This window comes from Perna viridis, chromosome 1 (genome assembly GCF_037379345.1).
Source record: "Perna viridis isolate PV_CMFRI_1.1 ecotype Kerala chromosome 1, ASM3737934v1, whole genome shotgun sequence".
Taxonomy (NCBI): Eukaryota; Metazoa; Mollusca; class Bivalvia; order Mytilida; family Mytilidae; genus Perna; species Perna viridis.
In genome coordinates, this window is record NC_142445.1 from 23,115,211 (window position 1) to 23,259,389 (window position 144,179).

Genomic DNA, 144,179 nt, shown 5'->3' on the forward strand with positions numbered 1-144,179 from the left:
CTATCTGCAAGTCCTTGAGAAAACAAATATTCCAAATACATTTCATCGTCCATACTGTCCGTGCTCCAGTTGCTTGACGGACTGCTGCTCCGTTGCCCGTCGGAGCCAGTGTCTATTTCATCGGAGGAAGAATTGAGCCTTTGTAGAGTATATTTCTCTCGCTCTAAACTTGACAATAACGGCATGAAGTCTTCCATTTTAAACACATCCAGCATTAAGAGATGAAGGTTATGTTGCAAATTTTCACAAATATTTTATTATTGTTTATACGATGTCTACTTGACACAACTTCCTCCAGGCTAAATTGTAGTAAATTACATATTAAAGTGTATTCTGTAGATGAATGAACTCCGTCACAGGAAAATAACTCTTTCGTATTGGACAGAAAGTCACGAGAACATAGTCAGTTTATATATCTACCCAATAAGTGGATTTATTTTGCTCATTAGCATAAATCCTGTCGGCCAGAGATGTGAAGAGACTTGAATGGCGAAAACGGGTCAAAAGTCACCTAACGATGTCGTACCTTCACCGCTATCAGCATCATCCATGTATAAACTGATTACAACTTATATCCGAGATATCACCATTATTTAATTTGAAATAACAAGACCAGATAACTATATTATCCACGTGAAAGTGCACATTTTCTCAGCATACTCTCACAGGCTATCCTTTGCTCTTGGCGAACCCGAATAAGTAATAGCAACACTGTAACCGCTATCGAACACTGGTATTAAATATATACGTGGTTGTGGACTTTAAATCTATCAATGTAGATATCATTTAAACCGGATGTAGTTGTCTATAACTATTCATTCAAAAATATTACTATAAATATCCATTACAAATGATCACCACGCGTTTATGCATACACGTATCCCAAAACATTGTATCACGCGGTACCCCTAAACACAAATATTGCATTTTGTTGTCACCCTATACAAATCAAAGAAGTAAGTAGACAAAATAAGTGCAAAGAAAATAGGAAATCGATCATAAATCGATGAATCTTACAGAGATTGAAGCTTGGATTCATTTATCAAATTACACCACTATATACTTAGTGACAGCTTTAGCCTTTTCCAAGGTCTGTAACAGAAAAAAAAGCTTCCATAATTAAAAACAAAGCCAGACAACTATTTATAATGGAACTATACCTGAATCAAATCACACGCAAACTTGAATGCCGAACGATTTTCACAGAAAGATAGCATTTTTTAAGAACACCTCTAGCTTTATTTAAGCTAGAACCCGACATAGCTGCAACCGGAGAACCAGATATGTCTTTGCACATATGATTTGTTATATCATATAACAATTGAAGATGATAATTGCACTAATTCGCAAAGGAAGACAGACAACCCCATATAAAGCCAGTATCAAAATAGTTGAAACTTTCAGCTTCTAGTAAGTTAAAAAGTAAAGGTTCTATACACTAAAACGAAAGCAAAGGCTTTTGTTAACACTTTTCTCGGCAAAACAGTTTATGATTTTTGTTAGGTAGATTGCAGATGTTCCATTTCAAATTATTTTGTTTTTTTCTGATGGAAAATGCGTGTGACCGGTTGGTGATAAAATAACTGCGAGAGATTTCCCGCCATTTTACATTATCAAGTTTTCTACAGTTTTAATTGGATAAACCAATTCTCCTTCAGGCGCTTGTTTCGTATAAAATAGCCCCCCTCGTCTTAGTAGGGGGGGGGGCTATTTTTATATGAAACGCAGTGCCTGTTATTGAAAAGATTTACAGTCAAACTGTATTAATTTTCACGGTGCCCTCCTATACCAATTATCTCCCTTGATTAAAAAAATATGACAAAGGCACAAATACAATACTAAATAACGCACTTGGCTTCTTCCTTATAGTTTTCTTGTTTGAACATAAAAATATAAACACTTTTAATTGTTAGCATGTACATAAGGGGTGGCCGGGACAAACCTGTGAAATATAAGACTACGTTATAGCGAGACAACGTTTTAAGCGAACTATTCGGGGCTTATGATCTAGTTTGTTTAGAACAACTAGCGAGATCTATGGTTTTTTTTATTAGACTTGTTTTTATACATTTTAAGAGAAATATAAATTTGAATTGACATTAATTAAAATTAATGTCCACCCTTTTAACAAGATATTAGTGAATATCCTCCCTAAAATATGGCCCAAATAACGAAATGTTACAATATTCTGATACAAATGTATAGATCTCATGCATTCTTGTAAACTTGAAAATGGACCCAAATCAATTATAATAGAAAATTGGTAAAGTGATACCATATATATAGAACGAAAACTTTTAACATTCAGTATTTATGTGGACGAAACGATAATTTTATCAAGTGAACAATGAATGACATAAAACTGATGGCGTTTACTATTTGTCGCATTTATTAGTTGAAAAATCAAATTGATACATTATTGTTTTGAACGGGTACGACGAAATACAACAAAGGAACCAGCGTATAACCAAATCCAAAATAGTAAATACATTCAGAGATCACAAAAAGGTCTTCAACAAGTGTAAACACACCTCAGAGCAAGCCGAAATGCCGGACATAAAAATAATAAAATGGTATATTTAAGCAAAATAAATTATATTCAGTTTCTATATTTCTGTTTTGTCAAGGGATTTTTTGATGTGTTTAATTGTGTGATACTTTTCCACAGTGGCCAGGTTTTAAAGAGGGTGGGTTGTAATAACGCCAAAGTACTTCAACCCCGCCACATATTTTTTTTGCGCCTATCCCAAGTCAGGAATTTCCGGCCTCTGTATGTATTGTTTCGTTTTCACCTTTAGTTTATTTTTATGTTACTTGAATATGTAGGGGCAACTCTTTCGCTGTACCTGTGTATAATGATGTTTAGGGCCAGCTGCAGCCTACCCTGTGGTATGAGGGTTTCCTTGTCGTTTATTGAGGAAGAATGGGTGGCCTTGGGCTGACATTTTCATCCAGGTGGGGTTGTCTCTTTGACATATTCACCATACCTATTCTCGTTATACATCATGCCATTAAAAAAACAATTAATTAATTAAATTCATTTAATAATTAACTTCACAATTTTGTCATTTGACCAATACAGTTAGTCTCATTAAAAATGAAAAGCCTAACGCTGTCCTCTTGTTGAAATTGTTGTGTCGGCTTTTCCAATCGTATGCATAATATCGGTCTTGGCCTCGGAACAGGTTCCGTCAAGTAGCTTTCTCTTCTCTCGTTTAAGCGTGTATATGATGCTTCAACTTTGTCGAGATAAAGCATAAATCCCCACTAGACTAATGTCCAAAGTCGAATGAAACCGTAACTGTTATACTCCGTCAACTATTTTTTGTGGTTGTCTTATTATATCATCGGTTACTACCTGACAGGGTGCTCATACAAGACAGGTAAATCTAACGGTGGCTGTCCAATAAAAGTACTCAAAAGTATGATTCAGTGTCGTATGCCGAATGCAAGAAAACAAATAATGCACCCACATTACATGTATTACATCATTAATACTTCCATGTTTATTGGTTTGATTTTGACAAGTGTTTCTGGCACGAGGTTTTTGGCTTCCGTCAATTTATCCTTATTAGTACAAAAACTTTAGAGTGCCTTCTAAATGAAAATGTAAGAAACCAGCAGGTACATTTCGACTATAGACGCCACGAGTGCTTATTTAGCAAAAAAACAATGAGCATTGTATATGTAGACTGAAGTGGTTCAACGACCATCAATAAGTCTAATTTCACTTAATTCCTATCTTAAGAACTAAGATGTAAGGTAATATTTTAAGTGGTCTAGAGAGAGTAAACAACTGTAATTGGTACAGAGTAGAACGCAGATCTTTTATCATCGGAATTATATCAGTCTGTATCATTTTAATGCAAAGTATATCTACATATTTAAAGTTAATGTGAATTTTTCTTTGGTTGCGCAATGACCGAACTGTATTTCTAATTCGACACATCTTTACTGTCTGTATAAATTAACATAGAAGACACAGTTAGTGGAAAAGCACTGTGATATGGGTTTGGAGGTGGAAAGGGGTGAGGACAAGGCTGACCGAAAAAAAAAGACGTTTTTCGGCTTAATGTTCCGAAGAACTATCACAACGACGAAAACTGAACTTTTAAACAATTAATACAAAATATAATGAATCAAACTGTCATGAAAACATAATCACACTTACAGTAGAAAAAAAAAACAAACTATAATTGTTCTAAAACAAACATAATGTATCATACGCACTAGGTGGGATATTTTTTTTTTAATTATTTCTAGGTCGTGTGACTGAATGGTAGAATGATATTACCCATTTATACAAATTGATGATGGCTTACACGTTTAACAGTATGAAAAAAATGATTATTTCGATCTTGTACATTGTTTTAGAAACTCATTCAAATAGGGAATCGAAGAAGAAAAATGGCATGAAAAATACATTGCATTGATTATTTTATTCTTTAACCAAATATTCTATTGAGTCTGAAGTTGCAATAAGAAATAAATAAAACGTAAGGAAACCACCAAATGACGATATAATGAACTGTAAAAAAATAAACAAAAAAAAAACAGGGAGTAATTACTAATTGTATTGGCAGTACAATCTAGGAACACCCGCCAAGTTATTTCCACATACAGATACATCAAGGCATCCCATCCCTATAATGATCCAACTGAAAACTATGGCTGACATACATGTACCAAGCATACATTCATGTGTTCTGGGAAAATGCTGACAAAGAGTGACCTGCAACTAAACCTAAAACTTGGTAGCCTTCTTTATCTCTCAAATAAACAGATAAACTAAATTTCACTGTAAAAATTGGTTTTATTACAAATTGATGATAACTTACACGTTTAACAGTATCTATAATAACTAACTCAGATGGATAAAACAGTCCTCTCAGCATTTCACAATGGGATATCCTAGAATCCATAACAATGTTGGATAAACCAGGAAGCAGATAAAGATTTAGTTATAAAAAATTCTATTTCCACAAATTGAAAAATGGGAAATTTCAAATTTCTTAATTTCATGATTTTCAAACATTTAGCCACAAGTACTGTAAAGGTAAAATATAATAAAATAAAACATAACATGAGTTACATATATTTAATTACATATTTTGAGTTTTTATCAATGTTATTTGCATGATTTAATTTTAGAAGTTATTGAATTTTTATTCAGTCATTAAATGACAACAAACACATTTGCATTATATGCTTTATTCTGCTTTACCTGCTTTAGCTGCATTGCTCCAATTCACATACAACTGCTCTAAAGAATATTTTCATCCAAAAAAGCTTAATGAACATTTACAGTCAAAAGTAATCACTTCACCTGTTAATTTATGAATATTTAATGAATTTCATACTGTGCATCTTAAACTGTAGCTAATTCAAAATTTACAAGCCTAAAATACAAACATTTTACAAAGCATTTTGAAAGATTCAATCAACAAATCTGCTGAGATTGTTATATAAAATGAATTTTGAATAATCAAACCATTAGCTTACCATTTAGTAAAGAGACTTTGAGATCAAAGAAACTATTTCATAATTAAATATAGTTTAAATTTCCTTTCTATGAGATCAAATGCATAGGAACAACTCTTAACATGCAAATTTGTAAAATGTTAGCTATTTAAGCTATAAATGAAAATCATTAAATACTCAATATTTCAAAAAAAGAACTACTTTCAACCACTATATATTCTATGTAATATATACAGAACAAGTAAAAGGGTAAAAATGGCTAACGTAAACACACGTAAAATGTTAATAACCAGGGAATGGATTTCTCAGCCTTTCTCGGCTCAGATGTATAATAATATTTAACACCTATAAGCTCATACAAACTTTGCTTTGTATTGTGCATAAACAATGTAATTTACTATTGATACAGATTTGAAACACACCAACCATATATTAAGTAAATAATTTCAAGGTATTTCCTGCAAATTAATCCAATAATGACACAACTGGGTTGCATTGATATTGAAACTAGAAATATTGTGTAGAATTACCTCCCATTTCATTCAAAAATTATTAATGAAATGGAGAAAAGATGGAGAAATGATGACAATATGCAGAAATATCGTCAAAATTGGTAAGTAATGTAAAAAATGCCCCATAATTAGATGTTCAAGATTGGGAAACATTAATAAAATACAGTCTGTGATTTTGGTAGGCAAGTTCTTAAGAAAGAGGAAAGGATAGATAATACCAGTAAAAAGGCCACCAATACTTTAAAATGATTGAATCTTGATTATTTTATATTTTAATTGGGAAGAAGCAGTATTCGGGTCCATTTTGATTATCAGGTACGGTAATCAAACTCTGAGAGTGGTTTATAAGTGAAGCTTCCCTGAGCTTGGTTTGGGTTATGAGGATAACCAGAACTAATACAGCATGCAGAGATGATGAATTTGATAAAAGGAGAGAAGCCCTATTTCTTATCAGAAGACCACTGTACATCTAAGTACTTCTGATCTCAAAGACTAAATTTTGACACTTTATTGTGTATTTACATACATTTTTGTTTCATAGAAAAGTTAATTGTGTGCATTTTTATCTTTAGCACTTCTTGTGTCATTGGATAATGAGTGGTAGATGTTCAATGTTGTAATACTTTGATTTTATTTTTGGAAACAATGAAATTTGGGATGGATAAATTAAAAAGTGGGATATATACAACGTGCTATTTGTTTATACATGCAATGAAACACAAATCTGTTTGTACATTTAATATTCTTTTTCCCTTCATTCATTGTGTTTATTGTAGCAATTAGTGTCCATGCACACAGTTCCATTCATATGATAAATATTAACCAATCAAAAACAAGTGTTATGTCACATGATGGGGTTACAAACCAATCAAAAATGATGTAGTATATTTAAATCAAAATTAAAAAGCATTTGTAGGTATATAATACACAACATTATTTGCCAAACACTCTACAATAAATCTACAAGCTAAAAGTCACAATACATAAAAATTCTTGCAAGTCTTGATTTTTCGTAAATTATTGGTCATTTTCTCTTGATACTTGAAAATCTGAAAATAGAAAGCTAATATAAGTGGCCTGAAAAGCTATAAAAAATAGGGAAAAAAGCTGTTGAAAAAATATGAAAAACTTCTCGTTTATTCTTTAATGTTGATTAGTCTTGCATGCTAAACAGTGCTTACAAAATATCAATGCACTGTTATCAGAGTGCTTGATTGTCACTAGAACAGATAGATGGGACCTTGACATAATTTGAAACTCTTGTAATTAAGGAATTTTTTCTATTAGTAACTAAACTCTACTTGTATCTCATATTAATTGTCCTTGTGGGATTAGTATTACTTTGTTTTTGAAGTGCAAAGTACAGAACTAATTAAAATATTTCAAGAGATTTGAAAGTAGGTCATACTTAGAGTACTGACACATCATATTTGATGGTAAGAAATTTATAAATCAGAGTTATAGCACTGTTTTTAAATGATTTGGTCTTATTTTGTGGAAACTTCTAATTTTGAAGAAAGTTATCTGTCTAATTTAGACCTGACAAAAAAGTTCTTGCAAGCAGACTGTGGCAAAATGGACTTACATGTAGAATGGCAGATACATGAAATATCAATCAATAAATCAAAATAAATAAAAAATTAGGTTATGTCCCTTACCAAGTATTAAAATACCTAAAAAATCTTGATACGTTTATAAATATATAGAAAAAGTAGAAGAAAAATTCTAGAAAATGAAACATAACAACACTACTATACTATTTAACATTCCAAAATCTTCTAAAGCTATCATTAAAGTAAGCATACATTTATAATATGAAAGTAAAAGCATACAGAGATGTTATTTACATGAATAGAACTATAACAAGTTGCATTGAATACTAACATTCTAGCATACTACATGAATACTAGGCAACACACATGCATTTCAAATATTTCAAGTGAAAATTCAATAGTTTCGACCTTTGACATATCTGAATATCAAATCTCTGGGCAAAGCCATATATAAATTATTACTTATTCAAAATTAAAAATGTAACATGTTTGTTAAAAATCATCATCTTTTATTTTTTTTTTTAATTTTCACCAAAGAATTTATAGGGCATGTATCATAGGAAACAATGCCCTTGGAATCTATTGAAATGACATTGACTTAAGAATTTGTTAAAATTGTTGAAACTACTTTTCTTAATAATAAGGTCTCTTCATACAATTTTAGTGCCCCAACTTTAAAAGACATGATGACATTTAAAAAAATTATGGGAATGAGTATGGGATCATTTAATCTTTAACCTATTTTTCATCATCATCATACATTTACACCATGAACCATTCATTCAAAATAAAACGATCATCCTGTAGAACTGACACCAAATATATCTACTAATTACCTTACATCACACATCATCACATGTCATAGGTTTTCCATGACCAATGTTGCATCCTGTAGTTGTAACACAACCAATGTCCAAGGTCTTCTATTGAGAATTTAAGAAAAAAAAAATGGCATGGGAGTGTGCACTCAGTGATATCCTTAATAAAATGTTAATTAGTTAATTAATTCATGTAGTTAAAGCATGGAGTCCCCAGCAACTAAGCCCCCCCTTAAATAAAGTACTGATTCTGAGGAAGCAAGACTGGAACTTTTGCCTTAAGATTTTCATGAAATCTTGATTTTTGAATTAAATCACACCCAACAAATGTTGCCTAACCCTGCTTGGCAATTTACTTAATTAACAGTCACTCTATCCTAAAATCCTTAATAAGTCTATGTACATGCAATTGCATTAATCAAAACATTTATTTACATTCCTATCTAACTGCAAAAAAGAGAGGGTAAAACTCATCCTTACAATAAACTAAGGCAGACTTTTTAAGATCCTTTACTTCAAGACTGATAGAGTTATTATATTCATTTGTACTTATTTTACCCCCTCCTCACACATTCCAATTTCCTTGATACCTATCTCTTCATACATCATGCTTAAATAATTGAAAAATTATACAGACTAACATTTCTAAACCATGATTTAAGGAGGAAGACCTAGGGTAAGGGAGACAACTCTTAAATATCATCGGAACGTTTGTATTCAGCATTTTACATCAATCTTATGTAAGCATCTGATTAACTTTGATTCATTTTATTCTGCTTCAAATGAAAGCTTGAGAGGCTTTGGGGAAATTTAATATGATACAAACATCACTGATTTCAAGTTATGTCCCTTACCCTGGGTCTACCTCCTTACAACATTCCAATCATGCTGCATTCTAACTTACGACATATCATTATCTTAAATTTATGTGTGCACATGTGCAACTCATGTGCTTAGATTAGTACCCCATCCCACTATCATGGACTTTTAACTAGATAATATAGGTCAACAAATTTAAACTTAACCGAATATGCTATCATTCTTTAAACAAACATATCTATAAAAATATCTACATCTATGTATAAGATAATCACTTATTCTGCATACAAATTTATACACAAGATTCTGTTATGAATAAGTTCAACCATAAATGCCAGACATATGCTTTTATGAAAGACAAAGCTTTAAAAAAATCATTCATCATTTGAGTCTCTGAAATGTAGCAATAGATTTGTTAGACACTAGATGTAAAATTATGCAGAAATAATTTGCTTTCAAAATTTTTGTGCTTTTTTGCTTTTGAAACTTGATTTTTTTTTAATGAAAACATCAATTGGCATCCAAAAATCCTCCATGGTTAATCAAAACAAAATCTTTAGATTTCTGAATTTTAAAAATATCTTAAAGAGTTATCTATCTTGGCATTGAAGGTGAACAAAAAGCAGTTTACTATAAGCTCAAGACTTGCAAGATTAACTAAATACAATCAAAGTACTACTGAGTATCAAGAGAGTAAAGACTTATACAATTATCAAGCCAGAAACCTGAAAAAAAAATTATATCACATAAATACTCGAGACAACATTATTGGAGTGGTTCTATATTACAGCGGCTAAGTTGCATGCATCTGTTGAGAGAGCAAATTTCATGCATTGAAATTAATGATACAATATGAAATTTTCTTTAATTTTTAGTACTGGGAATTTTTTACAACAAATATTAATTCTGGTGCCTCCCTCAAAACAATTAGACTATTGACCATTCTACGTTATAATTTCATTAGTATACCAGGCTTGGGGGACAGGACTTATTAGTTAGCTGAAAAAAATAGAGCCACTCCACAATAAAAAATATAAAAGCAATGCAACTAAATACATAAAACCCTAAAAGCTCTAGTCAGACATTTCACTTGAGTATTTCTACACACATGTACGACAAGAAATTACTTTTCACTAAAACAGGAAAAGACATCATTTCGAAGTACATATGTATCTATTTACAGCCTTTTAGCACATATGTACCTTGATACTATTAGTATGCTTTTAAAATGTAGTTTGCATTTTGTACATCTGTGATATAACCTTTATCCACAAAACTACAAATATTTGAGAAAAAAAAGTAATGAAATGTCCCACTTTTATTTTAAGGTTATAAAAAGTCTGTACATAAATTATTCATCAGCATAAGGAATACTATCTTGATGTCCTAACCATGGGGAAGATCGACTCTCCTCGACTTCAGGAGAGCTGGCTAGCATCGGCTTCTTAGCCACCCCTGATTTCTGTTGGAGTGACTGGAGACTAATCAGTGATGGTCTACTACGTTTGTCATAGCTGTCTAAATGAGAGGTATCAAGGTCCATTTGAAATGCATTAACTACTCGGATCTGAAATAGAGAGGGGGAAAGCAATTAATAGGTAATAAAAAAGAAAGTTACGACTAGAGCAATAACATACAAAAATAAATTTGAAGCCCTTTCAAAAGCCAATTTAACTAAAGAAATGAATTCAAGTGTCCATAACTTTAAAATACAGAACCTACACACGTATACTTGAATAAGACTTGGTTTGATTTATTTTTCCATGTACTTTAATTGTTAAAACAATTAATAAATTCCCATGTTAACACCTTGGGGGAGTATTAAATACTAATGCCACTTCATTAGTTTTAAAATGATAAGACAAACTAAGCATTAAAAAAAATTCAGAGAGCAGTGGCTAAATGCTTTACAAATGATGATGAAAACAGTTTTTCTTGGTATATTTTTTTTTCCAAAGCAGCAGCTTAATTTTTAAGGAAGAAAATTGAAAGTTTGATGAAATGTAATTCAATAGACATTGTACAAATGTATTTAACATCATAATTGTGTAGAACTGGGTTTAAATTTATCATGAATGAAAAAAATCTAAATTACATCATGTTTATATCAAGCTTGTGTCAGACCTACGTTTAGCATCAATACACACATATTAATGCATTAATTACTTTCAAATGTACGCAATGCATCAAAATGCTTGAATATAGTTAATAAGTGTTGTTATATATAGACCAAATCCAAGGTGCAAGAAAGAACTATTTAGTGACAAAAGTAAGTTTGCAAAATTATATGGTATATTGGTAGTTGTGCTTCAATATTTCCACAGAAGTGCAAATATGTTTTGTTGAGCAGGTGTATCAAAATCCTTAACTTATTCATATATATTCTGTACATACATGTAGTGGGTTGAAGTTATGATATTTCTGATTTTCTTAATGCTGCAAAACTGTTTGTTAATTAAAGATAAAATGCTTGATGTACGTATCATATTAGAATTAAGTTTTTAAAATGGGTGTTTCACAACTCAAGTTATTCATTAAAGTTCTGCTTCCATACTTTTTATTTAAATTCAGAACTCTGTAGTTTGGAATGCTGAATAATAATCTGTAAATTCTCTTTAAAACAAGGTATTATTTGAATATGGAGTTATTTTGAATTTAAGAAAGTAAGTGAAAAAAAAAACATTTGTATAACTTACTCCTACTAAGTGGGTTAGTCATGACTAATGGGGGTTAGTAAGTTTCCTTGACGTTTGATATCTTACTAACCCTACCCCTTAGCCATACCGGCATGACTAACCCCATTTGTAAAGGTTCAAATTTACTTTTGGTTATTTTCTTAGTTCCAACATAATTCCAAATTCAAACAATTAATTCCCCCCCCCCCAAGTACTTTTACGGTAATACAAATCATTTACCAGTATAAATAAAATGATGAAAGATCCTATCTCAGAAGCAATTCCATTACTGTGAAAGGATCATTGCCTGTTGGGTACCAAGTATTAGTATTTGTAATTGTCATTGATTTGCCATACAAAATTTGGTTCCAAACAAAAAAGAAAATTTTCATTCATTTGTATTATGGAATTGTGGAAATCAACTAACTCAAGAATCTATGAACTGTTCTTTCTTACCTTAACCATGAAAATTGGTACCAACGAATAAAAGTACTTATACAGTATTTCAATATGTGAGTTTATACTCAACCCAAAATAATAAAATGATGTTTTCTATTTATAAGTAGTACCATCCCAAAATTCTAAGTGTTTACCAATAAAAAATTGAATTTTAAGAAAAAAATTACAAAAATGAACATGTGTTAACAAGAAAATGATGCCCCACTTAACACTTTAATCACCGTGAATGACCTATTACATTCCAATTTTGATAATGATGTAACCCAAATTTCAAAGAACAAAAAAAAAAAAAAACCCTGTAAAACCAAAACTTTTTGCACAGATTTACAGACTGAAAATCTATCTTGCCAATCTTTAATGGCAGGAAAACAACAGGTGACTTTAAATAAAACTTCTAAACCATACATGTTGGTTAATAAAGATATATTAACATTTTAAACATAAAAAGTACATGCATAATTCAACAATTAAGTTGTTAAAGCAAAAACAAAAAAACAAAAAAAATAATAACATGCATAAAAAGAAAAAATAAACATGCAAGTTCGGAAATACTGTGCTGCGGTAGTAACGTGTTTATCAATAAACGAATACACAGAAAGGATCGGACTTGGTTTTGTCAAAATTCAAGTGTAGTTTCTCATGCGAATGTGCTGACATACAAATGGTACTTTTGAAGAACGGCTGTCCTGTGACTATGGTGTAAAGCTCATTTTCCAGTTGAAATATCATTCCACTTTCTTCTCATCTGACTCAACACATGGCTGGTATACCACAAACTCAAAAATGACTGTGCAATTTTACGGATTGGAAAATATGCTTTAAACTGAACAGTGAATAGTGAATCTTTTAGTAAATACATAAGCTATTTTTTTAATATTAAAAAAGCAAATGCCAACATAGCTTAAAGATTCTTTACTTCAAAAATCCACCCCTGATAATTTTTGAATCAACACTCAAGTGCATAATCCCAAGCCTCAGTGAGGCCTACATAAGCAAACAATTTTGTTAAATAATCTTTTGTCAATGTCCCTTTGATTACAAATGCAACCTGTTTTGAATGAAAGGAAAACAAAGTTAATATGCTGAATTCTTTATTTTTCTATTAAAAACCCAATAACAAAGGGATCAGATCTCCCACACTACTCAAACGTTTGAAGGATACATGAAGAATCGGTGTATTGCTAACAAAGCCGCTAAAACATCATGGGACGATGCCCATCATGTCTCAGCAGAGTTTCACCTAAATACACATAGGAAACTATACAGCATTAGTTACACTTATGGTACATAATTTACACTAAAAATATCATACACCATTACTTTAAATAAAAAGGCTAACAATAACATGTCACAATACACATTTAAAAAATATTCAAAGAAAATGTATATCTGATGCACATGTTCATGTTATGATGATTTCTGCCAAAAGATTTGTTTATTTGAATGTCATTTGTTAATCATATTCCTGAGAGGTGATATATTTATTACATTATGGCCAATAAAATACACAAACACTAGCTTACGGTTAAACATTAAGTACTTTAACTGTACATACTTGAATGAATGATGCAATATCTGTTTTCAAGCAGCAACATGTACATGTACTTAGAATTTGTAAAATTCTGTATGATCAAAGGTAATTGGTAAAGATTACACAAATTTTAATTTTCTGTACACCACAAAGACTTAGCTGCAAACACAACTAAAATAATCTAAATCACATCATGATTGTGGATCTGGTCCTTCATATACTATCATTTAGTATAGCTTATATATTCATTTCATAATTTACTTCCCCATTGGAAGGGTATAAAAAGTTTGAGACATCATCATCCAATGGTTCTGGAAGGAGCTTTTATAAAAAAGCAGAAAGCTTAGAAATAGCACTAAGATTTGTGTGCACTGAATTCTATAATTGAAAATGATGTATGGTACTGAAACTTAACAAAATTTTCTGATGAAAGTATGAAAGCAGTATATACATGGCATAACTACCAACAATAAGTTAGTATTACACAGTATTTACCCATATATTTGGAATGTTTTGATTCATTATACAAGAGAATATTCCCTATAGTGAAATCTAGTAATGATTATTCCATTATATTTAAATTGTTCCTTGCATTTAATGTGTTTGTTCCTGGCACTCACACGTTCAAAAATTATTTAACGAAAAAGCACAAAAATGATATAATAATCTTAAGCGTATTTATAAGTCACAAATGCCGCAATAATGTTGCACAGGTTCACTTAAATTTTTGTTGCCGACACTTAAACCTGCCGAAACCTAAAAACAATTCCATGTTGGTTTTAACAGCAATACAAATTTCCCTAATCAGGTAATCAAGTAATTCTGTACACATAGCTTATAAATAAATAAATAAAATATATTTGTACATGATACAATCTATTGTTTGTTAATGAAAAAAAAACTTAGCCTTCCTCACTTGATTCTGGTAATGTCAAAATCAATTACTCCAAGCCCCATTAATAAAATTTTCGAATATGATTATCATTATCATTATGTAAAAATTCATCTTAATTACTACAACAATTTAATTTAATCAACTAAATTTGTGTCATAATCTGAATAAATCCCTTACACTGACAAAAAATATCATTAAACCTGTCCTAACATTCACCAAAATATATGACCCACAATACTTAAAAAAGGACAAAGTGGATAGAAACTCTAAAATATTTCACAACACCTTGCTGTCAATTTTACTGACATCTTTTATCTTCTACATTTGGAAAAATTAGACCCTGTCACTGTGACAGGAAAAAATAAAATCCTTAAGGGGGGTAGACCTAGGGTAAAGGACATAACTATTGAAATCAGTGATACGTCTGTATCATATTCAATTTCACGGATGCCTATCAAGATTTCATCTGACACAGAATGAAATCAATCCAAGTTACTTTGATGCTTACATGACATTGATGTAAAATGCTGCATACAAATATTCCAATGATATAAAAGAGTTGTGTCCCTTACCTTAGGTCTACCTCTTTAGTCATCAATGAACACTAAAATACTGAGGATATTACTTAAAAGAAAAAATGCTAAGGAAAAGAGTGTTCTGTCATAGTTTTTTTTTACCTTTTTAATTACTAGTATTCAAAAAGGAATAATACTAATGATTCAATATAAAAATAGAGCCGAAATTGCAAGGACGAAAAAAAACAAAAAAAAACAACAACAAAAAAATAAAAAAATCTCAAAACCTTTTGTTAAATTTACTGTCATGACAACTAGTGTTGAAACTTATCATGTATTATAGTAACCCCCCATTATAATCACTAAGAAAAAAAACTTATTACCATAATAGAGCTAAAGTTTACTAAAAATCATTTGGACATGCAAGAATAATTCCTTAAAAAAGTAAACAGTTTAAAAATATGTGTGTAGTATAAATTATATCATGTGATACATACATGTAACTTAAATGAAATGATAAATATACATCTGCCAACATCACTATAAATCCCATTCATTAAAACCTTTCAAACTGAAAATGTAATGTTTCAGTGACAAGCATAGGGTTTGACAATTGAGAAATGGTGTTAAAAAATATGAAATAAATGTACACACATCACACACACATAAACATGTAAAAGGTATGAGTTGGCAGGTATGCACACATTACTGCAACAGTGAGACACACCAGGAAATCTTGCAACCAAGTCCTAAAAAGTTTTATTCATCAATATAGTGTTCATGCTCCTGTAAACATTATGCTTTGAACAGTTTCCTGGGAATTTGCAAATTTCTGAAGTGTCTGAAAATCAAACAACCCCCAACTATGTTTTATCTGTAAAATTAATATTTTGTTTTGTTTCCTTAGGACTTGAATGCAATTAACATTAAAATGGCACTAGAGTCAAACTTCACTTTGTACCAATTATTGTTTCAAGAAAGTAGGATTCTTTCCATATTAATTCCAGAAATTTTCGTAGGGAAAATAGATTAAAAAAGAAGAACTAAAAGTTATCACAATAAACAATAGTTTTGACACAAGACATGTTAAGTATAAAATCTAAAACTAGATTAATAAGTCTATAAGATCTCTCTATCACGCCCAACTTGTTAGTTACTATCTTGTAGGTTGAACAACTGGGACAAAAATCTAGAATAGACTATTAAAATGTTCCAGTGCCAAATTATTGCTAAAGTGTCACAGCAAATGTGACGGAATATTATGACAATAAGTTGCAAATATCAGTCAATTAAAGAAACATCCTCTTCAATTATGTATTAAACTGGGTTTCGGCAGTGGAGCCATCTTCTACAGAGGGAGAGGAAATAGGTTTGGATTTACGAATCTTTGGTAGAGAATGGTAACTGTGTATTGAAGACATACTAGTACTGTCATATCGTGCATCTAAGCCCATGCGGAAAGCATTAACAACACGTATCTGTAAATAAACAAACAAAAAGACTAGAGATATATGGTGACAACATTAAATACAGCAGATATGGTCAAAACTAAAATGGTGAGTTGCAAAAAAAAAAAAAAAAATCTGTGGCACAAAGGTTGACAAAACACATGTTTCAACTGCTATAAAAATGTACCAAATAATATAATTCAGAACATGGTTTGTCAACCAAAAAATCCAAAGACCAAAGTCCTAACACCAGAGAAAGAAGTGTCTATTGGACAAATACACTACCAGATATAGAAAAATAAGAGCTTTCGAGTAATGAAAGCTTTTCAAAACTATTTTTTTGAAAAAAAGTATTTTCCTGGTAGTTAAAACATAGTCATAGTTAAAAACTTCAAGATAAGTCTTTCTCCTCAAATGATGGCATTACACCAGAGAACAAAGCCAGACTTGACAATCATCTCAAAATATAGAGAGAAGTTAAAAAAACAAAATCCTAGTTGAAGCTAGGTTCACATTATAAAAGGATAAAGAAAGAAAGTAAGTTGGCAGGAAAATGGCCAAGATGAATACAATAGAATGAATTAAAATACAGAACCACAACACAATCTTTTATATCACATAAATATGAATTACAAGAGAAAGTTCTATAAAAACCTCTGATAAAAGATGAACAATTAGATTAATCATTGTATAATTCAGGGTATATATAAGACACGACACCACAAGACAGGCAAAAGAAGAAATACAATATCAACACATAGAAAACCATGGTTTGGGAATAGACAACATTATCACAAATCTGGAATCACAGCTGAAAGAATTCGCATGCAGCTATTGTTGCTCTTGTTCCCTTTTTAACTGGTCCCAGAAAAATATTGAGAGATGACACAATCAGAAAACTTATGAAAAGTTTTTTTTCCTTCATAGTTGTATATTTAAAGCATGTGAGGAACAGATTTTCATAGATGAAATCACATTGTTAAGTGACAAGTTTTGAAAAAAAATATAAATAAAATAATGAATAAAATTTAAAATGATGTAAAAATAAAGAAATTTTATCAAGTAATTTTTTTTTGTTAAAGACTTTTTTATGATTAGAAAATTTCATTATGGAATGACAAAAAATCATTGGAATGTCAAAACAGTAGCATTTTATACATGCAATGAAAATAACAAAACAATAAGACAATGGTTTATACACTGAAAAATGGTAGGCAGTTTGGAAACTCTAAACATTCTTGGCACAGTAATAACACCTAAAGCTTCAGTGAAAATAATAGGACACTGTGCACCACGACGATATTGCACACTTTACTTAGATAGATGTCTCAGTCACTCCTATTTGAGTCTGTTGAGGAACCTTAGGGGGTGATTCCTTATGGGCTGGGTTGGTAGGAGCTAAAACTGGAGAGGGTTGTTTACTAACTAGAGGTACATTTTCAAAAGACTGACTTTTAGCTTTAAATGTCCGCTCTGAAAAAGTATGAGGAGAACGATAATGAGTAGCGTCTGTCATTGTTACACGAAGTCTTTGATGATTATTAGACAGATCTTCACTAATGGGACGCGGCCCAGGGTGACTGCGCGAACTACGTAAACTGTGCAAACTGTGAAAACTGTGTATACTACGTTTTTCTTCAAGGTCTTCCAGAGTACTCTTAAACGCCCGCACAACTCGCAGCTGTCAATAAAAAAAGTTGTCATATTGATTTCATGATGTTAAAAAAAAAAAAAAAAAACACCAAACCAAAAACTGGGTTTCAACAATCTTTTCAACCGCAGCTACAGTAACTGAATATAGGAAGAAAGAGATTAAAACACAACTAAAAACTAGGATGCACAAAAAATATCTGGGAAAAACCAAAATCTAACTAAATAGATAGAAATGCAAAGAAATCAAAACTGACCAAGAAACACACATAAAATGTACCAGTAGGACTAAAAATAAATCAATACATTGTAATTCTCACTCTAAACTATAACACCAAGATTGAGATTTTAATCAACATAAAAAGCTCTAAAACATGACAATAAATTACATATGATATTTATCCGTAAATTTATGATTGTCAATCATATTTAGAAAAATAGATTTGTTTGTTGGTAAATAAAATTCCAATCTTGGCAATATTCATTATCAATTTTTCATTCGTTCCATCAATAATGCATACAAATATTATTGTTGACTAATTTAAAAAAAAATGTCAGTGTCATTCTGTCATTCAATCTCCACTAACACTAATGCAGGCAAAAAATATAACAGCACATTCAATATAAACACAAGACAATCAACGTATGTACACATACTGTATACATGCCACATTTCATAATGGCAATAATCTAAAAATCAAACCCACACCCAAAACTCAAATATTTCTTACAGAAATCCCAGATGCCAAAAGCTAAGGGAAATTTTGGTATTGGTCATGGAAGTATTAAGTGACAGCATCTTCCAAGTGAAATGGACAATGTGGCATATATAGGAAAAACTAAAAAAGACAAAACTGCATCCTACCTGTTGCTGGAGACGGGTAAGGCCTCTGACCCATAATATTTGGCCACGCCTTCCTCCCACATCAACGTCTTGTTCAATAAGGTCATGATCAACTTCTTCCTCTTTATCATGTTTGCCACGGAAGCGGCGGCAAATATTTTTAGGTATTTTACTAGTTGGAACAGTAGTAACAAGCTGTAAAAAATTACAATATTACAAGTTCAATACACAATAAGTTCACTTACAAACATGAGGTAATAACAAGATAACCATATATAGCTGTACTTGATATACTTAACTTGTTTCCTAAAATGAAAAACTACTGCTTATAAAATTAACTCATTTAGGCTTTGTTTATTTAATTGTAACTGTAAATTATATAACTTGAGTAATGTATGTTTTTGTGAAGGGCAATAACAAAATTACCAAACTGGTATGTTATTAGTACTATGCAACAAATTATAGCTACATAATTGACTTATTTTCACAGAAGAAATCTAATACTTCACAATTTAATTGGAATTTAAATAAAGTCTAACAACAGTGTAAAACTGTTTATCATATACCACAGACACATTTATTTCATATTTAAAGCACAAGGCTTAAAGGGGGTTTTAAAAATTGGAAAAATTTATTATTGAGAAAGCAGAAATGTAGTCTGACACCTTTTGAAGTAAATATTTAGTTTCCCTATTCTCTATTATGGGAAATTTTTACTATATTTGTGAGAATCGAGAATCAAGGAAATAAAAGCTCAACATATTCAAAATTCAGATATCTCACAGTCATCTCTCAAAGACCTTATCTATGAGCAATAAAAATAATGACCAAAAATTAAATACCCTTGTTCATAGAGCAAATCCTGAAATTTTGCACTCAGGAAAATGGCATGCTATACAGTAGCTTTTTATCTCAGTATGTATCTTGGAAAACTATTTTGGAAACCAAGATTTGTTCATTTGAATCAGATGTTTGGAAAATAAAATTTAAAGAAAGACACTAATGTAAGAGGACTTTCAGACAGGAGGTGTTTGATTCAACCCTTTAAATAACTACATACCTGTCCCCAAATAAGGGATCCTATTCCTAAAAATAGACACCAAAACCACTGCTCTAGCGTTAATGCTTTGGTGCTAAATACAGAACCTCCAACTTGTACTATAACTATCTGTAAATAATCAATCACTTTATTTTTTTTAGAAAGAAAAATGATCAAAGTCATTGTCCTTCATATTTTTTTGTTAACTGTGCACTACATACTGTGGATTTCTAACAACAAGTGGGACGATATACTAATTATTACTATCTATAACAATAACATTTAATTTCAACATTAATATACCGCACAGTAGAAAAGGCCTGAAAAGTATACGATGTTTCAATTAAATATCTATTAAAATGATATTATTCGTAATTGATCTTTTTTCTGAAGATAGTTTCTTTCATTGCAATTCTTTTTTTTTTTTTTTTTAAATTACCCATATCAATTATTTCAGGTAGATTTCAAAGCAATGTAACATTATGAGCACATACAAGGTCTCAAGTTTTGAAGCAGTCACTGAAATAAATTGATTTTCAAATATACAGAATAACAGCAGTTTTGAAGTATTACAGCAGCCAAATATGGTAAGATGTGATGTTCTGTTGAGTTGTCCAAAACTGATGATATTCTGTTTATCAGAGAACATCAAGGTTGATTTGACATAACATTGTCATTAGAAACTGCTTATATTTTTTAGTATCATGGCAGTAGTCTTTCCGAGGAAGAAAATATCAGGCCGTATGAACAAATGAAAAAAAAATGAAAACGTTACAGAGAATAAGCTTCATCAATTCAACTTGTTTTACCTGAGCTACGAAGGTTCCTATCCAAATAACAATAAACACTGGATTCCTCCTTAATCCTTCTAAAATATTACGCTGCCCGTGGATTTTTCTAGCGTTTACTTCATTACATAGAGTCATCATAACAAATGTATTAAATATAATAGTAAAGTGCTGAGTGGGTGGAGAGTGAATATCTCCTCCTATTCCTGTATCTATGTCGAAGAAAGTAGGACCTACAAACATTCAAAAATACAGCATAAGTGGAACATTTAATGATACCCCACCACATAATGGTGAAAAGGGGGATGGAAAAATGTTTAAAATGGCCTTACTCAAAAACTTCAATTTCGATTTTTCCACTGTGCAAAGTATCAAAAGAATTCATTGACTTGTGCTCAAATCATCATTTCATTACAGTCAGGATGGACGGACACACAACTTTCGAGAGGGTATCATATGATACCTTATCTCTTTGTGTATGTGGCATCTGTATTATCTACAGAAATATACACTGATATCATAAGCTGTCAAATGTTTGAATTAAGTTTCCTTTGTCTCTTTGGAACTGAGATTGGTTGAATGTTGTCATACACATGTGCAGATAGATATGGAACATTAAACTGAGGTTGAGCATCTTCACCTTCAAATCAATCACAATGGTAACTCAAGTTTAAAATTTTTGTCCTTGTATATGCCAATGTGATTTTCTACATACTTACCACAGAATTGAGTCAAAATGCTTTTATTAATTGAAAACCTCTTTAAAATGAATCTTGAATTGAAAGTTGATTATTTTCACAAAGTTTTTATTTATACACTTCAAAATGCATAAGTATCAATGCAAGGGAACTAAATTAGTAGATAGATGTTTGGGGTATTCAGTTTGAACAGTTTTACAGATACAAAAACTTATTTACTGGTACTATATTAAATTCTTACCCAAGAATAGTAAACAAAATATAACAATAAGCTGATATATGGAATGACCAAGAATATTTTTCATCATGGTTCGAGAGATAAGAGCCTTCGTTCTGCCGTAAGGTTTACGTTCCAATAATTCTTCACTGGGAAGTTCAGTAGCCAAAGCCAAAGATGCCAATGTGTCCATAATCAAGTTGACCCACAACATCTGAATGGCCCTAAGTGGACTGTCCTGTAATAATTAGAAACAGACGTCAATAGAATGAAAAACATAATGCACACATTGCAAGTTCTGTTTGATCAAAGATGTAATAAGTATTTCATGGTAAAGGAATATAAAATAACTTTATATATTCAGATTATTTTCATGACTTTAAATCTTGAGACAAACTGAATTTTAAAACTTTCAATTGTTTCATTAAAAGAATGTAATTCTCTACAAACTCTGTACACTATCTTTGCATATGTATTATAGAAGTTGTTGATGTGCTTCACTTCTTGAGGTTTTAAATGTTTTGCCTTGCCCTTCACTACTGATATTCCATTACTTAGCTAAGCTGCTTTCAGTTTAAACATATTTTATTTCAAATTAATACATCAATTATAATAATACATCATAAGGATTCGGAAACAAGTCTAGGTTTATGTTAATCTGTCTCCTATCATATGACAAATATTAGCACATGGATACGTTCGTTTAACATATATTTATGTAATAATGAAATAAAAAGATAATACTGTGAAAAAACTATTCTTTGTGGGGTACCAATTTTCACGATTTTCGTGGGTTGGCTAAACCATGAAATTTGGTTCCCAACGAAAAGGAGGTTTCCATTGATGTGTATACTGAAATCCTAAAAAACCATGAATTGAAGAATCCATGAAATTGTGTTTCTTTCCTAATCCAAAAAAACTGGTATCCACGAATTAAAGTACTTTCACAGTAAGCTGCTTTTATAAGCACTAAGAATACATACATCAATTGCACATGCTCCAATGAATGCTACAAGTACAGCAACACAATTGACAGTCAACTGGAACTGTAAGAACTTGGCGATACTGTCGTAAACGTTTCTACCCCACATAACTGCCTTGACGATACTTGTAAAGTTATCATCAGTCAAAATAATATCTGAGGCTTCTTTGGCTACGTCAGTTCCTGATATCCCCTACAACAAAAACAGATTATTGAATCTACCAAAATGGATTTAAATAGTTCTCAAAGGGTAGATTTTAATTTTCATAATACATATTATTTTTGGGGTACTATATTTTAAGCTGACTTTCCTTTCTCAAAAATAGCATTATGAGTGCAACCCCAAATTATTTACAATGAGTAGTATTCATAATGATATTCTAATTTCATTTAATATCATAGAGGCAAAAAAAGCTAGCCCATTAGATTTAACTATGAAAAATTAAAATCTTAGAGGTTTAAATAGCTAGCCAATTAGATTCGGCATAGTGAATCCGACATCTTAGAAGTCAAAATAGCTAGCCAATTAAGGTTACCATAGCGAATCCAACATCAGCCTTTTTGAGAGCAGGTCCATCATTGGTACCATCACCAGTGACAGCTACGACTTCTCTGGCGGGGTTCATCTTACTGTCAATAATACCTTTTACCAGTACATATTTATCTTGTGGTGAAGATCTAGCCAGGACACGGAGTTTGGGCCATACCTTATCAAATAGTTCTTGAGATACCTGAAAGAGTAAAAATGTGTTGTAGTACTGTACAAGATCATGTACTTTGTGATGCTAAATTTGTCCTTTTTTATATAGGCAGAACAATTGTCAAAATTCTAAATTTTAAGTTCCTAAAGCTTGTGAATGGAAAGACTTTATTGGTTTTCATATTCAATTATGATTGGACTTAAAATAGTTCCTCTTCTGATGTTTCCAGTTTTTTTTTTATACAGAATTTTCAACAGCCTTACCTTTCTGAATGTAAAATAAATGAACACTAAATAATTCATATGAAGTGGCCTAAAACAAACCAGCACTGATTAATATTACAACACATAAAATGACCTTTTTCAGGGGATAGATTGGTCTTCACATCATTAAATGACTGTCATCTGATTAACATCCTTTGGGTAGTGAGCTGGACAAAGGACAAGGAAATTTAAATTTTGTATTGCAGATAAAGACTTAAATACCTATAAAATGATATAAAGTTTAAATCTACTCCTTATTTGTTCATTAAAGTATCTAATGATTGTCTTATGGGAGGACCAATTCTACCCCATAAACCATCATCATTGTACATGTTGTTATCTGTACCTCTCCATCTTCATCTCTGATACGTCTATTGAATTCTTTTCCATCAATGACCAGGAAATCCTCAATAGGATCCAGAATACCACACTTTGTCGCAATAGACCTAGCAGTGTTGACATTGTCACCTGTAACCATTCTAACACAGATACCAGCTCGCTGACATTTCTTGATAGCATTAGGTACCTATAATTTTCAAAATGGTCATACTTTAACAATGCATTTGTTTATGCGTATCTATGTACAAGATTGATAACAGGCATGCCAAAACTACACAAATCTGACAATAAATTGTCTGTGATTTTTTTTTTCTATACCTCAAATAACCAACAACTGATCCCTATAATATTACAGGAAATGGCATACCTGTTAACTTGGGGGAGACTCCCACAAAATTAATGATAAACTTAGTATCTTCTACACAAAATGTAAGGCATATGAAAGGTTTTTGGTTAAAATTACTGTATTTTATGTGAATATACTAAATAATTGAATTTTTATATAAAAAATTGTTTTAACGTAATTATCCCATGTGAGACTGTGTCAATTAGGGGAGTACACACATGAAATGTTCCTAAGGCTAACAGCTATGGAAATGGAGACCAGGCATGTCAAAATATCCAGGCATCTCATTCTCAATAAATACTAAACAGTTCTTGCTTGTTCTCATACATCCTATGAGCTTTGCAATAAAACAGTAAATAGATTTACGTCTATATCATAAGAATTTTGGATGTGACTAAACTTTAGACTAATCATCATGTTCTACGCACAGTAAACTTAGAAAATTACCATAATAGTGGAGATCCTAATTTTGACCAATTTTAGTGGTCTGTTTAAAAATGACAATAATAAATTCCACAAAATATTTACTTTGGCTTAAATATTTAGTGAACTGCTTAGCATCCGCCAAAATTAGAGGTACCCAAATTTTTAGTTTTTTCCTTTTTGACTCAAAATAGTCAAATTTTATACCTGCCAAAATTACCCACCATGTAGTATGACTAGTTCGTACTATACCATTGTTGTTTATAATGAATTAAGAGAAACATGTGTACTGATAATAACTTGTAGCAGTGACACTTTTTTTACGACTACAGCTGTCACTCATCGATAACTCACAATAAATAATTCCCATAAAACACAGGCAGACAAAGCTCAGATGTTAGTTATGAGATATATCGTAATTTCAAAGACCATTGGCATAGTTTTACACCTACTTCAGGTAATTATCTGAGTCTTCTTTTCATTAAAGTAAATATGGAATTTAATCAGTATCAAAATTTGAATACATTGCAACAACCAATACGATATCTGCTTTGTCATGTATGTTAAAAGTATGGAATGATGATGTAATAATGTTCTATTTCTTGATGAAAAGAATCAATGCAATGGGATTATTTTATCAGCTTGAGCACATGGTAAAGTAGCCTTTCCTTACTGGATCATGAATAATATTGATCTTAGAATGAAACTTCTTTTTGAAAAGTGTAATTTTGATATTAGTCATATTTCTAGCAAACAAATACTGTTAAAAAATACATCAACAAAAATTTTGTTAGCAATGCCTCACTAGTGATTCTCCCACTTTCAATTACGATATAAGGAAAATAAACAAAGTCCTAGGTGAACAGAAAGTTATTATTGAATTATTCTGAAAATTAAAACCATTATATGGCGACCCTACAGGAAGAATGTGTTGTAAGTTTCATGACGCATGATGAATACTATAGTTGTCGAGTAAAGTGCAAGGGGAAAAAATGGTTTTGGATGAAAAAATGGACAAGAGTAAAACAGTATACTCCTCTCTTCTTTGGAGCAAGGGTATAATAAACCATCTCATGAAAAAAAAGTCTAAACACTTCTTTAAAATTCTGAAAGGAAACACATATCTGTTGCCTATTCATTGACAGGCAAGATATAAGTGGCAACTAGTCATATAATTCACTACTCCTACAATAGACTTCATTCTGAAAGGGCTATCATTTACATGAACATAGGTCTGCCATTAACAATATAAATTAAAGAATGCACACATAGAAAATATCAAATTGATGGTTACCTCTGGTCTGACGGGATCCTCGATACCAACAACCAATATGCAGGTCAGTTCCTTGATAATATCACCTTCATCTTCCCAGTCTGGTTCATCAGTAAATGTCTCATCATTAGCACCATCACTCCCTCCTTGTAATAAAAAAAAATATGTACGATTACTTTATTCTTGTTGCTAAATATCTGTCATAAAAATACTGTCGTTAATGGGATAATGGGGCATCATTTATGCAAATAACAAAAGGGATATTTCTAAAATTCTAACTTGACCTTCATTTTAATCACATGAAACAACACATCATTATTTGAAAAGAATCTGCCAAACACTTTTGTGCAGGTAAAACCCACTGACTGTACATCCCCAAACTTTTCCTGTTTAAAATTAAATACAGAATTAACCTTTTTGGTTCAAAACTTTGATGATTTACGTGAAATCCAAAACATCAACTCTCCATAAAACATACACAATTTGCTTTATCCAAAAGTTTTGTCTAAAGATATAAGTTGCATACCATAAATTTGGCTAACAATAAAAATTGCCTTAACAGATTGTAAAACCACATAAACTGAAACATGTAAATAAAAGTACTTTCATTGTATTTTACAGTTTTACAAGAGCAGGATTGAAAACTAACTTCCTGTAATGGATCAACTTGATTCACTATCATCACAGGAACACTAATTAAATCAGAAATTAACATATTGATTCAGATTGAAAATTACATAACATCTTATTAAAACTAATTACTAATTACAAGTAATTAGGATTGATGCAACCAGAACGATTAGGCTCAATAATGTGATTAAAGTAAAACTTTGGGAAAGAATGACTTTCAAATCTAATTTTGTTTAATTATTCATTTCCTCTTTTATTATCATAAATTTCAATGGCTTCCTTAATTTTTTTTTCAAACAACACTGTTTTCAGCTTATTTGTAATACTACTATCAGGAAGCAAACTTTTCTGCAGGTGCAAAATCAAAGAACCTTTTTAATCCTGAATAATCAGGCAACTTCTCTGAAGTGTCTGAACAGAACATTACATATATTTTAAGTAGCGGTCTTTTTAAAAGTCAGACAGAAGGTGATTCATGCATGTCAAAAACCCATCAAATTCAGTTTTATTTCTTTTTCAGAAACAGCAATAGACCACATAACCAGTCTTAGTTTTTCTTTTGGTTGTTGCGCTTTTGAGATAAAATTCATATAGATTGTACATGAAATTAGCACTTTGCAAGAGTTATCATTCTTGATTCTGTTCAACTTGTTTGCTCTTAGTGGGAGATAAATTATTATTTTATCAAAAGTACAGACCTGAATATGAAAAGGACAACTGTTACGTAAACATATATAGATTGAAAAAGCATTGTTTTTTAGTGGTTTTTTCTTCACAATGAATCACTTTGACATGGGCTGTGTCTGAATTTTATATGGACTGGTATTTAAACACTTGTAATCAATTACCTTCAGTCCAAAGGGGTTCAGTTTAAACAGCTATCACTGTATTATTATTAAGTTAGATTTATTTTTCTTGGTGATGATATCTGTAAGAAATGACATTCTATCTTCTCCGAAATTTACAAGTCAAGTAAATTTTTGGCAGTTATGCTTAAATTAAGAAAAAAAGTCAAATTGAATCCTGCCTTTAACACTTTTCATTTTTTTATATAACAATCCCAGATGCAAGTCAAACTGTCTCTAAACCCTTAGTGGAAGAATCCCTACCTTTGACAAAATCTTTATAAGCAATACAGATAGTTCTGAGCCCATCACTAGCCATGGGTTCTATCACGGTTTTAACCACTTTATCCTGATCTTCTGTGGTAAAGGGTATTACTTCTCCTTTACAGTCCAAAATATGGGTACACCTAAAAAAAAAAAAAGGAACATTACTTTATATTGTTATATTGTGGGTATCTTTTTTCCAGATGATCAAGCCTGAAATAAAATCCCAGGATACAACACACCTATGTAAACCAATATTGTGGGTATCTTTTTTCCCAAATGATCAAACCTGAAATAAAATTCCAGGATATCACACACATATATAAACCACAAGTCCATTCTACAACTGACTATGATAAATGGTGTCTCAGAAAACTATTACAAAAATTGTGGCAGACAGACAGACAGATAGGTAGCCTAACATGGGTAAAACAGTATATATATCCTCTCTTTTAAGCTGGGGAAAAATTAATATTAGAAAATCATGTTTGAACATCAAACATAGGTAGATGTAAAAAGAGGTTTTTAAAGCAAGCAACTTACTTTTTGAGAACAATCTCAGAAGCTCCCTTAGTAAACAGTCTGTATCCTTTGTCAGTTGGAATAACTGTACTCATGGACTTCCTCACTGAGTTAAAGGTGTAAACTTTAGTTAACATTTCCTCAGGAATCTGGGTTCTCATCGCCTCATAGTTCTGTTTCATATCCAGAACAAACCCTAGTAGGGCACATTCTGTCTTGTTACCAAGCTGTGCGGGAAGACCACCTTTCTCCTCTGATGGCTGAAAAAAAAAATCGATAAAAGGAATTGTAATAGCATTACAGTGATTCACAAACTTTCATTTATAACTGATTTTTTTTTTCTATAGCCTAAGTGTAGAAAGAAAATTCTTAAATGGTTTCTGATAAAAATTGTGGCAAATTTAAAAGAAGGTAGAATGAAACAAAACTCAATACCTTTGGATAACATGTAAAACAATTATTATATATCTATCTATTAAATCAATGCTGTTGTTCTTGAGAATCCTTTAATTACTGGCATTATTAATTTTCATGATCTCTATCAAATGAATTTGCTTTCAATGATTATTGGCTCTATTTTTTTTTTTTTAAATACTTGTTTAAATACTTGTATAATGATTACAATATTTGCATACAAAATACATTTCTTGCATACCAATACATCTTGAAATAAGTGTTTTTAAGGCACCAACCATTTTATCCTGAGGAGGGGTGGTTGACTTGGATTTGATGTCAGATAAGAATTTTTTTGCCAGCAAGCACAAAACTTTTATTTATATTTTAGCAACACTCAAAATCAATATTTGTATAAAATATAAAAACATAATTACTTGTTCCAGTGGATGATTAAATTGAAGTTTGTCTCCAAAATTTGGAACATCATTTTTTTTCCAAAAAGATCTCAGGCCCCACCTCATTGATAAAATGAAAGGTACCTTACATATTTGTAAGTATAAAGTATAGCAGTTTATGGAATGATTACATGCAATCATGTGACTTTTACCTGTATTCTAGATGTATATCCACTATTGATGGCAATACTTGGCACTATAATTTCCTTAAACTTGCCAGATAGTGCATCAAAGTTGGGAGTCTGCTTATAATGTACAGCTGAAAACAAAAATATTGTGATTTGATCATTACAGCATATAAAAAATATTGTGATTTGATCATTACAGCACATATAACGATAATGTTCAGGAGAAAGACTTCCTTTGATTACATGATAATCACTTGAATTTTCTTTTCTAAGGTAGTTATCTGGTCAAGTGAGGATATTTAAACTTTCTGTATTTCCATAGATAACAGAATCTAAGTCTGATGGAAATGTTCAAAATATTCAGCAGTTCATCAGGCAATGGTAATTCTAACTATGGGAAGACTAACTCTATTTTTTAAGTAAACTATTTCACTCATAATTACAACTGAAAGATAAGAGCATTTGGTTTTGCAAAACAGAGATTTAAGAGAAATTAAAGATGATTTAAGTGAAATTTAAGAAAAACAATTCTTAATCAATACAAGTAACAGTACTAGTGCAACAAAGATTAACAAATACCATTTATCTGAATAACCAGGAATAAATAGAGGAAGAAAAAATATACTGAAAATATTGACTGGCAGAACTGACTATTCTTCACTGCATTTTCACTTTCTTTTGGGATTAGCATTATAAAAAATCTTGGCATTGTAAAAAGCAGAAAAAAATCTGTAATTAAATACATACATGTAGATCAATACTGCTCTAGGTAATCAGTATTTTATACCTGCACCAAATGGCTACAAATGCATTTTTTTATTTACTAAATTGGGTTGATATAAGTTTAGATATGCCCGATGGCTGTGTTGATTATTTAACAACATACTAGTACATAAATAATGTCAGCTTCATTCCCCTGTCTTACATTTCCCCAGACTCCAATGTAATGTGTCAGTTCCATTCTCCTGCCTTAAATTTCCCCAGACTCCTATGTAATGTGTCAGTTCCATTTCCCTGCCTTACATTTCCCCAGACTCCTATTTAATATGTCAGTTCCATTCAATTGCTTTACATTTCCTAGACTATGATACTTACTACCTATGTAACTCTGGACCACTGTCATTCTATTGGTAGTTAAGGTACCAGTCTTGTCAGAACAGATAGCTGTAGCATTACCCATGGTTTCACAAGCATCTAAATGCCTCACCAAGTTATTGTCATCCATCATTTTCTGTGAGATTTAAAGCATGAAGTTAGATAACTCGTTTTTTTTTTTCAATGAATGGCTTGACATTTTGTGAAATGAATTAAAACACAATGAGAGGGATCAAAAACCTTTCACACAAATATTTTTTGACATTATCTATGTTTGTTTTCCATGTTTTGGCATGCCTAGTGCATTAGAAGTCTAGACGGCATCTCATAATGTAGCATTACTTTATTTGATGATTAGAAAGGAGACCCATTCTAATTGATGTTCTCAGGAAGATTAAACAATGCAGGCACACAGATTTTGATGTACAATGATAGAATTGGTGAGTTATTGGATTTTATCATTCACATGGAGAGGAAGACTTTTAACTAAACTATATAAAGGTCCTGGGCTTAGAAAGGCATATTCAAACAATGACATAAGTTTATGTTCAAAAGCAACTGTAATATAAGAACACAAGTACATGAAAATACCAACAGAAGTACCCCTCCTTTTATCACTTATTTGCCTAAAACAGATACACTTACTCGAACAGAATACGCTAAAGACAGAGTTACAGCTAATGGAAGACCTTCTGGCACAGCCACTACAAGCACAGTAACACCAATGATGAAATGTTTGACAAAATGTTCAATGTAAGTTGCAGTCTTGTCACTTGTCCATTCCTCTCCTTTGATGGCAAATTCTTTCACACAAAACTTTACAATAAGAATGATCACAGTCAAAACAGCAATAGCAGTTCCTGAAAAAAAATATGAAGCAATGCAACTACTTTCATTTTTAAGAACTGGTTCATCTAAGAATCATGCAAGGAGTGACCAGTTCCATTTTTTTGGGATTACTTTCTAGTGTAAATGCATCTAGTATGTCAAAATTATGATTTAAAGAACCACTTAAAGTAATAAAAGTTGTGTAGAGTCAAAACATAAACTGGTCATATAGTGATCTGTTGTGAAAAGTTTAGTGAAAATATTTTTCAATAGATTTTGACAAAAATGGTTTGACTAATTTCATCACTTTCAAAACTTAATGCTACTCCTACTAGATTGTAAATTTATAAAAGACTACAAGCGTCAATTTCACAAATAGTTGTAAGTGTAAAATTGATCGTAAGTTATGACGTAACAATGCTATTTTCTGTTATGACATCTTAACTTGTGATCAACTTTACACTCACGACTTTTTGTGAAATTGACGCCAGGTATTTAAGAAAGTGGTCAATAAAGTTTCACTTATCACAATTTTCTTCATTTGCATAACTCTTATATTCAATGAACCTGGAATCTGAGGTTAAACTAGGCCTGCTTTCACCATTGTAATGCAGGTAAAAATACAGTAAATGATTGTGTCAGACCCTGAGATATTGAAAAAAAACCTACTAAATTAAAGAAAACAATGACAACAGTACTGCAATATACATAAGCTGACTGAGAGGCTATTTAATTAATATTATGTCACAATGCATCCAGAAAAAAATTCTGTACTTTGATGATAGCTCTCTAGTTAGCTGTTGACATTTCAAAGAGTTGTAAACTCATTTATATTTTGCCTCAGACCATCACATTATTTTTATCAAAAGGCTGAAACCAATCAATTAAAAGTTTTTAATTTATTTCTCCTAGGAAAATTTGCATTTCATTTCAGCAAACCTTTTTTTTTTTTTTTAACTTTTTTTGCTCTTCAACATTTGCATGTTTTTTTTTTGTTTTTTATCCTACACCATTCTTTCAATTCAAGTTGATTTGAAAGCTAAGAAAGACGATATTCTACATCGATCTTTTATTTTAGACTTAAAATTTGAGTTTCTTTCTATATCTTTTGAATTCACAGAAAACAAATGTCGTATCTTAGCCCCTTAAACTGAAACATGGGGACCAATAAGTGTACAAAGCTGGAAAAGGCAGAGACTAAACTAACTTTACCTCCATAACCAATCTGGATAGCTAGCCTAGTGAGCTTGGCCTGTAATACTGACTTCTCTTTTCGTGGTGCAGCCTGAGGGGCAATCTTCTTGGCTTCCCCTTCGGAGTTGCCAATTTTGTTGTTGACAGAGTTAGCACTGTTAGAGTTGTTTGTGTGTGAGTTCCCAGTTGGCACTTCAGGATTAATTGATCCTAAATCTGATGATGAAAAAGTGGGGGGAAAAAAAACCATTTATTTTCTGATCAACCATCGTTAACAACTATAGGATACATTCAATTATTATACTAAGCATCCAAAGCTCTTGATAATGTATGACTTACAAAAGTTGATCAATTCCAAGTCATAATGAAGAATCTTTGATTGAACCAATGAAAATGGCAGGTGTATATAAATGAAGATAAATTACACCATATAAACGAATAGTTCATGCAAGTTTCTAATGCATACTATATGGCCATGCACAGCCAGACCATTTTTCATATAACTCATTCAATGCTAACAGCTGACAGGAATTTTCATGCTTTACACATTTAAATGGTTTTGTAACTTTTTTCTTCTTCATGTTTTTGGTAAACAGACAAAAATCTCATGCATATTATATAAAATATGTAAAAAATTCAAAGAACACAACTTATCCTTATGCTGGGTGTCGCTTATACAGATAATTTTGAATTAATGTGGGTTTTCATACATATGGAATAATGAAAATTTCGAAAGTGTTAACTGACTTAAAGGCAAAGACTAATAGACCAGTTAGTACAATCTTGGCATTCAACTATGTTTGACTCTCCAAAAACATTAAATTATAGAATCTTTAAGACAAGGTTTGAATTTGAAGAATATTTAATATTTTACAGAAAACTGATGCAATAAATTTTGTAGGTTCAGAACTACAAACCATTAATTACCAATACAAAAAGGCAGACGGCAAAATATAGATAGAGAAAACCGACATTGTCATCTCTGTTCATGTCAAAAATTGGGAGATGAATACCACTATACATTTGAATGTATAAATTTAATCGAAAAATGCAAAAGACTTTTACCTAGGTATTATCTGAAAGCTACTACTTTTTAGATAGATTGATTGATTGATTATGGTGTAACATCCTTTGGCACAGATATTTCATGCATTTCAGGATGAGAATGATTAACCATACAAACTGACCCTGCTCTGAACTAGAGCCGGATCTTTTTTGTCTACTTTTCAGAGATAAAGCATAGCTTATTTTAACTCAAGTTGGGATAGCAGTATGCATTTGATTGCTTATGACATTAAGAATAAAAAAAATAATAATAATAATAAGAAATAAAATAAGAAATAAGAAATTTTTGAATGAAAAAGTTATTTTATAATATTCACAGAATTGTCACAACTTATGAATTTCATAAATGAAATCAGTTTTGAAATTCTCCCCTTAAATATCAAAATATCTCATATTAAATAAGAAATCTAACAACGTCCCCCTGCCACAATACTCATCCCAAAATCATGCATTAATTTGAACCAGAAATAAAGAGCATATTAAGTGCTGGAATCTGTAATAATCTGGCATAACTGAAATGTAATGAATCGTGCTCAGAAAAATACAAATTTGACAATGTGGGCACATAGTTTACAGTCTATTGAAGACAAGTTGACAGTTCTTTCATCCTGGAAATTTTAGAAGATGTAAAATAGTGAGTGCAAATTTACAACAGAATGATTGGGGAAAAGTGATTTATATCTCTTTGATGCACTGCATTTCATATAATTTATACCTTGAATAACTGACAATAAAATAAAGAAATGAATGCCATTTCTGTATTTCAGATCACATTATGAACAGAGCTTGTTTGTTTTTTCCCCCACCATGATTCATCTACTGCCTGATTCTTACAAAGAATAGCACTTAAAAAATCATGCATCTTACATTAGTTCTTCAATGAAATTAAATAAAAGTAAGCTATGACAAAATGCTTGGAACTGTCAGACTGAAAAAATCTGCTACTAACCAGACTGATATAAATGTTTGTGCTTCTAAAAAATTTAGTTTCACACCAAATCCTCAGTCTGGCTAAACTCAAATTTTTTCCGCTGACAAAAGATAAATCTCTGATACCATAACCTTAAAAAAACATTAACAAGGTGCTGTTATGTCTGTTTAAAGGTGATGGGCATTCAAAGGACATGCCAATAATATATAAATATAGACACATACCCACTTTTACGTCAGCGTCACTATTAAGCACTAATAAAAATAAAAAAGTCAAAATTAATAAATAAATCTGGTAAAAATTGTATACAAAATGAATATAGTACACATCTATATAACTCTATAAGAAATCAAATAAAGATACATTTCAAAAACAACGCTAATATTTTCAGCTAAGCAATATGGTTTGTCTATCCAGTTTTCATCATCAGCAAAAATGATTTCAAATATATGTTCCATTTCAATAAAGTTTGTATTCAATTAATGTTTAGGCATCAAAGGAAATTCAAATTTATACTATTGTAAGGCATAAACTTCTATTTATTTCAATATATCCTTTACCTACATATACGATTTTTTTCTTAAACAAATTTCTAAACAAAATGGTTTATCTCCCCTTCAATAATTCTCTTTAATGTGCTGTGGGAATATCAATATACTTAAATATTTGATATTAAATGTACTGGATAATTGTTTAGCTATCAAATAATTCAAAAATACAATATACAATTACGAATGCCAATGCTTATATCTAATTTTACTTATCTCGACATAATATTTTAAGTATTTTTTTTTCTTTGCTGATAAACACTTAAGTGTCCTTTATAAAAATGTTGTAATATTTATCCAAAAGTAGATAAAAAGTAAAAAATTAACAAGAAATGTCTGAAAGAAATACTCTTTTTATACAGGGCAAATGCCTAATAACAGTAGCATGCTGATAGACTATTGCTATCAGCAGAATTTGCTTCAAAAATCATGCACAAGCACAAACCATCACCGCATGCAACAAATTGAAAGAATTATTCACGCATATAAGTAATACATACGATTAGCATCCAGATGTAAAAATAAAAACATTCATAACTACAAGCATGCCAGGCAGAGAAAGACGTCTCATTCAGAAGTTGCTGTTTGGGATAAAATGACAGTTACTCTGGAGGAAGTTGGAAATGAAACTACATGCAAATGTTATGAAAGGTTACATGTCTCTGTTAAATGGTAGTTCTAAAGAAAGTTAATTGATGAGCATCATTACTATCTTAATATCGTTTTCTTCAAATAGAAATGTGATACTGTGGACCATGTCTAATCCAACAACTGAGTATTCCAGAATCCTACACAATCTGACACTCTAAGTTTATGTATTGATGCATCCATTGATGTATTCCAAAAATCTATCTTGTCCAATATTCTTTTCAGGTTTCAAGATGTGTTGGAGAAGGTATAGTTCCACTGTATCAACACAGGGACATCAGAATGATCAAGACTTTCTGTAGTGAATTTTCCAAACCAAAGTTTCCAGCACATTTTGTATACCCTTCAAGTTATAAAGATAACAAAAAATGACCCCCATCCCAAGCAGGTCTAAGCAGTACAAAATGTATACAGAGAAGAATAAAAGCAAGTTCCCATCACCATAGGATAAAATTAATATACATATGAACAAGTACAGAGTGTTCATACAAAAATGAATATATGATAGAAGTTGAATATGCTTGAAGAAAATATTATATAGTTGTAAGCAAGAATAAGAAAAATACAACATAAACATTGTGAAAGTTTGTGGTTATAAATAAAGCTTCTCCAATGTAAAGTCAAGGTGAACCATGTGACCAGACAACATATAATGATATCAGCCAATATATATTTACTCATATCAGTCATTTGGTAGATGATACTTAGACAACAGACACGTACAAGTAACCATAACTCCTTTATCAAATGGCACTTCAGAGTGACACATTCTTAACATGGAGGAAAATTTGCCAAAAACGCTAAAATTGTAGAATGAAAAATCTTACTTAAGCCGTAGACAGAAAACACTTAGCTGCCATTTCATTCAAGACTATTAAACACCTATCTCTTACAAGCACCGGAATGACTGAGGAACTACTTTATAAGCCATCTGACAACAAATTAGTTTACTGGAAGTCTTAATTTTGCATCAGGGTTTTTAAAATTCGATAGCAACTCCAGATTTAACATATACTGATGTCTAACAATAGAATCAAATTTAATCAATTTTATATGTTAGTATAGTAGCAAACATTATTCCTCTAGAATAAGACGGGTTAAGACACCAGAATCAAACTCAATAACTAGGGCTCCTGCTAGAAAACAAAGGAGTATGGGATACTGTTAGCATTGTGCAAGAAGATCCGTGTGTAGTTGTAGATGAAACTGTAGGCATGCATTGTCAGTGATGAATATTTGTAAACATAAAAATGTTTCTAGATATAAGTTATCAAGAATATCATATTGTAAAGAATTTCCATAATATATCTGGAATGTGAAAAATTGAAGTTGACAAAATACTGTAAGTTAGCTATGAAAGTGTATTTATAACTTATAACATTACAAACATTTAAAATTCACTCATAATTTTACTCATTTGTTTCCCTAACAAATAAGCTTTTGATACACTTGTATGGTCTATTTGGTTCATCATATACTCATAAGCAAACAACAAGCTCACTTGCTGCTTACCCCTCATACAGTTATACATCAATTACAATTTGATGGGTTTCTTCCAAAATTTCACTAAATACCCCACACAAAATCTGCCCTAAACATTTCACTGATGAATTATCTAAATAAGGCCATACATGTGTATTTTGTTCCAAGCTGTGGACAATACAGGGGAAAATGGTGTCACCTTCACTTTACCTGGAAAAACAAAATCACACAAGATCAACGATGTCTTTCTGATTTCATAAACCTACCAAATATGAAAGCAGAAAGACAGAAAACAAAACAAAGTATTGTAAGTCAGAATTATGACTTGACATTAGCTGCTGATTATGGAATTTTGAAAAATAAAACAAAGAATTTTTCTCTGATTTTCACGTGTTTATCAAATATTAAAAGTTACAAAAACTGTGAGAGGACATTTCTGATTGATTCTGTATGTTGATCTTCTACAGTGAAACTATCTATGAAACTAGAAAGGGAGGTAACCGACTTACATGGAACTGTCTGTCCGGCAGTATTAGTCTGTGAACCTGTAAGCCAGAGTCGGGAAGGAAGCCAGTTATACAAGTCAACAAAAATTTCCCAATATACGTATCACTCAAATTCTACTTCATGTATTCTCTTGGGAAGTCCAAGACAAGCATAACACATAGCTCAGAACAGTAAAGATGATATGTTTTTTAAAGAATAATTTGTATAGCACATGCAACAAAATAGGGTTTGCCATGAAAATACCTACCTTTCTGCAGAGCAAATACCGCCTAGCTCCAGCAGAGTGGTTTTGTCAAGATTTCAACACAATTTTGAATGTTACTGTCTTGAACTTCCAAAAAAATATTTAAGTGTTCTTGTCACCTGAAGTGTGAGACTGCAGATAACAAAACTGTACAGATGTATTATAATCAATCTACAGGTTAAAAAATTAAGTGTGCAAGGTGCATATTAAAGACACAACATAAAAATCAACACTACTACACAGATCAATAGCAAGCAATTTTCTACAATCTGGATGATTTCCGAATGATTTCACAGATCAATGTACAATGACACAGTAGGCACAGCAAAACAACATGCTTTATTGCATTTTATATCATATTTCCTAATTCATTTATAGTATCCAAGATGATACCCCCCTTTTATTTTAATATTCAAAAATGTAGTTTAAATTTTCAATCTTTTTCTTCTGTTCATTAAGAAAATTGTTTGCCATTTCCAAAAAAATTAATGACAACATAAGATAGATGATAGGTCTGTGTACTTTACCTCGATATGCTGTTATTGTCACATCTCAAAGAAAAACAAAAAGCAAGTCAATTGTGCTCATTTTACATGACTTTGAAACAATGATAAAAAATAGCATAATGTGATGGAGGACTTTTTTTATAGAATGTGAAAAAGCCAAATTAAAACTTATAAATAAATTGTCTATAATTTTGATAAAAATTTTTTGCGTCATTTAGCAACCAGTGGCGTATAAAAGTCTTATGTGAAAAATCAGTGCAAATAATAGTAATGAAAAAAGCAATTGTGAAAATTGTAAATACCATACAAAGGAGTGCCTACTCTTTGAAGTCACTTTGAATTTTCAACAGCTTTATATGGGACGTCATTTTTGGTCTTATTGTGTAGTATTTCAGAGATTTTTTTGTTTCACCTTTATAAATAAGACAAATATAAAAAATAAACTAAGAAATTAAAAATATCACAGGAATAGTTTTAAAATAGTTCAAAACCAGTAAAACTTCAACTTACTTCAATGTATTTCTTTGTAAGATTGAATGTTTTAATACTAATATCAGATAATAAAAATTGAACTGGGCTTTTCACCACACTTTCTAAAGCTGTTCATCGATAACGACTTTAAGAGTATTCAGTCAAATGAGCACAATGACTAAGACAACATTTAAACATGTACTAAGACAATAAACACTAAACATATAAAAATTAATACAATTAAAAAGGAAATGACGCATATCTTCAGCATCATTTCACAAAAAAATGTTCTTTTTAAAAGCAAAGAATAGTAGAAAGTGAGTTTAGTTACAACTACTGCTTTATGAAATGAGTCATTTTCATTGCTTATAAATTTTTTTTCATTTATTTTTCTTTTTATGACGAGGACAAGGAGTGCAGTATAATAACCATCATCTATTTGTTTACTGATTGTTGATTAGAGCTATTTCAAAGAATCAATTGTGAGGGGGTTGGGGGGGGGGGGCACTTTTATTAAAATTTGATGGGTGGTTGTTATCAAAGACAGACTTGACAGCAAAAATTAATTGTATACTTGGTGGGGTCAAATAAAAAGTGTCTTCCAACCCCAACCCTAATACATTAATTTCTGGAACAGCCCTTATCATATCATTAAGAATATTTTCATTGCTAAAAATGTCACAGATTTATATCTTACATTAAATTTTTATTAAACAAGGTATTATTGGAATGAGGAGTTATTTTGGAATTCAGAAAATTAGTAAAAATAATAAATTTGTAAAATTAGCCCCTACTAAGGGAGTAAGGCATGCCAGCAAGACTAAGTGGTTAGGTAAGATATTTAACTGAAGGCAATGAAAAGTTATCAACTCCTTAAGTAGGGGTTAGTCTCATAAATTATCATTTAATTACTTTTCTTAATTCCAAAATAACTCCAATATCAAACCATATCTTTTTTTTTTTTTTTTATAAATGTTGGGTAGTTTAATAATAATAAAAAAAACCCCCAAAAACCCTAAAATACTAGGTTAAATAAACACCTTTAATCATATTTCTGTTTTATTGCCTTCCTATATTTGATGATAACTTTTAAGCCTTTGAACATTTATATCTTTTTTAATGTTTTAATGAAATCCAACAAACATGATTTTATGAATATGAAGATAAAAGCAAACAAATGAAATGAGATTAATAAAAACAGTGATCATGTTCAAATTTATTAATTGTGCAAGTGTTCAACATAAAAAATTGACGAGTTGAAACATGCTTTCAAATAAAATATTCATCATTCACTTGTTAATTAAGAAAAATTAGAGGTTGTTTGATGTATCTATGCCTTAGTTATCTTCAGATTTCTTTCTTTTAAAGATTACATCATCAAAAAAAAAGTTTGTTGAAAACAATGTAGAGAAATTAACTTGCAGGGATAATGATATACTTGAAAACAACCCAAATAGAACCATTGATTTGTGTGAAAGTAAAAACAATTCATCTGAAAAACCTTACACTTTCTGCTTAACAGAGCCATGGTGAATATATTGCAGGACCTACATCAAATGATCTGTCTATTTTAAAGAATTTTTTGTTTTGTTTTTGAGAATATCTTATATTTTTAAACAATAACAAGAAGTCTATTTTTTTAAATCTCAATTGCAGTTGAAGACAAGTTAAAATTTGTCCATATTATCCTGGAGTAAAAGCCCAGATAGACATACATGGTTCATCAATGGAAAATCAGCATTTCTGGTTTAATAACCTAAAGCAGATATATCTGAGACTTAACCTAAGCAATTTGATTAATGATAGGGAGGGCAACTATCCCATGGAATTATCGATTCCATCTTGTTCTATGATTGCATTTTATTATATTAACTGGATAAATGTCATTTTTATTTATGTTCAAATAAGCTTCATTCTTGTGAATAAAATGGTATTAGATTAACCTGAAAGATTTAGTATTCAATTCGAAAATCCATGAACCTGAGTTCATTGTTAAAAGGTCAAATCAATTCCTATAAATAGATATATATTTTTTTTTTAAATAAACAGCATTGATACTTCTACCATTAACTCCCCACAATGTATTTATTGAAGATCTTTAATTAGATAACATTGAATGTTGAAACATTCAAGGACATTTATAATTCATAAACTATTTTTAACTTCCTTTCAAAATAATAGGTTGAAAAATCATTGCAAATGTGTTTATGTCTTTTTTAAATTGTTTATTTTGTCCTATGAAATATTAATTCAGGACTGTTCCAGAACAAACATATGGAAGGCACATCTAAAATTCTCATCCATTATATATTTTTCTCAGATTCTTTCATTTTTTAATTTCCCTTCAAAGGCAATGTAGACCCTTCCCAATAAAAATATCTTTATATTCGAGCCCATCCAATCCAATTATTTCTGGAATAGCCCTTGTTTTTGCATAAGCAAATAATCATGTAAGTTGCAGGTGTTTATAAGGCCTGACAGACTTAATTATCTGGTTCTCAGGCCCTCCCCCTCCTCTTTTGTGGACGTCTTGTTACCCATTTTAGTGTCATATCAATAAATCATCTCCCTCCTTCATTGGTATTGGATGAAAAATGGACTGAGAACCAAGTAATCATCTCTGAAAGACCTAAGCTGATAGTCCATATAACACCATTTTTTGGGCAGATTGTTCATCTTAGCTTGCTTCAAAATATCATTCAAATTAATAGAGAAAAATACTGTTTGAATAACCCCTTGTAAAGTCTATACTTGCAGTCCTTAATACAAATCAAAGACTATTTATATTTATAACATGAAAATGAACAATCTTCCAAATATCATACCTAACCTTGTGATATACAAAATGTGATATATATATATATATAAAAAAACAGAATAAGACGGTAATAGACAAAACACCAACGAGACAATAATGCTAAGTACAGGGCCATCTAACATCAAACTAAATAGTGCTAAGTACAGGGCCACCTAACATCAAACTAGATGTGAACCTTTCCCTCAACCAAGACATGACACAATGTGCAAATCGTATGAGAAAAATGAAAAAAAAAATGGAAAATCTGATGAAGATAAAGAATATTCTAAGTATAAACTGATGCATTACAAATGAACATGCACGATAACTTTTCCATACATATAAATCAGCCGTCAACCATTTTCCATTCGAGGCAAGATGCACTATTTGTATTAAATGCCATCCAGAATATGTCATTCATAAATGATTCAATCTCATGCTTTACAGCCCTATAACCATCTGTTACTTTTTTATTCATTGTATTTTGTTCTCTGTGTATGATTCCCTTCAATACTATGTAAATACCTTCATTGGGGCCATCTTTTTTCTTCCCTCCTTTCTTGTCCTTTTCTTTTGGTTTTTCATCACCTTGAGAGGCCCCCAGGAGGGCAAATATAATACCAGTTTGTGAGTTGATACCAACCGCTGTAACCAACATCTTCCCACTGCCTTCCATGACATGGGTACCTGGATGAAACAGCACATGGTTTATAAGTTTTTAAACTAATGTCTGATAGACAAAACACTAAGAAATTAAAACTTTCTTATTTTCATTTTTTCGCAGTTTGTTTTGATGAAGTCTTTGAAATGAACTATTGGCATTGATTTTTTTTTCATTTATAGACAATTTAATTTTTCATAGAGCTGTTCCATGGTATGGGTAGACATTCCTAAAATTCATAAATGGTGGTAGTCAATACCCTTGACAAATTGAATGGAATATATACCAAGCTAAATATTGCATCTATTCATCACTTCCCTGGCAAAAATTTCTCATTGTTTAAACAGGCTATACAAAATAAAATTGTAAACTGGCCCAAACCATGTTTTTTTTTCATATAATTTGTTAAAGGGATTCAAATTCAAATAGCAAGAATGTTTTGTATCGAAATATTATATGTGTGTGTGTGTGTGTGTGTGTGTGTGTGCTGTGTATACATATATTTTTGATTATTAGAATTGCAGGGTGCACTCAGGTTGACATTAATTATGTCAAAGTACCAAACCAGGTTATACACAAATAACTTCATTTGCTCAAAAAGAACCAACCAATCAGAAAGCTTGTAACTAAATTAAGTTATTACATTTTAATGAATATAAAAACAAATCTGGAAGCATTTAATTTTTTTTCCTCTTTAAATAAACAATGAAAATCAGCATGAATTAGAATTTTTAGAGTAAATATCTCATATTTCAAAGCTAAATTAAAGTCAACTACTTAATATAACTTCATCCTTTTTGCAATCAAGTTGAAAGATAAATTTAGAAATGTTTTATCTATTTGAAAACAAATAACAGCAAGATTAAATTTTACATATTGCAGCCTAAGCTATATTGCTTCCTGTAAGATTTAAATATGGTCTGTCTCAAGCGGAAGAATCTACCCACTTGTCTAGGCTTTGATAAACCTTAGCTTGATTTGAGTTTACCAGACCTATTTTAAAGTCTTTTAGCTAAAAACACATTGTCTGAACTCCCTGTTTAGGAAAGTTTAAGAGTCATTACAGCCCATAACATTTACAATAACAAACTCAATTCAAAATAAGCTGTCTTCACTTAGAATACAAAAAGTGTCAATATTGTCAAACGGAATTACTTTCCATATACACCAGCAGTTTTTTACCACTAAATATAAATTGGCTGTTTATTCTGTTGACAGAATAAGGATTTTGACATTTTGGGATGTTTGCAAGGAAAGCCACTATTGATTTTGTAGGAATGGTCAGTTAGACACAGTAATATTGTCAACAGTATTGATCATCATGTCTCCTCCCGGTAAACATTATTAAATATCAGCCTTGAAACAAACCACTAAATTAATTCTAAGTTCGGACTATTTTAATTTCCGCCTTAAAAGCCTTTCTGTAGTTCTTTATAATATCAGAATTTCTCTATTGTTCATGATGATCATTTGCAATGTAATTTTTTATTATCTGTAGGGTAAGCAAGTGCTTTTTTTCATAACTTCAGAAGTTATACTGCCACGTCTGGTATTCTGGGTGTTGAAGGCTACATACTTTGTTTAACTGTATGAATATTCTTTATGCTATCCTCACCTATGCTATGTTAATTTGGATGACATTAAGTAGTAGTAGAAGTAACAAAACATGAAACTTATGCCTACCATTCTGCTCATGTAAGTTACTGCCCTTTGATAACCTTTGACCTCAAGCAATACTTCTATCTACCCTGATGATTGAGATATTACCTGATAATAAGACAGGATTGGTGGATTCTCCTTTCTTGACATGGTCAGATTCACCTGTTAACGAACTTTCATCCACCTTTAAATCATTACTTTGAATAATTACACCATCAGCTGGTAAAAGATCACCTGCAATAGAAAATCATGAAAGTATTTTGAATCTACATTGTTTTGCTAACTGACTATTAAGTGTAAGTTTTTGTAAGAATCAGGCAAAATGGGAAAAATCAGAAACATACATGTCAAAAACCCACCGATCTGACAATGTAATTTCACTCAAGGATGCTTTTTCTATATGAAAAGACCATTATTAGATCTCTGCATAATGGATTTGATCAGAGATTTTTCAATAGAATGTTAGAAAAAATAGGTTTTTGACAGAGTTATCTGCCCTAGAAATATTAATTTTCAAATCATTTCAATGAAGTTATAACTCAGTCTACAAAAATTATATGGAATATCTCGGTCTTTTTCCATTGATTCTGATGGTGCATATAGTCAAAATAAACCTTTAAAATTGTACTTTTTTTTCAAACCAGGTATCTACTCACTGCCAGATTCTTACAGAGACTGACACTTAAGTAAAAGGTTTATTACAAGTACTTACATATTAGTGCATTACAATCAAATAAATTATACATACGAACAGTTTTAGTACTTAAACTACTACCTGTAAAATGTACGCATGTGATTCAGAGTTTTTAAATTACTACTTTGGTGTGTTTTTACAAAACCACTTTGGTGTACCTTTTTATCAGTCTTTATTTAGCCATTTTGGTGTTTCTTTTTAAACAGTGTTTTTACATTTCCATTATGGTGTATTTTTTTAGACAGTTATTACTCTACTATTTTGGTGTATACTTTCTTATGAGAGTTTATTATCATTTTGGTGTTTCTATTCTTAAATTTACTTGAATTGCAAGTTTTGGTGTTGCATATAACAATATATAACATGTCAATGGAACAGTATCTTAACCAAAGCTTCTACACAATATGGTATGTGATCAAAATATTTGCTGTCTTCAACCATGTGAAGTAGAAATTACCAAATCGACTCAAGCTGTGTTGTATATTGGGCTAGGATGGGTTACTGTCCATTCTTCCATTACAATGGTGTCAGTCACCGAGCCCATTATAGAAAAACATTAAGTAGTTACGAGGTTAATCAGGCAATTTACACTCTTCATATAACTAAGTTACGGTCTTAAAACCAAGACACACAAAAACCAGAGAATCATTGTTTGAGAGTGCCATGTTCCATCTGTAATCCATTTCATGTGACTGTTATGGTCTGTCTAAAAGCCAACACTGCATATAAATGACCCCAATGGACCACAAAATCAACAAATACACTCAACTATCTCATCCAGAAAATTAATTACTCAGGCCTATAACTCATCTACAATCCAATGATTATGGATTACTACTATAAATAAAATAGATCAAGTAGAAAATGTTGAGTGCTACAAATCCTGGGTGATGATAATACAGACAGAAGAATTCCCATAATGTGCAAGTCAACAGTTTTTATGACCTAGTTTTCCAGGACAATAGTTTTGGATAGAGATTTTCTATCCACTGTACATGATGGTAGAGTTGCATTGTTTATGGTCTCATTTCATGTCAAACTGAGTTCAAACACTTGTCATGCTAATTCTTCATTTAAACAGTAAATGAGCCTTAAACTTAAGACGCAAGAGTATTTCCTACAAAAAATAGAAATTGATATTAAATCTCAGATACCCCAATTTCCAAGTTATCTGAGTGAAAAGAGGCCATAACTCAAGTAATGCAAATATAGTATATATCATAATGTAGCTTGCCTTCAATCTTATGTTCCAAAGCATTGTGTTCAAAATTGAAAAGAATAAGTTGAACCATACCTTAAATATCACCAAAAATCAAGAAAATGGACTAACAGACAGACAGACAGACATGATCACTATATACTTTTGCTTACTGAATTTAACAAACCAGTGGTGAAAGTTCAACTACAGCCTACTAAGACTGACCTTTGACCCACAATAACGATTAATCTTTCACCTTCAACCTACTTAGCTTGATCTTTGACCTGCAACCTACCAAGACTAATCTAATCAACAGCTTCATTAAGTTCTGGAATCATTATGAAGATGTACCAATCTGTTTTAACAATCAAAGGTTTCTACACAACATAACCTATACAAATAGCCCGAAATCTTGGCAAGAAATCAGCAATCAGCCAACAATTTCTTTCAACTGCTCTCTGACATCAATCTAAATTAACAACAAAATAAAGATTTTTGCTGAAAAACAAAAGAAACCAGTCACAAACATAATTCCCAAAATCTGAATCTTTGAAAGTCTATCATATATGTCACTTTCCAAGATGAAACTATGCAGTCTGTGATTGGCTGTATTGTATTGCAAACCTTGAAACAATAGTAGTAATAATTTATGCATGTAACAGAGGACTAGGGCCAAGGCCAAGAATTGCAGATTTGTGAGGAAATAGGGTTGCAGCTAGCCATAGGACAGGTAGGTGAAAATATAATCTATAAATAATTAAGGATGCAACAATTATTATAATCGTAAATTAGTTATTCACTTTTCCAAATAATGACCATACATTTAACCAACAGATGTTTGCACCAATGCAGTATTAAAATAACTAATACAAGTACTCTTTATAATGTTACAAAATGATGCTTTAAAGAAAGTCTTGGTCATGAAACCAATGCATGGTACTTGACAGCTAAGGTTACGCAACTAATGCAAGGTATACACAACCAAAACCTTGAAGTTTATTGGGAAGTCTATGTAACAGACACCACATGCATATAAAAGTATGGAGAACCTTTACTTTAGACATTTAGTACTAAGTGAATTTTGCACTTGGAATATTAATGGCTGAACTTGTTTACCTGAGTTCAGAAGAATATTAGACAGATTTAATGGTAAAAGAATACATACATGTGTTTCATTAATTCATCATTTATATTACAAGCTTACCAGATGAAATATCGCATAAAGATATGAGAAGAAATACCCATTTCAAAGCCATTACAGAGTGATAGATAAAGTCTAGCATAGGTCATGGAAAAAGGAGAAAGATATTCATTTCATTCATGTTTAGAATTCATTACTGTTGCTTTTGAGAAGATAAAAGAGGAAAGGGTAGAATCTTTGGTTCTGCAGAAGTAAAGAAACTTCACTTGAGGCACCCAATTTCCACAATGGAAAACATTTATCCAAAAGATATGCAATAGGTTATCTGAGCAACTTGGCGGGTGTTTCTAGAAAAGCAGTGGACGCTTACCCTACTGGTTCACCTGGTCCATGCCCCCAGTTTTTAGTGGAGTCCGAGTTCCTCATTTGCTTTTGTTGCTTTGCATGTATGATTTTAGTTACTTTATGTTCTTTGTTGTGTATGTCTGTTTTCCATGTCTGGTATTTGTCCTCGGATTACATTCTTTGGATTACTGCTATAACCTTGGTTCCCTTGACTACTCTTTAACATAACTTATTCAATTTATTTAAGGAGGTAGACCTAGTGTAAGGGACACAACTCTTCAAAATCATTGCAACGTTTGTATTCAGCATTTTACATCGAAATTGAATATGATACAAACTTATCACTGACTTCATAAGTTATGTCCCTTACCCTTGGTCTACCTCATTAAATTTCAGTTCACGAAAACAGAAAAAATGGCAGGAACTTTATGATGGTATTATAAATGTATGAGATGTGTAGGTTTACTAATAAAAAAAAAAAGCACATATTGTATCGGGAAGTAATTCAAGTAAGGGTCATGAAAGTGGAATTTTCTCACTTGATTTTCACTGATTTCAGTTATCCAAGTAAGTTGTCTATTAAACTGAAAAAAAGGCAACAACCTACTAAGCACATGATGAACGCCATATAGTTTGAATTTCAAATTGTAGAAATTGTATTGATGATATACAGAAATGAATTCAGTAAGTGCTAGAATTCAACTTTTTCATGCAATAGATATACTGCATGCATTAAATAATCTTGCAGCAATTAAAACAGTTTGTTTTGAAGGACAGATTGGATTGATCATTACCTAATGAAATGTCTGGACAATTACAAGATTTTAATTTTCTATCATTCCATAGGTATTTAAATCTGTTTGTAGCTCATCAACTTATGGTCATTTAGTCAAGGGAGTACTAACTCTACTCCTGAAGTTAACTGTTTTACTAGCAATAAAAGCCCCAAAACACTTGAATTTACAAAGACGGCCTAAAGAATTCCTGAAATAATGACTGTGGTGCCTAGATTCCGTTCACAACAATCCACTTAAACGGAGAAATCCTCATGGACATTCATTGTATAAAAAACAATCGATATTCCTAAGATACTAATACATTCCAGAACTCAATACAGCTTACGAGTTCGTATCTAAAAACAATATGTTTCAATTGACTTGGGAAGGTTCTCCACATGAATTCAAGATTGGTAAGAATATTTATGCATATTATACGTCAGAACTTTCTCAAGGGAGATAACTCCATTTTCCATGGTTTTGAGTAAATTACTGGTGATGAGGACAAACAAACTTATCTATAATTCTGACCTACATTCTGACTGGAAACACTTCAATTTATGTTGGAATAATACTCTCATTGAAGGCCTTTAAATCTTTTAAGATTTAAAAAAAAGTAAATAAGAAAAAAGAAAAAAAAAAAACAGAATGAAGTAATCAATATAAATGTGAGAGAAATGATGCTGTCATGAGTAAAAAAATCAAGACAGTAAGGTAACACATTTAATTCTGATATATATATATACACACACCAATATGATAGTATTAAGATGTGAAAACACCCTTATATCTGAATCAATACAAAACAAACATCAGAACTAATCTGTTACAATGAAGAATGATACAATTTTTTTCTATCATTGATCAAGAAAAGATTGAATGGTTTCACAGTATCCAACTTGAGTATGAGATTTTCGAAACTTGATACAAATTCCTTTCAGGACAAACACAGATGAAGTGCCTCATTATCGATTTGTCTTCATTATGAGGGTAATTTGTTCGGAAGGAATCCTAACAGATCTGCTTTGCATTCTTTCTTTTATGATAATCATTGTCTTCAGATATTTATATCAAAGAGGAATCTAAATCAAATACAAGCTCTGGCTTTGCAGCAGTGTTATAGCAAATGTAAGGAACAATTACCATCAATTAATTGCCAACAATCTGCTATCTCCTAGTTTCTGGTTAGACTATTAGCAAATAGTGCACAGTAAGAATTTCCTTCATGAAGAATACATGTACATGTGCAATAAAGACAATGGTTTAATGTTTTAGAGCTTACTGATATTAGGGATGTTTTGTAAGTCCAAACAATGAAATATGTTTTATTTTTTGGTCAGTAAGAACAAATTTGTATTGGTCAATAGGTACATATAAGTAACTTACAAAACTATATCTCTCATTTTTTTCTTCATAGTCAAGTATACTAAAAACTATTTTGAGAGGGGATAGCAAATAGTGGTTTCTCAAAGGAAAAAAAAAATTTAATCTCTATTCAACTCAAGTCTCCTCTGTTTTTTATTTTTTTCCTGTTTGAAATATCTGATGGATATTTATTGGATACAATGATATTTATAGATTAATACTGTCGTAATTTGTCAAAACAAAATATTTTCTTCATTAAATTGATTGTTGTTGTTCACTTAATGTAACTTAGATCTAAAGTTCTCAGAATTCTCAATTAACTTGATACATAATTCAATCATTCTAGCATCTCTAACAAGATATTGTAGCCAGTCGATAAACAAATCCAATTGATTTTTTATCAACTGTTTTTCTTCATTTTGCTTTATAGTTACCTAAGCGGATCAATGCTAAGAAATAAAAAAAAAGATCTTAGGTTTATTGGGAAAAAACGTTAAGATGTTCAAAACACAGTTCTGAAGGAGTCATCGAAACATTCAATGTCAATTTCCTTTAAAACATTCTATATTTTGATATGATTGGTTGATGAGAGTACTGACCTCGGACATAACAGCTTTAAAAGCAAAAAGATCAAAGTTATTACTAAACAATGTGACACATGAAAGAGAAGCCACTTTCTTTAATTTGATGAAAGTTAGACTTGATGGTATCAACTTGCTGGAGGCATTATTTAAGTTCTCATTATCTATAATGAAATCTAATTGTACACTGAAGTTATAAGTTATCCTATAGAACTTCATGCAAAGACATTATGGAAGGATTGTCTGTAAGACTTTGCCAGTTATTGCAATACTGATAGAGTTCAATAGATACTGCATTGGCATATTTAAGTTAGAACTTAACTTGCAGAAAAAAAAAAAACCTTAATCAGCATTTCATTATACATAGAGCATTTAATAGAATACAGGGAATGAGTTGACAAGATCTGCCAACTTCAACAGAACACATGACCATGACATTTACCCCACCACCACAGAATTAACCCCTCGTATTTAATACAAAGTACAATTTATCAGGATGTATGATAGTATGCCAGTTCCATAAACAAAAATATATACTCCAATAAGAAGCCTTTGTAGATGACGTGACCATTCTACGAGAAAGGTGGCATACATTTTTCGCAGACTTTTTGTATCACGCTAGAACTCAACAAATAGGCTTCTAGAACAGGGTTATGTTACTACAAGATTGAAGTCATCACTACAGAAGTTTCATGGTCATCATTGTGAACTTGTGGATCGTTATGGTGTATCCATCTGCACCATGAAAACTGATTTATTCAACAGGTCATAGTTTTCCTTTCCTCATTTGTCTACCCCAGACTTGACTTTTTATGAGCAAGTCGGCAGGTGTTTCTAGAAAAGCAGAAAACGCTTACCCTACTGGTGCACCTGGTCCATGCTCCCAGTTGCTCATTTGCTTTTGTTACTTCGTATGTTTGATTTTAGTTACTTTATGTTCTTTGTTGTGTATGTCTGTTTTCCATGTCTGGTCTTTGTCCCTAGATTGCATTCTTTTGATTACCGCTATAACCTTGGTTTCCTTGATTACTCTTCCATGATGAAAATGAAATTTTTTTTTGGAGAAAACCCAAATTTCATTTACTATAGGAAAAAGATGTTTTAGCAGGAGAAACAATGAAAATATCATGTATTAACAACATCAAATGGTCATTTAATAAATTGAATATGGCTTTATAACACAAATCACTTTGTTTTAACTCCTGATTTATGACACCACTTACGGTTCAACCCATTAATGTCCAGGAATTTGGAAAACTATCATAGCATGGGAGTTTAGTGGAACTGTGAGCTTTCCTTTCACAAGCTGTGACAATCATTAAAGGTGTAAATTAGGAAATTAGTCGCAAAATAATCCAATGTTGTTTGTATTATCACTTCCAAAAGGGCAATCTGGGTTCAACTAAGTTCGAGATATTCATTAGATAGCAATACACTTTAGGAGAATCTGGATTCAACTAGATTTGATATATTCATTAGATTGATTGATTGTTGGGGTTTAAAGCCCGAGCAGCAATATTTCAGCTATATTCAGGCGATAGATATTCATTATACAGCAGTACACTTTAGGAAAATCTGGGTTCAACAAGGCTTGAGATATTCATTAGATAGCAATACACTTTAGGAGAATCTGGGTTCAACTAAATTTGAGAAATTCATTAGATGGAAACACACATTTACACAGATGTCCAACTTGAACCCAATCAGCTAAAAACATTTGCATAAGAGAATACTATAGCAAAATACGCATACACTTGATTCTTATTAGTATTACGAACTAGGTCACTAATAAAATTATCAGTCATAAATTGAATATGACATTTCTATAATCAGTGAGTATGACTTATCAGTTACTAGCTTACTCACCCATGAAATTTTCGGTAGTTAATCAGTTGTTTGATCAAATAACTAAATCTAAATTTTTGTTTTAGAATACAATCAGGAATGAATTAAGCATTTATAACTCTTCACCAAAAAAGAAAAAAAGTACAATTTGTTGAGAATTCTTTTCATGACTTCAATTTTTGTTATATAAGTGGCCAATATTTACAGTGAAATATATGCTATATAAAGATTTCTATCTAAATGCATTTTGGCAAGAAATGACACCAAAACAACCAACACAGCAAACATTAAATTGGCCGAAACATTGAGCAAAACCTGATTCATACAATAAATACAACAGTCATAATGGCAATCAACAAAGTCTTGACCCAACCAGTTCAAAAAAAAAGACAGAAAGAAAACCAACTTTTGACTCATTCTAAAGCCTGCAGTGTGAAATTACATCAGACAAAATAACATTTTCACATCAATTGCGATAGATATTAGCCTTTATAAATGTACTGATCAGGTCCAAGACAAATAGGGCGCTGTCTAACATATCACAATAAAACCAATGAGAAAATGATAGAATCTGACTTTTAATGATTCCAGTCAACGATGCAAAGCCTAATAAATTCCTTTAATATCAAAGATTTATTATTTTAGCTGTTTTGCCATGACATAATTTTTTCCCATTACACAGGAATGGGTTATCTGATAATTTGGCAGCACTGACTTGACATAATGTCACCATCAATTTGTCCCTTGACAGTTCAGAGAAAAAAAGTACTAGATTCATTCTAGGATTTACAGCCAGTATTATAGTGAAATTTGGGGAATAGAGTTAGTTTACACCTAACGAAATCTCTAAAGACAATTAATAACGAGATTTAAATTATTATTTCATAAGTGTTTTAATCTAAATCTGATAGAAAGATTAAATCTTTTTGTCGCTTGTCCAACTAACTACCTAAGGAAAGTCATTCAATCATGGGAAGACCTGTTCTATTCCCTGGGGTTAACTACATTACTCTATGTAACATCAACCAATGCTTTGAACTGAAACTTATACTTATTGGCAAAGAGTGCAGACAGTAATAGCACATACCATAAATAATTTTGAAGAGAAAACTATAAATTATTGACCTTTCAAAACTTGTAACATTCAGTACAACCATCTAACTCTTGTTAATAAAAGGCCTGTAAAAAGATGCATTGAAATAACAGAAAGATGATACAAATGGCAAAGTCATATCTTCAAAATGGACCAGCAGTGACTACCAGAAGTAACTTCAAGATGTACCATAATGGCAGAAGACAAACCCTGGCATGCAACATAAATCATAGAGAATGACCATAATGGCAGAACTGAAAGACAGTGGGCTATAATGGGGAAAGCAAAGATATTGCCAAAAGACAGACAAGGGAGAAGAGAAAAAGATTAAAGCCTTATATCATACTAAGGGTGAAGAGAACTAAGTAAATGAGTTCAATCATGCAGCTTATTGCTACCTCTACAAGAAGACCAGATTATGTCCTCTTCTTGATAATATTACTCATGAGGTAGATATCATCCGATACTGTATGACCATTGCTTATTTCTTAGTACCATGCATAAATGTTGGAAATATTCTATTAATGGTGAGTAAGAAATAAAGCAGAAGCAATCAATAAAAAGAAAATTCAATAATCTTACAAAATTGCTCCCTTCCAACAACAAATAACATTCTCCCTCGTTGCTGATGGGTCTTCAAATTCAATAAAAACATTTCTAAAGGTCAAATCATCACATTTGTTTGAACAATATGCTAACTGCATGAAAGCTTCAGAACTTCTAAGAAACTTGGCATTTTCATTAATGCTTTTTTCAATGGACAATCATACTTGACATCCTACTGCAGGAAATTGGAATATTAGCCTGTTCTAAATTGTCAAGATTTCTTACTGAGCTGTGAATATCAGTAGTAACTTCAAAGTGTTGGCCAAGATGCTAGTGAACTACTTTGACTGTTATGACATTTCAAAAAGAAGACATAACTTCATTTCTTTTCCTCACTGTAAATGACTTGTCAACAATGCATCTTGATGACTCATTCATATTGCCTGAATAAAGTCAACACAGTAATATTGAATAAAAGCACTAAGCATAACTGCATATTCATGTAGTGATAAACAAAAAATATGACTATTACAAAAGTTTCTCTAATTCACTTAACCAAACAGTGCCCCACCAAGTGCATAATAAACAGAGAGAAAGACAAAAACAAACCATATAATGTTCATTGCAATATCAGAATTTAACAAGTACATCTATGTGTGCAAGCAAATGTAAGTCGCCAAAACCATTTTTCCTACTGTAACCTCATATCTGTCATATAAGTGTTGTTAAGTGCAGTAAAAACATTTGATCCAACAAATAAAAACTGTTTTTAAGAGGGAGGGTTACAACTTTGAATGGCGGCTATTTTGATTTGGCAGCCATCTTGAATGACTTCGTTTGGGCTACTTCAACCACACAAGGGAAGCTATGACCAATATTTTGCAAACTAGGCTGTATGGAATTATTTCATGTTGAGGGACATTTCTGTTAGAAACCTAGCTGATATAAAAGTAAATTGACAGATGATGACATTTTGATCATGGGAAGTATACGTCAAACTTGATTATATTGCCAACTCTACTCATTTATTTAATTTTCCATCCTATGAATCCCATGATTCCCGTACAATTCTCCAATGTACATTAATCTTGTGATCTAATTTTATTAAAAATTATTGCGTTCCTGCATTTCTGTCTGAGCTAGAACATGTCTTAATCCAGTGGATTTAGACAGCGTCAATATTACTATTAATAACAGTTTGATTGATGAAAGTGACTGCCTATTTCAATGATTACTGCTATAATTATCGCTCCAGTCTTTCGCTACTTACTTGAAATGCAAAAGTTTTGTAGTTAGGGACTATAAAAAACTTTTATTCATTTTGTCAAGTTCTAGAAGCAATCAATTAAAATCATCAAGCCATATTGAAAGGTTATTTGATTGCAGAGTCCTAGATTTCATTGATTAAGGTTGATCGAGCTCAGAGACCTGAAACTCATTGATTCATTTGATCAGGCAAACATGCAGCTTCAACAAATCAACATCAGAAACTTCTGATGTTTTGAAGACTTGACACTCTATTACATTCATTCAACATCATCTGGAAGTACCTCATTGAATTCTAGCTGTTTTGTTGAGATTATTTAACAATGAATGTACACATACAATGATCAAAGAATTAAGTCATATTTCAAATTGATGGAAACTCACTGTATGGAATTAATTCATTTAACACTGTTATGACGGAAACTGCTTTCTTCATCCACAATCTTTCAGAATTCAAAAGTACATTTCTCTCATTGTAAAGTGGTATTCCTTAGAACAGTTAACACCACATGCATACAACGGTACTTAGATTCATATATCTATCTTTAAATTTTAGGGTTTTTTTTCCCCTTTTTTGGTAGTTTCCCGAAGTATGACTCAAGCCGAATATGAGTTATCTATCTACTAGGCCATGTACAGTAAAATTGCCATGGAATAGAGAAATGTCGCAGAAAAAATTTTTTGGTCCATACATCCTTCTTTGCAGCTTAACATTTTAGACTTTGATATCTTAAGTGTGGTTATCCCTATTTCATTTTCAGGTTTGTATCATGTAGCAGGCTGAATGCCTCTTACTAATGACCACAATAACTTACCATATTTAACTTGGCATATATCTCCCACAACTAAATCTCCAACAGGAATATGAATATCCTTTCCTCCTCGAATCACAGAAAACTGATGTTCATGTTCAATCTTACTTTGAAGTCCACGGAATTGCTGTTCCTTTCTATAGTCATTGAATGCTGTTACTAATACTACAACTATAACGGCTCCTAAAATAGCTACGCCCTCTATCCACCCGGCTTCTTGTTCTGAATCATCCCCTGAAATAACAAGCAACAGTTTTGAGAATCCTCGACATTGTTATGACAGCCATATGTTACTTCATGGAGGTCATGTTTAATGGAATTCACAAAGCTGAAGCTACAGCTGTATACAGAAAGAATGAATTAACACCATAAATATTTTGCATTTTTTTCTTAGCAGTTAGTATTTTTTTTCACTACTTGACAAGTCAAGGGTACATAGTCATCCTCTTTGTTGTCTGTCTGTCTGTATGTATGTATGTGCATTGGTCTGTCTTAATAAAAAGACTAACTGTCTTTAGTTTATTTTGGAGACAACAATTGTACAGAAACAATCATGCAACCCTATAAAACCAATAAAGAGATTTTCAGCCGTGAGTATCTTTCTCTAATTGCTTTCTCCTCCACAAGGTTGAGTACTTGTGAATTGAACTCAAACCATATTGAAATTCTGATCAACAAGCTTTATCGTATAACAAAGTCAAAATCCTGTGACATAATTTTTTTGCAGTACCAATCCATAAACTCTGCTTAGCATTTGAATAGAAGAATTATAGATTCATTATTTCTTTTCCTCCACTACATGCTATAATCGGATTACTGACAAAATAAGGAGAAAGCAATAAAAACTTAATATTATGTAATGAAGTAAATCAAAAACATTCCAACATCATTAAAAGACTTCATTAAACTTCATTACTATGCATATAATATACTGCTGAATAAACTGTCAACCAAATGATGTAATAAATTGCTAAAAATTTCAGGTTCTACATGATCTAATTATGATGCTCTTTTTGATACATTTTCTTTTACTGATTTATGACCGTAAAATTGTTTAAGTTCAAAAAGTGGAAAAAAAACATGGCTCTTTCTGTTTAACTTGGAGAGAAAAATCACATGAAATCAATGACAAAGCTTTAACTAATAGTGTGACATGAAATTATTTGGCAAACAAGTTGAAAAATCAATTTTCTTAGAAAAGTAAATCTAACAGTCTATAGTAAGAAAGCAGTTTATCCGTTAGACTACCAAATACAATCATTTCTCTTTTTCCCTGGTTTTTCTGATGAAGACTGAACAAATTTCCCAATGATACCTCAGTTTAGTAAAGATATTTTTCATTCAAATACAACCTTCACTAGAAACTAGCATCAAGGAGAATTTATGTCAGCTTCGGAATATGGAAGCAAATTAGATCCTTATTGTACCACAAACCATCATTTCACCACTAATGAAAATGAACGGAACTTTGCCTTCGACAAGATAATGGAATAAAGGAAAGAATAGAAAGGGCTGTTATTAGAACTTGTCTGGTCACATGACTAACTGTAAACCTCTATTTAAGATAGAAATGGCTAAATCAAGTGCCGATTCTACAGAAAAGCAGACAATTCAGCACAGACAGGAAATCAATGACTTTAACTGCTGTGACGTCATACACAAGTCGATGGTTGTGATGCTATTTGCCAGAAAGGTACATTATTCATCATTAAGTAGACTGCACAACATTGTCAATTATTTACCGGTTCTAACAAAAGTTCTGATAAGAAAGCCAATAAATGGATTCCACAGCAGGGAATAAAGAGAAGGGAGTGTAAGTCAAGACATTAGGTCAGACTACAAATACCAAGTGGTCAAAGTCAATGTTTACTTTGCTTGATTGCTTCCTTCATTTCATTAGTAATAAAGCTTCTCAGACACGAATAGTAACAAAAGAACAGTAAATAACTTTAAGATTTGAAGAAGATCAAGATTTTTATCCCTTTTTACAGCTGCAAATGCACATGTTCACACAAAAAAAAAAAAAAAAAAAAAAATCTTCATTTTTTTTTGCCTAATTTTTCTTCTAAATGTATTGAATACTGAAAGTTTAAATGCATACACTTTAGAGGAAAATATCTTGTCAATCACAAAATTCAAAATTAATGCTGATGGGTATTTTCCCATAAAGGGAAGTTCAGATGAACCCTTTCTGTTACTAACAAGGATTCATTGATTAAGTTCATTGAGATGTCTTACAGAGGGTCAGAAGATAAAGGTCATCACACCATCAAAGTAATGGAGAATGAAAGGCTGAACAATCCACGGGAAGCACAGTAATAGGGAGGGCACTGAACCACCATCACTGAACAACCAGTCATACGATACCAGTATTTCAGACCAGAAGAAAAATGGAAATTCTGAGTAACAAAGAGAATCTTCTTCAGTAATGAGTGGTCTAAATTATTACTCCACTCAAAACAGTAAAATTTTGATTTCCAACATGTAAGCTTTAGCAACCATGCTTAAATCTAAATTTAACCAGAGAGTGCAGAAATACAGAATAGAAATTATTATAAACAAGTGAGAATCAGTTTCTCCCATGGAACCTGAAGAAAACTTGGTAAAATGGTGGAGAAATTTCTCATGGAAATTAAATCACTGCCTGGTGGTTAAAAAGTTAAGACATATTCCTACTCACTGGCTAAAAAGATATTGATTAACCTAACAAGCATGAAAGACATCAAAGAAATCTTGTAGGTGCCATTTGGACATTGAACTCACACAAAGTTTAACTCTCATAGATTGGTACCTACACAATAAAAAATGTCATAATATAAAAAGAATGAGCTGCTAATTAAATCTTCTTCCATTGCTGCTTGATTCGCTTAGGAAGCCATATAGTTTCTTATTAGCAATTTAAATTTCAATTGAGGCTTGTCCTATTCATTAGCTCCAGAGAAATTCCTTCGAGACCCAACTGTTCTTTCCTAAAACTGTCTGAATCTATTACCAAACCTGTCAAACACCACCACCTAAATCTGATTGCATCAAGGTGAAAAAAAAAAAAAAATTGCTAATTCAATTTGCCTTAAAAGCCTTCTTGAATAATTACAAAACTTGGTAATATCTGTGATGGGGTAGTTACAATGTATTGATCTAATACCAGCTTACACCACAGCATATTGCTCTACAATGCCATTATTTACAGCACTATCCCTCCTTATCGAGCCGGTTTTAATTGATATCAAGTCTAGTTAATGCAACTTATGCCATGGACCATGCTGTTATTTTAGAAGCTGATTCCAGAACTATTCATTTGTAATATTTGTCCATTGACATTTTCCCTATACAATGCTTTGTATTGATCAACAGTCAGAGATGTGTGAGAACCTTGCTGCTTTCCCAGTATCAAGTAGTATGTCAAGTGGAATAAATTCTATAAACATTGCCCTGATGTACAAGCAATGTGGAAAATTCAATGAGAAGGTTTAGCAAGCAAATTTTCATTAATAGAATGAAGTTCCTTAATTTGCAGAAAATAGGAAAAGAAAGAGGCCATCAAATCAAAGAGACATTCTAGGGCATCATTAAGCATGTTAGCACACTTACATTATAGAGTTCATGTTATACAAGAAAATGGAACACTTTGTATGGAGTTTTAAGGAATGTTAGATATATAGTTATCATAAGAACAAAAAGTAAAAACACAGATGGTTCCAAGATTGGGAAATATGTGGAAAAAATAACTGGAAACCAAAAGAAGACAAAAACCTAGATAAAGCTTTATAACAATAATGAGCAGAAAATCTCCCCATAAAATGAGTACTAACTCCAGAAGGTTGAGCATATCCTACCTATTCCCAGTTACATAGCTGATATATATTTGCACACCATACTGAGTAACAAACATAAAGATGTAGCCTATTTTGAAAACTAATTTCTTTCAGTCCAGATAATGAAATATGCTACAAAGCTTTATTTTTTGACAACCCAAACAATTCCTTATCAAGTCAATTTCATCAGATTGACAACTTTAAGTAGCTAACAACAGCTTAAAAAGAAAGGGTGATTATTTCTTAATACTGTTCACTGTAGGTAGGTAGACATGACAAAACCCATTTAAATCACTGCCTATACTGATGACTTCTAATAAATGGTTGCTTAAAATAAAAGAATAATGTCAATAATTCTTCCAAGTAGATTTTGGTTGAGTGATACATGTATATGTTGAGTCTATGGAGAGTTGTTCCAGAAGTCATAAGCATAACTAGATTGCGTAATAAATTATATGCAATTGTCTGGGCTTCAGATTCAATTCTTCCCCTAAGTGTTAGAATTAATTTGATAAATGTCATAATATTTGTTTGTTTGTGGACCATTGGTGTGATTCATTATTACCAAGCCTTGCCTGTCAAAGCAATTTTCAAGCATCTTCCAAACACAATTTGAAAAAATTTCCCTGAAGTAAAAAGAATTCATTTTTTTTCTCAAGTTATTCCTGTGCAATGAAGGGTGTCAGCTTGTCACAAGTCTCAGAACATATATTTACTGGTAAATGTTTAAGATGTTCGGAGGAAATATTTACATAAATGACATCCCTCTCACTAAATGGATAAAAAGACAGACTGTAGTCAAGCTAGTCTTAAAAAAGAATTTGAACAGTTATAGACTAAAATATAAAAAAATGAATTGATTTTTTTCAATCAAACAAAAAATCAGGTCATGATTTTCCTAGTTAACAACATCAGTGTTTTAAAGGTGTAATATAATTAACATCTAGCCACAAAGCCAATGAAGAACTTTAAATGTCAGAATTACGTCTTACAAGACTTATACTAACCTGAACTACTATCTATAGGATAAAAAGATATGTCTTACAAGACTTACACTAACCTGAACTACTATCTGTAGGATAAAAAGATACGTCTTACAAGACTTACACTAACCTGAACTACTATCTGTAGGATAAAAAGATACGTCTTACAAGACTTACACTTACCTGAACTACTATCTGTAGGATAAAAAGATACGTCTTACAAGACTTACACTTACACTAACCTGAACTACTATCTGTAGGATAAAAAGATACGTCTTACAAGACTTCTACTAAAGTGAACTACTATCTGTAGGATAAAAAGATACGTCTTACAAGACTTCTACTAACCTGAACTACTATCTGTAGGATAAAAAGATACGTCTTACAAGACTTACACTTACACTAACCTGAACTACTATCTGTAGGATAAAAAGATACGTCTTACAAGACTTACACTTACACTAACCTGAACTACTATCTGTAGGATAAAAAGATACGTCTTACAAGACTTACACTTACACTAACCTGAACTACTATCTGTAGGATAAAAAGATACGTCTTACAAGACTTACACTAACCTGAACTACTATCTGTAGGATAAAAAGATAAACCTATTGTAACTATTGCAGCAATTAATAAAATAATTAATGTCACATCTTGAAGTGCCTCCCACACTAATTGTAAAAATGATTTTGGAGGTTTAGGCGGTATAACATTTGAACCAAAACACTTTCTTCTATCTTCTAAGTCGGCTGGTGCTCCTGATAATCCTATAAAAAGAAAAAAATGGAAAATTTTTAGTATAATAACATTGAAATGTGAAGGAACACAAAAATGTTTATAATAGTTAGGTTTAATGTTAAACATCCACAGAAAATCCAATTTAAATGCTTGTAACAAAGTGCCAGTTTTGTGTTGCATTCAGAACATTTTCTGTAGTTTTGATCATTCTACTAAGTATGAGATGCTAGATTATTTTACGTGAGCTGACTTGAGACTCAAAATGAAATTTGTTTACCCATTAAAGAAAAACACAACTTTTTAGACTTCAAGTGATAAAAAAGACATTCAAGGCCATTTTTCAGTCAAGCAGAATTTACCAAGTAGTTATGAACTAAATACAACTTAATAATGTTACATTAACTCTGAATGTAATCCATTGCAATTAGTGATTTCTAAATGAAGTCTCTTCTTCTTACTGACTATGGCTGTAATATTCATTTATTTAAGGTTTTTTATTTACAAGTTTCTCTGTTTGTCATGGTTTTTCATCTACATTACCCTTACAAAAACAATGCAGGAAATGAATGAAAGATGAGAGTAGAAAAGTGAAAACGAAATTTTGCAAAAACTTTTAAACTTTAACATCAGTAAAACAATGTTCTATTTCAATGTTCAGTCTGTTATTCAACTAGCTTCTTGTTTGTATTCTTTGAATCATTTAACTGAATTTAACCACAATCACATTATTTTAAGTAGTACTCCAGCTAAGAATCATGCAAATGTGAAGGCTACATATTTTCATTTTTGATATTTTGTATAAAATGGTATAGTAAGCAGAAATTAACAAGTAACTTTTCATATAATCTCTGTTCATAAAAGATATAAATTACAAAGAATGCAATATAATATTCAAAATCAAGGGAGACAACTCAGTAAATGACACTGGAATACAATAGAAACTACTGAGTTCTCAATGTGAATTATCTCCCAAGAAAAGACTGATTGGAATGAATAATTATAAATTTCATCACAGAGACCCACAAAACAACTTGTAATAACAAAAATGTCTAATCTTTTTAGCCAGTGTATCACTTATTACAGAATTATAGAATTTGCATGATTCTTACAAAGACTTATTTAAGTCTTGTTAGAAATTCAATCAAAGTCCAGAAAAATTATTGTGCTGATGCTAGACAAGCCAATTCTGGAATGGTGGAGGTATAATTTCACCACAAAAGGATGGTTAATAAGGAAATATTTCAAAACCACTTTGAGAACAATTCCGTTGGGAATGCTTACTTTTTTAAGTAACGACATGAAAATCGATTGCAAGGATTACCCTGACGTTAATTGTCTGTGGAAAACAGTATTAATAACTCGTAGAAACTAAACAAAGATGGAGTATCTGCATCAAGAATCTGGTAACTGACATAGAAGCCATAGGAAATGACCTTAAAACAGCTAGTGATGACCAACTCCATAAGGAAAGACAGAGTACAACTGTTATTTGCAGATTTAGTCACATTACATAATAGTAGAAAAGACAATACATCATTCTTACTGTCAAGACAGGAGAGCAGTATAATGAAGCATGGTCAATAAACAAGACAAAACCTAAGAATTCAATAAGCAATAAACATGTTGTACTGGGTCAGAAACAAAGATACCAACAACTCATTTCCTGTTGTAATGGTTTTCAGCACTGTAATAGGATGATCAAAGTGGAGTTTGCATGGTCTTCATGGCTGATCTTTAGCCTTCACTTCATTACAAAGAACTTCCTTTTACGTAATAAAGTGCCTGTATGTGTATTTTTCTAATTCTAAAATTTGGGAAAAGCAATAAGACAAACTAACGAATATATGCCACTACAAATACGCAATAAAGAATATTGAAATTGTAGTTGTCTATTAGATTGCCTTAAGTTTCTTGAAATTTTGTTGTATTAAATCCAATGAGAATATTATCTCAAATGATAATGAAGTCATTTAATGAGTCACATCAGACCATGTAACCATGGAGAACATAACTTCCGCTATATTGCATGTGAAAATAAAGCAATTGTATTCCTTTTTGCAGCTGTACTTTAAATCAACCTCATACAATTTAAAACAAAGGTTTACTGCTCCTTTAAAAATCCATTATAGGTAACAGATCCAGAGTAAGACTTTCACTACAGCAAACCCCGGCACTGATTGTTTTCCAAACCTCGAGAGATCTGGAATCTTTTCTACATTATCCTATCAATTTCAGATTGATATTTCACAAAATTGAATTCTGTCATTACATTCTGCATTAACTGTCAATAGGATTACAATCTAATGCTAAAATTGTCCCATACAACAGGATAACAAATTTCTTTCAAGATGAAATGGTGTCATGAGTACCAGAATTGGAGGGCAACTTAACTGCATGTCCTTCTTGATCTTTTGCCAGCAATGAAATTCATGACTAATTCTATAAGCCAAATCTTCAGGTTTAGAAAACTGAAACCTGAAGTTATTTTGATTCACCGACATGATTCCATATCACATAAACCTTATATTAAAGATGTGAGTATGAAATTGATGTTTTGAAGACAAAAAAGGATATAGTGAAAGAAATTTTAAAAAAAATTATTATCCTTGCTATCTTTTTGTTTAGTTTGAAGCTTTCTCAAGGTTTTGGAAACCAGTTTACTACAGAGGAAATATATATAAGTAAAGTTTCCATGCTTGGTATAAAAATGCTTTCTAATGATCTTACCCTCATTGGGAGAAGTGAATAATAATTTGCAGACTTCTACAACACCACCATATTTATTTTGTATGAGGTCTACAGCTTCTGGCCCTTTTTGTTCGTTTATATTTCGGAGATCTGCTATTGACAGGCCGTAATTGCCATCCCTACAACGGGAGGGACCTAGGCCATCCATGTCGTCCCCCGCCATACTTTTGATTAGCTCTTCAACTTAGTTGTCTGAAAACAGAAAAAATAAAATACATAAATACCAACAGAAACAAAAAATCAAGTTCGGATTATACATATGTATATATATGGCAACTTTCCCTTTGAGTTGTCAAAATACACAGACTTAACAAAAACTTCAATACTGCAAACAAATCAATTTTCGTGGTGTATTAATTTTTGTTATTTTTGTGGTGTACAGAAAAGTGCAAAAAATAGTACCTGCAAAATGGACTTTACAATAGAGAGCATTATTCTGGACATAATAAAATGACTGCCCAAGGGAGAGGGGTGTTGCCTACAATATCACTTCCCAAAGGCAGTTAATTCAGATAATGCCCTCTACATAAGCAACTATTGTGTTCATTACATTGACGAAACTGAAGCAGGCATTACTATTACATTTTGATACACATTAATGAATACCACATGACCATATTTTAGCCAATAAAGATAGCTTATTCTTCTGTGATATGGAATTTTCCTGAGACTGAATGGTCTACCATTATTGCAGACACTGAAGCATAATAAGTAGGTAAAACATTTAACAAGGTGTTACAAATCTTTCTTATACTCCTGACCACTAAGATCACTGCCCTTCTTGTATTAAAAATCCTCCCAAGACCTTGTAAAAGCTGAATACAAAGAAAACATATTGATAATTCCCATTTCTAAACATTCCTACACAAGTCACTAAGATAGCTTACTGCACAATTAAGCATTTGTATGCATTTTCGACAATTAAGTACAAATAAAGGCTAAATATTATGATGATAATGTAATTTAATTGCTGCCAAATCCCCTGTCAAGTGTATCTAATAGCCTATATTGACGTAATAACTGATATAAATCCCGACTAATAAGCTTGGTTTTACAGCTTTGGTCCTGAAGCATTATGACAAGATAGTCTATTAGCCCATCTAACGACCAGGAAACTCCATCAAATATTTCAGCACTCCACCACTTCAAATCACTCCAAATTTTACACCTTTATAGATTGTTTGATGTACTATTTAACATATTAACTGCATTTTTATGCAACATGCCTGTGTGTATGTAATGAAGCCTTTAGTTCCTCAGAACTTACATTTTTGCATAACTGGTTCTTATTACCTGGTATTTGTAAATCTGTATGTCGAATAATTATCTGTTTTAGTAGAATAATGACATTTTGCTAGTAAGGGTTTTCCTAATCTAGAAAAATTTCTGAATTTCAGAGTTCTTTTTTCAAAACGAAAAATATTTTCTTCTTGACAATCACAAATGAGAGGTTTCTAAAATCAACCAATTTGCATGGCCTGCTCATTCACAAACTCACACAAATTTTCATTACTTCAGTCTAATCAAAAGTCCTTTAAAATGAAATATTCTAAATTCAGAAATTACTTCACCATGTATAATATTGCAATATGACCTTCATATTAATCAATTCACCACTTCAAACCATTCCATTTGATGGGATTTATAAGAATCTATCATGGCAAAATGTAAGTTTTGAAAATTGAAAGGTTAAGTTACATAAAAATATACTGACAGGTTGCACAAAATGCAATAAATATGTTCAACAGTACATTTTACATTCTAAAAGGTGTAAAATAATAAAATAATACATTTAAAGTATATCATAATTAATACATATGTGCACTTTCTTGATGTATTTTGAGCAACTATGATGTATTTGCTAAACTAAATTGGTTCTCAGGACTCAAGTATAGAACAAGGATGATTCCAAAAGATTTCCCATAGTTAACTTTTTTAATTCCATCAGAATAGTACAGACTTGGGTCATTACTCCTCGTCCTTTCCATACCATTAGATAGGCCATTACACAGTTCTCCATTCCATCAGATCATATTTACACTCATCAATGCTCATTAACTGACCGTTCATTCAACCAAATTTCCATGTTCACTGAGCACAAAAATTGGATTCTGATCAGAAGCTCTAGACAAAGAGATTTAAGACCTAAACCCTTTGAGTTTGATAATATGTAAAACAGACTTCCAAAGATTCCAGACATTTATTGCACCTTTATAATGTACATTACTATGGCAGTTGCACTTAAGAGAATAACTATCTTTGGGAATGTTTAAAAAAACATATCACTGACGATGAATAAGGCTGGAAGTTTTACAGCCATTACAATAATCAGCTTCAAAAACACACATCATTTTTCATAAATTCAGCACAATAAAAGTATTCTATAGGTCCATTAATAAAATTTAAAACATAAACTTGGATCATTAGGTAATCAGGGAGAAAAGTTGCATTGCAAAGGTCAGCATAGCCTCTGATAAAGTTCACATTGTGGAAAATTCTAAATCGTATAAGACATGAAGAAGATTACAAAAACTAGAGCAGTATGAGTTTATAATGATCAATGATTATTGACAGAGGTTGTAAAAACAATATTCTGATATATGTGCTGGGTGCCTACTGTGTTTATTTATATAAAATTATACATCATAGTATTGTGTTCAGATACAATGGGTTTAATCTAGCAAAATCGATTGCTCCCAGGCCATTTCTGTTTCATCCAATAATAGTATTACTATACAAAGTATATAACTAGATTTACCATCAGTCTAGCAGAGAGGAAATAAGGCAGTAAGGCTTCAATCATTTCAGATCAGTTTTTGGCAAACTAGCTGTTGATTATTTCTATATGAAAGGCCTTTTATGCATGGACCGACTAGGTCTTCATACTTTCAACTTTATACTGTTGTAATTATCAGTCTAAGCTTTCATCAGGTCAATAATTAGTATTCCTAATTACCTCATTTTTGCAACTAACACAACTATAAAGCTCATACACAAAGACAAATGTATGACTAGTAATCAAGTTCCCATATTACATGCCTCAAATATTTCGATCTGTAATATCAATAATATGTCAAGGGCAATAACTCTTCACATGCAAAATATGCAACAGCACTTTATACTCAGCTTAAAATTTTAATACTCAAAAACATAGTTTACTGTAGGCAAGTAGACCAGACAAAGTCATTTTATGATATCCCAACAATGGAGTAGCATTGTATGTTTATAATGTTACTTCCACCAAAAATTGACTTCTGGTACTCTTTTCCAACGAGAAACAGAATACAAAAAGAAAGAAAGATTATTATGAGGAACCACTTAATAAAAATAGAAAACAAACAACATTACCTGTATTTACATTTAAACATAACTTAACAAAATAATACTCCTTTAAGTTTCTCTTTATATACCTTGATAGGAAATTCCTTTTTGACTTTCTATATCCCTCATGCTAAAAATAACACAAAAGCAACAACAAGAATCTACGTGAATGACCGAACACTAATATGAACTAGTTTTTAAACTACTCCATTGACTAACCCTTTAAAAGTGTGCTAATGTGTATATTTGTAAAATTGAAGGCAATTGGTCAATAATTATGCTAGATTGTCTAGGTCAGTCCATCAACTTACCTGAATGACCAACTGATACACACCTGGAGAATCTGTGTATCTATAATTTACTATGGAAATACCTTCTCTACTATAAAATAATTAAAAAATCACTTCAAAAGGATATAGGACCTAAACTATTCAATGGTTTTGATAACACATAGCTCAATATCCTGCTAAAATGTCTCAGTTGTTATTTTCTGCATACAGTCAAATACTTTTAAAAGGGTTGAAAACAGTAGACAATGGCATTTTTCAGTGTAAAGTCAATCATTTCAACTCTTCTCAAATTTCTTATACATAGTGTAAGACATTTTAATCATATATATATTGTGACTACAGGTATTGACTGTTATTGACAGGTAAACAACCATGGTAGCAGAGAAATCCAATGCAATATATATATACTTGACATCAACTAAATTTTTCTTGTTATTTTTTTTTGGGGGGGGTTTAGCTATGAAACTTTTACAGAAGCACATTTTTTTTTCAAATCTGAAAAAAACCATAGAACTGAAAGTAGACTAACGAAGAAGCTCCCCACTACCACTTGAGAGCCTTTAGTAGGATTATTTACCATAACAAACAATCAACAATACATTTCTTTCTTAACTGATATACATGAGAGTTTCATCACATCTATTTAAAGATTCTGGAAGAGATGTAATCACTAGACACTTGGAAGGACAGACAGATAGACAGATCATAACTGTAATTCTTCTATACTTACCATCCAATACTTTGTGAGGTACACAAGAATGGGACAATATTTTGTCAAAACATACTATCAAAAATACTGAAAATTCTGACATTGATTTTGATATTGTGAAAATGCAACTAGCTTGTAATCAAAATACCAAGACCCTCGATGTAAGGTTCTTACCAATTAAAAAAAGGCCAAGAATAATATTTTCACAAACAATGTGTAATATTAGCATGACTTTGCAGTAGTCAAGTAGAAAGGCTGATACAGCTTTCAACAGAATTAGCAAGGTATGCTGCAAACAGGTATGTGATGTAATAGACTGAAAATGTAGGTTGCAGTAAAAACACAAATGATGACAAATGAATATGTAGGAGGTGGTAAAAACTCACGAATGATGAGCATACAATGAGTTTACCAGCAAAACAATACAGATATTACTGATTTTGTATGTAGATATAGGATATTTCATACAATGTTCATTGTTTATGGTATTGCAGAAATATCAGCGGAATGATGGTATAAAATACATGCTCTACACAAAAATGTTTTCTTTAGCATGTAATTGACTACTGTGAAAGTAATATTGTTTGTGGGGTATCAATTTTCGTGGTTTTCGTGGGAAGGCCAATCCACGAAATTTGGTTCCTATTGAAAAGGAGATTTCCATTGATGTGTATACTGAAAACCTCAAAACAACAAATTCAAGAATCCATGAACTTGTGTTTCTTCCCTAATTCACGAAAATTAGATTCCACAAATTAAAGTACTTTCACAGTAATTGTGGTATAATATCTGTTGACAATATCTTTGTCTAGGCATTCACACTAAAATTAGGATGTCAATATTTTAGCTTGTTCACTTTTCATCAAGTTTTTTCAAAGCCTTATCTCTGAAACTTGATAGAACTCAATGTCTTCAAGGAGGTTTATATAAGTACAGCTAGCATTGATGAACAGAAACTAGCAAAGTCCTAGGAATTATATCAAATGCTTAAACTTAGCAAAGAAAAAAATAATGAAATAGATTCCAATCTCCTAAAATTCAAATGTGACAGACATTAAACAACTTCCTACCAAGATGAAATAGCATTGTATAACTTCTATTAATGAAAGGAAAAATGTAACATAATAAAAAAGGTACTAATACTGTAACACATTACATGACTTCCTACATATAAGAAGTACTGCTGTATGACATAACCTTCAATGACTATTTCTCTAAGTTAACTTTAATCTATGATATTTGTCTATAGTAGGGATTAATTCATATAAGTCTGACCTAGGTCACATAACATATAATTTCACACACTCTGTTATTAGATAAATTAAAAGGACTAGGAAGTTTGATAAAACTTTATCCAAAATTTGATATTTTTTTCTTCCTTCAATATACAGGGCCATTTAAAATCATTATTATCATTAAACATTATGAAGGTGTCAAACAAAGTAGTACCCTTGCATGGAGTCAGAGGATATTCAGTCTCACTAGTTCTGACATATGAAAAAAAAAAAACCAAAAATCAATATTATTATCACATGTACCACATCCTTTCATTAGTCAAGTCATTTTGACAAGGGCGGTAGTATGGAGTTGCCAAGCCAGAAATAAGACCAAATTGTATGTTGCTTAAAAAGTGACATGTAGCAAGTTAAGAAGAGATAAAGTTTTCTCTGAAGTGTAATCTGAGTCAAGCAATGTAAATCAAAAACAAATTATTAAGTAGCACTCGAGCTAAGAATCATGCAAAATGTGATTTATGGTTGGAAAGCCTACATATTTTTTTTTTGGATATTTTAAAAAGTTATAGTAAACAGAAATTGACATGTGGCTTTTCATATAAACCTTATTCTTGGGAGATAAAAATTACATAGAATGTACTGTAGAATTCAAAATTAAGGAAGGTAACTCTGTAAATGACACTATAATTCAATAGAAACTATTGGGTTTTCCATGTGGATTATCTCCTATCAGCAAAAAGATTGGAATGATTGATTATACATTTCATCATATAGACCTTTAAAGCAACATAATAACAAAATTTTTTTAAAAAAATGTAGCCTTTTTGGAGTGTATCACATATTATAGAATTTGCATAATTCTTACAAAGACTGATACTCAAATCATTTCCCTACAAGCTTTTTTTTGCATTTTAATAACTCAAAGGAATGACTATTTTGATTATAAAAACAATTAAACTATTAAGAGAAGTATCAATTACAAAATCCCCATTCACTAAGATAAAGCATAAACATATTTATAGAACAAACATAAGAATGAATAAAGTTATTTACCTGAAGGGGAAGGTCAAATTTCACCATGAAAACAAAAAAGCACCTGCTACATAAAACATTTAATATGCTTATGGCTTCTGAAAACATGTAAATTAATATGTCTATAAATTAATTACTTTTCTTACTTAGTAATCTATCAACCTGTCAATTTATTTTAAAAAAAACAAGGAGATCTGCAGGCATTTTGTTCTTGTTTGAATTTTCTAATAACTCATGAATTGTGACAAAACAGACATCTAATCACACTATGGTTTATTTCTCCTACACTAATCAACATGCATTTCATTAGCATGCAGTAAATTACATGAACAAAACTTCCTTAGAATGTAAAATGAATGAATTTAATGGGGGGGATGCCAAAAACAAATCTGATTTTGTCAACATAGTAGAAAATAACTTAGTGTTTAAAGTCATGAAGTCAGAAGACTACTTCTACTCAAGTCCAAAAAAAAAAGAGCAATCAATAAAAAGCAACACAAAACAAAAACCACGAACAAAAAACAAATAAACATAAAAGACACATTTTAATGTACAGACACAAATTAAGTGTAATAACAGAAATGTTCTTTAAGAAAAAAAATCATTTATTATCAATTAAACAATTAGTTCAGAATGGTGGGTCAAACAGAAAGTTTCAAGAGGCATGAGTGGTGAAATAGGAACAACTCCACAACAGTACCGTATAAATCTTATTAACAGCATTTGGAGACTTGATAAATGCTGTAGCTAAGCATTAAACTTCATATGAATCTGGATAAACAACTTCAGGCAATATAACCTTCTTATGGGTGGAGGTAGAAAAATTCAGTAATAAGGTAGATATCATCATGGCCTTCAGCTGATTATTTACATGTTCACTACATATGTATATATAATAGTATTAGCTAGAAAAAAATCATATTTTAATCTTACTACAAGAAAACAATGTCCTCTGCTGAACTTTAGTCAGTGCTTATAAAACAAATAGACTCCATGTAGATAAAAGATCAATGATGAATATAGAAAGGCTTTCCAAATGGCTGAATTATTATTTCAGAGAGGTCATGAACTTTGTTGCTCAAAATATGAAAATTACTTAAATAAATGCATGCATTGAAGTCTAGAATCTCTGGCAAAATGTACCAAAACTCAACATATTTGACACAAAGCATGAATAGAACAGTTGTCGTTCTATTTCAACTAAGATTAAAATACTTTGGGATTGTACAGACTGAAAAATCTTCAACAATTGTAGCATGAACTACCAAAAAGACAAGGTCAAAATCTGTAAATCTCCCACACCTCACTAAAAAGATTATAATGACATGCAAAAAAATGAGTGACAAATCTGTTCAGTCTTACAACACCAATGGTATCCAGTAAATATATGTCACATTTGGACACTTCAGACAACAAAAAACAATACAACAGACAATTAAAATGTCTGGCCAGGTATCTTTAGAAGCTCTTTGGTGATAAAACATGTCAGAAATGACCCCTAAGCCTGAGGACAAACTTTTAACATACAACCAATTCATGAATGAAACTGCAACATAGGCAAAAGTTTGAAACAAGTTGTCACTGATAAAATTGATCAGTTAACCAATCAGGTTGATAGTTTCTTTTTTAAAATAGCCAAGTGAATGCTATTTATCCCTCACTGTTCCATAGAACTCAAAGCATGGAAATCAAATAACATAAACTTCTATGAAATTTGCCAGTTTAAGAAAAAAATATCTATAAAATTAAATATGTATCTTACAAACTGACCAAAAACCAACCAGGTAATTGACAGATGGACAGACATTTACCATACTGTCAGAGACAATACCAATTTCCTCCATACTCAAAATTAATATCCAACAGTATTCTGGGATTTTTAAGAAATTTCAGGTTTCCAGGAAGAGACTTCAAATGAAGATTGAAAGTCTCTCAATTAAAGTCTGCTTTCTGAATTTAACAAATCCTTTCAGAATTTCAATTTTTCTACTTTAGAAATTTTTTAAATATAATCAACAAGTTTCCCACACCAAAATACACTTGCCCCAAGAGAACGGAAAAAGAAACTCTAGAACACTGTCTAGCATCTCCATATCATAAAAGATAGCTCATTTATTATCAATGACACATTCTATGAGTTGACACAACAAATACATGTACTACTGTTCTGCATGTTGTACAGGAACAATATTTCAAATTAACATTTCCATACTAATATAATCTTTTGTTTGAATCGTAAAGAAGTGGGTCCTTCCTTGATTCTCTCCAGTACAAAATCAGGCTATCTCGAAGTTCCTCGGACTTTTCATCATGAAAGCTCTCTGTGGATAATTTCATTCTAAGCTACTTTACATTCAAAAACTAAGCTTCCTCATGAAAATTATTAATATACATCTGAGTGATCCAAAACAATCTCTCTTCCTTTCCAAAAGCCATTGATGTTCCTTTGCACGGAAAGATCATGAAACAAGTTTATTGATGTAGAATGGAAGATTTAGAAACGACTTTATGAAAATCAATCAAGTTCCGTCACTGATGAGTAAGACATCTTTGTATTCTGATGCCTCCAGTCTAACCATTCTATTGAAACATAACAATGTTATTTACATTTGCATTTAACCACCCACTCTGATGAGCAATGTATTGCTTGATATTGCAAGTAAACAATTTATCAAGTTTCTTCTTGTTTGTATTCATTAGGCAACCGACACAGATCAGAGAAAGAAAGATTCTGTACTCAAAAACTGTACACGTTTCCACATATTTACATGTAGTCAAAAGTCCTAATTTTCCACACTCGTGTATTTCAAAATTGTCAGAAACTGAATATGTTGTCAACATAGACTCATCTTAATTTTACATAGACAACACTGTACATTTTAAAGCAACTTGAGCCAATTTCCTCATAGACCTGCTTGATTTCACAAAGACTCTGTCCATAGGTCTACTGCTAATTTCTTCCAATGTTTCAAGCGATCTTAAGAATTGGACACTACTGGTAATAATCACTTTAAAGGATTTACATATTCATGCATTTTAAGGTAATATGGTATGCAATATTGACAATATGTAACTGGTTATACTAATCATAAGAGTTCACAACATATAAAAAGCACAAATTTAGAAAGTTATTGACCTCTGTTTATCATACAGAACATTGTCTTATATAGGGATAGCTCCTTCCATTATTGCCATTAACAATACCATATTAAGTATCTGACATTGTAGGTATCATCTAAAACATAGCTGTCCAACATAGATCAAAATACATGTTTTATCAATATAAAATATATAAATGAGTCAATCCTACAAGTTGATGAACTTGATGCCTCTACCATCATCAAACTACATATATATCATGTAATATCACATTAACATCATAAACTTGTAGATGAACAGAAACTAAATAAACATTTACATCCTCATAGGAAGGAATGTTTTGAGAATTAGCTACAAATGCACCAACATTACGCTTCTAACACCTACTAACAATGACTAATGACAGCTAATGAAAAAAATCTTAAGATTGAAATATGAAGTACATCCACACTCACACACACCAAATTCTGCAAAAAAAAAAAACAGAAAAAAAAACAAAAAAAACCCATAATTTTGATCAGATCACAAGTTCTAAACTTTTTTTTAAACTCATCCTCCCTTTCACTTTTCAAAGATAACCATCCTGCATTTATTTTAACAAGTTTTATAATTTATTAGAGTAATGCAACACAGACATTATAACAAATGACTGACTTACATTTAGTGACAATAAAGGCTGAAAAGGCTACATTTGACTTGTATGATCTCAAACTAATGGTATCCATTCTGACTTGTCTATAACAATGATTTTTCTCGCAATGGGAATAATGACCTATTCACATAAAAGATAAGTAAACATTACCAATCCTGCCCCCACCACCAAGAAACTAATGGAGTTTTTATGCAGCTCCCTATATATTTACTTTCCACTTTATTTCCCTGATGCTGTTCTAGAATGTTTGTCTTGTGTGATTCAGGATACAAATGAGTTATGCAATGTTGTATAGGCTAATATCTAGCTGTGTAATCTATAAATATTATCAAGGAATTGTATCTATTCAGTGCCCTGATAACAAAGAAATTATATGCATATTTTGTATTAGGATGGTACTAGAAACTCTAGAACAAGTAGAGTTCAAGCATACTTCTCCATTTTCTACTTTTATAAATTTTGAATATTAAAAAAAGATTCTTTTTTTTTTTCAAACTAAGGCCAAAATACAAATGGATTTTTTGCAGCTTCAATTATAGCATCTTATTTGTATACTGTAACTGATGCTTGGAAGTTATTTCAAATACAAATATATATTGCATATGTTTCTATTTCATTTTTTTTTTCAAATATATATATCTTTGTTTAGAGCTAAATGTACAATGAAACATGTTGCAAAATTTTACATGCATTTTACCAATAAACAAACTGAATAAAATAAAGTAAAAGAGTTATTAAACTCACCAACAAAAAGATGTTAAGTTATCCCAAAGTACAGCTCTATTACATTAGTCAATGTTATTGATGTATGTGTAATGTTTTACACATAAAACTCCCACTGTAAATTTCTGACACAAATCACACCATTAGATACAAGTTGACCACTTCATAAATCATCGGCCCTGTTCAGTTAAGTGTCCCCCGGGGCAACTAAAAAACTAAAATTGTCCTGACAAAAATGCTTCTTCAATCGTTAGACCATAGTCAATCCGTCATAAATTTTTGTAAGTCAGCTAGTAGAAAAATGTAGGTGTTGAAGAAGTTCAAGGCCTCTTGTAACTTTAAACAATTTAATATTTACAGAGTAGATATTGATTAAAGTTCCTAAGGTAGTACAACCAAGGTTTACTAATGCTAAAATGTCAAAATATAGTTCAATCTCTGGCTCAGGCTTACCAGTACAAGTACTAGATTTAAAGATTGGTTCACAAATCATCAATCCTGTTGAATTTTGTGAGAATGATTACATTGATCCCAATGACAAGTGTTTGTAGAGGCACACACTTTCTTACTTTTTTTTTTCCAAGTAATATTAAAAGATACCAAAAAGATGTCTTTAAGAAATTTTTTTCACTTGCAGTACTCTAAGAAAAGTCTGCAGTGTGAGTCTAACCCAGAGTTATTCAAATTCTGCACATGAAAACACTTTTCATAGCTTCTGAAATTGACTGTTTTCAAAATCATATATCAATCATAATTTTCTAGACTGCAAGTGTTTTATGCCAGTTTCACTGCATATAAATAAATGACACAATTCTATTCAGTTTTTATTTTTCCTTTTCAATTCCAGTTAGGTTTGCAAAAGAAAACAAATATAGAATGCTCTGAATTCAATAATGGTGGGACAGCAACAAATCACAAATTACTGTGAATGTCAACATGAAGCAATTTACACAACATTTAAACATGAAAACAGAAAGTTCAAAAGCCAAATATATCTAGGACTGTCTAAGTCTTCAACACACAATCTTATAAAGAAATCAAAGAAAAACCTTAAAACGAACAATATACAATGTCCAAGGCTAAAGAACAGAGTCAAATTAAAGAAAAAACAACGATAAAAGCATGCTGAACACAAATGTAATTGTATTTGTTCATGTAGCCTGAACATAGGCCAGATGTACAGATAGCCCAGCCAATTAATATGATCAGAGGGCACAATACCTATAGACCAAATGAATACTCTATCTTGTTATCAACCAATATATCACATCTCCTTAACCTATTGAACTGCGAACAAGTATTCATGTGAATTCATACCCAAGTTATTAACATGATAAATAGGATTTTAAGCAATAAATATAGGATTATTTTTGTTTGGTTTTGCACCAAAGGTATAAAATGTATCTTATCTTGTTATTTACATTTCAAACCATTCTAAAATCATTCAAATATCTCCCTGAGATGTTCAAAAACATGCAAGGCCCCAGGCTTATAATTTCACAGATCTTTTCTGAAAAGGTACTTTTAATTTTGGTTTGATTGATTGCAGTAAAGTATGTCAAAATTTTATACCCCACAACACTGAAATAGAATACAGCAAGAAAAAATACAAAAAAAAAGAAACCCTAAATGTAGACAGAAAATTACTGAAGTATTCATACATTTGTATCAAAATGCCACATCCAAGGTTCATAAAAATGTAAAACGATGATAATTAAATCTATTTCACAAGCATCAAATAAAGTCAAACACAATTAAATTTTTGACCTTCAGAACAGTACAACTCTCACCTCAATACAAAGATAAATGAATGCTAAATCGAAATTATTCTACTATAAATAGGCCTAATTAATTATCAAACCTTGAACAGTCAATAATTCCCAAGTCACAAATCAATTTCTCCCAACATTTATATGATACAGCTTCCAATATCCATCCAATAATATTCCCAAATTAATGTTAATATCCGTAATTAAAAAGAAATCACATGATTAGGAGGAATTGCTGTCATCCATGATGCAACCGTGATAATACGACACACACTCACACATACGCAACGTTCAAGCTGCCGTGATTGAACTATATCATTGATTGCTTTACCTTCCTATTTCAATCAATTAACACTAAAGCTTTGCCGATGTCGCTATGGAAACCAACTACTTCCACCCCGAAAAAATAAGAAAAGAGGAATATTCACACATCTTTGATTGTATGAGGTAGATTCACCTGTATTTCTATGAGTCTGTGGGGGGTACATTGATTGCCATGATCAGGGCTACTACAATCAGGTGATTGCTATTGATTGACAATAAAACTTTCTATGTGCATGTAGTCTGTGCTATCTTTGAACTTTTCTTATCATTAAATGCAGTTTAAATGTTGCTGTGGGGTAGACTATAGACGCAAGAAGTGGTCTATTTTCTCCATTCCAGAGCAACATGACCAATTAGGCTGAAAATAGAAGTTTCTGTCAATATCTGCTGCTGGTTCATAATACTCTGGCACAATAGCCCACTTAGTATGCAGTCAAATTATTCTACATAAGTATTCATTAAGCTAGCATCTATAAGTTTCTACCTCACTACCTCGTATCATTGATTTTTTAAGAACATGTTGGGGAAATAACAACCACAAATTATGTCATTGTCAAATTCTCCTTAAAAATACTGTGAAGTGTAAAACAATCTCCCCAAATACAATATATTACTGTTTTTCATACAGTGGTTAAATTGTTCCACAGTTGACAATAAGTGCAAATTTAAGATCCATGTTTTACAAAATGGTATTTTAAGGAAGTTGTGTCAAGATGCTGAGTATCAGGACTCTCTGTCAATCAGATCTCAACTATCAAAGTAAAGTTATTTCTTCATCTCAGCAAGGTTTAAATTCCACTTGTGTAATTTTCTAAACTTCTTCTATTAGATAACTGACAATATCATGTCCAACAGGGGATTTTTATTTTTCAACTTTACGTTATGAACAAAATTTGAAATCTGGTCTCAGCTAAACAGGAATATGATAAGTGTCTGAAAAGTTATATCCATGGCTTCTGACAAATGTCAATTTCCAAATTCTTGGAATCTGATCTCAACTTGGTACATGTAAGTATCAAAAACATGAAAACAAAAGCTGAGGATAAATTTCAATTTCCAAACACTGACAAAACAGGTAAATTTAGGTTGGTTGGTTGGTTGTTGGGGTTTAACGTCCGAGCAGCAATATTTCAGCTATATTCAGACAATGAACATGAAATGGATGATAAAATGAACATGAAATGAAAAAAAAGAAAGGATGGGTCACAAGGATAATAGGGTCGACAAATTTTGATTGCCACTGGAAAAAGGGGGGATGGGTAAGGTCGGGCAATTTAGCCTCCTGTGGCGGAGCGCAAAGGTTCTTACTCCTATCGAATACCACAGCAGGGTTCTTTAACGTGCGAGGAACGTGGCATCTTTCCCAACACGGTGCACCACTATGGTTTGCGGTCAGGTTTTCCGTCTTATAGCCTGACAACCCCAGCATGTAACACACCAGGGGTACCCCATTCCACCACCTGGGGCACACATCCCAGTTCCCAGTAAATTTAGGAGAAAATTTTCAATCAAAAAGTTAACCCCAGTTGATAATCCCAATATGTCAATATATCAACAACAATGAATGGTTGAACAAAAACCAAATAAAAATGAAAGAAGAATATAGCTCATTAAATGAGAGTCAGTCAAAACTTTTCCAAAATAATTTATGATACATATATTTTTTGAGGATTGACACAAGACATTAGGACTAATTCAAGTAAAAAATATGTTTAATGTAAAACACTTCCTGCAGTTAGGACGTATAATATAATTTTTGGATAAATGTTCATGGCCGTAGCAAGAGGGGGGTGCCATGGGTGCAAGTGCAACCTCTTTTTGCTTAAAATATTTAAAATTTCTAAAGAAAATAAGTTAGAATTGGATTTGCACCCCCCTCTGAAAGATGAAACTCTGTAACCCTTTAAAAATTTCTGGCTTCATCGATGATGAAAATAAAACCAAACACTTCCTTCAATTCAAACCACTAAAGGGGTGTATATTGCTGAATCATAGTCAAGTCATTTTTCATTGTAGTAATATTTTTCATCAAAATCTTTTCTACTGACTTCTTTTTATACAAACATCTTGTAATTGAGACATATGTTGTGCAATCATTGGTTTTCATTCATGTGCAAATTTTGCAAGAATGATATATCTGCCAAAACTGACAGATCAAATCTTTATTTAGGTTCTCTCATAAAAGAAGTAAAATATACTGCTAAGTCTGAAATAGCTTCACACACTTTATTTGCTTTATTTGGATAATGTTACACCTGCAAATGCAATATTAATTTTTGCAATATACAACATTTTCTGACTTCAAATTTGGTGATATTCTATTGTTGTTAAATATTTTTGCCCTGATATGGCCTTGGTTGCTGAAATAGCATTTAAAACCAACAATCAATCAATCAATTTATTTGGTAAATACTTCAAATTGCAAGCTTAAATTTACAGGTTTACACCCGGGGCATTACTTAATAGTTATTAAATAGAAGTCTTAATTTAAAAACCTTAGTGAGCACGCTCACATACCCCATGGGTCCCAATGTTGGATACTCAAAGTAACTTTGTTCGTAAGAGAAATACATGTAGAAGGACCCCGATAAAAAAAGGAAAAAGAGTGTTTTTTAGGCTTTAGACCTTTATCTTCTAACTAATTTCTGTTACTCAGAATGGTAGTTTCGAACTCCAGATTGTGTTTTTTTTTAGTTTTAGTTAATCCAAAGTAAATATCATCATAGCGGAACAAAAAATACACTTGACCTGTAACTTATCATGGTGAACTTATATACCAAAAATCATGTCATAATCTGCAATCGTTCAGAAAAAAGTGTAAAAAAAAAAGGTTATTTCTGTGAATTTAGCTAAGTTCAAGGCCTGTAATTTCTGTAAAAATCATCGAAGCAGTTCTTGTAACTTATCATGGTAAATTTAAATAGCAACAATCATGTCAATAACTGCAAGCCTTTAAAAAAAGTCTGAAAAACTGAAGATGAACTGACGGACGGGTCAAAAACATTATACCTTTCGCAACTTCGTTGCATGGGGTATAATAAAAATCAGACAGGTGATTCATGCATATCAAAAACCAACAAAATTCCGAATCAGTTACAGACCACAGAACCAGTCTTAGTTTTGAATTCAGCTGTTGCTCTTGTGAGACAGATAGCACAGGAAATTAGCACGTTGCAAGATTTATCATTCTTAAAATGGTTGATTTGTACAAGAGATTAGTGTACCGTTTTCTAAAAAATGCAAATCTGAATACATAAAGAATATTGTTACATAAAAATATAGCATATGTAGACCAAAACAGCATCATTGGTTTGGTTGTTTTCTACACCATAAATCACATCTGACTACAAAAAGCAATGTCTGAATTTTATATGCATTGGTGTATACTAAAAACACTGCAATAATTTCCAAATCTTCCAAAATTTTTAAAACATTTTCAGGACTTAAACAGTTCATTTTATGTCAGTATAAATAAATAACAAAAGACTCCAAGGAGCTTGAATTGCTCAATTGATAAAATGTTTGCCTTCAAGGGCAATAAACCTAACAGAGAGTTGTCCGACAATTTTGACTCAAAACAGACTTTGGTAAGACTTATCACAAGGATCATTTCATCAATTGAAAGTTTTTTTCTTATTATAGTTTTCAAGATATTGACTGAAAACTGCTAAAAACATCATTTTTCGCATTTCAAGGGCAATACCTCTAACCAGGAGTTGTCCAATAACTTTGATCTCTACACACTTTTGTAGGCCTTATCGTAAAGATTATTTCAGCAACTGATAAGTTCTTTCGATCTATCATAGTTTTCAAGATAATTTGGCTGACAACTATAAAAAAAACAAATACCATTTTTCACCTTTCGAAGGCAAGAACTCTAACAAGGAGGTGTCCATCAACTTTGATCCAATGCAGACTTTTGTAGGCCTTATAATGAGAATCATTTTGGCAATTGATGAAATTCAGATAAAAGTAATGGTTTTGAAAAATATTCGTCTGACCCCTATATTCTATTTTTAGTATTGGCTGCCACGTTTTTTGATGGTTCAAAAATCCCTTCATCAGTTCTATGAAAATACCCTTGGGACCTTTCATACCAAAGAAGTTGGTTGGGTAAGTGAAAAAATTAGCCCCAAAACAGTCTATGTGAAGAAAATTTAATGTTGTTTCTCCAGCTCTTAAATGTATTTTATAGCTGATCTGATTGGTTTGTGGTAATAATTTGAACATATACTGTTAAATATGCCCTTCAAACTTGGCTGAGATTGGGAAAATCTGTTAAAAAGGCTGGAAAACACAAAATTTTGTGCAGTTTTTCTTTCTCTTTACAGTGGTTAGAACCCCTATGTTCTATTTTTAGTAATGGTGGCCATGTTTTTAGACGGATCAAAAATCTTAACATAATTTTTGTGCAAGATACCCCAAGGACATTCATACAAAGTTTGGTTCCAGTTGGTCAAATAGTGTCAGACAAGATTTTTGAAAGAAATAATACTAAAAATAGCAAAATAACATCGAAAAAGGGCAATAACTCCTAAATAGCTAAACAGATTAAAATGAAAATTTGACCACAGATCTGATCATGCTGAACACTTTTACCTGAATTTGGCTAAATCTAATGGTTTTGGAGATAAATGCGAAAAACTACAGTTTGACCCATATGTTCTAATTTTAGTAACGGCAGCCATGTTTTTTGACGGACAGTAACACAAACACCAACTGATGGCAATTGCTCAACTGGCCTATTGCCAGGGGTGGTTTCACTAATAAAACAGATCATGCAAAAGGAAGAACTCTTATGTCAACTACAGCACATGAAGAATGTCTAAATCCATTTACAAATATCAAACTTAGAATCTAATGGATCCTGAAAAACAGATCTATATTTTACTGGAAAAACTTAACTGATTTTATTGCTGGATTTATTTTACTACTTGTAAATCAATTTGAAGAATTAATTCAACTTTTTGCACTAGACAAAAAGAAGTGCCTCAAGATGTAAATTACCCGGAATTTATATGATAAACTGGTGATAAAATTTTTATTAACCCATAGGCAGAAACTTTTGTGGTGGTTTATTATAACAAATTTGTTTCACTTTTGAGGTGCATAACCAGTTTTAAGCTCGTTTTCAACAAACCTTCCAAGGCTAAGGCCAGTATTAATACATGTACTTGTCATCTCAACAATTTTTAAATTCTACTACATTAAACTTGGTGGAAAGCAACCTTAAGTATTCTGCTATTCAAATTTAAGACTGTACCAAGATTGTTCAAAATCTGTCTCTGCTTTACATTCCTTTGTTCCTATATTACATATATTCTATATTACAAGTTCTGACTCATAAAAGAAACCAAATATATACTTAAGGTGTACATTTTAGCCTACAGCTTTTATATGGAAATAGATTTTATTAACTAAATTATCAATTGAAAATAAAATGTCCACAAATAGACTTCAATATACTGAAAACCAGACAATCCCACTGATAATTCAATTAAGCAAAAGATTCTCAGATGAGGAAATTGGGACACATTTTAATGAAAATTTGCTCCTGTGTACTTCATTTTAAAAGGTATAATTACTCAGCTTTTCAATTTTTAGTCCCCTGTGAAACTGATCATGCCACCGTGTTACTAACGCCTGAACATATCAGGATGCAGCGACTGAATATAATCTGTCATCAACTTCCCTCACCCTAAGTGATATCAGGTCCATGAAATTTTGCAAATCTAAGCAAATAGAACCTTGCCATTAATCTAACCACAAACAACCTTGAATGTTTATGGTATTTGCATCATTTTAAGAAAATCTCACCTTAAAGTCCTTGTTACTCATACATACCTGTTTTTCACCCATTAATTATCTGAAAAAATAAAAAATAAAATCTTTTAATCTTCACAGGCAAAACCAGTTTGTGGAGAAAAACCTGAACGTTAAGTACAAGTTTATGCAATAGTCTTCATCTGTTTTTTTACAGTAAATTAAGCATTGCCAAGTAATATACTCTGCGTTAAGTATCAAAAGACAGAAGTCTTAATTAAAGATTTTCATCAAACAGCAGAGACCAATATGCTCCAAGTTAAACACATCTGTTGACGATATTTTATATATTAGAAGTTAAATGTCACAAAAATCATGTTAAACATCATTTTAATAACAACATTCTTGTAAATGAGGAAAAAATCAATGTTAAAGTTGAGCTTGAGGAAGAGTCATCAACACAACAAATGAAGTATATATAATATCTTAAAGAAGGTGAGTCTGGCAAGGAAAATGAAAGTGGGTGAAAATTTTAAACTTTTTCAAAAATCTAAAAGGCCATTTTTCTTTTTACATTTAATGTACCTAAATTCATTTTGGGGTAAATCGAAAGATTTTAAGAGGTGGTTCCAGTTCATTATTTTATTATTTGCTCATTTTTGCCTTCATTCCTTAATTTTGCACAAATGAACGAAATTTTTCAACAAAAAAAAAGGGAGAGGGGTTCCAACCTCCAGATCCTCTAGTCTGTCAACGTATTAGTGTCAGGCTTAAAGCCCAAAAGGCAGACAATATTGCTCAAATATTTTAAAATCCTGTTAAAATCTGTTAAAACTGTGATTAGGCTGTAACTAAAATCTTAGAATCTAATGCAGAAATGAAGCATAACTTTTGTAAAACTGTAAAATTGAAAATATCTGCAACTGTATTATGCTTTATTGATTTGACCTCTTTACTTGCTGTGTGATGTTGATCACAGAAACACTTTCCATAAAAACTGCCTTTTTTAAACTTTTATAACATTAAATAATGCAAAACTGTAAAACTATAAATAAATTGTAACAATTTCTACCACTGTGTCATGCCATATTGATTTGACCATTTTATTTGTAGTATGATGTTTATTACACAACCATAAGGTCAATTAAACCAATGTTTGCCAGGAATGACTCCAGCTAGGCCCATGACATTTTGCTGAACAGGAATTTCAATCATAAGAAGCAATCCACAGATAGTCTCCAGTAAGATTACGTGTCAACATACTGCCAATGTTTAACAAAGAAAATGAAGTGACAGAACACCATGCACTATCACAGCTAAAACACTCAGCACCAATAACTATTATCCTCTCAAATGAACTCCTGATGGACAAACTTATTTCCAAATACGGTCGTTTAAGTATTCCCTTGAGATATCAGCTCATTTTTATTATCCCATTTTAATGGAGATGAAGCAGCATTATTTCCATTAATCTATCTGCTAACATGTTACTATCATCCGCCCACATATAGAGCCACCACTTTGTTTATTCATTTGTAAATCATATGGAATTAAAAATTTAAATTTCTGTTAATTTGAAGAGTAGAATTACCATAAATGATACCCCCTTACGGTTTCAACGGATCTGTAACTCTCAACATAGAACGCCGTCAATAGCTCAGAGATGCATGATAGGAAGTTATTGTCACAGAAAATCCTGCTACCTCCCATGACTAGATATGCAAATCACATGAATCTGGATTACAAATCTCAATGCAACTAAAATATTTATCTTGTAGCTGTTTTGTCATCAATATTATGCAAAAGATAGAAGTATTTGATAATTTTGTGAGCATTAGAATTATTTTATCACAAATGAATAATTAAACCATCTGGACTGTGTTGCTGCATGTAGATAACTAACAATGGTATGGTAACTGTATGAAGTCTACAAGCTAAGTAACCTAACCCATTATATTTTCTAAAACAAGATTTAATTTGATGGATCACTTGTCTTGTCATTACCTCACAGGCCCAAGAAGATACAAAGAAGAATGTGTCAGGCCTTTTTCTATCAATTTTTTAAGGGAAAAAAATTTCTTCCAAAAGCTTTTTTTTTTTTTTTTTTTTATTTTCAAAAGGAAGCTTAAAACCAAAATAGATACCCATTAGCACCAGAAGGAGTGGATTAGCTACTAGACCTGCTTTCACCATTGGTGACAAAGGTAAAAACGATGAGTATGGGCCTTCCTGGATAGAATCATTAAAATCATAGAACATGACCCATCCTTAAGAAGGTTCGTGCCCAACTTAAAATGCTGGTTCAGTGTCTTTAGTCTGAAGAAGACCAGACAATGTTGATAATCCAAATGACAACACAGACACCTTAATCATTGATACTAAGTTAATGAACCTACAAGACTATCACAAAACATTGGTATTTATTAGCTTAACTAGAACAAGCCTGACAATCAAATACCAACCACCAGACATTATATCGCTTCAATAGCACCTTACACAGGCAAAGTCCTATGAGTACTAATTACAAAGGAATATAAAATATTATTTCACCACAGAATGTATCCTGTTATTGTACATAGCAGGCAAGTATTCCATTAAATATCTAACACTTCCCTTACTCCAGGATCAAACACATGATCTAAGAAGACAATTGTTCCCACGCAAAAGCTGAAGATTTATGAAAACCCCTCTTAAAGTTACACAGCACTGATAGACAACTGAAGCTTTCTTAGAACTTCAGTACTGTAAAGTCAATCATGTTCATTAATAGCCAAATGACACTCAGTCTGTGCCCATAACTTTTTTGAAGTACTACTTTTTGTCTACTTCTCTTGAGAAACAAAATTCTAAGAAATCAGGCTTCAGCTTGGGTCCTTAAATTATGGCATGCTATGACACAAGAACAGAAGCTAGAACTGTGTTTCATTACAAAAACTGCTGGCATTGTTCTTTTACCAATAACTGATCGAATATACATATACCTGTACATACATTGCATCTGTAATAATGTATACATTTCAGGCTGGTAGCATGGGAGTTCAGGGCTTGTTTGAAAAATATCCCCCCATCCCCTCCTCCCCCACAATACAAAAAGAGTGGAAGAACATGAGCTCAAAAAAAAGAACTCGTGCAGTGATAAACAATTTATACATATTTCCCCCACACACTACATCCTGCTTGTAAGAGTTAATCAAGGGAACCAAGATCAGAGCAGATATCAAAAGAATATAAGGTATACCAAGAAGACAAGACAGGGAAAACATACACACACAACAAAGAACATAAAATAACCAAGATAACACTTGCAAAGAGACAAAAATAAATGAGCAACTTGGGTTAGGAGCATGGACAAAGTGCACTGGTAGGATTGGAGATCTCTGCTTTTCTAGAAGCTCATAATATGTCACAACTCAGGTAGATGAAAGAGGACAGGAAAACTATGACATGGTGAACAAATTTGTTCTCATGGTGTAGATGGATACATAATTCGAGATTTCATGATGATGACCATTAAACTTCTGTATTGATGACTTCAATCTTGTAACACCATTAGCCTAATTGTAAGAGGTCTAGCATGGTACAAAAAGTTTGTGTAAGCATGAACATTTTTGTCTAAACAAGTTATTCTGAACAACTTTATAAATAAATCAAATCCAAGTCTATAGTACAGATAACATAAGAAGCACTATGGCTTCCCCTATTCCCGTACTAAATGTATCATACCGCTCTTGTCTGCAGTTAATTGGCTTTTGGTATCATCAGTACTTACTACAACTAATGGTTATATGTGAAGTGCACACAAATAAAATAGGACATGAAAACAGTTCAAAAAATCATCAAGACTTGCAGGGAGATGTGAAATGGAAGAAAATTGTACAAATGTGATAAGTGATAGTTCCTTTTTCAGTCACTTGTATGGTAAAACATGGCATTAATAGAACATTAAGAGATACCCCACCACATGGTGAAAAAAGTGGGATGGCAAAATGTTCAAACTCAAAAACTACATTTTGGATTTGGCGTTCTGAACTTAACTTATATTTTATGGTACTAAACAACTGTACATAGTTTAAAAAAAAAACTTCAATGAACCATTCTCAAGTTATCAATTGGACACCATCGGGATGGACACACAACTTTTGGGAGGGTATCACAGAATACCTCACTTCTTCATGTGGCATACAGGATAGCAAAGAATAATTTTTTACAATAAAGACTTTTGAAAACAGAAATCTGTAACACCCTAGAAAACTAACAAACCCGACCAACCTAGACTAGTACTATCAAAAAGATGAATCATTTTGAATTATCATACCATGCTAAACATTTTTTAGTCATAACTACAATAAAAAGTTATATTTTAAAACTCTTGTATCATGAACATCAAGCACAGAATAAAAACTTTTTCTTTCATCACTCAGAACACAAAAATTGTAATTTTAATCATTCATCCATGAAACTTTGACAAATGTTACATACAGATGTAAAGAAAACATCAATAGCCAATGATATAATCCTCACACCCAAATACAGCAACAAGTAGTAATCTAAACCTATCAAACTATTGTACAATTCCTGCAAGATAATTCAGAAACGCAATGCACGTAAAAACCATCTGTTCTTGGTTAATGCACCGCATATTTTCTTCTTCAGCAGCAGAGCAAGCACATTACAAAAATATACATAACCTTTCTCTTCAATAGTAATTAGTAAGAACTAATAGTCTTGGTTGTCTAAACATTGAGAGGATGTCAAGGACATTCATGTCAAATTCGTTCATTTCACCAAATGTATAATTTGAGGTATAAATTTAATCAAATTTGTAATAAAAATGCTGCAATTCTTCAAAGACTTTTTCCTTCAAGGGGCATTCAACTTATTTTCCCTAGCTACAATGATCCTGATAAATTATTTCTGAAATTCTAGATGTAAATTACATTTAATTTTGCAGACTAATAAAGCATTTGCCTACTTTGGGAGTCACTAGCATCCTTGAACTTCCTAAAAGGGAAACAGCTTATTCTGTTAAGAAATTAGAAATTATTTTAAATAAAGAATATCAAGTCAAATGTACATTGAAATCTTGACTTTAGGAGGCCTTGACCTTCAGAAAGAAAGCCACTTTTGACCTACATCTGAATCAAACATATCATTAGCAAAAAAGTCAAACTGCAAAATACATCTGACACCTTAAAAACTTGGTCTTGAATACTGTTATTGTATTCATGGTTGTCAATTTTCCTTTTAAAAAACCACGCAAAAACCAGGCAGTAGGTTGTACATGACAATTTTGTTTTAAAAAGTTTCATCCATTTCATGTAACAGATGCATCCTTTTTCAAAGTTGAATATTTTGATAAACAGCAACGAATAAAGCCAAAAGAAAGCACGGAAATTCAATGAAAAAGGGAGATAACTCTTTTTTCGTGTGGAAAAGTTGGTTGCTTTGTAAGGGAACTTTAAAATTGTTTTCCAAGCCACAATTTGTCATTTAAAAAAAAAATTTTTTTACTATGACATACATATGAAAAAAACATTACATTCAAACAAAAAATTCAGTGGGACAAAATTTAGCCTGTGCCAACCATATCATAGGACCTTCTTGATTTTTACAGGGCAACCTCTTAATATTCAAGGTTATTTTTGGCAGATTTTAAAAGAATATATTCAGTTACTAACTTTCTGTCCTTTTTTTTCTTTTAAAAAAAAGTGTTTTATAGTGTCAAAATAAATTTGGCTAGTACATTTTTTTTCACACTATTTTGACCCAGGCTTAACTTAATGCATTTACACTAACTGTGTTTTATCATACTGAAATGCCTTGCCAATTAACAGCAATGTAACATCCTATTTCTGTTGTCTTATTATTAATATCTTCATTGCAGGCAATTAAAAACATTTCTGTTGTCCACTGCTGTTCTTTCAGTTCCCAAGTTCATAACAGCTTTCAAGGACCAGGTTAGATTTGAGGCCAGACTCTGCATAATAAAAATTAAAGAGAGTGAGCAGTCACTGAAGGATACCTCCTATTTACAACTGGGACTCCAAACATCTAAATATTGAACAATTTCCCTTCCAAACAAGTATCTCAAGATAAATATGCTTACACATTCAACCAAACCTAATACAAATGCTAATTAGAATCCACTAAAGAACATTACAAAAGTTAAGCTTACATGGTACATAGACTGGTAAACTGATACCCATGGTAATTCCAACTTTTCTCCCAAAAGGTGTGTTAACAAAGGATTATAAACGGTTACATAGCCAAACTCTCACAAGCCCCGTACCTTACATTAAAAGGGGATGGAACATGGTGATTCCCACTTTTCTCCCAAAAGGTGTGTTTACGAAGGATTATAACTTAGAAAAAAAAAACGGTTACATAGCCAAAATCTCACAAACCCCTTACCTAACCTTAACAGGGGGATGGTTAAGGCCTTATAAAACTAGTTTAACCCCACCACAGATTTAATTAACCTGTCTACAGTCATGAGACGATGGTCATTAATGTGTCTTTGAGTTGTTATAATACTTTTTAGTTTGATGCTGAAGAATCGTCATTGTTCAGTTTCCATGGATTTTATTACTACTTCGTTGTCATGGCCTTACAGAGCTTACTTAAAGATGTGTTTACACTTATTGAAGAAATTTTGGTGATCTCTGAAAGTATTTAACATTTCGTATTCAAGTTGTACGCTTGTGCATTGGTCACGCTTCACCATATCTTTTTCTATTTCATGAAAATGCCAGCCCAAGACCTTAGACCAACTATAATTTGATTCCAAGACAATAATCTTACAAAGTATGAATACCATATGACATCCTCTGAGGGCTTGTATCTACAAGTAGGAAACAAATATATTACTGCATTCAAAAGGACCATTCCAAACAGACACGATTTACCAGTACAGATAGTGGATGAAGATATATTAGAAATCATTTCAATGAAGACATAAATACCTATTCCATATTAAGAACTTAATGACTAAAAAACTAGTATAATCTTAAATCTCTAGTATATATAGAAAAATGACTTAACAAGGAAAGCATGCGACTACATGTGTGCTTAAGTTGTAACCATGAAGAACTGTAGGTGTTTCCTAATAATTTAATATCACATGTTTTCCTAAGGTACATATAACAGTACAGCATTACATGAGAGTTAGGCAACAAAATGAATTATTTCATATTGAATTTTGAACAATTTTTTGGCAGACTGAAAAACTAGGGAGCATACTGCTTAATGTCCCCATGAATCTCAATGTCCTAGGCCTTTTGAAATAAAAAAAAAAAAAGTCAATTAGTTAACTAATGGTCTATCCATTTTATTCATTGTATTGATAAAAGCTTACTTTTCACTAGGTCCTATTCAAACTTTTGGAGAATTGATGCTACCCTCTTCACCTTTTTGTAAGGCTTTTCCCATTAAGTTGGTCTAGTGTATGTTTCAAGGTAGTATGTTTTACAATTAAGAGAATGCAAAGACACAGTATTGTGGCTCATTATTGACTTGCCAAAGTCACTCGTCTTCACTGCAGTTAGCGGTAGCATTATTGGAGAAGTTAAATACATAGAATTCCAGTGTCATTTAATAAAGAAGGACTTGTAGCAAGTATAAATTAAGTTCGTATCAAATGATAAGCTCAGCAAAATTTACCACATTAAGGATAACAAGTGCAGGAAAGCCAAACAACATTTATTACCTTAGAAAGATCCGGAGCATATAAAAATCAATCTTCTATGAACTGATACCTCATACTCATTTAATACATGTACATGATTCAAGAAACATTCAGAGATAATGAACTTGTTCAATATGTGATCAATGATGAAGGAAATATTAATATCTGACCCAGCCAAAAATACATTAGTGAGTATTTCTAAACTCAAAGATTGGGAATCATACCAAATTATTTACCTTTAGAACATGTATGTCATCCATCAATTAGTTAAACAACCAATAAATATTTGATAATTCAACTACTGGACATGGCTTACTTCCAATAACATTATGTTATGTCTTCTGTCAACTGCTCCATGCAATACTTATGTAACGACTTCAGGATGTGCAGTGATAGCATCTTTACAACATCTGTGCTAAGAACTAACTAGATACATGTGTATAATTTCCCCTACATGAATTACATTTTACAAAAGGTAATACGCATTGTATTTTAATTACATAGCAAAATGTCTTAGCTTTTACATCTGGAATACCCAGATCTTTTTGAACATTGACAATACTAAAATAGATTAGTGAGTACCATTTACTGAAAGCACAATGCACAGTGAAAAAATCACAAGTGTCTCAGGTGGAAACACCCTTAAAAAACCAAAAACAGGACAAATTTTTCAAAATTAAAAGGAATACACTGGTTGGATCATTCCTGACTTTGAAATTCCAAAAATAGAAACTCATACATGGAACTGCCAGTCCCTCTTGTATCTTGCCTCAGAGGACATGTTTGCCCTTTCTGACTTCTAGCCAGGAGGAATTCTAAAAAGTGCAACAATGAAAAATTCTTATTTATGACATGCCACCACTACTTACTTGCCCTAATGTACACCCGCAAGTTTCAAAATGGACATGAGTATTATCAACAACATTACCACTATAAAATATCTATTCAAAACAACTACATGCTTTTTTATATCTAATGCTTTAAAAAGAGTACATCTTAAGAAAAAAGTGAGCCTTCTTCAATAATTGGGGCAAGTTCTTTACTTCTTATACCTGCAATAGCTGTATAATGAACAGAGAATCATAGGCAGGCTCCCCCCTCCTTATGCTCGAAATACAGAATTCACGAGGAATCTCTGGAGCACCCCCTCCCTCTATGGAAATTTCTGGACCTGCGACATAGTATATTACAGCTCAGTATACACTGTAGAGAATTTCATTCTAGTCCATAGTCATAGCTGAAAACCTGTACAAGGGCTTGCTACACGCACAGCTCAATGGATATTGGTTTATAGTACAATATGTATGTGTACTTTATAAACAATAATTGAAGAATGTATTTATGACAGTTTGTACTTGTAAGTATGGCTCAAAGTAGAAAAAAATGGAATAAAAAAATTGAAACTACTAGGAATTCTTTAAACTCTCAACATCTTAGATAAAAAGATTAGAAAATGATCCTACTGAAAATGTTCTTTTCACCAACTGATGAATAATCTATTCACAATAAACCTTCTACACACACACAATGGAAACAGCTACCTGCAATTAAATCTTATGAAACAAAATCCATCTTTTTTACCTGCATCACATATGTACAAACACTATGTTTCTGGTTAACCTCCAGATTACCTTCTTAATCTACAACCATCTGCTCAACTGGTTGATTATTTTCTTTTCTCCTTGAAATATATAAATCCACAACCCACCACTAACATAATTGTAAAGCCTTACTACAAAAAACTGTGAAGTTTTCAATACAAAAAGGTTAATTTCAATGGCATTTTAAGATAAGAGTTTCCGATATACAAAAAATGAGTATGTTTATTGCTCCTTCATTACTGAGAAAATTATGTACATATGTATATATTTCTTGCAAGATTTGTGAAAAAAAAAATCAATCAATTTTTGTTAACACAGCAAATTAATAGACTCCAGTGTAATGACTTGCTTATTTACCTTGAAGTAAAAGGGTTAAAGGTGTAAAAGAACCTCATAATGTTTTAACTCCAGAAGAAACACAGACACAGTCAGTTTTGTGAATCCATATTACCAGCAACTACTATTCAGGGGAGACAATCTAAGCACATAAATTAACAACAAATCATTTATAGTTGGCAGAAAATATCTGATCATAAAATGACATTTAAATATTAATTCATGATACTTTAAATATGTTTATAAAATTATCTACTCATGCATGCCATTCCATTCAAGGAAGAAAAGATGTAGATTTTTTGCTGACGACAGGTTTCTTTTATAGACGCAAAGTATTTTAAAACAAGATTTAAAAATACTATATTTGTAAGTTTTAAATGAGTCTTATTATGCAGTGTGTTCTGAGTAAATCAGGTATAACTGAGGATCTAGATAGAATTACAAAATATGTTGGTATTAGGGATTACTATTGTTCATTGAGAAGAAATTCTTGAAGATACATTGTTCACATTTTTAACCCAATTTTTATGTGAAAAAAAAACTTTTTCACATATGTTATTTTGTGTAATGTACATTAACACATGGTCTAATATGATGTCACCGACAACATTAGGAAAAAACAACACTGAATTTAGAACTAAATATTACATTGTGATTGACCTAAGGATGACCATGCATTTTTGTTCCTTGGATCTTAAGACAAAGTCAATGCCCAATGTATTTAAAACCCTTTCATGGAAGAAAAACAAAAACATACTACAAATAATTCTTTCCAGTATTTTGTAAGAAAACAAACCGACAATGAAATTTGCTACAAATACTGTACATATCAAATGTTACAAAAGAGACTGTGGATTATTTCAGAACAAAAGCAACACCTTCACAAATATTCTAGTTCTTGCCCTGTTGTCAAGCTGGTTTACAGAAACCTGTTACACTACTGAATAGAAAAAAAAATATAAACAAATATACTAGATAATCAATAGCTACACAACCTACTGCCAGAATCATAATGAGTTGAAACCTAAAAATAGACCCAATGCCATCACTATTCCCTAGCCTTTGAACCTCAAGAATTTAGTTAATGACACTTACCAAATCAAGAATTAATCCATAAGAAATAGAAATGAAATGCAATCTTGAGATGAAATTAACATAAATTCTGCTGAATCAATAAATTTTCCTACTGGTCATTTGCCGACAGATTTATTCACTACTAAAATACACACTTTACTGTAGGTGGAAAAAATATTATTGTGTATATATCCTAATTATTATTTCTGAAGTTGTTCATTTCACTATGGAAACCAGTACTGCATTGTAGTAACAATTCTTGTCATGTGCAGTACCCAAGTCAGGGAGAAATTCTTTTGATCAACCTGAGGCAACCAGTGGGGGAAACTAAGACACCAACAAATGGAAAATGGAGGGATTTAATACTGATTGTGTAATAAAGTATTTGCATTCTTTATATTGTATTGTAGATGAAACCTGATAGCAGACTGTCAATTATGATTAATCAATATTTATGTAAAGGGCCCTATAAAGGGAAATTACTTTCCTACAGATATAGATATGAATAATCATCCATCTGACTTGCATTACTTATCATTAATCCAAAATCAATATCTGTTTCTGAGCAAGATTAAAGATATCATCACATCATTGTAAACAAGAGGACCTGGTACATTGTGTATATTCATTATACAAAATGAAACTTCAGTGTGTAGCTAAGTGTGACTTAATGCACACTTATAAAAAAATGGGTTTTTAAAAAATTTGAACAGAAAATTCAACAAAATTTGAGATATATCATTTCTACTAATTGAGAACTATCAAGTGGCGTCACATTATTCAATTTTCATGAAAGTAAATAATTTTTCTATTGAGGAGGGAAAAGACTAGTGAATTGTGATCAAAAATATGTAAGTCTATGTATATTTCTCTAAACAAGAGGTTAATTTATGGATTTTTCACCCTTATTCACTTATTCGCTAATTTTACTTCAGTACAAGTACATTTCATACCCAAATTCTAGACAGAAAGAAAAAACCATAGAAACGTATAATTAGTTTTTTTAGTTTTTTTCAAGAAATTTTTTAAGCTATGTAATATAGTAAGGTATAGAACAAACAGCCCTAACAGGAGAAGTTGAACAGAAAACCTTGGCAGCATGCCTCTGCTCTAAACTGCACCTAAACCCTTTGGCACTAAGCAGAATTGTCACTTAGTATTTCAGTCTATCAGTCTCTGATTCAGGTACTAAATTACTTACTTCTTATTCAGGAAACAGATATAATCTAGTGTTTACTTCTTCTTCCTCTATGGATACCTCCCTGAAAAAAAAGAATACTGACTGTGCAAAGAGAAATAACTGTGAACAAACTAAATTCTAAGAATTACCATGTATATATTTTTTTTAAATTTTAAAGTAAAACAATAATTTTAGCACAGAGAAATTGATAACCACAGTTACAGTTAACTTTTTATTATATAGATAGCAGTCATTTACTGCATGGTCCCAGTGTAATTTTCTTCGATAATTCACACTGTGAAATAAATTCAGTAATTTCACTCTCCCACTTTCTCCCACCAAAACGTCACAACGTGAATATCTATCCGCTGTTCACAAAATTTTAAATTTATGTTGAAATTAACAATGAATAATGGAGGAAATCTACATAATAAACAGGATAATCAATTGGTTATCGGGAATAACCAAAATATGATCACTCATGCCAAGAACGCATTAAAATTTCACTCGTATGTGGAACAAGTTCCGCAGACTCACTAAATCTAGGCATTCTTCGGCACTTGTGATCATATTTTGGTTATTCACTCTTTCTAATTAATTATCCTATTATTAATTATTGACTTGGAATGAAAAATTTGGCTAGTTTCTAGGAATATTTTAAAAACCTATAGTTTAACATCATTTTGCAAAATTAAATAAAATTATCTGTGGGGCATTGCTTGAATCAAGCTGCTTGATACGACTGCAGAGGTTGAACCCTGACCAGTTGGGGTAATTAAATACTTGTCTATTCATACACTAACTTGATACAGCTTTGAATTTGATAGTGATTAGACATTTGACACAGAATAAGAATTTGACCTTTTTTTTACCAGTCACAACTCCAAAATCAATCCCAACCTATCTTTGGAGGTATGGTACTTTGTGGAAGAATTTCTAAGAGATCCCCTTCTACTCACTTCATCATCAAGAAATCAGAACAATTTTCATTCTGGCCCCTTTATAGCACCTAATTCTTAATTGGCTCAAGTCACAACCCTAAAATCAATCTCAGTCTCTTTTGAGGTAAGGCAACTTGTAGTATAATTTAAAAGAGATATATTTACTTTTACTCAAGTAGTATGAGCATCAGAAAAATGCCTGCTTCAGGCCACTTTTGGCCCCTAATTCCTAATTTGTTCAAGTAAATTTTAAAAAGATCCAATTAAGTAATTATTGGGACATCAGGAAAATGCTTGCTTTTTGATCCCTTTTTGTCCTTCATTTCTAAATCATTCTAGTCGTAACCTAAAAATTCTGTCTTAGTCTGACCTTTGAAGTAAAATTAAATACATTCATTCGCTATTACTGGAATTAAATAGATTAATTCTATGAAATGCTTGTTTTTGGTCCCTAATTCCAGAAAGTTTGGGCCATAACCCCCAAAATCTATACCAACCTTCCTTTTGTGTTACAAACTGTATTAAGATCATCCAACTAATATCCATGCTTTTGAACGAAAACCATTTCTACTGACCACGATGCCCATGCTATACCATTTTATCACAGCAATTTTTTGTGGTTAATATGAAAAACATACTCTTTTGGTTTTTTTTTTCCAATACCATGTATTGCTTATTTCTTTGATTTTCCAAGAGAGTAAATGATATCTTGAAAAAAGAACAGGTAACAGATGTCTTGGTATATTTGAATATCTCCACCGTTGGTGCAAAACCTATTTGAGTATTCAAGCCGAAGAAAATCATGCCCCATTAAAAATGACAACAGTTGAATTCTGTCAAAAATCAAGACACAAGGACTGAAAAAATGTAACTTAATTGTAGAGAGTAACAACAGAAAAAAAAACAAGTATACAGAACCAACAAACAGACAGACAGACTGGAAATGATTTTGTGAACTTCACCTAATTAAGTATGTTAAATGTCAGCTCAAAAGACAGTGAAAAAGAAATGATCAACAAAGAAAACACTGACAATGAAAAGTAAACACACTATTTCTACGCCAAATGATGTTTCAATTGCATCAGGGTTACTGACAACATTAGACACTTAAAATAGTGATTCAATCCAAGCAGATAGGTGAAAAATGATTAGGTGTCTGTTTAGGAGCCTTCAAATTAAAACACAATTCAATAATTGACAAAATTCATTACCACAGAGCTAGGCATAAAACCAGAAGGAATGTGTCAACTTCTAGATAGCACTTAATTACAAAAACATTTCATTTTACAGAAGTTTAGGCATTGTGTTCACTAGGACTTGAAAGTTTTGTTGTGGAGTCGCTGTATAATTAGTGATGCTACTGATTGATTTTCTCTATAATTTACATTTTATCCTGGAAACTGGATTGCTTAAATGTCGTTTAAGTGTGAGGAAAACAAATTGACTGTGAATTAACCAGCTACATACAAGAAACTAGTGAATAACATTTCATTGATTTGGTCTAGCCAAGCAAACCTATTGAGTAGGCTGAATGCCAGATTCAAGTTATCCTTAAATGCCCTTCCTAAGCCATGGAGTTCATTCACTTAATTAGAATCAAACATGGTGGGCTATTTTTGTGATAGAATCAGAGCTGAAAAAACTTTTGTTTGCATTCTATAGGATATGTGTGAATGATTATGGTTGTACAGTAAACAAGTCAAAAAAATTTACAGATACAGTTTTAATGCTTAACTCAGCATTTCTTTAGGTTTCAAACATTTAACAGCATAATATATGTATGCTGAACAGCCCCATACCATGAGGTGCTCGAGTACCAAGTTTCATTATGATGTGGCTCAACCTTGATCAAGACGAAAAACTCAATAAAATCCCAGGATATATAGAATATGGACTGGCATATGCAAGGATGATTTTACGAGGTCAACAAACTAAGTGGAAATTGGCAAAATCAAAAGTAAATATACAATAAAAAAGGAATCGAAACGGTAAAATCTAGATTTGAAATAGTGGAAATCCGCTAAAAAAAAATGGAAGAAAATCATCCCTACAGATGTACATACTGGAAGATTAACAGGTGACAGGTCAGGCTATGGCAAGATGGCAAGATGGCAAAAAGTCTTTGCTAAATTAGCAATTACATGACCAGGACTTAATTGACCAACAATTATCATTTTTTTGTTGCAAAACAGAAATTGGCCATGCATTTTAACAAAGTTCTTGACAAATCTGAGACATTATCCTCTTAAAAAAACTTCAAGAGAATACCATTATTCCCATTTTAGAATGAACATGAGGTTTCCGATTCTTATGTTAGTAACTTAGAAGAACAAATTACATGCCATATCTTTTTAGATAGAGTAATCAAGGGAACCAAGGTTATAGCGGTAATCAAAAGAATGTAATCCAGGGACAAATCTGACATGGAAAACAGACATACACAACACAGAACATACAGTAACTAAATCATACATACAAAGTAACAAAAGCAAATGAGCAACTCGGACTCCATTAAAAACTGGGAGCATGGACCAGGTACACCAGTAGGGTAAGCGTCCTCTGCTTTTCTAGAAACACCCGACGAGTTGCTCATAGAAAAGTCAAGTCCGGGGTAGAGAAACGAGGAAAGGAAAACTATGACCCATTGAATAAAACAGTTTTCATGGTGCAGATGGATACACCATAACGATCCACGAGTTCATGATGACGACCATAGAACTTTCGTAATGATGACTTCAACCTTGTAGCAACATAACCCAGTTCCAGAAGCCTATTTGTTAGAGTTCTAGTGCGATACAAAAAGTCTGCATAGTTTCGGCAAGCTCTGGCATAACGTATGAGTTGTGATATGAACACTCCATACGCAGGGGCTGAAGATAACTCTAAAAATGCATAACATCAACTATAACATAACAGTGGGACACAGTCAAATCCTGACAAAAAAATTTCCAATTTCTAAAGAATACCATATCTTACATTTTTTCATCATTAGTTGGCAGAGTTAGAAATAGTAGCCTGCCTGCCAGCCCGAGACTTGCTATTTTTGGGCAGGGCTGGCTAATTTTAGCAAATATCTATATAGCCATATAGTAAATATATCAAAAAATTGTATTCAGGACTGGCTAGAATTTAAGTGAGTTTACTATCCTGTAGTTGGAAATAACTTCAATTGAAATAACCGAACTCTTAGTTATACATGTATATCATTACACATGCACTGTTTATTTCTTAATTGCAACCACAAAGCTGTAACGCTATCATTTGTTCATGATTATTTACAATAAAAATTTACAAGGAAAGGATAAATAGAAGAAGGTACATCTAGTGCAATGAGTCACGATTTCAGTGACTTATGATTAAAGTTAATGAAAATCCTTGCCAGCAATCCTTACGCTTTTATTTTATTGGTATTGATAAATGATAAATAAATACAACTATCGTCTAAAGACAGACGAAGTCAAATACAAAGTAACAAGTAAAGATCGACAGAAAATATTGATAAATGGCTAAAAAATACAAGTTACATCAAAGAAATAGACAAAATCAAATAACTAGCCCCGACCAACTGAAAGGTATTGATCCCAAAGATAAATTGTGACCCTTGACATTTAGCTCTATATTTATAGTCAATTTCACAATAGTCAACTTACTGACACTCTCCTACTATTGCCTGGTTAACCAAGATTCGACACAAATCATATGACTCATCATGTTCCTTATGTCACAAAAATTTCATTACGTCAAATCCTCACTGATACTTTTAAAATTTGAGTAAGTCAATATCATCGAGAACTTGGCATTTAATAATTCTGTGTTTGTCAAGTATTTCATTACCAGCTAAATTTAGATTTAATAAATTATTCAGGAAAAATATTACTCAAATATAACATTTACAGCTTTTAAAAGGGAAATGAAAGGAATGGCGGATAGAATTTATCTAATGATGCAACAGGATTACCATTTCATTTCAATGCCATTACGTATAGGGTCGAAACGGTCTGATTAAAACAAAGAAAACTGATCATATACATGTATATCTTACAACTCTTCTCAAACTTAAAAACACAGGAATTTGAATTCATTAAAATATCATTTGGACTCTTTTAAATCTTGTACCAGGGATTTAGGAAGACAAGGACCTTCACCTAGTAAGTAATGAGATTCCCCCAATAAGCAAGACAATGACCATAACTAGGAAGAGTATAAGCAATCAAGCATATATGGAATCTATTGTCTACTTTTTTTGTTTTGAAATATTCATGCAAGTCCCAGCAGATTGAGGGACTCTATCCTTACACAATCATCTTTTATAGCACTTGACAATCCAGAAATTAGCTCAAAAAACTTTGTTCATATCTAATTATTTTCTTTAACATGGCAATTGTTTATACTATTTACTCTCTGGAAGGTACTTACACTGATACTTCATTTAGTCGACTGATGGAAATGGGTACAAAATACATTATCAAAAAAAAATAAAAAAATAAATAAATAAATAAATAAAAAGTTTAAGATCTCATGTGTCCCAAAATCTTGATTAATACATCAACGATCAATTGTGTTTCCCATCTAAAGGGTTCAAATATACTTTCTAGGTGAAAGGTCTTGGACTTTTTTTTTTCATTCAAAATGAAATTTCCACCAGAAGAAAGAGAAAGGTCCTAAAGAACTGGTATAAGTAAATGTTAAGTATAGTAAAAAAAATGTAGTCCCAAGACATACATGTAGGTAAATAGAATTACAATGGTCTTGGACCTCAAACCAGCACTAATTTGAACCCCAGATTCAGTATACTATGCAAATATCATAGCAATCTGTTTTGAAATCCCAGCTTTTGTGGAAGGAATAAATGTCAAGAAAACAAAAGTAACGACTGCTATGTCAAAACTGCAAATCATTAGAAGAATTTATTACAGACATTCTTAATTTTTCAAACCATTTGCCTTTCCATGTACCTCAGCTGAAGGCACCAGAAAATTTGAAATTCATTTCAGCAAACAATACTGAAGAAATATCCAGTGCATAACTTAGCAAATCACAGAAGATTTATGAAAGATGACAAAAACAAAAACCAAATGGAAATAAAAACCGTATTGCACATCTTCTCAACACTGCATATACAAGGCTATCTAGATGTACATGTATACATGTGTATTGCATGTCTACTCAACACTGCATATACAAGGCTATCTAGATGTACATGTATACATGTGTATTGCACGTCTACTCAACACTGCATATACAAGGCTATCTCGATGTACATGTATACATGTATGTTTAATTATTTGATCAGTAAGCACTGAATTATCTAAGATGATCAATATTTACCTCTAATTTCTGTCAAATATCAAACAAGTCTAACAATTGTTGTTACTTTCAGTATATATAAATATCTTCAGAGTTTTACGTCATTATATGCTAAGATTAGTAGTTTTGGAAGCTTCCGATTATTTAAAGTGTTATGTGTGTATAGGGATGTGACTATTAATAGTAATTAACCACAATCTAGGTTAACCAGAGCTCACACGACAGACAACTAATAAAATTTTGTTATATTAAGTATTAAGTTCTAGGCCAGACTTTTGAAAGTCCATAAATATTCATTAAAAAATCTGACAGTGGGAGAAATGTAGTTTAGTGCACACAGTCTGCAAGTTTTAGCAGGGGCAGATACAGCAATTGATTTAAAAGAGGGTTCCAATATAAAATTTATAAAAGGTAGAAAAGGTTGTTTCTGGCTTTTATATAATCCATATTTTCCAACAAAAGATGGGGTACCTATCCCTGGATCTTGTTTGGATGTGATAGTGCTGACCGTCATTCACTACGCTAATTTGTATGGATAAAAAATGCATGGCAATAGGTCAGTTCTATTTAGAACAAAACTAGCTTTACCTTAAGCAATCGAATAAAATATACATATAAAATATTATGTGATCTTAATCTTTATTTGATATCACTTAACATTAGTTTTAACCACAAGGCAATAGTCACATGAATAGCAGGAGTTTTCTGCTTTATAAAACTATACAAACATAACAAAATGCTCTACTATCTATCTAACATTCAACATTAAAAAGTAATAAGAACTAAGAAAGTCAATTTGTTGGTATTTTCTAGCTAACTGGTGCAGCTTTCATTTTTTATTTCTTTCAAATCGCTTTGTAAAGTTGACTTTTCCTTTTACAAGTATGCATGTTAGGATGATTCTATCATCTTCTTGGGAAACATACGTAAACTGGAATATATGAGAAGAAGTTGAAAATAAAAACTGGTAAGCTTCAATGATACTGTAGATGTAAATAACTGGAAAGATAGAACCTACCTAATAAAATGGAAGTATGGACCATACAGCACATACAAAGATTCAAGAAATATTTAACAAACAAAACTTTAGACACTAAATAGAATGATTAACAACAACAGTAAGGTCTCATATTTTAACTGGGAATAAGTCAAAAGTTCTTGTTTTCTTTATTTTTGTTGGTACCCCATTTAGACTGCTGTAGCAGTTTGTCTCATTGTGATGTTAACACATCCAGAATAAGGGCAGAATACCTTGGTTAACCCATAGTTCTTCTGTCAAAGTTTAGTAACATTCTCCTAAATGTTAACATAAATATTTATTGAGATTAAAAACTACAAAATTGTACAAAATGGGAAGTTTCACTACAAATTGATTTGTGTGAGCTAGAGTGACTGATTCAGTATTCATCAAACAGCAGTATAGCAGGCCTCCCCAAAATCAATACCACGTCACTGTGACAAAATATTTTATTAACTCTGGTATGTAAATACTTTCTGCTGTCAGAAAAACCTGATTGGATAAGAAAATGAATTGGATATTCCATCATCATCAGATATCCCTGGGGTCAAATCCTTAGTAGGGTAATAAAATAGAACCCCATTTTAACCTTTTTTTGTTAACTTGATAATTAGTAGCAATTCACAGAAAATCGTTTTACTACCACAAAGGATTACTCGATCTTATATACATTCTAGCTAGTCCAGATAAAAGCTTACCAAATGTACTGACAATGAAGGCTTGCATTTTCAGATTCACTAGTAGCTAAGATGGCAAATCTTTCTAATTCAAATCAAATCCTTCACGCTGCTTTCTATATGCGTATCATCTTATTAGCAGAGTTCGTGCCCATGCCTGGTGGTCAACTTATAACAATACATGTTCTCACAGAACTTTTTCTTGAAACCAACCTTTGTCAGTTGTATCAATCAATTGTATATTAAATTTGTCAGAGTTATATCTTATGAGAAGTACACTACAATGGGAGAATCCGCATCTTGAGAAGAAGACAAAATGATTTGTTCTATGAATTTATTTATTTCTCTTTTTCAAATATTTGAGACCCATCTGCATAACCATACCATACATAGGTATGGCGTGTGAACATATCTGATATACTCTGGCAGCATCAGTAAAATCTAATCTGGTTCCCTGGTCAATATCATAAGCGACCCAAAAATCGCCAAAATATAGATAGGTCACCACCGATGAATATGCACTATATATGAGTAAATTGTCGCTTATGAAATAAAATTAAAACAAAGATGAAATGATCTAAAATTAACTTAATTATTTGTGCATTTGTAATGGAAGATGATATAAGTATTTAGAAAAAAAACACTTAAACGTATTTCTTTTAAATTTGAATATTAGAATGTATTAAGTAAATAAAATAACGTCATTTTTGCTCAGCCAATCAAAAGACTGAAGACAGTCACTGGTGACCCAGTGTTATATTTGAGAACAACTTGTGGAAAGGAAATGTTACCCAGGCTTCCAGCTTACTGTCAAATCTAATTCCAGTATATTTTTTTATTCTCGCCTTATGAAAGAGAGGTATGTATTTCACCCCATTCCAGTGAGTGATTAAAAATGCACATGACTTCCTAACCAAAAAGCAATGTTCAAATTTCCTCAAGCATTTCCTGTCTTTAAATAATTTTTTATTTCAAATTTCTATGAATTTCATGAGAGAAACTACATCTTTATCAGCCAAGTCTTGATTGGACAAAATCATTTTTCTACACTTGGTAGTAAAATTCAGATTTATGCATGCTTCTTAAAGCTTGCATGTTGAAAATCCAAATTTCACTATCTGGAATAGAGAAATGAATACCCACTTCTGCCTGCCATAAAGGCTCTATATGTAAACAATGCACATATACATCGTACATGTACATCTTCTATTTTATAAAAATGTACATATACAAATATATATTCTATTTTACATAAATGTACATGGTATTGGTATACGTTATAAATTTAATATTTCTACCAAAGATGCCTCAACAGAATCTGACATTATAGTTTCTACAAAATACACCACTGTGGCCAAAGAAAAACACCACAATTCAAGTAAATAATACACTGGGTCAAGATCAATCAGAGAAAAAGACGGCAATATTGATCGATTCCCAACGGTGCTGTCTGATTAGAATTATGAATAGTCTTGTTTGTCACGGTAGCAATAAAGCAAAATTATTATTTAATTCATAGAAAAGATTGGAAATAATGGACAAGCTCTTCATATGTTCCAATTTTCATCAGTCATTTATTACAAAACTGTCATCCCTGTAGTCCATTCTCATGATGACATTCATAATAGCATACCAGCTTCCATGCAATAAACATTCATCAAATATTTTTACAAGAATCACCTTAAAAAGTTTATATCCTTTAAGTACTTGGTATTTATGACCTTTACGATCAATCTGATGCTTTTATTTTATCACCGTTTCTGTCTGACCCAGATACTTGGACTAATACTATAATACATGTTCTAATTTCTTATGCTAATCATATTACATTTTCAGCAAAGCGATAAAAAGAGAGAAAACTCTTAAAATCATTCATTTCAAACCAGTGTAAAGAAAGTAGAAAATTTGTTGAGAATCCAAGGCAGATCAAGGATGTTAGAATAAAAGGCCTGAACAAATTTATTACCGTCTGAGGTGGAGTGGGGTAAAAGGGTTTCAGTACAGTATAAATTTATTAAATAACTTATAGAAATTATTTTTAATTCTAGAGGTGTGTTAGATGTAAGCTGGTCTCCTTCTATGAACCAACACACAATATTGTAGAGCTACAATTGTACATTGCACATCTAATCAGGTATCAAAAAGGCAAATTTTACCCCAATGATTCCACTTACAGAGGAGTAAGTCACTTTTTATATAGGAAACAGAAATTGAATTCTTAATTCCAACCCTCATTATCATATAAACAATTTGTAGAAGACAACAAGAATTCAAGGCAATAGCTCATAAAACATAGTGCATACAAATCTACAAGTGTAAACTTTGGTCATTTTAGGCCTTTAAAAAAAAAAACAACACAAAAACAAAAACAAAAAAAAAAAACAAAAAAACAGAAAAAAAAATTACCTACCTACACATATCTAACTACCTACTTCCAAAGTTGTGAGTAAACCACAAACCAACATTTTTAAAGAATGCCCTAAAATAGAAAAATTTTCTGGAAGACTTGAGGCACTTTGTAAAGACAACAGTTGACAACACCAAAATTATTTTTTTTGTTTGTTTGTTGGGGTTTAACGCCTGAGCAGCAATATTTCAGCTATATTCAGGCAATGAACATGAAGTGGATGATAAAATGAACATGAAATGATGATGAAATGAAACATGGGATGGGACACAAGGATAATGGGGTTGACAAATTTTGATTGCCACTGGAAATAGGGAGAGGTGGGTAGGGTCGAGCAATTTAGCCTCCTGTGGCGGACCCCTATGGTTCCTATTCCGGGAGAATACAACAGTAGGGTTTTTTAACATGTGAAGAACGTGACATCTTTCCCAACACAGTGCACCACTATGGTTTGCAGTCAGGTTAGCACTGCTGCAAGCCTATTCTTTTGACACCCGGACCTGCACGGGTCACACCAAAATTAAGTCAAACATATAAGTTCATTCACCAGTATGGTCCTGTACCAAGTCAGAACCACTGCAGTGGTTTCCAACTTTCCTGTTTTTACCCTGATATTACCATTTGTTAAACAAACTTTTCTACTATTCCCTATGAATACTGCCTAGAGTTAATCAATTTCAGATATATGAAGTTAAATCAATACCTAATGAGAAGCTATAACAAGATCAATGAACAGACAGACAGACAAACAAGTGGGTTTTTACAAGTGCTTGAAGGAATAATTACCATATAGAGAAGCCAGTTCAAGCTGAATTATTCATTTATATGATCACAAGGTCTACAACATAATGATACAGGTTTTTATCTGATACATTTATTTTAATTGAAGATCACTCATCTTCATTGGTGACATGTGTGCTGAGTCATTATTATTTTATTGTCAGTGACCCTGAGGAAGTGGTTCAACATTTCCTTACATATTTGTCCTATTAAGTAGACCACTTTTTTTCAAGAATCTGAGAATGTGGAGGTGCTATCCACCACTGACTATTCAAAATTAACCAAGAGCATTGTGTTTTCAAATTAACCGGTTTCCTGGATTAGTTGTTCAACAGATTTGACTACTGGACAAAACTTATCCACTGGATAAGTCTATTAAAATTGTTGCAAGTTATCCAATGGATAAATATTCATCCAGCAGATAAAAAATTTGAACAAGGAGACTCTTTTTTTTTGAAAATGTCCTACATTATGACAATCATACAATGTACAGTATACAAGAAAGATATTCATCACCTAATGGTTTCAAATATGAATAAATTGTACCAAAAAGTTCTGTCATTTGAATAGTCTTTACTTCACTATAAGGCCAAAGAAATATGATTGTTGGTTCCCCCTAACATGGGAGAAAATATATGACCAGGCAGGCAAGGATTTTTTTTTTAGAGCATTGAACATGAGATGCATTTGATAAGAGGGGATTCCCTCGACTCTCAATCCAATGGTGTAACACTCCATAGTTCTGGATTGTTACAATTACCAAGATGTTATCATTGACTGTAACTTTGTTATGCTGTATTTGCCTATTTTTGGGAGTAACCTCTCTTAAGCAGCATTAAACTTGAAGCAACTATCTTTACTGCAATCTGTCAGAAGAACTCAATTTTTGAGTACATGTACAATTAATGTTTTGTAATTTCTTGTTTTCTGTTGGTTTTGTTTTAGTTTTTTTTTGTCCTGTATATTTCTATTAAATTTTGTCAAAGTTTGTTTTTCTGTTAATAGCATCTTGGTTGCTTTGACTCAAAATAATTATCATGCATGAAAGCAAGATAACAGCTGTGTTCAATTCATTTTAATCAATGCTTTCCATAAGGATGTGCTACAATCACCAACACGTAGCTTGTTATGAGGGAAGCGGCTCCCATGAATATCTGTAAAAATTTCGGCTAAGTTTTTACTATGCAAAAAGTTTTGCATAAGCCGTACCTCACTTGTGTGCGAGCATTTATGCAGATGGATTGGGAAAGCCGATGTGGTAAAGCTTCTGTAAGTTCCTCCAAATTCAGAGAACAGTAATCTTCATTCAAGGTTTGAAAAACGCTTACCATTAAGAAAGATATAATGGAAGCACTTTGGTGACTAAGATCAGTGACGAGAAATAAAATAACATTGTTATAGAAACACTGCGGAAAAAAAACAGGCAGATTTTTTTTACTATTTTTTTTTTATCAAATTTGTAAAAAAAAGAACCCTGCAGGTTGAAAAAGACGCGGGGTTAGGGGTAACCAAAACTCATTTTTCTTTGGCCTAACTGTGAATGATATTAGCCTCTGAACATGTAAAACTGGATTAATTCCTATTTAGACTTAAGCATGCCTAGCAATATCTATCAACTTCTGTGCATATTTCAATCATACAAACATCCCATGTATACAGTTAAATTAAAACTTATTGATCAAAGTACATGTATGTCAAATTTTTCTATACTTTTGTTTAAGTACAGTAAATAGATTAACTACTATACACGTACTTGTAATTCAAGGCTTCATCTAAGAACTGCATTTCATGATCATGTGTTAACCCAGCATGGATCTCTTAATCTCCACATTAGGAACCAGTAGGTAATTAACCTAGGATCCAATTAATTTTTTTTATTTTTTAATTAATACCAGTGCCCTTAAAGGTTTATAACCTTTGATAGATGATCCTGTTTTATGAAGTAACATGGTTTATACCTTACTACAACATCTAGTAGGAAATGAAAGCTTCAATTACAATATGATGTAGAACCTAGCAGATAAAAATGAACACATCTGATAAAAAGACCATCAAACTTTTTCACAAAGTGGTAACTTATTTACATTCATTTTACATTAAACTTGAAAAAGAAAACTGCATGTACCACTTCTGATAATTTGCATTTATTTCACCTTACAAAAATATGATATTGATAGGAAATCCATAACATACAAGGTTGCATCTAAGTTCATACATATCAAAAGGATTTAACGACAGCTTTATTTAAGAACATCTAACTCTTACTTTCATTGCTACCAGAGAAATGAAAAGGTTCATTTAATATAACATCATTTACATTCAGTCAATTTAAATTTACTTGCTTCAGCATACACGATTACCAAGTACAAGGACTTTACCCCTTTGGTTAAGCCATTTACTATAAATTATGTAATACCCAATGTATTACTACATGATATATTAATTAGATCAAACTGTTTTATCACATACATGTACTAACTAACGTATATCCATATTTCATAGCTGTATAGGAAAGTTTTATAAGTTAAACTGCATATGTTCTCAAGTGTTCATACATTGTATAATCATAAGAATTTAAAAGAGATGTGACACCATTTTATTAACATTTATATTTTATAAAACTATTTATACCTAATTAATATGCATAATTGAAAACAAGTAATAATGCTCAATTACCATATATGGAAATACTACGTCATTGGTTTTCAATCTCCATTAGGGTACATTGAAAATATATACAAGTGCCAGAAAAAAATTAATACATCTTCGAAATAGCTTGTATATGTGATGCAGTGGTCCACTGGTCAGTGTATAGGTGCAATAATTATGTTTAGAAAGTAAGAAGACTGAAGTTTTTCTTGTTTCTGTCAGCTTTTCAATTTTGCTAGGCATACATCCCAACGTGGTGACTGCACACTATTTTTAGGACTTGAACACGAGGATACAAGCAAAATAGTGACACTGTGCATTTTTCTTTATTTGACACTGGGTTATATTAATAAACAAGCCTGGCAGATTTAATTATAACCAAGAGATAGTGTGGGTGGCTTCTTTTATCTTTACATTGTTCAGCGACTTGTGACACAGGCATCAATGCAGGGACCCAGGAGCTTGGGTACCAATGTCCATATTTTCTGCGGAGATCAATGAAATTAACTTCACCGTGCTGGGTGGATCAGTGATTCTCCATACACAATTAACAATCGGAAAATACAATGCCCCAGCTGGGTAGGTGTAACATATATATTTCACCCAGAAAAAATCAGACTGACACGGTGTTCACACGGATTTAAAACTACAACTTGAGTGTTGGGGAAACAAAATTTCCCTGAGTATATTTGCAGTCAGAAAAATAGGAAACCGAACTTTATTACCCTGAGAGTTAAATCATTAAAGGGCTTACGACATACACAGGCATTTAGTATACTCTAATGTTATAGATTATAAGACAATCTTGCATGCCCAGAGTTAGAAATAGTAGCCTGCTGTCAGCCCAAGACTGGCTATTTTTTGGCAGGGCTGGCTAATTTTAGCATAAATCTATATAGCCATATGGTAAATATATTAAAAAATTGTATTCAGGACTGGCTAGAATTTGAGTGAGTTTCCTACCCTGGCATGACTTATCATGTACATAAACGTGCCAGAAAAGGTTCAAAATACCAAAAAATATTCAATTCTCCTAATAGGATTCATAATTGTAGTTAAGAGTAAATAACCAGTTACATAAATTCTCAAGTTCACTTAATTGGCATGCTTCCTTTATCTAGAACCAGTATTTGATTTAGAACAACCCACATAAAAATTTTGCTCAAATGATAATCTGGAATCAGGAAAATCAAAATATTACCGAGTTAAAAACCAATATATGATGTCAACATGAAAACTGGAAAAAGGGAGATAACCATGGCAAGCCTTTTGAATACGTGTGCATGTACAGGTCTACCATTCTTCTCTCCAAGCAAATTTAAACTTAGCTACATGTACAGCTGCTACAGCATTAATAGAAACATATAAAGTATAAATCTAAAAACAAGTAAATGATGAGAACATCATTATTTTTCCTGTTTAAGTTGTCTGAAGTGTAAAAACTCATAATCAGTGCTAGGCAAATTCTATGCACTCAATTATGTGACTTATAAATATAACACGTATTATTTTCTACATGTAGATTCATTTCTACATTGGGAGATTCATAGAACAAGCAAGCAAAATAATGATCATTAAACATTATATAAACCAAAAAAAATGTTTAAGGCTGAGTGGAAAGCTTTGCAAAATGTACAATTTTGATATATATATATATTTTTTTTTACATTTATGCAATAAAAGGCAGGAAAAAATGAAATCATGTTCACATGATTATATATATATATATATATATATTTACATTTATGCAATAAAAGGCAGGAAAAAATGAAATCATGTTCACATGATTATATACTCATACATGTACTTTTACAAATGTAACACTTACCTGTCTTTAAAATCCTTTCACTTGGGAATAGGCTGATAAGTAGACAACACTTCACTCTATAAAACTGAAATTAAGATAATGGTTAAAACGATTAGAGAAGTTTTGAGTGACATAAGTCAATTAATTGTGACACATATTACTTGTTTTACATAAATTATATAATCTAATTAATTTTTAATAATTACCTTCTAGAGGAAAGTGTTGTTTAAATTTATATACATGATATTAAATTAAATTGTGCACAGGTAAACTGTACATTTAAAAATTAAAATGGAACATACATAAGAACACTAAAATACATGTACAATTTACATACTATTTGATAAATATTCAGGCAAATCTTAACTGACAATGGGTCAATTCATGTTTGTTAAACAATGTACATGTAAAAGACTATTTAATGTAAATTTCTTGTTTAGCAAATTGGTGATGGGATCAATATAATACATTTGTATTTCAATTTTTTTATCACATGCATTTGTAAAAATTGGTCTGAAAAAAAAATTAACTAGTAGATAATACCATTTTTACCAGCCTGTTATTACATATTTTGCTTACCTGCTAAAGAGAGTTCTAATTTAAATTATAATTTAAAGTTAAAAAGATGAGTAAACCCAGAATAAAAGACTTATAAGCTGTTATGTCAGTAATGTGTTATAATCATGATCTTACTACATGTTAATGTTTACAATATTATTGATCTGACTTTAATTTTCAGAGCAGATTTGATAAAAAAATGTGCAAAACATACCACTTTAAGAAGTAGCCACTATTTTTTCCAAACATGTAAATCCTGTAAAAGCATTAAAAGTAAAGCTAGTAAAGGGAAACAGGTAGGGAAATTTGTAATCTACAATACTACATGTACTGTGAGATATACAGTGACTGATCACTGACAGAGTGGTACACCACTCTCAGAGAGGTAGCCATTAACAGTATTATTTATTATGATTTCTTACCTTTTCTTTTTGGAAGTGGTTCAGCATAACCTACCATTCAAATCCTTTTTTTAATCAGGAAAAATCTTTCAATCAAAAAAATTTGGGGTTACCGTACCACTTTGTCAATGACCAGTCATGGTATATGTATGATTCTTTCTGTGCTGTACATGTGTGAATTTTGCGCACATTTACAAAAGTGTAGAAATAAAGCAACATGAATAAATTAGCACGGAAAACACGTGAAAAATGACATACATAGGAACAAATAATCGAAGCGGCCTATATCAAGTGATTCCAAAATTTTTAAACTGGAAAAATCAAGGTCTACCTTTATCCTACATGTACATTTGTACATTGTACATCATGTTACATGTACATATAAAAAATGGCTATTTTTTTAAACTGAAGAACTTGTACATTTTTATAAATTTGACAAATGTATATGTACATTAATATATTTTTCTCAGTTTGTAAAACAATAAGATTTCAATACACACTGAAAAAAACTTAAAAATCAGTTAAAGAATGTTCTGAATTTTCAATTTTTATATATTTGTAGTTTATAAGAAAAAAAGGGAAACTGACCAAAACCATAGTATTTCATATAATCTGCTAAAAAATGAGAAAAACAACTTAAATTTCAATTTCTAATGGATTACAATCCAAGTTAAACAAAGAATTTGTTCTTTACCAAAACATTAGTATGTTTTGGGTTATAAGATGTTGGTTGACTGATGTACATGTACATTCTAACTACATGTTTTAATGTTATCAAGCACAATTTCCATCATGTGAACAAGAAAATGGTACAGATAAGTACAAATACAAAATGCCTATTATGATGGGATTTTTACCCATGTATTTAAAGCAGTGTACACATGGTAGTGGGTAAAAATACTACCATTAAAAGGGAAAAGGGGTACCTAATCCTAACCTATGAAAAGCACATAGCACGAATGACACAATCTAGTTATGCACATATGTAACACATGCACATTATACGGCATATACAGGAACATGGATGATATTAGCTCATTTACCTATATGTTGTACGTTTTTAGACATGAGATGAATGTTTACATTTTCTGGAGCAAGCAAGGCCGGTAGCAGAGCCGATCGCTGCAGTAAAGCAAAATATAAGAGCACGACAAATTTATGATGGTCATGTTCATACGAGAAATAGTGTTTGAGGGATATGTTCTACACGCTTAATTTGATAAATTTTGCAAAAAGCTACCTTTTTCGCAGGTTGACCTCGAGGATCTTCCCTTCCGTATCGATTTCAGTCGTTGTAAAAGCCATTTTGATTGGCTATTTCCTCTCTCTTTTGTCGCCTATGTTACATTGACGTCAATATTTCCCGCTATTTTTCAAAAACGATATTTATTTTTAGAATTAAAAGGTCCATTTTCAGTTGTTTTTTGGGAAGTCAAGATTTTGATAGACACACCCACCCTAGGGACATATAATACGAATTAATCGGCTAACGATGCTATTTGTTCGCAAGCTAAGGTGAGAAAAACTGGAGTATGAGCTTATAGGCCAGGGTTATTATTTCAATAATCCCAGACATAAACCTGTAATAGGGTATGCAAGTCTCGTTCTAGTTTCATTTTCTTTACCGGAATTTCGGATGTAGAACTTATTGAAAACCGAAGACCAATCTGCATTTTACTGTTTACTTCCGGGTACTGGAAACGCTGTATAACATTGCAAAATCTTCTATTTTATGCTTTATCTTGATACCTTCATCGTGTAGAGATAGATATTTTTCTTTTTTTTATCGGTATTCTATAAACAAAATGATGTTTTGTTCTTAACGCTTAGCTCAATGCTCTGTAAATGACAAATCTACATGCTTTTGAATAGTAGACTAGGACCCATTCTCGGGAAATCGCGGGGTCACATGAAGAGACTTACATACCCTATTTAATTATAGATCTCTGGTATGAGTTGAATAGTGAAAAGAGAACCAAGGATTTGTTTGCTATAAAAACTTGTGAAAAAAAAACATGTACATTGGGAAGTGCAAACTGGTGTAATGATTTTATGAACTATAAATATTTGAAACTGAGCGACGAGAACCTGTCGAGCTTTATACATCTTAAGAAAAGTAAGTTTTGAAATCGACTTTCAAATTGCTTCATTTAGAAACTTAAGTTAAAAAAAAGAAAATGGACCAATTATTTTTTTTTTTATAAATTATATGTCCTCGATTAATTTCGCAGAGCTGTTAATTTGTGCGATGTTAAACTTCATATATTACATACTCGCATTTTAGCTTCTTCTAAGTTACCACTGGCGTTACGGGTAGTTAAGTCTAATGCAGTTCAACGGTTTAAATGTACTTTTGAAAAAGTACGAGCTAAATATATTTGCCTGGTATAACTTTGTCCAGACTAGTAAATTCATTATATGGTAAAGAAAACATGCATGAGAATATGTGACAATTTATACTATACAACCGTTTTTGAGCAGTCAAAATAATTGCCATACATGTATTTACAAAATAGTTGAAACAACAAGCTATTGGATGATCTTTGGAGTTTACAGTGTCATTTCTAATCTTTCCGACACTGATAAACGTGTGAGTTTCTGTATGCCCAGTAAACTCGTAGCGAGCTATATTTTAAGCAAATTGCGTAATCATATCAGAACTCTGACTGGCACTATGTTAAAACTTGCATTTTCCCATGGTTTTAAGGCGCCTCTGTATTGTTTTCAAGGTTATTAGTGATATCGACCGGTGTGTTCAGACGGTCAAATAATGCGCTTTCGGATCGAAATTCGATGCGAATTTTCATCCAGTATCGGGTTCACACATAAACGAATTTCCAAAGCATCTGGATACCTTTTCGGAAATGTGGGAAATCAAAATTTCGCATTTAATTCGCATTTAAATGCTTAAAGCTATCCGATGCGAAATTAACTATTTAACGCTTGTGAATGCAAAGCGAATTTTAAAAAAATGCGTTATCGACGTTTGCAATGCTCACTTACATTGTACATGTAAACCACCCTTTATTACGAGTTTCTAGAAAAGCAGAGGACGCTTACCCAACCGGTGCACCTGGTCCATGCTCCCAGTTTTCAGTGGAGTCCGAGTTGCTCATTTACATTTGTTAGTGTGTATGTATAATTTTAGTTATTTTATATATTGACTACATATATTTACAAAACAGTCGTTTATCTATCTGATGAAGCTTTGTAGTGAATGAAGTCACAATTTGTGGGATATTAGTTAATGTTACGTGTATCATTATAATTTGATCCTCTATCCTAGATGAGGCCAAATAAGGTTTTTAATGAGGTTCAAGATGTTTTTGAATTTATTTTCTATGAAACTTGTGAAAAAAATATAAGGAAATAAAATAAAATAAAATACCGACCGTCTATTTTATTCCGACATGTAAAAGGAAACTGAGGTATAATTTCATTCGGCCTGAGATGTCTTCTACTATATATTATGTACTAGGTAACAACCCTAGATTGATCCTAAGGAGGAATGACCCAGCCGGCGAAAGCTCAGTATCTTTTGTACACTATGGCGCGGAATGTGTGTCTTAATTCAATATTAATGCTATTATATAAATATATTCATGCGTATGCATTATAATTCCTGCATATCGCGTAATTATTTCTGCATATGCATAATTCTATTTATGCAGTCATGTACAGAATTATTGACCCGATTGCGTAAATAGAATTATATTGAATTATGCCACTTTTGTTAAAACTTTGTAAGAGGGTGCAACTGGAGCTGGAAAAAACACCCCCATTCACATATTTGTCTTGCAAGAAAATCCACCCCATTCATGTATTTTACCCGCACATCAAATGAATTAAGAAAGGATAAAAGATGACACTAATTGAAGATTGATTGGTGATAATTGGGAATTTTGTCTTGGCAATAAATTGTACATTTAAAATTGTAAAAATATGACTTATTGATATAATACACCTCAGAAATGACAACCGAAGTAGAAAATTTATGACCCAATCATATGTATATCTCAACTCTACAAAAACAGACCCATTCCAGCGGCACTTCTATGTATATTGGTATATACGAAGCGGCCCCCAGTGAGGGAGCTCAATAAAGTTAAAAAAAAGGATATTTCCATGGAATCTTGATTCATGAATCTTGATCAAAACTGTTTTGACTCGCTTCGCTCGAATTTTATTATATTAACGCCCCATAACCTGAAATAATGGATCAACCCTCTTAAGTTACAGCGTTGGTTCCAATATCAACATGTATGACGTTAATATTCTAATACATGTACATTAAAAGTATACATGTATGACAATGACACAAATGAAATTGTCTTATTTCAACTTTTTTCACTCCACATGACAGGACAAGTGCGTCTATGTAACCGACCAGTTCACGATCACTCAGTATCGCACAGAGAAAAATAACTAAAATGGTATTTCAAAGAATAATTTGATTTTATATGAATATATCTTTGAGAGATTGCAAAATTGACTGCTAGAAAAAAAACGTTGAAAACTTCTTCCACGTAAGAATATACATAAGAATCTGGAATATTCAGAAATATCGAAAAGCTGAATAAGGGTAACAACAAAATTACCGAACACTAATCCGTTATCAAGTCAAGGCCAAAGCAAATCTGGCAAAATAGACATTACACCAGCGGAGCAGCTGGTACCGCAATGGTCTTGACTTGGTACAGACACTTAACACGAAATGGTGGGTTAAATCTAGGTTTTACAGCGCGCTAAACCTCCCTCTTCAATAGAGGGGTTACTACACCAGCGGTGATTAAAAATCAATTGCATGCTATTGTCATAATCGGTAAATCAGCGGTCACATCAGCACAAAAAACAATTTAAAAAAAAACAAACAAACAAACAAACAAATAAATAAAAAAAAACAATCATTACTCATTGTTTTAGAAGAGTATTTTTCGAACAAGGACTGAGATATCTAAAAGAGCTTGGTGAGTGACCTTTTAAGGCGCATTTCCTCATACTCCTGATTCAGGAGTCTAGCTGTTACGCATATATTTATGGCGTTCAAGGAAACCAGAATAGTTAGTCCTTGCTCTAACGTAGCGAATCAATTGTGAAATATAAACACCATATGCAATAGATGAAGGCATATTGCCTCCTTCATCTCTTTATCTCGAGCTCTGGTGTATATATTGACGGTAACCATTTACCAAAAGAAGGTTGTTGATGGACAATACATAATCAATATATCTGTATGTAAATTTAAAGGATTAATCATCTATTAAATTTTTGTTCTTCACGAGGTTCTGAAGAAATTCAATCTCGTATGAATATAAAAACAAATCGGCTAGGAGAGAAACACAGTTAGTGCCCATTGGAATGACAACTTGTTGGAAAATAGCTCCTCCAAATGTGACAATATATTATCAAAGAGCAAATCAAGCATATCGTAAACCTGCTTTTTCTGAACCTGAACTAATAGTATGAGTTAAAATGATTACTTCGGACTTAAAATATTAGCAGGTTTAGGTTGCCATTGTACAGCTTGTCATGACGTTTGCCGACTCTGGTGTAATGCATAGCTGTGTCAAGACGGCTTCAATTTGTGTGTGTATGACCAAAAGCACTTAAAGGGGAAATTATATGTTGAATAATTAACATGAAACAGTTACCACACTATTTATATCTTTAAATACGATAAAGCTTTTTTTGTATTCTGTATTCTGAATCAGTAATGTCTGAATACCACTGAACATTTCCGATTTCGTGTATACGTGATACAGTCAAATTTATTTCATTTGCTCTGTTTCTCTTAGATATATCATGGCTGCTCATATCCGGGGCTCATATACAAATTGTACGTGTCAGTTTCATTATCATGTTTATACCATTTGCTTTACATTACAACGATGCTTTATTTGTTTGCAGTGTTGCATGAATGCATGAATTAAAGCGGTTTTGGCTCGAAGTTAATATGTGAACAGACGGACAGATGGACAGACAGACGGATAGACTGGGTGATTCCTTTATATACTTTGTTTGCAGTGGAATAATTAACAGCAGTGTATAATGATGTCGATCCATGATGTCAGAGGAAGTGTTCATTATAGCTATCGAATCTCAGGAGTTTGCTCCCAGTATCAAATATGATATTTCTCTTTAGTTTATTTTGAACAAGGTTTGCTAGGAATTCGGTCTAGCAAGTAGCGAGGAGCAAATTATTGTCATTAACGATTTAAGGAGGTAGACCTAAGCTAAAGGACACAACCCTTACAAATCATTGGAATGTATGTATTCAGCATTTTACATCAATCTCATGTAAGCATCAAAGTAACTTGGACTTATTTCATTCTGTTTTAAATGAGAGCTTGATAGGCTTTAGTGAAATTGATTTTGATACAAGCATACCATTGATTTCAAGAGTAATGTCCCTTACCCTATGTCTACCTCCTTAAAAAAACAGGCTTTAACATAATAATAATGTTTTTTTCTCAAATACCTACACACTAAAAAAAATTCATTCAAACTACTTCTGATTGCAAAACCCTTTTTTAATAATACTGATGCAAGTTCTCTGGGATGAGATCGATGGTATATTTTGTCAATATAAAAAAATCTGCATACAGATTACAGCTAGTCACTTTGTTTCTTGAAATGACGGAAACAAAATAACAAAAAGTCCTAGAGGGCCTGAATCGCTCAGCTGGAACTCATTTATCTGCCTTATGGGTATTTGATGTCAGGAATAAAGGAAAATTCTAAAGGTGAAACCTTTCCTCAGTTTGCTCCATTTGTTAAAATAACAGAAAAAAAACAAACAAGGAATCGTGCATTGAAATACACCAACAATTATGAAAATAATCAGTGTTTTTCTTCAGAAAATGGACAATAACTCCTACAAGAAGTTGAAAGTGATCCCTACAGACGTTTGGGGTGAGGAGGGAGGACGAGGAGAATGTCTACCCTTTTTGGTTGGTTTAATAAGCACTCCGCTCTTTGTTGTCAATATAGATCCTGGCATGGTCAATGTGCCTTGAAATTGCCCTGAATATGCCAGATTGCCCTTTTATACCTATATTACCATGCTCTCCAGTCAGAGGAGTAAACTGTGAAAGACGATGGACTTGAAATTTCATTTACAGGTATTTGGTATTTCTACACCACAGAATGAAATTAAATTTATACACATTCCCATTGTGCACCCCTTTTTTAGATTTTGATCCAAAACAATTGTGAGGTCAAAGGTTGAATGCTACCAAAAAGGCAGATAGGGCTGTCAATTTTGTGAACAATGCTCACAGTTTTTTTAGTTGTTATTTGTTATTTATGGATCTTCATCCTTTAATTTTTTTTGAAAATTGACAAAATATGTTCAAGTGCTTACTCTGGTCATTAAAACCAACCTTTCAATCTAGTTATTTTCATCTCATTTTATTTTTACAAGGTACAGTAGGTGCAACTAAACACTGCATATGTAGATTTGTTAATCAAAGTATACATGATGAGCAACTCGGCAGGTGTTTCTAGAAAAGCAGAGGACGCTTACCCTATCGATACACCTGGTCCATGCTTCCAGTTTTTAGTGGAGTCTGAGTTGCTCATTTGCTTTTGTTACTTTGTATGTATGATTTTAGTTACTTTATGTTCTTTGTTGTGTATGTCTGTTTTCCATGTCTGGTCTTTGTCCCTGGATTACATTCTTTTGATAACCACTATAACCTAAGTTCCCTTGAACTGTTCCCTACAAACCAAATGTTCTGCAATAAAATTCACTATGAAATTGGAAATAATTAAAATATTTGTTGCTATAGTTTAATAAGGCTATCAAAAAAATGAAGAAATAAGAAGGCTATACTATTCTTTGTAATTTTAATTCAGGCTGCATCATATACTTTAGAAAATACATAGCATTCCATATTTGTTTGTTTGAAAACCAAATTGAGCAGTGATTCAAACATTTAATAAGTTTCATCATTTTACTACTTTTTTCTGTAACCATCATACTGCAAAAATAAATAAACCATCAGGTATGTCCTTTATACAAATCTAAGGGTAGAAATTTGGAATGGCTATATTCAGAAATTATTACCCATTTAAGGGTTATTTTTAATTTTGACCAGGTTTCTTTTGACAGTGTAAGCTTCATGAACCACGAAATGTTTTATGAACAAGCCCCTAAGTTGGTTATGCAAGTATAACTTGGTCAAAAAGAAAAAATATCAATCTTTATTTTTTTAATTTCTAATCAATTAAAGTCAACATTAAGAATTAAACCTTCATCCAAGCCTTATTCAGTTTGGAAATATTTGAACTGCAGACTGCAAAATGATTGACGTTAACAACGTTACATTACCAAGTAAATTTATGGAAAATAACCTAACTTGCCCAGATGAGAAATAATCACAATAAATAATTTAAAAGGAACAAATATTGGACTGTTTACCATTGTAAACCTAATAAGCAGTGTTAATTATGAGCAGTGTTACCGGTAATTATACTACAATATATAACTCAGGAAAGTTGAAAAGATGATGACAGATACCCAAGCAAATACAAATTTTACAGTAAAAATGGCCATAACTAACATACAATAAATGTTAAAATAATACTTCAAGCAAACATAACATGCATTTAAAGAACACATTGTAAGTTTAGAAAATATTTGGTTGAGCAGTGTATTACAAATGTCAACAAAGAAATTTTCTTGGCAGTAATATTTATGAAATAAAATGAGCAATAAATCAAACATATGGTAATATCATAATTACATATAAATATCTTTTAATTTGGTTAGTAAAAACATTGTGAAATAATAATTTGGAGTTCCCCATTCGCTGGGTCAACCACCGATCCTAATACTGCATATGGTCTTTTACTAGTGAAGAAATCCAATTTAAGAATCCATGTGCATCAAATGTTTCTAATTCCATAATGCCAGCCTGGGTTCCTCAGAAAAAGGGGGGTCTAGGACATTATTACCATTTTTTGCCAATTTTACATATGAAAACGACAAATTTTTCAATAAGAAAGTTGGGTGCTAACACCCTGCACCCCCTCCCCTGGATCTGTCACTGCTATCACAGCTGTTTTTTTTACTTTTCCTTAGATTTCTTAAGTGTTTACAGACAATTTACTTGAAATCTTGATTTTTAAAAAAAATACTCTGGTATATATTAAATGTGGTCAAACAGACAGCTGTGCAATATCACTTGTAATCACAATGTCAAATGTCCAATATTACAAAATAGAGGAGTGTCAGTAATACAAAGCTTAAATGGAAACCATCAAGAACAAAATGTTGAAAAATACCATATTCAAACTTGACCTGCACTTCAGGACTCTTTGAACATTATCAAAAGTGGAATTAACAAACTGATGGATAAATGGACAAACATAGAAATCCCAATACAGTGAAATTTGTCTGAACTGAACCTTGCAAAATCCAAAACCTGTCTAAACCAGACACCTTTTGAAGTCCTTTAATATCAATTTAAATGTATTTTTAACCTTGGTAAACCAAATACCTGACTTAACCAAATCAAATTTCAAGTCCAAAACAGATTTGTTTTAGAGAGGTTTCACCTTATATCACAAACTCATTGATAACATGGTACTTTCAAACATACAAAGAATGTTTCTTTTCTAAAAGTAAGAAAAAAGCATTATTTAAGTGTCAGTCTCTGTAAGAATCAGGCAGTAGGTGAAACATGGTATGAAAACACAATATTTTGATAGTGTAATTTGACTATTTGCACGATCAGAACATAGGGAAAAAAAGCAAGATTTTGCATATCATGTTGGTGCATTGAAATACAATTTCATTGAAATGCACTGTCAATGACCATTTAAAGGGCAGATAACTCTGTCAAAAACCTCATTTTTCTAACAGTCTATTGAAAAATTAACGAGCAAATCCAATGATGCAGAGATAAAATAATGGCCTTTTCAAATATAGAATGCATCTTTGAACAAAGTTAATATTGTCAGATCAGTGGGGTTTTGACATGCATGTTTCTGATTTTTTTCCCATTTTGCCTGATTCTTATAAATACTTACACTTAAATTTAAATTCAAACTGAGGAGTTCAGTTTATATATCATGAGTTACTGTACAATATCTGGATAAAAAATGATAATATAAAACTATATATCTGATAAATTAATCAAGGTAAAACAGAAGCGTTTAATAATTGATACAGAATACATGTATTTAATATCTTTGATTAACTATGAAAATCTACGTACCTCTGGATTATTGTATGAATAATGATTCTACAACCAGATTCTATAATTCAAAAATATTTTTATTCCCATTACCAGTATATGAAAAATCTGTGTCCCTATAATTAAAAGAATCATATAAATTTTTATAATAATTGTGGGATTTGACACCTTCATCGGTATTCAAAGACATACACTGAAATTATTTTCATACATTTGAATTATGTAGTTCTCTTTGTTAACTTTGGTTCTTTAAAAAAGTAATTGTTTTTCTGGAAAAATAATGTCAGGAAGTCTATCATGAACATAAGTATTTTTTCATTATTTGAAACTCTTTCTTAAAAAATCAAAAACAAAAAGATTATGAAAAAGTCATAAATAAATTATTGGACTTTCCTCTTCAGGAAATGTGATAAAAAACTAATCAGTATACAACATTTGTTTCTGTAAAAATATATACCATAAAAAATTGAAAAAAAATTCAAAAGCTTTAGTTGTGGGGGAAAATGGTTCTCCATCCTCTCCTAAACTTTGCACAGAATTTATTTTTCCACCTTCATATTTGCAAGAGCTGGGATTATTTCACAGAATATGTCAATTCCTTTCAGGAAAACATTTTCATTGAGGAACTCATTGTGATCATGAAGTAAAATTGGTGTGTTATTCATTGGTGAAAATCCAAATGCTGGTATTCCAAGCTAAAGCAGAAAATAAAAGAATTCATATGAAAAAAAACTATCATACATTTAAACTTTAAAAAATTCTACAATATATTAGCCGTTACCATTTGTTTTGAGTACATGTAATGGTAAGTAGGCACATTCCTTTTTTTAACAATTGAAAAAGGTCAAGGACAAATGAGAAGAAAGTAAACTGATTGATCGATTGTAGGCAGATACATGTATATGTGTATTTCATGCATTTCAGGATGAGAATGTTTAATCAATTGATCTGACCACGTTTTGAGCCTGATTTTTAATTTGCTAGCTCACAGCAGTAACAGCCTGCATGTATGCATGCCATCCCACATGGACAAATTATTCTGACTCCTAGCAAACCAATTATCACTTTATCTTCAATATACTCATGCTTGGCAGAGAAGCCGTGACTGATAAATTTTAAAGCCTCTGGTATGACTGCCAGATATTGAAGTCACGACCCTCCCTACTCAAGGTAAACATGCTATCAAGAGACCAATGAGGCATTTGGGGATATTCTGACCAATTTTTATCCCATAGGCCACCACACTCAAATCTTATGTTGTACCTCGGGCCCTATCACTTATCTGCAAATAAGGGACCACTCAAATCCACCAGGATATCCTATGTTCTTTTTTAAGTTAACTGCTGAAGCATATGAAGAATAATTTAGAAGCTGAGTAAGTTTAAGTTACCTCTCTAAAATATCTACTGTCTGTAGCTGCTGGGAAAATCTCTGTCTCTATCTTCATTCCCCTAAAATACAACATGCAATATTGATAATAATTATTTGTCATCTGGGTAATTACAAAACATAATAGTCTAACCACTAGTAGATTAAACTTGGATAATTTCTCTATATATACAGTTAGCTTGACTTTATAAACTCCCGAACCAATGGCCCACAAAGGGAGTAACAATGAAAGGCAACTTTGTTTGACTTCAGGGGTAGACAATCCAATCATCATCATCAATGATTTATTTCATTTTAAGAACATAAAGTGAGAGCTCACAATAACCAAACTTGTGATCCCAAATAAGAACAATCTATATTTTATTTCAATCATTTATTGACCGTAAGTTTCTACTTACAATTGTTTACAAGTTGTTTCAAAGCAATTCCACCATGGTTCAGAAGGGTCAGTGGAGGACAAGGACTGGATATCACATTTCTGAAAAAAGAAACAATAACACAACCATATATGCACAGAATACAAAAAATCATATACATGTATATGTATTCTAATATTTCACAATACCAATTTCTTGTGAATAAATCTCATACCTGCCTTCCATCAGTTGCCCTTTAAACATTTTTGCAAGAACAATTAAATCAAAATTATAGAGATTTTATCTTGCAATAAACACATGAATAGTTGTTAGCATTGAAAATTTGAAATACCATCAGGAACCTTATGAAAAAGGTACCCAATGCTCAAATTATACCATAAACATGTAAGTTAGTTTATTTCTTCTTGCAATGATGTGCAAAATATCATATTCTTTCATAAACCTTCAGTGATCCCCACTGGGCCATAAAGCATCACATTGCCCTGATGCTATATTTTCTACCAGGATGCTACCTGAAAAGAACTTACCATAGAGTCTAATACAAAAAAGATGCTATAATTTTTAAATGCAAGAAGTTATACTGAAATTGAGGAGTTACCAGGATGCTATCTGAAAATCTTAGGGAGAACTTTGCCTTTCTGTAAAGTTTCATTTAATCCTGTTGAGTTTTAAGTGTTTATATTTTTTTTTTAGAAAGACTATGATCTATGAGTATTGAACATAATTCAAAACCATTAGGTTAAATGAGCTCCCCTTTAACTCATCCAGAAAAAAACCATTCAATAAAGTTTCATCAACATTTGTTGAGTACTTTTGGATAAGATGTGCTTACAAGAGTTACAAACAGATTTACAAAGGGGGATTTCTAACAGTATAACATTAGTATAATAAACATTGAAAGCATTAAAATATGAGAAAATATTACTTGATAGAAACAAATATGGTACCTAATTGTAAAACAGCATGTAATAAACCATAAACCTTCCAGTTATAAGTTTTACAAGTAGTTAGTTATTATTAAAGTGGGTGGTAAAGTGTTTTTTTTTTTTTGTGATCCATTTTGGGGCCTTTCATTTCTTGTGGTTTTTGTCTTGAAGCTCCTTATTCACCATGTTTAGTGCAAATGACCAAAACTCCTCCAAAATCATTTTTAGTGCTCCGTGATGACATCATTTTATTTCTTGAAGTGTCATGCACAGAACTTCCATTTACGAACCCCATTTAGTATTAGAGAGCAACTGCTAGAAGTAATTACCTCAACAGCATACAATACCCCCTGGTCTTGAGCAGTATAACTATATTCAACCAAACAGAAATATGTCATAAATATAAACAAGTAAAACTGTTATATATCGTAATACTTATAAATTGTATAGAGCTGAAGGATGGTAAATCATATTGCTTACCTCCCTTTTTTAATATGAAAAATGTAAAATATACTATAAGGAGTGATTGTATGACTTTGACCTACATACTTATACACAAATCTTGGTAGACATTTTTTGTTGCTGAATTTGGAAAGGGATTTTTATATTTCTTCTCACTAAGAACTGGCTTTAGAGAAATAACACAAAAATGGAGATTTACTATACCAGTGTTCTTTACATAAACATTGATACAGTGACAATTTCGTTTTTATTACAATCATACTGAATGTAATTTTTGCAATTATTATTAGGTGAGATATATGTAATATAGGGAAAAAAATTACTGTACAAATGATTTATAAGCAGGGGAGCTAAAAACATAATATTGGATAGCTTAAATCTGACAAGACACAGGCTGAAACATATTGGTATCTAAACTGATACAAGTATAACTAAAACTACTGCAAGCAAGTTCACAAAGAGAAAAACCCTGCTCCAAATAGAGTTAAATGTAGCAGTCTTTGTAAGAATCATGCAAATTCTGCAAAATGTGATACACCTCAAAGAAGACTACATGTTTTTATTTTTGTTATTAAGTTGCTTTATAGGTCTATATGATTAAATGTATAATTATTCATTCAAATCTACCTGCTCTTAGGAGATAATCAACAATGAAAATGCAACAGATTCTATTGTATTTGAGTGTCATTTACAGAGTTATCTCCCTTAATTTAGAAATCTACAGTGCATTCTATATAATTTTTATCTAATAAGAACACGGGTTATATGAAAAACTGAATGTTTATTTCTGTTTACTATGGCAATTCAAACAAAATATCAAAAATAAAAATATGTAGGCTTTTAACCCATGAATCACATTTGCATGATTCTTAGCTGGAGTGCTACTTAAATATTGAACTCTAAAGTTCAAGTATCTCCATGTGAGAGCTGAAAGTAATGCTTTTCCTTCAGGCACATCTACTATTACTGGTAATGTTAAACCTTCCAAAGAATTTTATCAAAATTCTTTGTGAGGTTTAAGATGAGTTGTGCTGTCAGGAAATGTAGACAGAAGAATGGACAGACAGATAGGGTGATTCCTATATACTCCTCAAACTCTGTGAGAGGTATGTTAATAAATTTTCTTGGGTATTTTTATTTGAACTCTTAAATCAGTCTTGTTCCACAACCTCCATCAACAGACTTCTGACCAATTTGCTTTGCAACATACTGACCTGTTTGAATTCATAAAAGACATCATCCCCAGCCTCAGCACACCATTGTTTAATTTTCTCTTCAAATTCTTTAAAGTCAACAGAAGGAGTTATTCTGATATCAAAACCTAAAAAAGAAAGAATAGTTAAGTTAACTCGTACTATCAGTAGATATTGATTGACGATGATTGATTTACTTCCTGCGTGTCGTTTACGGTCCTGTGCAGATATTTTATGTCTGACCAAACAAACAGACTTTGGTTTATACTAGTCTGAAATACTGAGCCAGATCTTTATTATTGTAGCTAACAGAAGCATCAGACCGCAGGTAGGCATGTAACCCAAACTGGACAAATTGTTCAGACTCGGAGCTAACTCAATCCCATGAATACTGTGAGGTTGGAGTAGAAAGAGTGACTACTAACTTTAAAGTCTTAGGTGTGACTCAGAGGGTTTTAGAACCCAGGGAAATCAGCACTTGACGTAAGCAAGCTACACCTAGACCACCGAGCTGGTTCCAAATGGATATTATCAAGCAATGGAATTCATCTCTGTAAGTTCCCTGTAAATAATGCTTGTGAAAAATTTGAAATGACAATCTGATGGTTCCTTACATAACAAATTTCAAAATGTTTCATATTTTTTGAACACTTAAATTGGTGGACTTCCAAACTATGAAAGTGCACTACATTGTATCACATCCTCACTTGCATATTTTGATATTTAGAGGAATCTCCTACTACCCTAACCTGAGAGATGAATTTGGTTATAAAAATTAATGGAAAATTTCAGACTGTTCAAAACACTGAAAAAGCCCAAAATATATGTAAAATCTTTAGTAATATATTTTTAAATCTATCGGAAGTTGGCTTCCATACCGCCATACATCAGTACCTGTAACTTTTTATAAACACAAAAATTTGTGACATATCACACCACTTATGGTGATGTAAGTGTACATTTGTAAAGGTCATGGCTTGCAAAAAAAGAGAACATTCAGACAAATAAAACTTATATTATGTAAACAAAGGTTGATAGAATAAAAAGAAAATACAAATTTCTGGTGTCTAGATTTATTGCAAAAATATATTGATAATTCTTATGTCCACGGATATAAGTGACAATGCTGTGCACCCATAAAAACTGTTGCTAATATTGCCTTCAAACAACATTATTATATGAAACTTTAAAAAAAGGCAGGAAAACATTCTGGTTTACAGTAAATAGTAGTAAGGTCCAGTACGTCATTTTTATTGCAGCAGTGATTTCTGACATTGTATCACAGATATATGTGTAATACAGGTAATCATACTTGTTTGAATTTAAGATACGGCTGACTTAGTTTATAGTTAGCAATAAGAAACATACCAGCACAAAGCTCTGTAGGTACTAAGTTGAATTGTTGTGTTGATCCTCCCTGAAGGAAGAACAAAATAATTTACATACAAAGTTGGCATATTCAAGTTAGTGAGATTTTCACCCTGCCAGTTAACACTCAGTTGAAATCTTTAGTTAAGTAGCACTCCATATAAGAATCAAGCAAAATATGATTTATGGTTGGAAAGCCTATATACTTTTATTTTTTTTATACTTTGTTAAAAAAAAATGTCACAGTAAACATAAAGTAACAAATGACTTTTCACATAACCCTTGTTCATAGAAGATAAACATTATACAGAATGTATTGTAGAATTCAAAATTAAGGGAGATAACTCTGTAAATGACACTAAAATGCAATAGAAACTATTGGATTTTCAATGTGGATTATCTCCTAAGAGCACACAGATTGGAATGAATAATTATATGTTTCAACATGTAGACCTAAAAAACAACTTAATAACAGGAATAAAAATATGTAGTCTGTTTTAGGTGTATCACATTTTACAAAGTTTGCCTGATTTTTATAAAGACTGCTACTTAAAAAGAAAACTAAGCTCAACAAATGTTAAACATGAGGGAAGTATTTGTAAAACAATGCAATAGCAAACAATTTTCATATTTTTTCACCTTAAAAGTAGAAAAAAAAATATGGTAATGAATGCCAATAGCTCTGTTTTTTGTTTAAATCCCATTTTTCATTCATTGTCCCACTAAATTTGATTGTGGTACACCTCATACAGCTGGCATGAATACAATACTTACCTGAACATTTGTCAAATTCACTGTTGTGACTTCACCAAGCTTAATACAGGCATTGCCTTTCAATCTAAAAATGGATTTCTTTAATTTAAAAAAAATATAAGAAACAGTATTTCTTAATAGATGACATAGTAACCAAACCTGACCTGTATTTTAATAGGTCCAACCACAATGTTGAATAGAATTAAAAATATTAGGAGAAGCAGTATATAAATTATCATCAGCAACTATTTTGCTAAAGATAGACAGACAAGAGGATCGCTATATAGTCCAAACTTTTCAGGGGGTTTAAATATTCACTTACTTTTTCTCCTCTTTAGCTCTAAACTCTAAAAAACTATTTATCACTCTTCTCTGAAACAAAAATTGAAACAAAATTGAAGTCGAGAATGTACAGAAATATATGGGTTAAACATGCTCCCTGAATGAAAACATGTGATTATCTATTTTGTGGTACAGATTTAAGTAACAAAGATAGCACTCTTTTCTCATGCAATAAAAGACCTAATCAACTTTGAATCTGTAATAGAATAGTAGATCCCCAAAAATATGTTACTAAAGATTCATCAGAACTTAAAAACAAACCCAAAAATATAAACAATAATACACATTTTTACTACAGAAAATTGAAAAAAAAAAACATAAAAAAAAAATCCTAAGCTACCTTTCATGTCAATTAAACAATATATATGTATAGAAAATGCTTAGTTATATGGTAAAAAAATAAATCTGTTACTTTAATAAAGGGGAAACAAATTGTAAGAAAAAAAAACAACTTAGAGAGTGTTAATGAAAGTCTAGAGTCAATATTTCCAACAAGTCATTGAAAAGTATGAAACATCATAACTCAGACTAGATTGTACATGTATATTGCATTTCAACCAACTTCAAAACTTTCACTCATCATGTCAACATCAATACCTGGATCACAGGTACATGTGGAATGGATACTACTCCTCCATTCCCCTATTTTCTCTACAGCCCCCCCCCCCAAAAAAAAGTGATTAACATTTATTTTCTACTTCTTATATGTATTTTCGAAATTTTCAGTCAAGATATGTGGCATAACTGTCATATTATGCTATCAAATATTATCTATACTGATATGTGCTATGGATATTACCTGGAATGGTCATCATAAAAAAAACTCACAAATTTTTCAGCAGCATTGTCTTCAATAAATCTAGATCCATGTCCTGGTTTTCCTGGGCAATGAACTCTGACCCCTGAAAAATAAATTATGTGAAAAAAAATGTTCTGCAATGTGAAACTATCTTCCATGGCAAATGTATATATAAAATAACTCAATAAAAAAAAAATATTTTCTTATAATTAAATAAAGCACTAAAAGCAACTTATTACTTTTTTTCAATATATAAAGCAACAGGCATTCATATAAACAAATATCAACAACTTACACCAAGGAGCTCTTTCACCATAAAATATTGTAAAGGCATCAGTTGGATTGGCAAGTCCTGGAAAAAATCAAATCGTGAAAGGAATAGTATCATTTAGATCTAGTTTGGACCAAATATATGATATGAATCAGAAATAGTGATCCAAACTTCTTTTTAATCTCAACTCTTAAGTATCTCAAAATGGGTTATTCTAATAGACCAAAGGACATTTTGAATACTGATGAAGCCAATTTACTGGTACTGCTTGTAGAAAATGCTGACAATAATACATAACTTGGAAATTTTATTGTAGTTTTCAAACTACATCTGCATCAAAATTTTACTCAGCACATGATATTGTTGTATAACTGACTTTGGAAATTACATTTTAATAGCTTTTTCCATCTGATAATAATAAGCACACAACTTAACCAGACTAGATCATTCCACATTATGGCAAAATATATATTACAGTACCATCATTTTCCATGATTTTTTTTTAATAATAGTACTAAACACAATTACAAAAGTATATTTTTGATTTTTTAGACCATAGACCCTACCTTTTACTTTGATTTTAACAAAGTTGTTTAACATCAATCTGACTGCATATAATAAAAAACAAAGATGATTTCTTCTGTACATTTTTAAAAAGATATTCTGAGCATCCATATAAAGTTAGTTTACTTTTTAAGAGCTATGTCTGACGTATACCTTCATCTATGGCACAAGCTACATTCATTTTCTTGAATTCCTCTGTTTTCACAAACTTCTCCATTCCTAATTCACCTCCAATTTCTTCATCTGTTAAATTGAAGTAGAAGAAATACATAAACACCTTGCATACTGACAATTTATGAAGAAAACTGTTTTACAAGAAAGCCCCTTTCCTCTTAACTATATTCTTATTCAAAGAGTGAGTATGAGAACCTTAAGATAACTTGGATTTACTTAATGTGTTGATACAGGAATTTTATCCAATGATCACTTCAATCTATTTTAATTTGTGATTTATACATAATGATGACACTTTTATCACATGTTTGTATAAAGTTGATTTGTAACAGCTAAAGTAAGAATTGTCAACAGTTACTACCAAAGATACATTGCTATAAATACTGCTAATTTTGTTGTTTACAGATTCCAGTGCTTTAAAATTCCTGAACTCCACTATTGATATGTACTTACCTGGGACAAAAGTGATATATACTGTTCTAGTTGGTCTTTTCCCTTCTGCCTTCATTCTTCTGATAGCCTCTAAATATCTGAAATAACAATTAAATAACCTTCAGGTGTTTCTAGAAAAGCAGAGGGCGCTTACCCTACCGGTGCACCTGGTCTATGCTCTCAGTTTTCAGTGGAGTCTTAGTTGCTCATTTACTTTTGTTACTTTGTATGTATTATTTTAGTTACTTTATGTTCTTTGTTGTGTTTGTCTGTTTTTCATGTCTGGTCTTTGTCACTGGATTACATTCTTTTGATATCTGCTAGAATCTTGGTTCCCTTGATTACTCCTTCATTTGAGTAAAGCAACTTTGGGATACTTACCGGTCTTCAGAGTTTGCCATTACATGTATCTTAAAATTATAAAATAGTCCTTTTTTATATTCCCGACATTAACTTCGTTCTTAAAATATTTTAAGCAAAGGGAAGGAACTCTACAAACTGACTGTTTACTGTCCTATTGGAAAATGAACAGCAGAAGACTATAAATTCAAATGTTTGATTTATAAGAGTTGCGGAAAGTACTTGGATACTTCTTTCAAACCATTTTAGAATTCATTACCGAAGTGGAAATAACTTAAAATTCAAAGAAAAAATTTAACATTTCTTCCTTTCCAAAATGAGACCACCAATCAGGTTGTTGTGTGTTGGTCTGTTACGTTCCTTTTGAAAACCTACTTATATGCCTTGCATTCAATAAATATGAAAAAGGACTATAATGTTTAGTGGTACAGGTATTGGTAATTTTTTTCACCATAATTCTATTTATCCAATTTTTTTAATCAACGATTTTCTTTATTTTTGTTATTTATGAATAATTCAACTTAACATGCAAGAAGCTTTCTAATTGCCTGGTTTTCTTTGAGCAAAAACCAAGTCATGTGGTTTGGTACTATGACATAATTAATGTAGATCGGTTCACACTTTGCCATTTAAATCATCCCAAACAGGATAACAACAAGGTTACAAACCAATTCTTAATATCAGAATTTGAATCCATTAAAAAATTATTTATAAGGAATGTTTTTAATTTTTGAACATGTTATACAGATTTATTTGGGGCAGTTGACACTTTTTATAAACTGCTTCAGTTGTACATTGTACTAACCATAACACATATTGGAAAACCAGACAGTGAAAATAGACAATCTCTATCCAGAGTTACCCCATCCTTGCTATCCCATCTAGATAGAAGAGCAAGACCAATGAGTCTGGATATAGATTGGAATATACATTTGTAGAATGTTTTATTTTACTCAGTGAAATATCAAAATTAAATTAATTGATTTCACTGAAAAATTAGGATATCGGTAATCATTGTCATCTTATTATGTGTTCATTTGAACTTTTTTTGACAGTGATATTGAGTTTAGAAATTTTTTATACAGGAACCATTCTATTTGAGCAGTTAAAATAAACTGACCGTATATTAACATTTATATGTGGTCACTGACTGAATAACTTTTTGTAATGATGTCAAAAACATTACTGGTACATTGTTTTTAAAATTGCCAGGATGAAGCCTGTTTTCACTCAAATGATTTTTTCTGGCATAATTTTTTTTCTTGTTGTTCTTTATTTCAAATTTTGTTGTAGTATAAAGAAAATAACAGAGCACTGATTTGCCTAAAAACTGAAAGTACTCAACACAGTCTCATAACACATTAATGTACACTAGTTTAATATCAAGACAGTGCACAGTTATTGTCTGTTTTCTAACAACTACATTTGATACATCGACATTGTAACCAATAAAGTACTGTTTAAATTTTAATACACATGTACACTATACATTAATAAGGTATATGCATTTACAAAAGCATCATCAATTTCTTCTGTATAAAGATAGTTAAAATTACTTACAAACAACCATTTGATTTCATGTCCTAAAAAATAAAATAAATTTGGATTTGTACTTTACCACTTTTAGTAAGCTTACCAACACATGAACAAATCCATCTGAATACTTTTTTAATTTATAGAAATTTTGGAAGCAATCTTTTCAGTATTTGACACTTCTTTCAATTTGTAGATAATCTTTGTTTTCATCATATACTGGCGTATGTATATTGAATGATCTGTTACAGAGATTTTGTTTTAATACCTTGATGAACAGTAGATAATGGTATCTTCTATTGAAATTAAAATGTGATTTCCATGAAGAAAAAAAAATTGTTACAATATCTCAATATGCAAAGTTCCATAATTTCATTCTATATACCTGAGTCCCCCTCCCATAAATATCCCCATTTTCCATTTTGACAGCATCCCATGGATCACACTTCCAGTGCTCCTGAAAAAAAAAAATATTAAAAAATAAAAAAAAAAAAGAAAAATTAGGTATAATTAAGTAATATTAAATCCCATAGAAATCAATAAACAGTGCACTTCGGGATTTACTGTTTCGAATGTTATATATTACAGTCAAACCTGTCTTAAGTTACACCCCAGGGAGAGCAAAATCATGGTCACATAATACAGGTGGTCTTTGTTTACAGGTCAATTTTATATAGGAATATTTCAATCATGGTCTTCTATATAAGACTTATAAGGTTATTTTTGCATAACAAGGTCGCTAAGTCAGGCTTTATTGTATACTGTGTTTAATGTGAGTTTTCATAAGTTGTTTTCTTGATAAAAATGTCTTAAATTGGTTGATATTAATGTCATTATTCTATTTTTAGTAGTGCTTTGTTTAACTGGATTTCAGGTCAAATAAGAGCTAGGAATTAGATGCATCAGAGTTAATGTTCAAAGCTAGACATTTTATTGTAATATAATCTGATTTTAGAAAACTTGAATAAATTCAGCACTCTCTATTGGTCAATGTCATCTCTAGTAGCTAAGTGGAGATCGGCAGAATATAACGACTGATATTTTTAGGGTTGATTTTTAAGGTGTGTTCACGTTTCTCCAACATTTAATAATAAGACTAAAATAACATTCAATTAAGTTTAGGGATATTTAAAATACAACTGTACTTTACCTTTTCCAATATAAAATGTTGAATGACATATTTTAAATAATATCATTGATAAAGGAAACAAAATATTTCTCTTTTTGTAATATTTTTGTTACATAATTTATTTTTTTCCATTTTCACAATAAATATTTTATAACATATGAAAACAATAAAGCTTGCACAGTTAGTAGCTCAAGTGGCAAATTGGGCTCAGATCACTGATGCCTTATAGTCAGTCAGTTTAGGTTAATTTAACAGAAATATCGTAAATGCAATGTTTGCAGTGAACTATGTACCAAATAAGTTTGGCAGATTCAGACTTCAATACCTGGTTAAGACAATGAAATGTGACAGAAGATATTAGAAAATGTATTGTTCCATTTTGTACAGCAGAAGCAAAAAATAACTTGGGACTCCACATCAAAATACACTGAACATAGCTCCAATAAATAAAATCAATAAAAAAGAAACACCAAGGAAACCACATCAATACCTATATATAAAGCTAGCAACTATACAAATAGAAGAAATAGCCAAACTATGTTCAACAGATTACATTGGCATCAATCCAGACCACAAATACATAACAGCCAATCTCAGGGCCGGATCCAGACACTTTGAAAAAGGATGCCAGCCGAAGTTCCTAAGAAAACAAGGGGGGGTGCTAGAACATTATCTGCCATTCTTTTTGTCAATTTTACACATGATAATGATAAAACTCCCAATAAAAAAGGGGGATTGTCAACTCCCTGCACTCCCTCCTCTGGATCCACCAATGGAACTGCCTTCATTCTACAAATCCTCTAACGACCACAGATATTTAACTGGACAGCAAATGGACAGAGTCAGACACTCGCAACTGAAAGATTTCTTATAGATTGATGATGGCAATGCACAGAAAATACTTATACTATATACCACACAGAACCTTGCCAAATTTGTTTCTGAAGACCTCACTAATGGAGATGGAACTTTCTACACTTCACAAAACCATTTTACCCAGTTTAACATGCTACAGTTGATGACATGATGTACCCACTTGTATTCTCCCTTCTTCCCTGAAAGAGGGAACAGACATACACCTGATTCTTCAACACACTCAAGATTGCATGTCAGCAATGAGGAATACCGAAACACTGATTGCCAAAACTATAGATGACAGTCCAATATTATGCAAATCAAGCATCATTTAGTATTCGTATATATAACTAAGGCATTAATAATTTGTTTTAATTTAAATAGACTCTGTGCTATGCTTATTTAAGAAAGTGTTTCATATTTTTATTATTATTATGTTGTTTTCTTTTTATCTAATGTTTTATGCAATAACTGTGATATTTAGTTAATAAAATGTAAAACACAAAGTAATAAAGTATTTCATGAAGTAAAAAACCTACTGTAAAAAAGCAATATCAAATGATTTATATGTATGAATACCTTGAACCACCCCTTTAAAGGGCCCCTTAATCCCCTGCATTGATTGATTGTTGTTTTAGTCTGAGGTGTGAAAAAATTAAAATGTTGGAGAAGTGAATAAACCATTTTTAGGAGGTTTTGCTGACCCAGAAGTACTGATAGATAACATTCAACTATTAACATCCACTGAAAACTGACAATACATAAATAATTTACCTATATACTGGGACACACTTCATAGCCCAATGTATAGATGTAAATGTATTCAAAACCATGAATATCATGCTAAATTTTGGTACAAATATTGTGTTGCTTACACAGATATGTTCATGAATTAATGACCCACTAAAAAAATTCATACAAGTTTAGTGTACATAACATTGCACAATTTTGCCCTTTCTAAGGGATTTAGTTTGGTCCTTGAATTATCAAGATGTTTTAAGAAATGTTTTTGAATATAAAAGTAATTAATTTCACTTTTTTCAAGGGACATATCTCTAATTTGACAATAAGTGCAATACTCAACTATTGACCTCTTTTGGTTTTGAGCAGTCCTTGACAAATAACTAAATGATTATCAAAAACAAGAACATTGCAAATAGTTTTTAGTACATATATGGACACAAGTATGCCACACCAACAACCCTAAATTCTGAAATGTAACACAGAATGCACATCATACAAAAATGACATACAGGTAATTTATATATAGGATGACGAGATCTTGTTAAATCACCTCAAAAACAGGAACAACATCTGTGTGAGAGTTGAGAACTACTGTTTGAAGATTGGGATTGGTTCCTTCCCATGTCATTACACATACAATTCTGTCTGGGTGCACCTACATATAAGGTGAAGATATATTCATACATTACCAATACATGACAAACTGGAAAATAGCGATGCAAGTACTCATATTACATAAATTACATGTACAAGTAACTTCGAAGTTTTGTCAATGTGGTCCATTCGAAAAAAAAACATGATAATGTTACAAACAAAAAATTGAACTTTCATGGTACCATTCATAATTAAGGAAAAGCATGAATAGCATCATCATGCAGTAAACATAATGTGTAATTTATTTTTCCAAAAAATATTGTAGCAATTCAAAATGAAATTTTTTAACTTTTAACACACAATTATACTAAACCTCATAAGTATTGAATGGAAGTCCAATTTCTTCTGCCTGTTGTTTGAGCCATTTAATGCATCCATCTAAAATAAATCACATGCTTAAATTTAATTAATTTAATGAAGTCAGGGCAAATGGTAATAGGGCAAATATGATTCAAGGCGAACAGGCCTAGTTTTATAAGTCAATATATCAGATTAAAAAATGTTTTTACTTATATTATTTAGGATTTTTAAAGATTTAATACTTTTATAAAATATTGTTAGGAAATCTCTTACTCTTAGTACGTCCTGTGACATAAAGCTTTATCATTATTTAAAATAAAAGTGAAAGTAGACAAGACAACTTACCGTAATCAGGGGTTGGATGTACTGACTTAATGCGTAAATATTCCCTAAATCTAGTTACAGCTGGTTCCTCTTTTTGTCCCTTTTCTGGCATTTTACGACGTTTTGTCTTATCAGAGAGTTCAAAATTTAGGTCACTAACATACAAGAGAAGTTCCGAATGAGACAATATGTCTGCGGGCACGAGACCGCAATTAATTTTCAAGTGCATTTCAATATACACATTTGAGCAGATTAAAAAAATTCCACCGGTGCAAACTGAATAAAACTTCTCTGGCCTAAAGATATGTACAAACAGGATTTTATATATCAATTGTAGAAAATTTTACCATCATTTTCTGAAATTAATACATATAATTCGGAGATGGGGTAAACATGACAAATGAACTGAGTTAAAAGTCCTAAATTTTAACCTTCTTCCACTGAACCAAATCACAACTTTTAGTCAGAATTGATTAATGAAAAAAAAATCCCAAGTAATTTTAACCTATTTTCTACCAATTAGAGGCAAAACTTCAGCAAATAAGTTTCCAGTAAAAATATGAAAAAATGTGGAAGGTACCTACTACCAAAGTTGGAACTATATTCGTATACAACAAAAACCAAGGGGAATTAATTGTGTTCTCGTACCTATTAGATCAACAAATGTGCTCAATTTGAATAAAAACTGCACTCATGTCAAGATAAACCTTTTTTGACTTCAAGTACAAAGTTTCATCATGATTAGTTGAAAAATATATAAGTTATAGCAAATTTAGTATCAGTGGTACATTGCATGACTCGCATGTCCAATGGTCGAAGGAAATAAGGCCCCTCTAAAATGTGCATTTTTTTTTTTTAATGCAATATTTTTGTGATTTTTTACATTGGTTGCATCATATTATGTGTATTTGATGCAATGAAGTTCAGTTTACTCAAGTTCCAGCTGTTTTAAGGCCAAAAATTGGGTTTTTATACATGCGGCCATGGTCAATGCACTTTTAGACCATGTATAGGGGTACACATATGAAAACTCATTTTATGATGCTGACAATGACTTAAATTGATCAACTTCAAACATAAAGTGGTCTACACATATCAAATGTACATTGAAAACAATAAGAAGTGGTTTCAAAACTAAAACTGTCACTCCAGATCAATTTAAACCAGACCTCTACAGAGCTTGTTCAAGTGTGATTGTGTCCGATATTAAAAGTTAGCCTTTATTTGGGTTTTGAAGGATGAAAGATCTGAAACAAATGTAAAATAATGTAAGGTTCTAAGCTTATCAGGTACATAAGCAGACAGTCAGCTGTATTTTTCCAGTTTTTCTACAAAAAATTTCATTTTTGAAACCTTATAGTGTATGCGGAAGTCTAAAATTAGGTGTTTTTGAGAATCACAAGGTATATACATGTAGTGACTTACATTAGATGCATGAATATCAATGGAATGAATATATTAGGTTTTTTTTCACATTATTTATATTATTTACTAGCAAATACAAAAGATTCAGACCAATAAAACACATATCTGTGATTTTATGGATCCTAAGACAAGGCTGTGAAAACCCCTGATTTTGCCATATTTCATTGACTGGGTTCATAAAAATTACACTAAATTGTCAGATTTCTGCCTAAACCTTGTTCATAAAGTATGTTTTTTGTTGATTTGATGTTCCTAGTGTATAGTTAGAGGAGAAAAACTCAAAGCTGTACAATATTTTCCCCACAGGTTTATATTTCATACCTAGCACCTTAGCAAAAGTGCAATTTCAATGGAAAATCCCATAGAAACCATATTTTTTATTTTAATTTCAGAAAATAGAGAATAAAGGGCCAAAATCTTATTATTTCATGTAGATTTACTGAATTCTTGAAAATAAACACCAAATTACCCCCAGCAAATACTAGCAAATACAATTTCTGATACCCTGGCAACCCCCTTATTAGGCACGAGACCGCAATTAATTTTCAAGTGCATTTCAATATACACATTTGAGCAGATTAAAAAAATTCCACCGGTGCAAACTGAATAAAACTTCTCTGGCCTAAAGATATGTACAAACAGGATTTTATATATCAATTGTAGAAAATTTTACCATCATTTTCTGAAATTAATACATATAATTCGGAGATGGGGTAAACATGACAAATGAACTGAGTTAAAAGTCCTAAATTTTAACCTTCTTCCACTGAACCAAATCACAACTTTTAGTCAGAATTGATTAATGAAAAAAAAATCCCAAGTAATTTTAACCTATTTTCTACCAATTAGAGGCAAAACTTCAGCAAATAAGTTTCCAGTAAAAATATGAAAAAATGTGGAAGGTACCTACTACCAAAGTTGGAACTATATTCGTATACAACGAAAACCAAGGGGAATTAATTGTGTTCTCGTACCTATTAGATCAACAAATGTGCTCAATTTGAATAAAAACTGCACTCATGTCAAGATAAACCTTTTTTGACTTCAAGTACAAAGTTTCATCATGATTAGTTGAAAAATATATAAGTTATAGCAAATTTAGTATCAGTGGTACATTGCATGACTCGCATGTCCAATGGTCGAAGGAAATAAGGCCCCTCTAAAATGTGCATTTTTTTTTTTTAATGCAATATTTTTGTGATTTTTTACATTGGTTGCATCATATTATGTGTATTTGATGCAATGAAGTTCAGTTTACTCAAGTTCCAGCTGTTTTAAGGCCAAAAATTGGGTTTTTATACATGCGGCCATGGTCAATGCACTTTTAGACCATGTATAGGGGTACACATATGAAAACTCATTTTATGATGCTGACAATGACTTAAATTGATCAACTTCAAACATAAAGTGGTCTACACATATCAAATGTACATTGAAAACAATAAGAAGTGGTTTCAAAACTAAAACTGTCACTCCAGATCAATTTAAACCAGACCTCTACAGAGCTTGTTCAAGTGTGATTGTGTCCGATATTAAAAGTTAGCCTTTATTTGGGTTTTGAAGGATGAAAGATCTGAAACAAATGTAAAATAATGTAAGGTTCTAAGCTTATCAGGTACATAAGCAGACAGTCAGCTGTATTTTTCCAGTTTTTCTACAAAAAATTTCATTTTTGAAACCTTATAGTGTATGCGGAAGTCTAAAATTAGGTGTTTTTGAGAATCACAAGGTATATACATGTAGTGACTTACATTAGATGCATGAATATCAATGGAATGAATATATTAGGTTTTTTTTCACATTATTTATATTATTTACTAGCAAATACAAAAGATTCAGACCAATAAAACACATATCTGTGATTTTATGGATCCTAAGACAAGGCTGTGAAAACCCCTGATTTTGCCATATTTCATTGACTGGGTTCATAAAAATTACACTAAATTGTCAGATTTCTGCCTAAACCTTGTTCATAAAGTATGTTTTTTGTTGATTTGATGTTCCTAGTGTATAGTTAGAGGAGAAAAACTCAAAGCTGTACAATATTTTCCCCACAGGTTTATATTTCATACCTAGCACCTTAGCAAAAGTGCAATTTCAATGGAAAATCCCATAGAAACCATATTTTTTATTTTAATTTCAGAAAATAGAGAATAAAGGGCCAAAATCTTATTATTTCATGTAGATTTACTGAATTCTTGAAAATAAACACCAAATTACCCCCAGCAAATACTAGCAAATACAATTTCTGATACCCTGGCAACCCCCTTATTAGGCACGAGACCGCAATTAATTTTCAAGTGCATTTCAATATACACATTTGAGCAGATTAAAAAAATTCCACCGGTGCAAACTGAATAAAACTTCTCTGGCCTAAAGATATGTACAAACAGGATTTTATATATCAATTGTAGAAAATTTTACCATCATTTTCTGAAATTAATACATATAATTCGGAGATGGGGTAAACATGACAAATGAACTGAGTTAAAAGTCCTAAATTTTAACCTTCTTCCACTGAACCAAATCACAACTTTTAGTCAGAATTGATTAATGAAAAAAAAATCCCAAGTAATTTTAACCTATTTTCTACCAATTAGAGGCAAAACTTCAGCAAATAAGTTTCCAGTAAAAATATGAAAAAATGTGGAAGGTACCTACTACCAAAGTTGGAACTATATTCGTATACAACGAAAACCAAGGGGAATTAATTGTGTTCTCGTACCTATTAGATCAACAAATGTGCTCAATTTGAATAAAAACTGCACTCATGTCAAGATAAACCTTTTTTGACTTCAAGTACAAAGTTTCATCATGATTAGTTGAAAAATATATAAGTTATAGCAAATTTAGTATCAGTGGTACATTGCATGACTCGCATGTCCAATGGTCGAAGGAAATAAGGCCCCTCTAAAATGTGCATTTTTTTTTTTTAATGCAATATTTTTGTGATTTTTTACATTGGTTGCATCATATTATGTGTATTTGATGCAATGAAGTTCAGTTTACTCAAGTTCCAGCTGTTTTAAGGCCAAAAATTGGGTTTTTATACATGCGGCCATGGTCAATGCACTTTTAGACCATGTATAGGGGTACACATATGAAAACTCATTTTATGATGCTGACAATGACTTAAATTGATCAACTTCAAACATAAAGTGGTCTACACATATCAAATGTACATTGAAAACAATAAGAAGTGGTTTCAAAACTAAAACTGTCACTCCAGATCAATTTAAACCAGACCTCTACAGAGCTTGTTCAAGTGTGATTGTGTCCGATATTAAAAGTTAGCCTTTATTTGGGTTTTGAAGGATGAAAGATCTGAAACAAATGTAAAATAATGTAAGGTTCTAAGCTTATCAGGTACATAAGCAGACAGTCAGCTGTATTTTTCCAGTTTTTCTACAAAAAATTTCATTTTTGAAACCTTATAGTGTATGCGGAAGTCTAAAATTAGGTGTTTTTGAGAATCACAAGGTATATACATGTAGTGACTTACATTAGATGCATGAATATCAATGGAATGAATATATTAGGTTTTTTTTCACATTATTTATATTATTTACTAGCAAATACAAAAGATTCAGACCAATAAAACACATATCTGTGATTTTATGGATCCTAAGACAAGGCTGTGAAAACCCCTGATTTTGCCATATTTCATTGACTGGGTTCATAAAAATTACACTAAATTGTCAGATTTCTGCCTAAACCTTGTTCATAAAGTATGTTTTTTGTTGATTTGATGTTCCTAGTGTATAGTTAGAGGAGAAAAACTCAAAGCTGTACAATATTTTCCCCACAGGTTTATATTTCATACCTAGCACCTTAGCAAAAGTGCAATTTCAATGGAAAATCCCATAGAAACCATATTTTTTATTTTAATTTCAGAAAATAGAGAATAAAGGGCCAAAATCTTATTATTTCATGTAGATTTACTGAATTCTTGAAAATAAACACCAAATTACCCCCAGCAAATACTAGCAAATACAATTTCTGATACCCTGGCAACCCCCTTATTAGGCACGAGACCGCAATTAATTTTCAAGTGCATTTCAATATACACATTTGAGCAGATTAAAAAAATTCCACCGGTGCAAACTGAATAAAACTTCTCTGGCCTAAAGATATGTACAAACAGGATTTTATATATCAATTGTAGAAAATTTTACCATCATTTTCTGAAATTAATACATATAATTCGGAGATGGGGTAAACATGACAAATGAACTGAGTTAAAAGTCCTAAATTTTAACCTTCTTCCACTGAACCAAATCACAACTTTTAGTCAGAATTGATTAATGAAAAAAAAATCCCAAGTAATTTTAACCTATTTTCTACCAATTAGAGGCAAAACTTCAGCAAATAAGTTTCCAGTAAAAATATGAAAAAATGTGGAAGGTACCTACTACCAAAGTTGGAACTATATTCGTATACAACGAAAACCAAGGGGAATTAATTGTGTTCTCGTACCTATTAGATCAACAAATGTGCTCAATTTGAATAAAAACTGCACTCATGTCAAGATAAACCTTTTTTGACTTCAAGTACAAAGTTTCATCATGATTAGTTGAAAAATATATAAGTTATAGCAAATTTAGTATCAGTGGTACATTGCATGACTCGCATGTCCAATGGTCGAAGGAAATAAGGCCCCTCTAAAATGTGCATTTTTTTTTTTTAATGCAATATTTTTGTGATTTTTTACATTGGTTGCATCATATTATGTGTATTTGATGCAATGAAGTTCAGTTTACTCAAGTTCCAGCTGTTTTAAGGCCAAAAATTGGGTTTTTATACATGCGGCCATGGTCAATGCACTTTTAGACCATGTATAGGGGTACACATATGAAAACTCATTTTATGATGCTGACAATGACTTAAATTGATCAACTTCAAACATAAAGTGGTCTACACATATCAAATGTACATTGAAAACAATAAGAAGTGGTTTCAAAACTAAAACTGTCACTCCAGATCAATTTAAACCAGACCTCTACAGAGCTTGTTCAAGTGTGATTGTGTCCGATATTAAAAGTTAGCCTTTATTTGGGTTTTGAAGGATGAAAGATCTGAAACAAATGTAAAATAATGTAAGGTTCTAAGCTTATCAGGTACATAAGCAGACAGTCAGCTGTATTTTTCCAGTTTTTCTACAAAAAATTTCATTTTTGAAACCTTATAGTGTATGCGGAAGTCTAAAATTAGGTGTTTTTGAGAATCACAAGGTATATACATGTAGTGACTTACATTAGATGCATGAATATCAATGGAATGAATATATTAGGTTTTTTTTCACATTATTTATATTATTTACTAGCAAATACAAAAGATTCAGACCAATAAAACACATATCTGTGATTTTATGGATCCTAAGACAAGGCTGTGAAAACCCCTGATTTTGCCATATTTCATTGACTGGGTTCATAAAAATTACACTAAATTGTCAGATTTCTGCCTAAACCTTGTTCATAAAGTATGTTTTTTGTTGATTTGATGTTCCTAGTGTATAGTTAGAGGAGAAAAACTCAAAGCTGTACAATATTTTCCCCACAGGTTTATATTTCATACCTAGCACCTTAGCAAAAGTGCAATTTCAATGGAAAATCCCATAGAAACCATATTTTTTATTTTAATTTCAGAAAATAGAGAATAAAGGGCCAAAATCTTATTATTTCATGTAGATTTACTGAATTCTTGAAAATAAACACCAAATTACCCCCAGCAAATACTAGCAAATACAATTTCTGATACCCTGGCAACCCCCTTATTAGGCACGAGACCGCAATTAATTTTCAAGTGCATTTCAATATACACATTTGAGCAGATTAAAAAAATTCCACCGGTGCAAACTGAATAAAACTTCTCTGGCCTAAAGATATGTACAAACAGGATTTTATATATCAATTGTAGAAAATTTTACCATCATTTTCTGAAATTAATACATATAATTCGGAGATGGGGTAAACATGACAAATGAACTGAGTTAAAAGTCCTAAATTTTAACCTTCTTCCACTGAACCAAATCACAACTTTTAGTCAGAATTGATTAATGAAAAAAAAATCCCAAGTAATTTTAACCTATTTTCTACCAATTAGAGGCAAAACTTCAGCAAATAAGTTTCCAGTAAAAATATGAAAAAATGTGGAAGGTACCTACTACCAAAGT

General features: G+C 31.7%; 3 protein-coding genes across 23 annotated transcripts in view; all 3 read right to left on the bottom strand.

Moving 5' to 3' along the window:
- Positions 1 to 762, bottom strand: part of LOC148627839 (uncharacterized) — a 2,029-nt gene extending 1,267 nt beyond the window's left edge. The window contains exon 1 of the mRNA XM_088580141.1: positions 1 to 762. This exon is cut by the window's left edge and continues 1,267 nt beyond it. Coding sequence (XP_088436267.1) covers positions 1 to 215 — 215 coding nt within the window. The 5' untranslated portion in view covers positions 216 to 762.
- Positions 763 to 4,793: 4,031 nt separating this feature from the next.
- Positions 4,794 to 112,763, bottom strand: LOC148627840 (plasma membrane calcium-transporting ATPase 2-like). 20 transcript variants are annotated; one of them, XR_015921643.1, is made up of 28 exons: positions 112,672 to 112,763; positions 110,494 to 110,557; positions 94,908 to 94,968; positions 83,093 to 83,114; positions 64,074 to 64,286; positions 61,184 to 61,375; positions 55,811 to 56,041; positions 44,254 to 44,379; positions 42,351 to 42,512; positions 37,810 to 37,845; positions 34,847 to 34,876; positions 32,645 to 32,842; positions 31,250 to 31,464; positions 30,605 to 30,740; positions 29,534 to 29,640; positions 28,552 to 28,790; positions 28,009 to 28,151; positions 26,291 to 26,415; positions 24,235 to 24,414; positions 23,461 to 23,655; positions 22,926 to 23,117; positions 21,967 to 22,180; positions 21,049 to 21,260; positions 20,261 to 20,368; positions 19,222 to 19,395; positions 9,006 to 10,750; positions 8,383 to 8,469; positions 4,794 to 7,042 (listed from the first exon to the last, which is right to left on the bottom strand). XR_015921643.1 is itself a non-coding variant. In XM_088580078.1 (27 exons), coding segments are annotated over exons 5-27 (3,576 nt in total). In that variant the 5' UTR covers positions 64,258 to 64,286; positions 83,093 to 83,114; positions 94,908 to 94,968; positions 110,494 to 110,557; positions 112,672 to 112,763; the 3' UTR covers positions 4,794 to 7,041. The 20 variants fall into 20 exon arrangements, 17 of the variants coding, with proteins under 17 accessions (XP_088436204.1, XP_088436108.1, XP_088436099.1 ...); XR_015921640.1 differs by having other exon boundaries at positions 4,794 to 8,469; XR_015921641.1 differs by having other exon boundaries at positions 8,383 to 10,750.
- A 6,502-nt stretch (positions 112,764 to 119,265) lies between these two features.
- On the bottom strand, positions 119,266 to 137,029 carry LOC148627841 (aminoacylase-1-like). 2 transcript variants are annotated; one of them, XM_088580160.1, is made up of 17 exons: positions 136,604 to 136,758; positions 136,272 to 136,336; positions 135,855 to 135,959; positions 132,962 to 133,033; positions 132,604 to 132,626; positions 130,705 to 130,781; positions 130,231 to 130,320; positions 129,538 to 129,594; positions 129,272 to 129,345; positions 128,424 to 128,473; positions 128,123 to 128,186; positions 127,349 to 127,397; positions 126,002 to 126,108; positions 123,421 to 123,500; positions 123,024 to 123,084; positions 122,091 to 122,328; positions 121,617 to 121,749 (listed from the first exon to the last, which is right to left on the bottom strand). In XM_088580160.1, exons 1-16 carry the CDS (start codon positions 136,692 to 136,694, stop codon positions 122,173 to 122,175), a joined length of 1,221 nt encoding a protein of 406 aa, XP_088436286.1. In that variant the 5' UTR covers positions 136,695 to 136,758; the 3' UTR covers positions 121,617 to 121,749; positions 122,091 to 122,172. The 2 variants fall into 2 exon arrangements, with proteins under 2 accessions (XP_088436279.1, XP_088436286.1); XM_088580153.1 differs by having other exon boundaries at positions 119,266 to 122,328; positions 136,604 to 137,029.
- Positions 137,030 to 144,179: the final 7,150 nt, after the last annotated feature.

Bases quoted from the DNA above. Each gene is read 5' to 3' on its own strand.
- LOC148627840 (XM_088579973.1), bottom strand. From the start codon at position 64,257: ATGGCGGGGGACGACATGGATGGCCTAGGTCCCTCCCGTTGTAGGGAT. The intron at 32,843-34,846 runs GTATGTGTCTAT...TTTCATCATCAG, and splicing joins TGACGCTGACGTAAAAGTGG to ATTTAGGATCAATTAATCCT. The intron at 30,741-31,249 runs GTAAGTGTATCT...TAAATCTCACAG, and splicing joins CTTTAGCGTATTCTGTTCGA to AAAATGATGGATGACAATAA.
- LOC148627841 (XM_088580153.1), bottom strand. From the start codon at position 136,811: ATGCACTTGAAAATTAATTGCGGTCTCGTGCCCGCAGACATATTGTCT. The intron at 126,109-127,348 runs GTATGTTTCTTA...TTTCTTTTTTAG, and splicing joins ACCTACAGAGCTTTGTGCTG to GTTTTGATATCAGAATAACT. The intron at 122,329-123,023 runs GTAACTTAAACT...TTTCTGCTTTAG, and splicing joins ACAGTAGATATTTTAGAGAG to CTTGGAATACCAGCATTTGG.